The sequence below is a fragment of the Musa acuminata genome, chromosome BXJ1-7 (assembly GCF_036884655.1).
Source record: "Musa acuminata AAA Group cultivar baxijiao chromosome BXJ1-7, Cavendish_Baxijiao_AAA, whole genome shotgun sequence".
Classification (NCBI taxonomy): domain Eukaryota; kingdom Viridiplantae; phylum Streptophyta; class Magnoliopsida; order Zingiberales; family Musaceae; genus Musa; species Musa acuminata.
Window position 1 is genome coordinate 41,568,315 of NC_088333.1, and position 113,301 is coordinate 41,681,615.

General features: G+C 39.1%; 8 protein-coding genes and 1 long non-coding RNA gene across 22 annotated transcripts; 4 read left to right on the forward strand and 5 right to left on the reverse strand.

Moving 5' to 3' along the window:
- Window positions 1-16,339: 16,339 nt before the first annotated feature.
- On the forward strand, window positions 16,340-28,727 carry LOC135679481 (F-box protein SKIP8-like). The gene is made up of 3 exons (XM_065193282.1): window positions 16,340-16,996; window positions 24,813-25,009; window positions 28,157-28,727. Exons 1-3 carry the CDS (start codon window positions 16,583-16,585, stop codon window positions 28,392-28,394), a joined length of 849 nt encoding a protein of 282 aa, XP_065049354.1. The 5' UTR covers window positions 16,340-16,582; the 3' UTR covers window positions 28,395-28,727.
- A 5,833-nt stretch (window positions 28,728-34,560) lies between these two features.
- On the forward strand, window positions 34,561-37,436 carry LOC135679483 (auxin response factor 11-like). Its single transcript, XM_065193285.1, has 12 exons — window positions 34,561-35,049; window positions 35,171-35,277; window positions 35,397-35,492; window positions 35,602-35,658; window positions 35,777-35,929; window positions 36,026-36,110; window positions 36,288-36,378; window positions 36,456-36,620; window positions 36,712-36,825; window positions 36,909-36,981; window positions 37,051-37,204; window positions 37,295-37,436. The coding sequence occupies exons 1-12, from the start codon at window positions 35,037-35,039 to the stop codon at window positions 37,366-37,368; spliced, it is 1,182 nt and encodes a 393-aa protein (XP_065049357.1). The 5' UTR covers window positions 34,561-35,036; the 3' UTR covers window positions 37,369-37,436.
- A 278-nt stretch (window positions 37,437-37,714) lies between these two features.
- LOC135679482 (auxin response factor 18-like) lies at window positions 37,715-41,383 on the forward strand. Of its 2 annotated transcripts, XM_065193283.1 has the most exons (14): window positions 37,715-37,847; window positions 37,969-38,075; window positions 38,195-38,290; window positions 38,400-38,456; window positions 38,575-38,727; window positions 38,824-38,908; window positions 39,086-39,176; window positions 39,254-39,418; window positions 39,510-39,623; window positions 39,707-39,779; window positions 39,849-40,002; window positions 40,093-40,697; window positions 40,771-40,958; window positions 41,055-41,383. In XM_065193283.1, the coding sequence occupies exons 1-14, from the start codon at window positions 37,835-37,837 to the stop codon at window positions 41,152-41,154; spliced, it is 2,001 nt and encodes a 666-aa protein (XP_065049355.1). In that variant the 5' UTR covers window positions 37,715-37,834; the 3' UTR covers window positions 41,155-41,383. The 2 variants fall into 2 exon arrangements, with proteins under 2 accessions (XP_065049355.1, XP_065049356.1); XM_065193284.1 differs by lacking the exon at window positions 41,055-41,383 and having other exon boundaries at window positions 40,793-40,952.
- Window positions 41,384-44,996: 3,613 nt separating this feature from the next.
- On the reverse strand, window positions 44,997-48,096 carry LOC135679484 (uncharacterized). The gene is made up of 3 exons (XR_010515264.1): window positions 47,962-48,096; window positions 45,573-45,655; window positions 44,997-45,259 (listed from the first exon to the last, which is right to left on the reverse strand). It is a non-coding gene; the product is annotated as an uncharacterized LOC135679484 (long non-coding RNA).
- Window positions 48,097-48,870: 774 nt separating this feature from the next.
- LOC135679485 (uncharacterized) lies at window positions 48,871-54,592 on the reverse strand. The gene is made up of 11 exons (XM_065193296.1): window positions 54,280-54,592; window positions 53,978-54,194; window positions 53,494-53,576; window positions 53,205-53,305; window positions 52,465-52,560; window positions 52,291-52,344; window positions 51,090-51,238; window positions 50,880-50,997; window positions 49,673-49,760; window positions 49,373-49,570; window positions 48,871-49,282 (listed from the first exon to the last, which is right to left on the reverse strand). The coding sequence occupies exons 1-10, from the start codon at window positions 54,365-54,367 to the stop codon at window positions 49,461-49,463; spliced, it is 1,104 nt and encodes a 367-aa protein (XP_065049368.1). The 5' UTR covers window positions 54,368-54,592; the 3' UTR covers window positions 48,871-49,282; window positions 49,373-49,460.
- A 1,546-nt stretch (window positions 54,593-56,138) lies between these two features.
- On the reverse strand, window positions 56,139-68,267 carry LOC135585366 (uncharacterized). 11 transcript variants are annotated; one of them, XM_065193294.1, is made up of 5 exons: window positions 68,120-68,267; window positions 63,290-64,091; window positions 62,016-62,353; window positions 58,252-59,252; window positions 56,139-56,841 (listed from the first exon to the last, which is right to left on the reverse strand). In XM_065193294.1, exons 4-5 carry the CDS (start codon window positions 59,211-59,213, stop codon window positions 56,370-56,372), a joined length of 1,434 nt encoding a protein of 477 aa, XP_065049366.1. In that variant the 5' UTR covers window positions 59,214-59,252; window positions 62,016-62,353; window positions 63,290-64,091; window positions 68,120-68,267; the 3' UTR covers window positions 56,139-56,369. The 11 variants fall into 11 exon arrangements, with proteins under 11 accessions (XP_065049366.1, XP_065049361.1, XP_065049363.1 ...); XM_065193289.1 differs by lacking the exon at window positions 62,016-62,353 and adding an exon at window positions 59,475-59,649 and having other exon boundaries at window positions 68,120-68,266; XM_065193291.1 differs by lacking the exon at window positions 62,016-62,353 and having other exon boundaries at window positions 68,120-68,266.
- Window positions 68,268-68,952: 685 nt separating this feature from the next.
- LOC103992724 (uncharacterized) lies at window positions 68,953-96,093 on the reverse strand. 3 transcript variants are annotated; one of them, XM_009412544.3, is made up of 16 exons: window positions 95,581-96,090; window positions 92,157-94,811; window positions 89,809-90,277; window positions 89,423-89,648; window positions 88,833-88,997; window positions 88,334-88,606; window positions 87,973-88,218; window positions 86,409-86,792; window positions 84,913-86,262; window positions 84,747-84,803; window positions 81,299-81,727; window positions 77,523-77,746; window positions 77,283-77,416; window positions 69,822-70,073; window positions 69,561-69,739; window positions 68,953-69,473 (listed from the first exon to the last, which is right to left on the reverse strand). In XM_009412544.3, the coding sequence occupies exons 1-16, from the start codon at window positions 95,984-95,986 to the stop codon at window positions 69,387-69,389; spliced, it is 7,536 nt and encodes a 2,511-aa protein (XP_009410819.2). In that variant the 5' UTR covers window positions 95,987-96,090; the 3' UTR covers window positions 68,953-69,386. The 3 variants fall into 3 exon arrangements, 2 of the variants coding, with proteins under 2 accessions (XP_009410819.2, XP_065049369.1); XM_065193297.1 differs by lacking the exon at window positions 68,953-69,473 and having other exon boundaries at window positions 69,599-69,735; window positions 95,581-96,091; XR_010515265.1 differs by lacking the exons at window positions 68,953-69,473; window positions 69,561-69,739 and adding an exon at window positions 70,619-70,745 and having other exon boundaries at window positions 70,011-70,073; window positions 95,581-96,093.
- A 416-nt stretch (window positions 96,094-96,509) lies between these two features.
- LOC103992725 (eukaryotic translation initiation factor 1A) lies at window positions 96,510-97,268 on the forward strand. The gene has a single exon (XM_009412545.3). It carries the CDS (start codon window positions 96,604-96,606, stop codon window positions 97,036-97,038), a length of 435 nt encoding a protein of 144 aa, XP_009410820.1. The 5' UTR covers window positions 96,510-96,603; the 3' UTR covers window positions 97,039-97,268.
- Window positions 97,269-99,081: 1,813 nt separating this feature from the next.
- On the reverse strand, window positions 99,082-107,915 carry LOC135679777 (extensin-like). The gene is made up of 4 exons (XM_065193761.1): window positions 106,952-107,915; window positions 104,512-104,619; window positions 103,115-103,224; window positions 99,082-100,935 (listed from the first exon to the last, which is right to left on the reverse strand). Exons 1-4 carry the CDS (start codon window positions 107,913-107,915, stop codon window positions 100,867-100,869), a joined length of 1,251 nt encoding a protein of 416 aa, XP_065049833.1. The 3' UTR covers window positions 99,082-100,866.
- Between the last annotated feature and the right edge of the window lie 5,386 nt (window positions 107,916-113,301).

Genomic DNA, 113,301 nt, shown 5'->3' on the forward strand with positions numbered 1-113,301 from the left:
AACAGCGAACAGCGTAGCGAGGATTTTAACCGGAGGGCTCTCTGGGCGCCACCTATCTCAACGTGTCCCGGGAATCATCCAAACACGCGTCATCGCCTAACCCCTCGACGGATGACCAATGAAACGAGTACACCTTTCGCCTACTTGCGTGGGTGACTTAGAATCGTACGATCCATGTCGGTCCCACTTTACGGCTTAGTCCACCATCCAATAGCAACGTAGGTGGCGGACACGAGTACGACAAATAAATTAGGTAACCGATACTTCATCCGCATACACGTATACATAAATAAATATCCACTACGCCGTAGATTAGCCGTCCAAGTGTCCAATGGAGAGCGTTCGATCCAGTCGTCTATTTGGTCCGTTATATATGTATATTTATTTTTTATTATGTTATAATACGATATGAATATATAATATATTATATTAGACTTCGAACACGATGAGATCTAAAGAATAACATCATTGAGAATTTTAGAATAGACATATTTTTTTATCTCAGTTTTCTACGAAGAAAAATATAATAATCATCCTAAGTATTAATTCCTCTTTTTCTTTAATGAATATGTCGTCCCTTATTCGACCAAGAGCCTTGAATTCTTTTTGTTTATTTAAGATATTTTATGAAAGAAATTTTTTCTATAATTAAATCTTAAGCAATATATTAATTCAAAAAATATGATTGATCTAATCCTTTTATTGTATCTCGTTGGAGATTGACTCTTTATATACTCAGTTTTCACTCTTCCACTCAAAATAATACCCTTTAACATTTCTTATTACATTTATTTACTTTGCATTTGCTTGACTATATTTATTAAATTATTAATTAAATTAATCAAAGATTAATGGTTGAGATGTGCATCCTAGCTTGTATCTCATGTATTTTCTAAATTCTTTGGCTTCTTCACCTATCATTACAATTTATTTTCGCTAACATAACACACCTACAGTCTTATATTGCTAATAATAAGAGAGGTGTATGTGGTAATATTCAATAATTCGGATAATCATTTAAGGCCAGATAATATGTTTAATATTTTAACAAAATTATTTATTATAAAATAATTATTCACTATATATCAATAGATATATAAATTACATATAAAAAGTTATAATACCCTCGTCGAACTCCCGTAAATGTAGTACTTTATATGTGTTAATATAAAATTTTCATTTTAACTTAGAGTGCAGGAATGACTTTGTTAGATGAAAGCATGGCTCTATTATTGCAATAGGTGAATGGAGTCCATTTTTTATTATCAACATCAGATCTAAGTTGGTTTCATAATACTCATTTCAATCGTATATTAGTCTTACGGAATTTTGTAGAGTCAACCCGACATCATTGTATCTCGAAAGCATAGGAGTATCCTAAGTGGCTTCGAAGAAGTTTCGAGATGAGGGTTTAGCTTTTGAAGTATCGCCTGCACTAAGATCGATGTCGAGAGAAGCTTTTGATCTGATCCATTCGACGTTCAAGTTAGTCCGAAGTCTTTTTAAGGTATAAGTTTTTCTTAAAAAGAGAATCTTTTAGCACAATACCAGAAATTAGCTTTTATACTTGGTCTACGAGGACAACGTCCCTCTTTGACGTTTTGTCTACATGAGCGATGAGAGGAGACAGGCCCGAACGATTTCCCTTAAATTATTGTTTAGGAGGTAAACCAGTAGAGGGTGACTAGACCATTCTCTTTCCACACTAATCTTCGATAAATATATTAAACTATTGTATATATATATATATATATAGTTAAATTTGAATTTTAGATTAAACATGTTGAAATAAATTATTTCTATAAGAGTTTTTATACATGTATATTATTTTTCTAGTAACTTTATTATTCTAGTTAAGTGTCAAATAAATAAGTAGGCTAAGAATACCTAAATTATTTATCATTGGATGTTTCAAAATTTCATCATATAATTATTTTGATTGGTTTGCATTAGAATAATAAAAATTACTGATAGTAGGATGGGAACTGATATTCCCTTAATAATTAACTTAAGCAGTATGTAGATTTGATCGATGATTGTAATTCTACTTTAGGTGAAGTGAATGTGCCTTCACGCCTTGCTCTCTACCTAGCAAAACAAAATGAGGTTAATGCAAACTATGAGAAGGCTTTACTCGTTCTTATTTGGTTATATCTCGAAAATATATTCATGATCAATGGATCAATTTAGGAAATATGGTAGTTATCTTCATATATGCTTTATTGAGTTCAGTGTAATCAATATATATTCTTCAATTTTTATTAATTTTTTTAGCTAATACAATATTAGCAAGCCACTAGGGATACTGCACTTCGGTAATAAACCTTGTCCCTGACAACTTGTCCACTTCATCACTAATCGTCTACTAGCATTTAAGATTGAACTTACATGGCTTTTGCCTCTCGGGTCAAACCTTAGGGGAGATGTTCAAGTGATGCTGGATCACGTTGGGGTGTATTCTTGGCATATCTCTCGGTGTTCCTGTGAACACCTTAACGTTTTCCCTAAGAAAGTCGATGAGTTACACTCACTTCTCCTAGAGAAGTGTCACCTTGTTCTTGACGACTTGACTAAGATGAGCCTTGTCTAGATGTTCCTCGATCAGTGACTCAATTAGCTCCGGATGTGGGAGGGACTTTGCAAAATCCTAAGGGTCCAACAGTAAACTCTTAGGGTGAGCCTTTTTTTATTGGGAAACTATCGTTAGATAGCACTAACTAGACTCATTCACATTACTCCTTAGCTCACCGTTGTTGGTTTTTATTGGAAATTTCATTATTGTGTGATAGGTAGACACCATAACTCTCAGTCTTTTAAGTGTGGGTCAGTCTATAATTACATTGTACGTTGAAATGATATCAACAATTATGAATTTGGTCATCACCATTTTAGAATAGGGTTTATCACTAAACGTGATGTGCAAGCTCATGGTCCCAAGAGGGGAGATGGAGTTGCCCGCGAATCCCATTAGTGAAGAAATCATAAGGATGAGTTCATTAACTAAAAGCTTGAGTTTTTTAAAAGCATCAAAGTAGAGGATGTTAGCGGAGCCGCTTGTGTCGATCATGACCCTTTTTACTTAGGCATCAATCATTCTTACAGAGACCACCAAGGTGTCATCATAGTTTGGGTCAAAGTACTCCATATTTTCCACCTTTAGGGTTATTTTTGACTTATCTTCTGACCTCGGGCACTTCTCAATAGTGGCTTAGGTGTATGTTTTGCAACTTAAGGAGTTATCTTCTACTGAAATAGGTCTATCAATGTTGACGTTAATTTATCTCTCTATTGGATCCTAAGGTTGTTAGGATCGAGAGCACTAAGAGGGGGGGGGTGAATTAGTGCAGCGGAAATCTTTCAGCGATTAAAAACGAAAGCTGCGTTCGTTCGATAAACACTATGCAAAAGCCGATTCTAAGTTTACTTATGATTAAGTGCAGTTTACGTTTAAACACAGTTAGCGTCTAAACGCAGTTTGCGTCTAAATGCAGATTGCGTCTAAACTCAGATTGCGTCTAAGCGCAGTTTGCGTCTAAGCGCAGATTGTGTCTATGCGCAGTTTGCGTCTAAGCGCAGTTTGCGTCTAAGCGCAGATTGCGTTTAAGCGCAGTTTGCGTCTAAACACAATTTGCATCTAAGCGCAGTTTAAGCAGAAGTATAAAGACAATGTGCTACTATTGTACAGCTCAAAAAGTAATTTGCAAAAAGCAGATTTACGTCTAAACGCAGATTTACGTCTTAAACGCAGATTTACGTCTGAACTTTGAAACTCGTTTGTATACTCGCAGAAGGCAGTATGCAGTTGAAATTAAGACGTAAACGTAAGCTGAAATCTGATGATTGTGCGAGGAAAGCCGATTTACGTCTGAATGCAGTTTTACGTCTAAATGTTGAAACTCGTTCGTAAAGTTGCAGAAGACAGTTTGCAGTTATAAATAGAATCAAAATGTAAATGTAAACTGCAAGGAAACTTGTTCGTAAAAGCGCAGAAGACAGTTCGCAGTTATAAACAGATTCAAGACGTAAATGTAAGCTGCAAAGTAAAGATCGTACGAAAACACCTATTGACGTCTGAATCCAGATTCGGAAAGATTAGAGCTTAGAAACTTGTTCGTAAAAGCGCAGAGAGCAGTAGCTATGTAGGAGGTTTGCAGTAATGATAAAGTGCTCAAAATAAACACAAACCAGAGATTTAGAGTGGTTCGGTCAGTCTTGACCTACTCCACTTTTGGCTTCCTCCACCGGCGAGGTTACCGACGTCAACTAGGGACCTTCCTTCAATAGGCGAAGGCCAACTCCCTTTTACAGTTTCTCTCCTTTTGACGGGCTCAGGAGACAACCCTTACAGATCCTTTCTCTCCTCTCTTTACAACTCAAGACTTGAAGAACAAAAAAGAGGAGAACTTTTGGACTTTACACAAATTTGAGCTCTTAGAATCACTAAAAAGATCAAGAATTCGGTGTGGATCTGTTGCTCTTTCTGTGCTGAATGGGTGGGGTATTTATAGGCCCCAACCCAGTTCAAATTTGGAGCTCAAAACGATCAAATCCCGGAATTCTGGGATCATGCGGTTGCACCGCCCAGTCTTGCTCGAAGACTGAGCTCAGGCGGTGCCACCTCTCTATCAGGGAGGTTGCACCGCCCAGTCTTGCTCGAAGACTGAGCTCAGGCGGTGCCACCTCTCTGTCAGGGAGGTTGCACCGCCCAGTCTTGCTCGAAGACTGAGCTCAGGCGGTGCCACCTCCTGGCTAGGGAGGTTGCACCGCCCAGTCTCGTTGGGAGGCTTAGCCCAGGCGGTGCCACCTCCTGGCCTAGGCGGTTGCACCTCCTGGTGCAATCAGGGTCCGAATGGTTAGCTCCATTCGGCCCAATTTCATTCTTTTCAGGGGCCCAATTGCCCCAAGATTAAGCTAATGAGATCACCTCCCATTTTCCAACTTAATCAACGTGCTAACTATGATTAAATCTAAGACAATTTCTGCAGCTTTGCTCCGATGCGTCAATCGCTTCTTCCAGCGAACTTCCGTCGATCAACCGATGTACCCTCGGTGATTCTTCTGCGGACTTCCGGCAAACTCCTGGACTTTGCGACGATCCACTTGGCGAGTTCCGATGAGCTTCGCTTAGCAAGCTTCTGGACTTCTCGGATCTGTTCCCGCAGAACCTCCAACGACCGTCCGAACTTCCGTTGAACTCTCGAACTCCCAACGTGATCATGAACTTGACTCCGGCGCAACTCCTGCTGCTTGTCTAACTTTCATCGTAGTTAATCCTGCACACCAAAAACAAAACTTCGATCGAGACAATTAATCCTAAGCAATTAACCAAGTTGTCCGACATGTCATTGGTCCCTCGACGCTTCGTCCGATTCTTCGGCGCATCGTCCTCTTCTGTAGCCTATTGCCCAATCGGCCAGTTGACTCCGCAACTCCGATATCCTTGGCACAATACCCGCTCTTCTTGGCCCGATGCCCGATTCCACGGCCCGAAGCCTTCTACCGATACGTCGACCGATCCACCGGCCCGACGTCCAATCTTCTGACATGTTCCTTCGGCACAACATGATTTTCCTGCTTTAATTGTCTCATCCTGATCGAAGCATCCTGCATCACTCAAAACGCATATTAAATCATAAACATATATCAAGTAGTTTCATCATCAAAATACGAGATTCAACAATCTCCCCCTTTTTGATGATGACAACCACTTGATGACGGAGTTAAACTTAACTCCCAGAGTTTAAATACACTCCCCCTATCAATATGCCATATTGATAGAACCTTGAATTCAAACTGAATTCAAGTCATTGCAATATTCATCATGAATACTTGCAACACGTCAACATGAACATATGCATAAACTTATGCATCACATGTCATGTCATCAACATACTTTCATCAACATACTTCTCCCCCTTTGTCATCAACAAAAAGGAGAAGTATCACAATCAAGTGTTTGTGATATTGGTTCAACTCATTGCATGAAAAACATAATATCAAGTTTTATCATCATGCAATCTTGGAGCTAGAAGATTTAGCAAGTGTTACATCATGCTTAGAACATTTATGCTATCAAGTTTTAGATATGCAAGTTTTATAGCATATAAGATAGCACTTTTGGTAATGTTCAAGATAGCAAGTTCTATATCATGCAAGCTAGCAAATTAGAGATGTTCAAGAAGGCAACTCTTGCTTCTTGAAAATTTTGTTCACTTTGCTAGATGCGCAAGTTAGCTTTTTTTGCCTCTTGAGATAGGCAAGATAGCACATTAGCTTCTTTTGAGATAGCAACCTTTTGCTTCTCTTTAGACCAACAAACTAGCAATTTTTACGATATACAAGTTTCACAATATATAAGCTAGCAAAAATTTCGAAAGCAAATGCAAGATAGCTTTCTTGTGTAAGCTCATGATTCTTGCTTCCTATTGCAATGTGCAAATTGTAAGTTTTGCTTCTTGAGATATTCAAGATAGTGATGTTCAAGAAGACAATTTTTCTTCTTGAAATAAGCAAGTTAGCAATCTTTGCTACTTAAGATAGGCAAGCTAGCAATCAAGTTTTTGCATCTTCTTGACTTGTACAAGCTAGCTATCTCCCCCTTTGTCATTGTAAAAAGGAAAGAGAGAATACAACTTTGTAGTTCTTTTTTTCTTTTACAACGATTTCAAAATCATGACAAAGGATGAATAATCAAGTTATGAATGTCAAGACAATTTTTCATCATGAATATTTTATCATTGCATGCATCATTATCATAAGTTGAAGTATTACATGCATGATATCATATCACCATTCATAATTACATTAATGTTTCAATATAACAATTTCTTCTCAAAATGTATAACTTGGCACTCATAGCATTTTAAATCATGATTTATATTATATGCAATACATCACATCATAATTAGAAAGCACAAGTATTGCATGCATAATTGCACATCATAAATGTTTCATATCATGATGGTATCAATTTTGTCAAATTATATCCTACCATGCATGATCAAAACTTCTCCCCATTTTATCATTGAAAACAAGAAGAAAGTAGGGGGAAGAGCATAAAAGTGTTAAATATTTCAATCATTTCAAGGCATTTACATCATAGATCAAGTCATGATTCGTGATTCATCATAAAGCAAGTTAGTTTTCAATCATCACATAAGGCTTTTAAGGAATTTTTGAAACATAGGAGAATGATTAATTTAAGCATACAATGTTTCAATCCATGAATACCACAAGATATTATTTGTGACTTCAATTTTACAAGATCAAGATTATGATTTAGATAAAACTTATTCAAATCAAATCATTAACTTGAAATTCATAATCAAGTCATTAAAATTAATTTCGAGATTCACAAAATATCATGAAATCATTAATCTCGATTAGATGGGAAAAGTATTTTTTAAGAGATTTTTTTTCATCTAAGCATGCCTTAGTCTTTATATGCCAAATTAAGATAAACATGAAAGTTCAAGACATAAGGCAAATAAATCTTGTATTATGAAATATATGATATCAAGGCTCATGATTCATTCGAAAAGATATAGTACAAAGAGCAACTTGAAACATTCTTATCAAGATCACATTTTAAAATATTCCAAGTTTCAAGATATCAATATGACACTTCATTGAATTGCATTTCATTTGAAGAACTCCTTTTTGATAAATGTAGGGAGCATAATGAATGATCTTGATTTATAAAGAGCTTTATGTTATAATTACCAAGATCATGATTTTAATAATTATTCTCTTTAGTAAAGAATCACAAAAGCACTTTATTTTTGCATAAGAAATCTCATTGTATTATGATTTATAAATTCTTTTTCTGCACATGAATCATAGGAGATATGAATGTGAAACAAATCTTTGCAAGCAAAAACACTATCATTCATATTTCAAGATGGAATTTATAAGCAGGAATCATTTCATCAAATTCATTTTAGAAAAATATTTTTCATAAGTGTATGAGAAAATCCGATTGTTAGGATACCAATTGTTAAGTGAATCCGAAAATGAAATTAACACTTTCATATATTCATACATGATTTTTGTTATAGATCTTGAAATTAAATCAAGAAGATCAAACAAGCTCATGATCATGGATAACTTAAAGTCTCATGCATAAAATTGTTAATAACCATTTAATATTACATCTTTATGCATTACTTTAAATCAAACGTGATTTCATTCAACAATGTTAATCAAACATGATACACATTATTACTTCTTAACCATGATCAAAATCATTTTGTTTGTTTATCATAAAATATGTAATATCATCATTTTCGAAATTATCAGCATGATCATAATTTTTGTATTTTTATTTTTAAACATGTAATTTTCAAGAAAATTAATTCTAAACAAAAAAAAGAAAATATATCATGAAAGCATCAAGTAATTTTAAAATAAACCAAAGGCATTTTAATTACCTCAATGTCGTAGGTTAGTAAGGCGTAGTTTGCCGCCTCACTTTTGTTGACTTTCTCGTCTTCAGAGGAGCTCGATTCATCCCAATTTTTGTTCTTCTTCTTGCGTTTAAAGCAAGTAGTTCCATTCTTTTTGCTTTTTAATTTTCGTTTCATTTGTAGTTTAAGTTCACCATCACTTGAGCTTATGCTCGAGTGGTTTTCAAATGTTCTATGTTCCAAATCCTTCCTGTTCTTTGGAAGGTTGGTTTGTTCATCATTGTCCTCATCACTTGAGTCATCGCTCAAGTGGCATTCATTTGTCCAGAGTTCCAAATCATTCATGTTCTTTGGAAGGTGATTGTGTTCAACATGTTCATCATGTGCATTGTGCACCATTTCATATGTCATCAATGAACCAATTAGTTCTTCAAGTGGTAAGTTGTTTAGATTTTTAGCTTCTTGTATTGCAGTTACTTTTGATTCCCACTTTTTAGAAAGAGAACGCAAAATTTTGTTTACGAGTTCAAAATCCGAAAAACATTTTCCAAGAGCTCTTAAACTATTGACGACATCCGTGAAACGGGTGTACATGTCGCCTATAGTCTCGCTTGGTTGCATTTGAAAAAGCTCGAAATCATGCAATAAAAAGTTAAATTTTGAGTCTTTGACTCTACTAGTTTCCTCGTGCGTGATTTCAAGTGTTCGCCAAATGTCAAAAGCCGTTTCGCACGCGGAAATCCGATTGAACTCATTTTTGTCCAAAGCGCAAAATAAGGCATTCATAGCCTTTGCGTTTAAAGAAAAATAATTCTTTTCCAAATCCGACCATTCGTTCATCGGTTTAGAGGGAAGTTGAAAACTGTTTTCAATGATATTCCATAAATCTAAATTCGTAGAAATCAAGAAAACTCACATTCGAGTTTTCCAATAAGTGTAGTCCAATCCGTTAAACAACGGTGGACGAAAGACCGAAAAGCCCTCTTGAAGACCAATAAGTGTAGTCCAATCCGTTAAACAATGGAGAAATACCCCGCTCTGATACCAATTGTTAGGATCGAGAGCACTAAGAGGGGGGGGTGAATTAGTGCAGCGGAAATCTTTCAGCGATTAAAAACGAAAGCTGCGTTCGTTCGATAAACACTATGCAAAAGCCGATTCTAAGTTTACTTATGATTAAGTGCAGTTTACGTTTAAACACAGTTAGCGTCTAAACGCAGTTTGCGTCTAAATGCAGATTGCGTCTAAACTCAGATTGCGTCTAAGCGCAGTTTGCGTCTAAGCGCAGATTGCGTCTATGCGCAGTTTGCGTCTAAACACAATTTGCGTCTAAGCGCAGTTTAAGCAGAAGTATAAAGACAATGTGCTGCTATTGTACAGCTCAAAAAGTAATCTGCAGAAAGCAGATTTACGTCTAAACGCAGATTTACGTCTAAACGCAGATTTATGTCTTAAACGCAAATTTACGTCTGAACTTTGAAACTCGTTTGTATACTCGCAGAAGGCAGTATGCAGTTGAAATTAAGACGTAAACGTAAGCTGAAATCTGATGATTATGCGAGGAAAGCCGATTTACGTCTGAATGCAGTTTTACGTCTAAATGTTGAAACTCGTTCGTAAAGTTGCAGAAGACAGTTTGCAGTTATAAATAGAATCAAAATGTAAATGTAAACTGCAAGGAAACTCGTTCGTAAAAGCGCAGAAGACAGTTCGCAGTTATAAACATATTCAAGACGTAAATGTAAGCTGCAAAGTAAAGATCGTACGAAAACACCTATTGACGTCTGAATCCAGATTCGGAAAGATTAGAGCTTAGAAACTTGTTCGTAAAAGCGCAGAGAGCAGTAGCTATGTAGGAGGTTTGCAGTAATGATAAAGTGCTCAAAATAAACGCAAACCAGAGATTTAGAGTGGTTCGGTCAGTCTTGACCTACTCCACTTTTGGCTTCCTCCACCAGCGAGGTTACCGACGTCAACTAGGGACCTTCCTTCAATAGGCGAAGGCCAACTCCTTTTTACAGTTTCTCTCCTTTTGACGGGCTCAGGAGACAACCCTTACAGATCCTTTCTCTCCTCTCTTTACAACTCAAGACTTGAAGAACAAAAAAGAGGAGAACTTTTGGACTTTACACAAATTTGAGCTCTTAGAATCACTGAAAAGATCAAGAATTCGGTGTGGATCTGTTGCTCTTTCTGTGCTGAATGGGTGGGGTATTTATAGGCCCCAACCCAGTTCAAATTTGGAGCTCAAAACGATCAAATCCCGGAATTCCGGGATCAGGCGGTTGCACCTCTTGACTGGAGAGGTTGCACCGCCTGGCAGAGCTCGAAGACCGAGCTCAGGTGGTGCCACCTCTCTGTCAGGGAGGTTGCACCACCCAGTTTTGCTCGAAGACTGAGCTCAGGCGGTGCCACCTCTCTGTCAGGGAGGTTGCACCGCCCAGTCTTACTCGAAGACTGAGCTCAGGCGATGCCACCTCTCTGTCAGAGAGGTTGCACCGCCCAGTCTTGCTCAAAGACTGAGCTCAGGCGGTGCCACCTCCTGGTTGGGGAGGTTGCACCGCCCAGTCTCGCTGGGAGGCTTAGCCCAGGCGGTGCCACCTCCTGGCCTAGGCGATTGCACCTCCTGGTGCAATCAGGGTCCGAATGGTTAGCTCCATTCGGCCCAATTTCATTCTTTTCAGGGGCCCAATTGCCCCAAGATTAAGCTAATGGGATCACCTCCCATTTTCCAACTTAATCAACGTGCTAACTACGATTAAATCTAAGACAATTTCTGCAGCTTTGCTCCGATGCGTCAATCGCTTCTTCCGGCGAGTTTCCGACGAACTTCCGTCGATCAACCGATGTACCCTCAGTGATTCTTCTACGGACTTCCGGCAAACTCCTGGACTTTGCGACGATCCACTTGGCGAGTTCCGACGAGCTTCGCTTGGCAAGCTTCTGGACTTCTCGGATCTGTTCCCGCAGAACCTCCGACGACCGTCCGAACTTCCGTTGAACTCTCGAACTCCCAACGTGATCATGAACTTGACTCCGGCGCAACTCCTGCTGCTTGTCTAACTTTCATCGTAGTTAATCCTGCACACCAAAAATAAAACTTCGATCGAGACAATTAATCCTAAGCAATTAACCAAGTTGTCCGACATGTCATTGGTCCCTCGACGCTTCGTCCGATTCTTCGGCGCATCGTCCTCTTCTGCAGCCTATTGCCCAATCGGCCAGTTGACTCTGCAACTCCGATATCCTTGGCACAATACCCGCTCTTCTTGGCCCGATGCCCGATTCCACGGCCCGAAGCCTTCTGTCGATACGTCGACCGATCCACCGGCCCGACGTCCAATCTTCTGACATGTTCCTTCGGCACAACATGATTTTCCTGCTTTAATTGTCTCATCCTGATCGAAGCATCCCGCGTCACTCAAAATGCATATTAAATCATAAACATATATCAAGTAGTTTCATTATCAAAATATGAGATTCAACAAAGGTTAGGGTGAAGGTTTCCGAGGTCTTTGAACAAATCTCTTGAGGTTCCTTGACAAAATGAGCTCCTCGATTTGTTTATTTAAATCATGACAATCTTTTGTGTCATGGTCATAGTAACAGTGGAAGCGGTAGTACTTGGATCTGTCTCTCCTTTCCAACATTGTCTTCATCAGTTGAGAGTCCTTCAAAATTCTTTTTTCCTTTATCTGTAAGAATACCTTAATTCTCCTCATTTTATGAGGTGTCAACTCAGACCTCGAGCAAGATAGCTTAAAACGATCTTATTTTCTTCACCGAGTTGACCTCGTGGTTGGAGCTAATAGTGGTCGCTCATGTCACGGCCTCTTGTGCGTCTCCTCATGCTTAATTGAGACCATCACCTCCGCAGCTATATATTGGTTGGCCTTTTGAAAGACCTTGAGCTTGGTAATCGATGGCTTCACTAATGACCAGAAAAGGCAACAGGCCTGAATCATGAGTGACGAATAAACTTCTTGCATATCTTGGATTTTGAACAACCAAATTGGAGAGTATCTCTTCCTCCCTTTGCCTATGTTTGAGCACTATTATCACCGAGGGCCTCAGACATAATATTTCTGAGGAAGAAGAGTTTGAACTCCTTTACGAGTTGAGTGAAGGAGTTGACAGAGAGTGGCTTTAAGCAAGTGTACCACTCCCACACTTGGCCTCTTGGTATTGTTGGCAGTGCGGAACACCTCAGTGCGTCTGAGATACTATAGAGAGACATTTGGGTCGATCTTATTTTCTTCACTGAGGTGACCTCGAGGTTGGAGCTAATGTTGGTCACTCATGCCATGACCTCTTATACGTCTTTTCACGCTTACTTGAGACTATCACCTATGCAATTATATATTAGTTGGTCGTCTAAAGGAGTTTAGACATGGTCACCGGTGGCCCCTCGACTAATAACTAAAAAAGTTGAGAGGTCTTGAACTTTATCATAAAGGCTTGAATCATAAGTGACGAATGAGTTTCTTACATGCTTAGGATTTTGCTAATGAATCGAGTAATGAAGTTGGAGAGTGTCTCTTCCTCCCTTTGCCTGTGTTTGAGCAACATTGCCATCAAGGAAGGGCCTTGGGCATATATTCCCAAGGAATGAGAGTTTGAACTCCTTTACAAACTAAGCGAAGTAGCTAATTGAGAGTGGATTCAAGCGAGTGTACCACTCCTATGCCAAGCCTCTCAGCGTTGTTGGGAATGTATAGCACATCAAAGCATCTAAGATGCCATAAAAAGACATTTAGGTCAATCTTATTTTCTTCACCGAGGTGACCTCAAGGTTGAAGCTAATTGTGGTCACTTGTGCCATGACATCTTATTGTATCCTCACACTTATTTAAGACCATTACATCTGTGGCTATATATTGATTTGCCCTCTAGAGGACCTTGCACATGGTCACTGGTGATCTCTCTACTAATTACTAGAAAAAGGTGAGAGGACCCGAGCCCCATCTTGAAGGCTTGAATCATGAGTGACAAATGAGTTTTTTGCATGCCTTGGATTTCACTAGTAAATCGAGTGACAAAGTTGGAGAGTGTCTCTTTCTCGCTTTGCTTGTGTCTGAGCAATATTGTTATCGAGGGTCTCATGCACATATTCCCGAGGAAATAGAGTTTGAACTCCTTTACAAGTTGAGCAAAAGAGTCGATTGATAGTGGCTTCAAGTGAGTATACTACTCCTATGCTAGGCCTCTCAATGTTGTTGGGAATGTGTGGCATATCAGAGCATTTGAGGTGTCACAAAGAGACACTTGAGTTAGTCTTATTTTCTTTACTGAGGTGACCTTGGGGCAAGAGCTAATAGTGATTGCTTATGCCACAACATCTTAAGCGTCTCCTTATGCTCACTTGAGGCCTTTGTGACTATATATTAGTTGGCCCTTTGGAGGACTTTAGGTATGGTCACCAATGACCTCTCCACTAATGATTAGAAAAAGGTGAGAGGGCTTGAGCCCCATCATGCATGACGAATGAGTCTTTTGCATGCCTTCAATTTCGCTAGTGAATCGAAGTTGGAGAGTATCTCTTCCTCCCTTTATGTGTGTTTAAGCAATATTGTCATTAAAGGCTCGGGTATATATTCTTGAGGAAGAAGAGTTTAAACTCTTTTGTGAGCTAAGCGAAGGAGCCAATCGAGAGTAGCTTCAAGCTAGTGTACCACTTTAACGTTGGGCCTCTCAGCATTGTTGGGAATGCATAGCAGATCAAAGCATTTAAGGTGTTGTAGAGAAACATTTGGGCATAAAAGGCAGTAGTGCATTCAACATGGTCAGCACTATCATCAAAAGCTTCCAGCGATATGAGGTGGAAGTTGGTCATGATTGGTTTCTCTTGGATATTCTGGGTGAATAGGGATCAACTCGAGATGAGATCAACCAGATTCTCACCGCTGGACTGTTGAAACTCCTACCACAACTCATTTAAGTATTGATCCTTTTTGTTGATATTGGATCCTCAAATAGTCATCCATTGAATCCACTTATTGGATCGTAGATTTGGACGAAGCATAGTGGTGGTGTGGCAGTGTACTAAACTCCACGATTGGAGAGTAGGGTGCTCCTTTAGCTGGTAATTCTATAAAACTTAGGTAATCTTAAGATGTTCGCATTATGTTGATGGGGGAATCTCGATGGGTGCCGGTGCTCGTGGTGGTTGTGGTGTTGACCATAGTTGAGACGGTGGCACCACTTGTTGGGCTAATCAAGACAAGTGTGAAGCGATGGCTTGCATCATCCTTATGAGTGTCTGCATCTGATGGGTCAAGTTCATAAACACCTCGGTGGGGATGAGCAGGTGGCTCAAATTTATTTTCGGGGGTGAGAGGCCTAGGTCATTAAACATACACTAATACCTCACATATGTCTATGCATAAGTGGACACATCCACATGTGGGAAGGATGGTAGTTGTTACCACTGAGTAAAAATATTGTAGGTTGGAGGCGAGGCCTCATTGCCGGAGCATTCGTTGAGTGGATTGACGGGTGAACGTTCCTACGACATCAAAACTTCCTTCCTAGTAGGGGATTTCGTAGTCGATGTTTAAGTCAAACTAAAGTTGTCCAAACCCGAAGATGCAGGAGTGTCCTAAGTGGCTCTAAGGAGGCTTCGATATGGGGATCGAGCTTCCGAAGTGCTACTTACACTAAGATTGATGTTGAGAGAAGTTCTCAACTTGGAACCTTCAATATTCATGTTAGTTCGAGATCTTTTTTGGGGTATGAGTTTTTTTTTTTCTTTTTTTAAAGAGAGTCCCTTGATATGACGTTGGGAGTTAGCTTTTATACTTATTTTTAGGCGGATAGCTCGTAACTGTCCCAATGTCCCCCTTTGATATTTTGTTTACGTGGGCGACAAGGGAGAGACAAGCCCGAACAACCTACTTGGACTATTGTCCACAAGGGCGGATAGATGGAGAGTGATTGAGATATTCTCTTTTCATGCCACCCTCCACGTGGTGATAGGTGTCAGATGATAATTGTCCATCAATATATTTCCTATCAATTATCAATAAAATAATAATAATTCAAACTATTAATCTAAGGTAAAAAAAATCAAATATCAATTACTAGGCTATCGTGTGAATATATATATATATATATATATATATATATATATATATTTACATGAGTAAATTTGAATTTTAGATTAAACACGTTGAAAAAAATTATTTCTATCTTTATACATATGTATATTAAGCTCTCTAGTAACTATATTGTTCTAGTTAAGTGTAAAATAAATAAGTAGCCTAAGAATACCTAAATTATTTATCGTAGGATGTTTCAAAATCTCATAATATAATTATTTTCATTAGTTTGCATTTTGCATTAGATTAATAAAAAATACTGATAGTAGGATGGGAATAGATATCTAATTAACTTATGAGTGGTACGCGGATTCGACCGATCTATTTTCCAACCAACATTGGCTGCAATTCTACATTAGGCGAAGCGATCCGTCCGGGTTAGAAGTTCTGATCAAATTCGAATGTGACTCGTTCATCGGAACAATTATTCGGGTCCGAGTTCGAATATGCCTTCACGCCTTCCTCTCTACCTTGCAAAAAAATAATGAAGCTAGCGAAGCTATGAAACATATCCCAACATGGCCAGCAATACAGTGGCTGACTCGTTATTTATTACGAGACCGGCTCTGCAACTTTGACTCGTGGATGAACTGACTGGACTCTGCGTTCGTCAGCTGCCACCAAACATCTCCACATCGACAGTACGCGGTCATCTTGCCACGTGATGTTCTCGTGTCCGTTGGATGGCCTCTTTGTTCGACTCATGGACGGCAGATGAGCCGACCGCTTCGTAAGTAGTAGTATGCGGGTTATTAGCACGTAAAGTCGAAGCGTTCCAAGCACTCCCGGTGAGGTGACGCGAGTAACGGATGCCATGACTAACTCCCTCGGCAGTGCCTGGCGGATTAAAAGTTCTGTGAAAAATGGATAAACAGATGGGTTTTTCTTTTCTTTCTGTTTTCTTGGTTTGTTAGAGCGCGCTCGAGCATTGTGTTGTCTTAAAACCCAAGGCGATCGAAGCAAGGAGTATCGATCGAGCCCTAGATCTCATCCTATTATTTCGTTGTCGTTCTCCTCCTCCCTCGTGATGCGGCCTTCGGTCTAGGGTTTGATGCCGCCCTCGCCTCGGGAGTGCTTTGGATGGACGAACCCTCTCCTTTCTCCTCCTGCTCCCTGTTGATCGCCGCCGGAGCCACCGCCCTGTGCTGCATCTACGCCCTCTGGGCCCTCCGATCGAACGCCGAAGGGGCCTTCCGGAGGCCCAGGAGGAAGAAGCTCTGCGGCTGCTCTTGTTCCTGCGGGGTTGCCGGGAGTACTGGTGGTGGGGATTGCGACGCCCGCAGCGGCGACGGGGATATGGCGGTGAGGGATAACAAGGTCGGCACGGTGGAGCGGCAGGCCGGCGGGTCGATGATGGAGCAGCTGGTGCCGGAGATCACCACACACGCGCTCAGTTACCTCGACTATACCAGCCTTTGCCGCCTCTCGATGACTAACTCTGCGATGAGGAGGGCTGCAAATGACGATGGCGCGTGGAAAGCACTCTACCACAAGGTATCCCCTCCCGCCGCCTCTTTCTTCATATGGACAGTTGCTCCGATTGACGCTGTTTCCTACATGCGAGGGTTACTGCAAGTGTCAGGAGTTGTTTGATATTGTTGTAGTCGTGCAATCTCAGTCACCTGATGTTAATTTCTGGTAGCATTGCTCCTCTACGATTGTCCCTTTCCCAGGAGATTCTAAATTTATAGAAACCTCTATTTGTGAAATCTGAACACGACTTTACACATCAAATCGAAGCACAGATGTGGTTTCATGAAAATACATGTACAATGATGATCGGTCGAATTGTCATTTCTATCGCTAGTGAGGCACCAACTCAGGGAAAATTCTTGATTCTTGAATAAGTTTGATTCAGAAGCGGGAGATTAATGATCAGTTGAGAATTTAGGGGAACCATTTTTTGGTTCTTTCTTAATAAGTTGAAACAAAAAAATAAGATATATCTTTTTCTTGTGGCATGACAAACTTTAGTTGATCAAGGATTGCTCTATGATAATTATCGTGGAGACAGATATACCTGCATCACATCCATGACGACCCTAGTTTTGTATGGAATCTAATTAGTGCAACATTGGCGATAGTAAGCAGAGCAATGTTTGTATATCTTCACTGTGAATTATATGTGATAGACTTAAAACTAGTTCACAGGAGATGATCTCTTCGTTGTTACTGACCAACTTTTTAAGTGCTAATGATATAGATTTGTTAGTAGTATTGCTTTTGTTCTTTTAGCATGTTCAGATGCCGGAATGCCTATTTGATTAATGTTATTCTCTTGAATACTTCTCAATTAAATTCAGGTGCTAGACTGTTTTTAGGACACAAATTTGATGTGAAAAGTTGAGGATTAAGGAGAAGGAAGGGGAGAAAGTGATTCTGTAAAAGAGGAGCATAGGTGCTTGCTGCAAAAATAATATGCTCTTCTCCGAAGAAAACAGACCATCCAGCCTGACTGAATTGCATTCAACTAAAAAGGGTGTGAACCTGGCGGACAAGGTTTCTATCAATGTGGGATTTGGGGGTGATCAACGTGCGTGGTCTTCCCTCTATAAATGAAGAGATTATTTCTGATTCGGACCCTAGTTATCTAGGTTGTAAAATATCAATTTCCATTGTACTAAGGTCCACCCTCAAAAGGGAAACAATAATATATAGAAATTTATGTTATGTCATTGTTTTAAATTGGAATAACTAAATTCATGAACCCTGACACATCTCTATAAATGAAGAGTTTATTTTTTATTCGGACCCTAGTTATATAGGTTGTAAAATATCAATTACCATTGTACTAAGGTCCGCCCTCAAAAGGGAAACAATAATGTATAGAAATTTATGGTATGTCATTGTTTTAAATTGGAATAACTAAATTCATGAACCCTGACACATAATTCCAACTGCTAGGCACATTCGTAGTGAGCCATGCTGTTATTGTGTTAAGATATATTTCATTAAATCATTGACTAATCATAAAGGAATTCTCAAAAAACAAATGTCATTAATAATTTATTCAGTTTTAATGGTCCAAAATCATAGAAGGAATAGATCTTATGAACACAGTTAAACTTTATGTTTTTATTATGAAGAACAACTTCAACTTCTATAGATTTGTAGTTCCCTTCTAAACCATGGATAATTTTTTTTTAAATGATTTAATCTTTAAAATTAACCTAAAAATTCCATTCATCAAGGTATCTGTCAGCAAATGTGTTCAAAGAACTTTTTCTATGCAGCAAGTCCAAGAATGACCAAACTTCTAAGTTAGAGTTCAAACCAGTTGAACCAACAACAACAAAATTTTCAAGAATCCAACTATATGGTTGACAAATTGAAATTATCCTATATGGGCAACGGTACTTGACTCACATTGCTACGAGGGTGCTAGGGATGAGAAGGAGCTCGAGAATTTTCGTATTCGACATGTAACAATACTTTCAAGATTTGAGGCTTGATTATAAAGAAACCAAAGTTTCAATAGTAATCGTGTATCTGAATGGGGATACAAAATTTTAGTGGCGAACACGTTGGGAAGAGATCCAACAAGCTCTGTGTTGAGTGGACACATAGGAAGACTTGAAGTGAGAGTTTAAAACTCAATTCTTACATGAGAACATTGAGTTTGTTGCAAGAATGTTGCTGAGACTACTTCGCCAAAGCACTTCCATTTGGGACTACGTAAAGCAGTTATTAGCACTGATGCTAGACATACAAGACATGTTTGAGAAGGACAAGCTAGGTAGCCTCCTCAATGGCTTGAAGTTATGGGCACAATAGGAACTGCATTGAAGGATTGCTAACGATTTGGTCAAGGCAATTGCAGTTGTAGAAAGGCTCATCGACTTTGTTTCTTCGAATGACTCGGGGAAGAAGAAACGATCTTTGGGAAATCGCTCGTCTAAGTATCCCCGAGGGAAGGAGTCTGCAATCGAGGAAAAGAAAAAAGAGTTCCTACAAAGGATCGAGTTCAAAATGTAAGGTCCCAAAAACTGACGGATGTCTTTTGTGCAGAGGATCGCACATAGTGAGGAAGTGCCCACAAAAGCAAGCACTAAATACGTTGACAATATCAATTCATCTCGCCAGATTGGATAAAAGCAAGGTCGTCGTCCTTAGTTCGAGTTGTTCGGGATTCAATAGCAACGATGAGGAGTCGTAAGGACCTTGGATGAGAGCAATATGTTTGTTGAACGCGTTGCAGGGTCAAGTGGGGGGGGGTGAACATGAAGATGAAGCAATAAAAAGCAGGGAGCCAATGTACGTGGATATCAAGCTAAATAACCAAACAACTTGTATGATAGTGGACACGGGTGCTATCCACAATTTCATTACCAACCGAGAAGCAAGGCGACTCGGGTTGAACCTAGAGAAGATCCAAGTCGGATGATGTATGTGAACTCAGAGGCTAAGCAAATCTCTGGGTTGGCAAAGGGAGGTCTCTATCAAAATCGACACGTGGAGCAGAAGCACAAACATGATGGCGGTGCCTCGGATTAGGCATTGACTATCGTGCCCTAAACAAGGTGACAGTGAAGAACAAGTATCCCATTTTGCTTATAATAGACTTGTTCGACCTATTGGGTAAGGCAAAGTATTTCTTCAAACTTGATCTTTGGTTAGGGTACTGGCAGGCGCGCATAGCTGAAGGCAACAAAGTGAAGACTACCTGTGTGACCAGGTATAGAGCGTTTGAGTTCTTGGTGATACCTTTCGGCTTAACCAATGCTCCGGCCACATAAGCACTCTTATGAATCAATTGTTCAAAGAGTATCCGGACAAGTTTGTAGTCATTTACTTAGATGATATCATTGTCTATAGCCAATGCTTCGGTCACACAAACACTCTCGAACAATTTTCAAGATTCTCAAGGAGAACACATTATTCATGAAAAGGGAGAAGTGCTACTTTGTCCAGACGTCCAGATGAAGATTTTCCTTTTAGGGCATTGAATCAGCGGAGGATCCATTTGGATGGATAAAATGAAGGTGCAGGTTGTGGTGGAGTGGCGAACACCAAAGAAGGTATCAGAGCTGAGATCCTTCCTTGGTTTCGTCAACTATTATCGACGCTTCATAGCTGGGTACTCGAAGCGTGCAACTCCACTAACGGAGTTGCTGGAGGAGCAGCCTTGGTGATGGTTAGACAAATGGGAAGTGACATTCTAAGACCTAAACGTTGTTGTGTTAAAAGAATTAGTATTTAAATTGCCAGACTATAAGAAGCTTTTCGAAGTTCATACGGATGCTTCGGACTTTGCTATTATGGGAACACTTATGCAGGAGGGTCGCCCGATGGCCAATGAGAGCAGCAAGCTCAATGAGATTGAGCGATGGTATCCAATGCACAAGGAGATGACAACGATAATTTACTATCTACTAGTATGGTGGCACTACCTTCTCGGAATGCGATTTGTGCTAAGGACGGATAATATCCCACTGGGTTACTTCTATACTAAAAAAATTGCTCTCCCTAAAGCAAGCACAATGATAGGACTTCTTGACTTTGATATGACAATAGAGTATAAGTCCGGAAGAGCAAATGTCGTGGTCGATGCATTAAGAAAGTGAGGTTGGTGAATGCCATACAATTGGAAGGCGGAGGCCAAGCAAGTCAACTGCACTCCAACTTCCTTTTGATAATTAAGGATGAATTGTACAGTAATCCCCAAGCAGTAACCCTGATGCAACTGATCAAAAAATGTAAGCAACGATGATTTTGGGTCCAAGAAGGACTCGTCTACACCAAAGGGAATAGAGTTAATGTTCCTATAGTGGACAATTTGATGTGTGAACTTTTGAGAGAGTGTCACAATTCTCTTTGGGCAGGACATTCGGGTATTCATTGAACATTGGCTCTCGTAGAGAGGGTCTTCTATTGGCTGAAGATAGGGATTGATATAGAGGAATATATTCGGATGTGCCTTACTTGCCAACAAGATAAGGTAGAGTAATGGAAGCCGATGAGACTTTTGGAGTTGTTGCTTGTACTAGAAAGGCCATGAGAGAACATTTCCTTAAACTCCATATCAAGCTTACCGATGGTAGGGGGACTTGGATCGATATTCGTGGTGGTTGATCTTTTATTAAAGTATGCAACATTCATTGTTGCACCTCTACACTGCTCAGCAGAGGAGGCAACCAAGTTGATATGTGGTTAAGTATATGGGAGTTTCGCACAATATTATCAGCGATCGAGATGTGTGATTCTTGGGGTGGTTCTGGATTGAACTATTCAAAATTTTAAGATCTAAGTTATACTTCTCCACAAGTCTCCACTCCTAGACGAATGGCCAAACGAAAAGAATAAATTCGCTCCTTGAGTAATATTTTTGGCAAGACGTGAGTAATAATTAACGGGATTATGTGAAGTTGGACATAGCCCAATTCTCCTATAATTTGCAATGGAGCTCTGCATCTAACAAGAGCTCATTCAAGATCAATATTGGATAGCAGTCGTCAACTCCTCACACTTTGGCGATTGGTTATACTGGGAGAAGCCCATTAGCATATCACTTTGCAAAGGAATGACATTGAAACATAGATATTTCCTGATCTTACTTGGAGAAGGTAGCCAAAATAATGAAGAAGTAGGTAGATTTGGAAGGCGATAACAAGAGTTTAAAGTCGACGATTTGGCGTTGGAGTTGATGCACAACTATTTGGCGTTTAAAGTAGGTAGATTTGGAAGGCGATAACAAGAGTTTAAGCTCCAACTAGCATCACTTTAGTTCTTTAGGCATAAAGTGCACAAGGGATTGATGCACAACTATGAAGGGCCCTTCCCAATTATCAATAGGGTATGCAATGTTTCCTACAAGCTGCAGTTGCCAGTGTGGCTTAAAATTCACAATGTCTTCCACGTGAGCAACTTGAAAGCCTACTACTCAGATCCGTAAGATGCTTTCTGAAGTACTCTAACTCGACTATCCCCCACCATAGCCTCCTATAAAAAGCGAGTTGAAGTCATTTTAGCGGATCACAAGACATAGCTACACAACGGAGCAGAGCAGATCGAGTACTTGCTGAAGTGGCGAAAGCTTCCCCAAATAGAAGCCAATTGGCAGTTGAAGACGCTTTGCGACATGAAGAAGCAGTCATCAAAGCTCACTTGCAAGTGTCGATGAGGGCATCGACAGTTTAATTGGGGGAGAATGTCACGGATGGTTGTTGCGCATCCGCAACACCTTTGTCTACGGATCGTTCATTGTTTTTGTTTGCTTGTAAATATGTTTGATAGCATGTTTTGTCTTGTTTTTGTTTAAAAACTGTGAGCAGGAACAGTTTGTAGGACTGCAGAGCAATCGCTCACCAGAATGGGCAAAATTATTATAGAATGACCCTATTTTTGCGTTTCATGGCTTGTTTTTTACAAGCTGCATTGCAATGTGAAATGTTAGCCATCTCAACACCCTAGAACCACCCGATTGGAATAGGGTTGGATAGGGTTTTGGGGTAGTGTTCGGTGTTCATTGGATTTACAATTTTGCACGTAAAGCCTACGGGAACTGGCTAACGTGCTTGACACCCAATGAGTAGTTGTTTGGGACTTGCTATTATTCGTTTGCCTTCTAAAGTCCTTGTTTTCTCCTCTCTCTTTTCTCTCTTGCATGCCAAGTGTTTGTTGAATTGCTTATAAAACTGTCATCTTTGCAAAATGTCGGGACTTGTCCTTCGCTCGTTTTCGGAACTAATCAATTTGCTCTTTTATAGGTCATTGGGGATCTAAACAATGTTGCAACTAGGTTGATCCTTTGCGGACGGATAACACAAGAGTGCCTCACGACTTAGGCAATTCTTGCTAAGTCTATGCAAGTTTGTCGGTAACAATCGAAATTTGATCGTTATCTATTGGTACAGGTCGGTAACGGTTGGATTTTGATTGTTTTGACTGGCACGAACCTTGTACCAGGCGACACGGGGGCATTTAGCATATACCACCCGGTACAGGGTGGTCCGCATACTAGTCCCTTATCGGATCAGTGTGCATCGCCCGTACTGGGCGGTATACCACAGCATGACAAACCTCCTATTGGTGATATATTACAAGAAAGAAAAATAGAGAAGAATAATGAATATTTTTTCACTATAGAAGTACAAATTCAAAAGCAAACCCATTAAGGAGACTGTGATGTTGGCCTAAGGACATATGTAGTAAAAGAGAACCTGTAAGAACTGCTTTGTTTTTTTTCCCATTGGTGGTAACTATTTTGGGGAGTGGTTAATCTGCACAGACAGGTGACATCAATCTGATACACAGACAATTCTGATTTTTGTAAATGATTGTATCAGTCGTTGGGAGACAGCAAGTTGGTCTTTAAAATCCCATTATGGCTACATTTAGAAGTGTTTAAAAATATGGGTTGTTGTTTTTAAACATAGCTTATGAGGATTATTTTCAAGGTGGTTTCATGAGATGAGAAGTTGTACTTGGGCCATCGGAACCTATTTGCTTGATGTTGGATGTCACATGTTATCTTGATGCTGACGCTTGGAGCAATGCTGATTACACAAAATCACTTTTAATGATCATGCATTTTTACTTGTGATTAGGTTGAAATGGATATTTTCTAATCTGTTTCCATTATCTAATTGGAGCATGATATGGTTATAAAATGTATATATCTCACATGTGTATACCCTGTTCTGGGTTTTGCTATTCTAAACTCCCAAAGGATTATGGGCATGGATTGACTTGTTTCATTTTCTGGATGTCAAAATATCCAGATTTTCAAATAACAGGAAATTATTGAAAGTACTAATACAGTGAGGCAATTGACAAATTCTTTTAGGCACATACCTTGATTTCTCCTAGGTCTGCTGTTTTCTTTGACCTTCATTTAGGAGCCCTCCTCTCCAAGAAATGTTATTGTTAATACTAAATTAGTTCCTAAAATTTAAGCTTGCATGCTTTTCATCATAGTGTGTCTGTAAGGTACATCTTGTTAAAGCCTTTTTAACATATGTATTAGTTGCTTGCATCTGAACATAACTGTTCATCTTATATTTTCTTTTTTTTTTCTGTATGTTATCCTATTCATATCTGTATTATGTACATCAAATATGGTTATACATTGTTTCGGTTCCTTTTCTGTATCTCAACAATTTCATGCCAATAATTTCTTCCATAAATGTTCCTTCGCCATACTCGTTGCACCTCGATTCACGTTTGGATGGAATTTCTAGGAGTAGTCAATTGTGTTGGTTTAAATTGGTTGGACTGTATAAACTATAGTGGCCTATGCTTTGTTTAGCATTTGGATGCTGTTAGTGTCTACAATTTGCTCTCTATACTAATAATGTGTTTTCTTGCGTAGGACTTCACAGTGGAACAGGACACTGTTAACCCAAGCAACGGATGGAAAGCTTACTATGCTGCCACCAAAGCCATTGTCAATGTCAATGCAGAATTCTATAATATAATCAGAGAAAGGTCACTTCCAGCAATGAGTAGATTTTGGCTTAATGCTGACTATGTAAAATGTATACATGCATCTGGGGAGTTATTCACAGGGTATGCCATTAACCTTAATTTTGTTAAATTTGTTATTCTGGAAAAACTCATGGCTAAATCAGAATATGACACACTTGTCACTTTCTTGAATTTTTTTACCTCTGGCAACTTTGATTATGTTTTCTTCTTTTCTGTTGAAGATGCTATTAGTGATCTTTTATATGTAACTGAATTTTCCTTCTTTTTGTTCCAAAATAATAGCCACATTGCTGCTTAGCCTGCTTTGCAACCTGTGTTACCAAGGTTTAGGTCAGAGAGCAGTCTTTCTGTTTACATGGGTAAAGCGGCATACATTAATTCTCCCCAAATCTTGTATTGATGGGAGCCTCGTGCATTTATGCTTGTTTCAAGTTAAACTTAATACTCAGCTTGATCGCAGTATGCTTGAGCCTTGTATCTTTAATTCTGCTTACTGGGGGCTTTTGTGATCTGACCACAGTAGCAGTTGTGCTGAGTATTCCTAAGATTTGCTACAGATAATGCACAACCATGTTTAACATCATCTAGACTCTTACATATAGGTGATTTATATGTCCTTTGTTTCCTAATGATTCATAAGTGAAGATATTATTTTGCATTTTTTTGAAATTTAGCATCCACATATATAATTTAAAGCTAAGTGATGCTGCCTTTTCATGCATCTGGTCCTTCTTAGGATATGTCGGTTATAGATTCTTGTGGTGGGAATGTCTAGGACAAGTATCTGTTAAAAAGTTATTGTTTCCTAATTTTAGGTGACATTCATTCCTTTCGTGGTAGAAGAAATATTCTTGATGACATTGAATGATGGTCCTGCCCAACATCTGAGACTGAGTTTTAGACATATAGTGGACTATAATTGAAAGTTTGGAGTGCCATCACATTGTACCACTTTTGCTTAAACCCCCTTGTACCCACTCTGACATGCAATGTACTATCGGCCTGCATCTTTCAAAAAATGGATAAATTTTTTCATGCATAACTACCTTGATATTTGTGATGGTTGTAATGTTTTACTCACTTAATGATGGCTTTTTGTCTTTTTTGTTCTAATCGAAATTTTGCAGTGTTAAAGAATGTTGTTAATTGCATACCTTAATGTGGCCATTAGTATATTGGTAAAGGTTGTGGAACTTGTCTATTTTTTGGATTTTCCAGTAATGGTGATACACTGAGATTTTGATGAATTTAGTTGTGAATACCAGCATGACAGAGATCTTGCTTATAAGATTGTAGCAACTAAAGATACTTGGTTGAAGGGCGGAGGACCTTGTAGGACTGACATTATTAATGTTGTGCATCTTTACTTTTTAATTTGTGGTTCTCAGTAGTTCTGATTGTTGGTTGTACTCTTTCTACTTCAAATTATACCTGAATATTCATACTTTGTTGCTAATTCAAAATAGTGAAAATTTTTAGTTCATGTTATCTTTCTTGTAAAATCTTAGGCAGGATCTCTTCTGTATGTTTTTATTTTCACATTAACTAGCACTTATCATCTTATTTATTATCAAGTACCATTCAATTCCTTTTTTATTTTAGCATTTATTTTTTAAGGATATTTTTGTTAGTGTTGTCTAAATCTGTTCAGGCTATGTTCCTTTGAAGGGTTCTATAATTTTGTTTAAACACCATCAATTTTTTTATATTCTAGCAATAAGTTGATGAGGTCCCCTTAAATAACTTTGAGCACTTCTGTTTTGTTGGGTCTTTAATTATATGTAATTTGGTTGCTCTATAAAGGAAAAAAAACAATAGTTAGACTTTCTCATCAAGCTAAAAAATATAATCTTGAATATCTTCTAATTATATCCTATATGAGGTCAACTACAGAGCTTCTTTGGATAATACAATAGTCTATCTATTGTGTTCATTAGGAATTTGAATGTTGGGTTGTTAAGAAAAAACATATAAAAAAGTTTTATATTATCGAGATGAGAATGTTAATATGGATATATAGAATTACTAGGAAAGATAGAAAAAGAAATATTTTTATTTGTGAACAATTAAATATCGCTTCGATAGAGGATAAGATAAGAGAAAATTACTTAAGATAGTTTGGATATGTGCTGTGGAGATCTCCGGATGCAATAATTAAGAGAGACGAAATAATTAATGTTACTGGGACAAGAAGATGTAAAGGAAAACCTAAAAAGACCTTAATATAAATTATATATAAAGATTTAAATACTTTGAACTTAACTAGATATATGATTTTTTACCGGTCTCAATAATGATAAAAGACCCATGTAGCCGATCCTAAATAGTTGGGACTTACGGCTTTGTTGTTTTTGTGGTAGAAATTTGAGCAAAGTCCCATTTGCAACAATGAGACAATGGGCTATGTGCCCTTTGAACATTGTCGGATGATATTTTATGTCTTTAGTTCAGGCATATATGGCTAGTGCTAAACCTAAACCAATTTATTTCTGTATGTCTAGACATCTATTAGAAATGAAGATTGCTCCACAACTTCCTTGGAAGGTTAAAAACAAGGGTGTCATGTAATCTGGCTGTGCTCATGTGTGTATGTGATGGGCAATGTGATAGGCTAGGCTAATAAACAGAGTTGATCATCACTGGTTATCAGTGTTTATAAAAAAGAATTTATAGTTCATATATCTTCCTGAAGACAGGCAAGTTGAAATTTAGCAAACAGTTGTGGCTTTGTTTTTCTGTGAATCTATAATGGGTTTGTATTGTTTCCTTTTTAATCATATTACTAGCAAAAAGTACTATCCCACCTAAAGTACTATCATTTGGTCTGCATTTTCCTTGATTATGAATAATTTTGTCTGGCATAATTTCCTCAATGCATGAGCTCTTTCTTGGAGGTATTTGGGACTGTAACTGCTTTCCCACCTAAAATTACCTTAACACAAGATCCTTGGACTTAATGGTTTTGTTTCCTGGTCATTTTCTGATGAGCTGCTCAACTGCTTGTGTTTGTGAAGTAGGTGCCTGAATAATCGCTGTAACTGCATTTCTGACAAAAGACATGGGTATCTGAACTGGGGAAAAAATGCACTACTAGAAAGTGGAAGCAGATAAACCCATTTACATCATTCAACATTTGAAACTAGTTTTTTTCAAATAAAATATATTTGTTTCTCCTTGTTTACAACTGGTGGCTTAACGATTTTTGTGCTCACGCTTGCTTCATTACAGGTACAGTGCAGTGATTGACAGCTGGGCATTGTTATTCAACTGGGGCCAAGGTGGCGGCCAAGGGATTGATTTCCAGATACGGGATGTACGAGCTCGTATTCTTGGTGACGTGGCTTGGGTTACCATGAATGCTTATGTTGACATCGACTCGGGGCCATTCCATGTGACTAATATCTACGAGCTTCATGATGGGAGATGGCACATGGTTCACCACCATAGCTCAGTGATGCTACATTGAAGTGGATGAGAAAAGCAGTGGTTGTCGAATGCCTGATTGTGCTGAAAGCTTATCTCTCTTTCAATTTTCCCTCTTAGTTCTATTGTCATGTTTCTTTTCTCCATTTTACCACCAGAAGGTATACTTGATGATATCTTCACTCTAGAATGTCAACATATGCTTCTATAGCATTCTCGGTTGCGATAGTAAATTCTTTCCTCTCCATTAGGTCCAGTTGTATCTTTATAATCAAATTTTGATTGTCCAAATGTCCACCCTCCATCGGGAATTGTACAGATATGAATGTGGTTACAAAGAAAAAATGGAAACTGAGCATGCTGGTGGCTGTTAACATGATGAGAGTTTTATGCATTGTCTCATTGGTCTAAAGATAGGACGTAGAGCTGGCTGTCATCGATGTTCGTGATCCTCACTGGTTAATGTCATGTCAATGTGTTTGGTTTGATCACTTAGAAAGAAAGCTCATGCTCTCTCTGCCATAGATGTGTGGGTGGTTGATGGCGGCCAAAGGTAAAAGGCCCGTGGTTGGTCTGATCATACTAACTTGTGTGGCGAAAAAGTGTGTGAAGGCTTAATATGATGTTTGGCTAACTTCCTTTCATGAGCTTGAAGTTGGTGTGTTGTAATGACGTACGTATGTCAGCCATCGTACTTCATCTGTAATTTGATAGTGATCTTTCGCTGGTGTTGCTACCGCAAGATATGATTTGGCGTGAGAGCAAAAGAAGAGTGCAGGTGTCCTGTAGCTCTAGTTTGTTGTCTTCTTATTGTTTTGTCGAGGAGCTCAGTGGCTGTTGTATATTTTCATATGGGATAATAGAATCCCCCATCTATAGTCTTATCACGCGGCAGGGGATTAGCATCAGAAATTGGGTCCCAGCATCTGCGCAAGTTGGTGATTCACGTATCTCCTCGTTGTATGTGGGCCCCTTTCCCAGGCTGCCTGTCTCCTGGTCTTCTCGTCAGGCTTCCACGCTCCATTCATTTATCACAGGCATCATATCATGATCGACGAACGGCTATGGTTTACGTAACGACTCACGCCACGAAAGGAACCGCGGACGCGGCACGTTCTGCTCCTGGAACTTCCCATTCGTGTCCTCTGTCGTGTTCCAGCACATCAAGCGTCGCCCGCGCGTCGCATTCCTTCCATCGCATGCGGCCCCCACGCGGCAAGACGTGAAGCAGGGTTTTTGAAGTGTGGGCCCGTACAGTAGAAGGTCTTAGCGCCTGAGGGGGACCACCTATCCTGTGCAGAGTGGCAACGTGTTCCCTGCCTGGGGCAAGACAGGTGAACTATATGTGTGTGTTGTGTGTGAAAGGATCGCAAGGATCCAGAATCGGGCATCTGCAATGTTCTTCTACTCATCCAGTAACCTATCTAGGTTGCTTGAAACATCCCATGAAAAGCTTTGGGTGAAATAAATCTCTTCCGGCTTTTTGTTTGTAGTTTTACCTACCCTGTTGTTTGTGCTTTCAAGCGGAGCAGACATTAGCTAACAAATTAAATCATATCTTTTTCGTCAAAGAAAGAAAGGATCAAACAAGATTTTTCATTCATCCGTGAGGTTGCACAGAAAGAAACACAATATCTCCTCAAGGAATGCTACTTGAAACGAAGCACCAACAGATTAAGATTATTAGCCCAAGAACAGAAGAAGAAGAAGAAGAAGAACAAGTACTAGTGCTACAAAGTCTCATCAGGCACATGAAAGATAACCTAACAGTCAGAACAAGTAATTTTAAACGCCCTTCTTCTACTAACAGGCAAACACATGCTCGCAGTGTTGACTCATCCAATCTGCCGCTCTCTTGCTCTTGGGTTGCTTCTGCGCTGCCTCAGCCGTGCTTGCGTACGTCCTCATCCTCTCGATCATGGCCTCCGTGTTCGCCTGCTCTGATAATATCTCCGCCAGCTGCTCCGAGCTGATCGCCATCCTCACTCTCCACACGCCCTTCTCCGGCGACGGCAAGACTTCCAGGTTCTTGAAGGTTTCTGTCCCCTGGTAGTTCCTGTGTCGACCTGCGCTTCCGCTGGCTTTGCGCGTGGCCGGTGGCTCTGCGGAGGCTATGTCCCTGATCCTTCCGGCAGCCTCGAGCTTCCCTTCTTTGGTGGTTTCCGGGACGGTGAAGCTCACGGTGGCGCCCTTCACGGAGCAGCTCACCATTGTACCCTTCACAGTGCAGTTCCCCATCAGTGCCAGCTGCCCAGTCTCCTCTCCAACATGGTGACGGCCAGTACTTAAGGAGGAGGAGGACCCGAGAGCTGGCGTGGATTCATGGAGAAGACAAAGCTTTGCAAATAATTCTGGATTACCCTCTCTAAATATGAACTTTGCAGACTGCGATTGATTGCAGGGACAGGTTTTGCATGATGGCCGGGCTTGGCGTTGTATGAGAGCTGGAATCCGTGGTTACATGATGATGGTGGAGGGCTAGGATCGAGTTGGGTCCTCGGTGGGGATCAATATGACAAATTTGTGGTACAAGCAGCCATGTGTTGCGCAGGAAAGCAGTCCGGCTTGGATGTCTTCATGCCTTAAGGGAACTGTTCCTTCGTTGGCCTCATGGATGGCCACAACATCGAAACAGCTTGCAGATAGACGAAGCATCAGCCATTCTCTGGTCCACAGCATCATGAAAGAGAAACCAGAAACGGATGCAAAGACCAAAGCGTTTGAAAGAGGAACGGAGGATCGGATATAATGCCAATGGCATTGGATTCCATCGCATATTCTTAGTCGACATTTGGGATTTGACTCATTTTAATTGATGTCGGCTAATTCTTTATATATATATATATATGTATATACTTAACATATGGAAAATTTTAGTCATATCAAGCTAATCTAATCGGAGCAGTAATCATTGTCTATGCTCCATGTGAATTGATTCCTCGAGATCATGTTGTGGGCTAGACATTAAACCGTGATGAGAGTACTATTGGGCCATCTTACTTAGTCCAACGGGCCTCCTTTATGCATGCAATTGGACTCATGTTTTGTCTTCTAATATCTTTTCTCACTAAATTGTTATTGGGATTAATTTATATATATATATATATATACTAAAAATAATCAATAATATATTTCCTTGTGAGAAAACTCGAGAGATAAGCCTACTTGAACACAAAAGGAATTATATTACGATATATTTTTGGTTGAAGAAAAAATTCTGGTAATTGAGGATTAATTGCTTTGTACATACACTGCCCATTTCAGGATTTTGGTTCGTCCAAAGAATTTTGTTTTTAATTTTTAAGTAGATCTAGAAAGATTGAAAGAACTTTTTTTTTTAATGTTTTATGAGATAGGATGTATATATGTACATACACACATATATAAAAAGAAAATCTAAAATCTAATATTCTCTCTATGGATATAAGTAAAGCCTTCTTCAACGATGATAAAGTTTTTGTAGGTAATAGAAGAGTAACTATTGGAACTTATTTCCGATCTCTATTTTGACTTACTTTGTGGGTTAGTATTCTTTTATTTGTCGCTTTTGATTTCGATCACATGTACTCGTCTTCATATATACTAACAGTTAGATCATAAATATGTATATGTATATTTATATGTACTTTACAAGCCAATCCTCCGTAAGTGATGCCACGATCTCTCGTACCTAGCTAGGCTGACTAATGCCTACCACCACCAAATCGCTTTCGGCGACCGATTAAATGGTGTCGTCGACATGACTCGTGACATCGGATCGAGCTACTAATCCACTCACATTCCCATATGATATGATAATTTGATGATCGAGGAATCTTGTTCCACCAAGTTTCGATGATGCTTTGGAGAATCTTCTCTCTCTCCACGCATGAGAATAATTAACTCTTCCGCATGTCGTTGTGGGGTTCCCAAGAGGCCATGGTGGATCGCCAATTATTGGTGTCGTCGCAACTTCATTAGGCTGTCAGCTATGACGAGTCGATCACACGAGCCAACGATGCTCAAATGACGAAGCAATGGTACACCAGTTCCTACGATCTGGGATCCCCTCGGTGTCATTTAGTCATGCACGATATTGAGAGAGAGAGAGAGAGAGAACATGGGAGACCAAAGCTCATGGGAAAGCACCGGCACCATCAAAGCACGGTGGCATATGCCGACTTATAGTGTGGCACTCACAACGCTTTAGACGAAAGGATCGGTTTCGATACATGCAAGGAGATGGCAAGTCTTGTTGTCTTTCTCAGTTCTATCTCATCTCTATCTCTTTTTGAGTATAATGCTTGACCCTTTATTTATAGAGTATGAAAATTACATTACTCAATTGTGAATAGTGGATTAAATTATCGCAATCGATATCGTCATGTATTATATCGATCATGTGAGGCACTCGACTTATTAGTGAGACATACGTTACATTCGATTAGATCGAGGTTGATAGTGACATGAACATATATATGGATTTAGGTATCTAAATATACGCTTAAAAAAAAGTATGTTAATAGTGACATGAACATATAGTTAGGTTAGGTATCTAAATATATGCTTTAAAAAAGAGAGCTAAATATAATAAGATGAAGATGGTCGTTGAAAAGTCGACATCCGAATTAGACCAAATGAGATAATTGACTCAACAACTTGATGAGCTTTAATATACAAACCTATCTAATCTTTGTCGACTAATTTAAGTCTAAATGTGGTATAATAAATCGGATAGTTTAGATTAGGAAGCATGTCATGTGATTTGATTAGTAAGTGTGTTTGTATACAATCTTCAAATTTTTATGCTTGTTGTTAGTGTAAACAACCTTAAGCCGTGGCCTCGGGGCCGACGCGGCTCGATTCGGGTCCGGATGACGAGGATCTCCAAAGGGGGTTCCTTGGGACTACTGTGGTCGTCGGCTCGGTCTGTTTGATCGTGGAGGTGGGTTGCCATTTCCTCCGGGAAGGGGCTCCTCGCCTGGTGCGTCCGATGAGAGTCGCCTCGTCTTCGTTCCTGCACACGGGTCGGGTCGAGGTGCTTGACCCGACCTCTCCGACGATCAAGTTAGTTGAAGGTTGTAGGGAGTTTGTTCGTGTTTATGTGTTGTCCCCCTCCCTCTTGTTTAGAACGCGAGGGTATTTAAAGGAAAGTTTAGTGTTATCTGATGTGCCTGTCCACGGGGAGCAGGATCGTACATCTGACGACGTCTGACATCACCGTTGGCAATCGTTAATGGGCCTTGGTTGACGTTTCGGCCTGTGTTTGTCAGGTGCTGTCAGTCCGACAGAGACGTGGGACGTCAGCTGATGTCACGTGAGTCTTATTATAATTATTACCCTTGTACCGAGATGAAAGACAAAAGGAGGCTTGAAACGAGCTTAGCATTACGAGGGAGAAACAGTGTCTTTGCTCGTTGAAATCACGAGTCGCCGTCGGTCTGCTATTCTCGGCTCATATGCTAATAGCAGATGGCCATGTTGCTGTTTCAAATCAGCCACTCCTCCCATAGAATCGTCAACACGTTTGACGCATCGACTCTCTCTCTCTCTCTCTCTATATATATATTATATATATATATATATATATATAGAGAGAGAGAGAGAGAGAGAGAATTGGGCGGAATTCTCCACCGTACGGCGACAAGTTCCCACCCGGTCGCTGTCGCACCACCGCCCCTCTCGTCTTCCCCGATGGAGGGGTGGACGGGGACGATGATGAGCCCATCATATCCGAGCCCCCCACGTGAAATTTCCGCCCTCCTCTTCTGGACCCCACCAATCCCCCACCCATCCGTCCACCCCGTCCCCGCCCTTTGGTTATTACCGACAGAGCCTCCCGGCACGTGCCGATACTGACTGTAACGGGAGGCGGTCCAATCACCTGTCTCCCTCCAGCGGACCACGCATCGGCATACGTATGTGCGCCACCCGCGAGCCGCCGGTCCCACTCGCGATGGCACCGTCGGGGAACGTAACGGGGCGGCTTGCTCGCCGGGAGGACTTCCGTTACGTTGCGGTGTATTACCGGAAGCCGCAGTCAAGATTGGGGACCACCGGTGGACCCACCTCGAGAAACGATAAGCGCCATGTGACAGTGGGTATCTTCAATGTGCGTGTGTGAGGGAGAGAGGGACAGCGAGTGGGGAAGCCATTAACTCCATCGCCATCACTGTACACACGGGAGGAGGACACACCCCCACACCCAGCAGGTAAAAAGGTATTCGGCCGATTCGGTGACGCCGCTTTCTTGGCTCCTCTCTCTCTCGTCTTCCTCTTCTTCTTCTCTCTCGGTCGCTTTGTTTGGGAGAGAAAAAAAAGGGGGAAGAAAAGAGGCGGAGAGAGAGAGAGATAGAGAGAAAGAGGACGGGTTTCATTCCTCGAATCGAGGCAACGAAGCGGCGTCCGGCAGTTTCGCGGGGGCTGGGGAACATCCCAGCGCTCGGGGATTCAGCGAGGAGGGCGGCAGCGGGTGAAAGGCGAGGCCTTTAATTCGCGCCGTTCTTCTCTCCTGACGCGTTTTGCTGCTTCATTAATGGGGTGAACTAAATGCCTGAGGGAGCGCCCAAGGGTCGCACGGGAGGTTTCTCTCCGTTGTTCGGCCGCCAAATTCGACCTTACTCACGGTGGTGAAGGAAAAGCCGGTGCTTTTGGAGCGCTTGAGTTGGTATCGTGGCCGCGCGGATCGGAGTCTCGGCTGAGCGATATGCTGAAGAAAGGTGAGGGTCGCGTCTCCTGTGGCCTTAATTTTTTGGGGTTGCTCTCTCTCTCTCTCTCTCTCTCTCTCTCTCTCTCTCTCTCTTTTAGTTTGATTGATTCGTGTTTGATGTGGTGATGCAGGTGATACGCTGTACGAAGAGCTGTGGAGGGCGTGCGCGGGACCTCTGGTGGAGATTCCCCGGGTGGATGAGAGGGTGTTCTACTTCCCCCAAGGTCATCTGGAGCAGGTGAAAGAAAGAAAGACTTCTCGTACTCTTCTTCTCTTGTATGCGGTGGAAGCGTTAAAAACTCCACCTTTTGGGTTATAATCTTTGGATTCTTCGTGAATTCCTCTGTTTATATGCAGTTGGAGGTTTCGACAGATCAGGAGTTGAACCAGCAGATTCCGCTGTTCAACCTTCCTCCCAAAATACTATGCCGCGTTGTCAATGTTACTCTAAAGGTTGTCTACATTTCCACCCTCTTTCTTTCTCGAATTAAAACTTTGTCCTTCGCTTCTAGAAATTTGCTGTTGGATAATAGATAGCTCCTTACCGTCCCGGTTTTTCCAGGCCGAACCCGACACTGACGAAGTCTATGCTCAAATCACTCTGATTCCTGAGTCAGACGTAAGAAACAAATTGAAGTTACTTTCAAAGAATTGCACTTGCATTTCGGGAAAAAGAAATTCTCTTTTTGATACAATGCCACACAAATTGAGTTCTTTTGGGGTTTGATTCTTGTTAGCAAAACGAGCCTACCAGTCCTGATCCATGTGTTCTGGAGACGCCGAGACCGGTGGTTCATTCCTTCTGTAAGATATTGACAGCTTCTGATACAAGCACCCATGGTGGCTTCTCGGTTCTTCGTAGACATGCCACCGAATGTCTTCCTCCTCTAGTCAGTTCTTCCATGTCTCTCTCAGTCGGTTTCGGTAATCGGTCTTACTTTTTCAGATGATCTCTCAATCTGGACTGCGTTTGCATGCCTTGACAGGATGTATCACAACAAACCCCCTCACAAGAATTGGTTGCCGAGGATTTGCACAGTTTGGAATGGCGATTTAAACACATATTCAGAGGTATCAGTTTGATTCTCTTCTCTTTGAATTTTTTGTTACCAACCAAGGTAAAAATTCTCCATTGCAGCACAATGGGCTTCAATTCAATTGTATACTTTTCCAGGGTTAGTTGAAGCTAAAAAAGAAAAGTAGCTTTTGTCTTCTCAAATCCTCGGCTAATTGAATTCTGATTGGCAGGTCAACCACGGCGACATTTGCTCACAACAGGATGGAGTACATTTGTAGCATCAAAGAGATTAGTCGCTGGTGATGCATTCATCTTAATGAGGTTAATGTTTCTTGAAAAAAGTTTTCTCTTTCCTTTTTCCTTAAGACTAGTGTTTTAAGTTTGATTCGATGCTCTAGAGGGGAGAATGATGAACTGCGGGTTGGAGTGAGGAGACTCGCCCGCTGCCAAAACACTCTGCCAACATCTGTGATGTCTAGTCATAGCATGCATGTTGGAGTACTTGCCACTGCATCACATGCCATTTCAACTCATACACTTTTCATGGTGTACTACAAGCCTAGGTAGGAACTGATACTCAGATTACATGTTAAAGCACATTATTATCATGATTGATTGCTGTGTTAATTGAGTTATGCATGGTGAATAATTTAGGTGTAATCAGTTCATTGTTAGTCTCAACAAGTATCTGGAGGCAACTAAAAATGAATTTGCAGTTGGGATGAGATTCAAGATGAAATTTGAGGGAGAAGATGTTCCAGAGAAAAGGTTATTCCTCAGTAATTCTCCGTTCTTGTTGTATTGTCTTGAGCTTCTTCCTAATGAATTTTTTTTTGGTTCTTATTTCTTAGTTTCACCGGTACTGTAATTGGAATTGGAGACATTTCTTCACAGTGGCCAGGTTCAAAGTGGAGATCATTAAAGGTTACGCATGAACTCCTCTTCATTCACCCAAATCGCATGAACATTGTGTCTGAAGTCTACTAATTTCAGGTGCATTGGGATGAAGCATCTAGCATTCAGAAACCAGAGAAGATCTCTCCATGGGATGTTGAGCCTTTCGGTCAACCCATCTCTGCTTCTGGTGATCCTCAGGCAGCCTTTTCCAAGAAGAGAGCTCGGTCACCCTTGGACCTCCCTGGCACTGGTAGTGAGAATGAAGTTATTCCTTTCCTCTTCATTTGCTCGATATTTATGTGACTGAAATTTAAACTTTTTTTATTCTATTCATACGCAGAACCTAGTTCAACTTTTAGGCATCCTGTTGAGGACCAGATGTTCGACCTAAGACCACCGAACAGCATTCGGTGACGCCGCTTTCTTGGCTCCTCTCTCTCTCGTCTTCCTCTTCTTCTTCTCTCTCGGTCGCTTTGTTTGGGAGAGAAAAAAAAGGGGGAAGAAAAGAGGCGGAGAGAGAGAGAGATAGAGAGAAAGAGGACGGGTTTCATTCCTCGAATCGAGGCAACGAAGCGGCGTCCGGCAGTTTCGCGGGGGCTGGGGAACATCCCAGCGCTCGGGGATTCAGCGAGGAGGGCGGCAGCGGGTGAAAGGCGAGGCCTTTAATTCGCGCCGTTCTTCTCTCCTGACGCGTTTTGCTGCTTCATTAATGGGGTGAACTAAATGCCTGAGGGAGCGCCCAAGGGTCGCACGGGAGGTTTCTCTCCGTTGTTCGGCCGCCAAATTCGACCTTACTCACGGTGGTGAAGGAAAAGCCGGTGCTTTTGGAGCGCTTGAGTTGGTATCGTGGCCGCGCGGATCGGAGTCTCGGCTGAGCGATATGCTGAAGAAAGGTGAGGGTCGCGTCTCCTGTGGCCTTAATTTTTTGGGGTTGCTCTCTCTCTCTCTCTCTCTCTCTCTCTCTCTCTCTCTCTCTTTTAGTTTGATTGATTCGTGTTTGATGTGGTGATGCAGGTGATACGCTGTACGAAGAGCTGTGGAGGGCGTGCGCGGGACCTCTGGTGGAGATTCCCCGGGTGGATGAGAGGGTGTTCTACTTCCCCCAAGGTCATCTGGAGCAGGTGAAAGAAAGAAAGACTTCTCGTACTCTTCTTCTCTTGTATGCGGTGGAAGCGTTAAAAACTCCACCTTTTGGGTTATAATCTTTGGATTCTTCGTGAATTCCTCTGTTTATATGCAGTTGGAGGTTTCGACAGATCAGGAGTTGAACCAGCAGATTCCGCTGTTCAACCTTCCTCCCAAAATACTATGCCGCGTTGTCAATGTTACTCTAAAGGTTGTCTACATTTCCACCCTCTTTCTTTCTCGAATTAAAACTTTGTCCTTCGCTTCTAGAAATTTGCTGTTGGATAATAGATAGCTCCTTACCGTCCCGGTTTTTCCAGGCCGAACCCGACACTGACGAAGTCTATGCTCAAATCACTCTGATTCCTGAGTCAGACGTAAGAAACAAATTGAAGTTACTTTCAAAGAATTGCACTTGCATTTCGGGAAAAAGAAATTCTCTTTTTGATACAATGCCACACAAATTGAGTTCTTTTGGGGTTTGATTCTTGTTAGCAAAACGAGCCTACCAGTCCTGATCCATGTGTTCTGGAGACGCCGAGACCGGTGGTTCATTCCTTCTGTAAGATATTGACAGCTTCTGATACAAGCACCCATGGTGGCTTCTCGGTTCTTCGTAGACATGCCACCGAATGTCTTCCTCCTCTAGTCAGTTCTTCCATGTCTCTCTCAGTCGGTTTCGGTAATCGGTCTTACTTTTTCAGATGATCTCTCAATCTGGACTGCGTTTGCATGCCTTGACAGGATGTATCACAACAAACCCCCTCACAAGAATTGGTTGCCGAGGATTTGCACAGTTTGGAATGGCGATTTAAACACATATTCAGAGGTATCAGTTTGATTCTCTTCTCTTTGAATTTTTTGTTACCAACCAAGGTAAAAATTCTCCATTGCAGCACAATGGGCTTCAATTCAATTGTATACTTTTCCAGGGTTAGTTGAAGCTAAAAAAGAAAAGTAGCTTTTGTCTTCTCAAATCCTCGGCTAATTGAATTCTGATTGGCAGGTCAACCACGGCGACATTTGCTCACAACAGGATGGAGTACATTTGTAGCATCAAAGAGATTAGTCGCTGGTGATGCATTCATCTTAATGAGGTTAATGTTTCTTGAAAAAAGTTTTCTCTTTCCTTTTTCCTTAAGACTAGTGTTTTAAGTTTGATTCGATGCTCTAGAGGGGAGAATGATGAACTGCGGGTTGGAGTGAGGAGACTCGCCCGCTGCCAAAACACTCTGCCAACATCTGTGATGTCTAGTCATAGCATGCATGTTGGAGTACTTGCCACTGCATCACATGCCATTTCAACTCATACACTTTTCATGGTGTACTACAAGCCTAGGTAGGAACTGATACTCAGATTACATGTTAAAGCACATTATTATCATGATTGATTGCTGTGTTAATTGAGTTATGCATGGTGAATAATTTAGGTGTAATCAGTTCATTGTTAGTCTCAACAAGTATCTGGAGGCAACTAAAAATGAATTTGCAGTTGGGATGAGATTCAAGATGAAATTTGAGGGAGAAGATGTTCCAGAGAAAAGGTTATTCCTCAGTAATTCTCCGTTCTTGTTGTATTGTCTTGAGCTTCTTCCTAATGAATTTTTTTTTGGTTCTTATTTCTTAGTTTCACCGGTACTGTAATTGGAATTGGAGACATTTCTTCACAGTGGCCAGGTTCAAAGTGGAGATCATTAAAGGTTACGCATGAACTCCTCTTCATTCACCCAAATCGCATGAACATTGTGTCTGAAGTCTACTAATTTCAGGTGCATTGGGATGAAGCATCTAGCATTCAGAAACCAGAGAAGATCTCTCCATGGGATGTTGAGCCTTTCGGTCAACCCATCTCTGCTTCTGGTGATCCTCAGGCAGCCTTTTCCAAGAAGAGAGCTCGGTCACCCTTGGACCTCCCTGGCACTGGTAGTGAGAATGAAGTTATTCCTTTCCTCTTCATTTGCTCGATATTTATGTGACTGAAATTTAAACTTTTTTTATTCTATTCATACGCAGAACCTAGTTCAACTTTTAGGCATCCTGTTGAGGACCAGATGTTCGACCTAAGACCACCGAACAGCATCGGCGCTAGGAGCTCAGAGACTCGATTTCTCTGGTCACCTAGGCAGACAGAGAGCATCAACTTCAATTATTTAAATATTCCCAGGCCATGCAACAGAGGATTGTTGGATGGCTGGTCGAAAGACTCATCTTCACTGCCACATGTTACGCCCAAGCGTTTGGAGGATGCTGTTGGTGATGCAGAGGCCACTCTCCCTTCCTGGGGGCTTGCCTTGACTCCTATAACTGAAGAACCATCATTGGATTTGGAATGCAAGATTGAGAATGAGAAGAAGCCTAAGAGTAGCGGTTGTTACCGGTTGTTTGGGATTGACTTAGTCAGTCCTTCCACTGGCATATCTTCAACCGCGTTATCAGGTGACCATGCGTGCATATCAAGTGCCACAACTGAGGATCCTGTTGCTGCCACCGCTTTGACCGAGGACTTGGATGAGCAGTCTGGAGTTTCAAAAGCTTCAAAAGAGACAAAACAAGTGCTGCAGGCATCTCCAAAGGAGATTCAGAGCAAACAAAACATTGCTGCCAGAAGCTGTACCAAGGTAAAAACATAGCTCTTCGAAAGCATGATTACTGTTCATAAGGAACTTTGATTAACATTTGGGTGATTACAAGGTTCACATGCAAGGAATTGCAGTTGGCCGAGCTGTAGACTTGGCAAACCTAAAAGGTTACGATGAATTGTTCCTAGAGCTAGAACAGATGTTTGAGATCAAAGGAGAGCTTCGCTGTCGCGACAAATGGGAGGTTGTCTTTACCGATGATGAAGGGGATATGATGCTGGTCGGCGACTATCCATGGCCGTATGGATCATCTATGAACCCTTCTTGACTTGTTAACTGATTACTAGTCACCTTCTGCTTGAGGAATTAAATTGATTCAAGAACACAACTTTGCAGGGAATTTTGCGAAGTAGCAAGGAAGATACTCATCTATCCAAGTGAAGATGTGAAGAGGGTGGAGCCTGAAAACAAGTTACCTGCCACTTCTTCCACATAGGGTGAAGCCGTCTGCTGTTTCCCAGAAGAAAACTCAACTGAAGGTTGGCATGCTTTCACTCTTCCCTACCGATCTGTTGGTCGGGGAACTCCTCATCATGCATGACAACAGTCAATAAAATGTCATGCTTCTTGCAATTCTGTTTTCCAAAAGAAGCCTATAATTGAAAGGCTGGTGTTCCGAACGAGTCAGTTTGATCATTGCATCCTTTAAGCTCAGTTTCGCTATCCTTGCAATGCATTCAGCAAACAATTGTGTTCTCGACTCCAACGATCCCTTGCATGCTGATCTCTGGCTTTGTGGAGAGCATCATTAAGCCATGGAAAAAACGCCTTTGATATGAAATTGACATCCGCTGATGGAGTGAAAGAAAATAGAATCACGGGATCATACGGAAGATGTTCAAACGCCTGTTTGATAATTCAAGAGTCACATCGTCGGTGGTGAATCCCTCCACAGTCGCTTTGCTTGCTTAAAACATTCGCTACGTTGACTCAACAAGTTCAAGTCACGTTGTTCCTATCTCACCCTGGACAGCTCACACGACCAGAATCTATTCCTAGCGTAGACGTTGATTCTCGATCGGTCCTACCAAACAAAATTGGGCAGGTGGTGTAGTCTTCCCATTAAGGGTCGAGAATGAGTAATCGCCGTATGAATCAATAGTACACTCGAGTGCAGAGCTACATCGTGTGACTCCACGAGGAGTTGCCCGAGAGTGGTACTCATCTCTTTCTCAAAACTCTTATCAGCTTCGTTAGTCAATTGACCAACGAGTTTGAAGCATAATATCATCAACTGCAAATTGTCAATGAGGACAACAATCTGCCATCTTGTAGTTTGACAATGAGGAAGCGAGTCTCTATTGGACTACTATCTTACAAAATTCAACAATATCATTAAAGATGATTAAATGCTTTTGAATAACTCACACATTGAAATGTTCCTCTATACGAGGGAGAAAGGTTTCTTTGAACCCAAAATAGATGAGGCTTTTAGCACCAACTAAAAAACTGATATATGATCTTAGGTTTAAACGTATAATAGACTTTTAATTAGGCATATATAAAGAATATTTTTTTATCTGATTCTTTTTTGAGTTATTTTAAAAATATTTATTTTGATTAATTTTTTTTTACTTTTGTTATTTATTGAACAAATGATGTATACTAAATTTCTCAAAGACTTGGTTAATATATTCATTCTCATAGCAATCATTGAATATCTCAATGCTAATAATATAAGATGCTTTACTCGTATCAATCATATTAAAATTCTCGATGAATTTTTGTTTATTCAATAAAATAAATCAAGATCATTGCTAGCAAATAAAATATTATCCATATATAAGATCAATATAATAAACTTTCTCCTATTGATTTTTAGATATAAATACTGATCGATAGTATTTTTCTTAAATATAAAAGAATTAATAATATCAAGAAATTTTATATATCAAGAAATTTTATATATTATTGTTTAAAAGCCTATTTAAGGTCCTAAATGGACTTCTTAAATTTACATATAAAATTTTATATTTTTCTTATTTTCTTTATGAATCGTTTAAGTTAATACATAAAATCTAGATCTCTATTAAGAAAAATTATTTTTACATCCACGTGATGTAACTCAAAATTATAATGGGCTACTAATTTCACAATGATTCTTAATAAGTTCATTTAAAAAACTAAAAAAATATCTTATTATGATTGATGCATTCCTCAGGAGTAAAACCTTTGACCATAAATATGACTTTTATATTATTTAATATTATTCTTTAAGTTATATTTATGCAATAGATTATTTTTACAATTATTAGGTAATTCAATGAGTTCTTAATTATCATTCTAGTCATTAATTTTAACTCTTTTGTGTCGTATCACTTTTTAGGATCACTACTTTTGTGAAAATAATGAAGGATCTTTTGATTTCAATATCATAATTTGATTCTTATAGATATATCATATAATAATAATAAAATAATAAGTCATATTTTTCTTTGAAATATTCTTAAAACTATCAATTGTGATTATTCTATAATAGCAATATCAATACTATGTGAGAGTTTATTCATGTTATTTTATTGTTTGTATTTATCAAATTATTTAGTGATTTGAGGAATAATAATTTCTTGAATATAAAATAATAAAACAATATCAATATGTATTTTCTCAATATTAAAATTAAATTTTAAGATTTTTTACTCTTATATATTCACCATTTTCTAGGAATCTTACATCATCAAATTCAACTGTTCTCGTAAAGCAATAAAATCTATATCCTTTTAAAAATTTCTAAATAACTAATAAAATTTCCAAAATGGTCCCTGAACCTAATTTATTTTTATATGATTTAAAGATCTTTATCTTGAGACAATCTCAAATATGTAAATAACTTGATTTCCTACCAATCTTTAACTTAAAAAGGGTCGATGTAATTGACTTACTAAAAATTTTGTTCAAGAGATATATAATCATCCTTAATGCTTCTTCTCACATTGAGTATAGAAGAATAAATTATCAGGCTCTTATAATAATATGCTTTCATCTTTCAACAATCTTATTCTTCGTTGTACATATGGTAAGACATTTTGAGTATAAATATCTTGTTATTCTAGGAATCTAGTGGAAGAACTATAATTATAATTAGACTCATGATATCTATTATAAAAAAATTTATCACCCATGTTCGATTTAAGAATCTTAACTTTTCTATTTAATTATTTCTCAACTTTATTTATAATTAGATATATATAATAATATCTCAATAAGATATTTATAAATATGATAAAATATCTCTCTCCACTAAAATAAAAAATATGAAATGACCCACAGATCTAAACATATATAATCTCAAAGAGCTCATGATAAAATATTACAGGATCATTATATTTAAAAATTAAATTTTATTAAATATATTGAGTTTATAATGCAACAAGGTCAGCGTAAGGGTATTGCTGAGACTATGACATTCGGTAACATATGTTGCATGGTGTCTCCAGTGCATCACTTTAAGTGGATCAATCAATAAGATCATGATATCCTTGGATCCCTAATGCTTCGACTAGATTGGAATGCATGCTGATGTCCGAAGTGATAATGGATCACGCATGTAATCAATCAATGCACTTGTGACATCTCAAGAAACATAATTGATAAAGCATCCTTTCTCTTTTTCTCTTTGACACGGTCCAATCTGACATGGTTGAATCCAATCATAAAACATCTTTCGACATAATTGAATGATTATAAAGTATCATTTATCTTTGATGTAACCAAATCTAATTATATATCCTTTATCTTAGATATAACTGAATCCGACTATGAAATATTTATTCCCAACACGTTCAAATATATCCATGAAGCATTCGGAGGTCTTCATTACCTCTGAATCATAAAACATCCAACATGCATCAAATTTGATTATGAAGCATGATCAAATTTGACCATAAAACAAAACATACATTATTTCTAATATAACTAAATTTATCCTTACAACATCTAAAAAAACTTTAAATATAATTAAATTTAATCATGAAATATCCATTATCTTTGATGCAATCATGACCAAATCTAATCATAGTGTCCATTATCTTTATTATCTTTAATGCTGATGGAATCTAACCACTAAGAACAAGGGCTTCACCCATCTCTCTTGGAACGTCTAGCCTCTGGATCTGCAACATCAGCAAGACAACACATCGAAACAGTATCATTGAGCTTCTTGAGAAGCAAAACAAACATGAACTTGTATTCCTTCCCAAAGTTGTAACCATTTGGACTCATCAAGGGAGCAACTAGTTGACTGGATCACTGGAGAAACTAATACAAAATTCGTTCACGTATCTTCCAAATATTTTTCTTATTTGAACTGATCCAGAACAATTCTGAACTTGCAATGTTCAATGCCCATAGTGGCGGTCAACAAAAGTAGAAATGTGGTCTAAGTTTAGCCACATCATTCTGAACATAGAAAACCAAAGACATCACACTATCTTGAAAAGCCTCAAAGTAGAAGGATAATATAAAGAGAGGAATTAAAAGCACGAGGAACACTAATAAGATGCAGATTAGTCTCTTCTCTTGCCAGTCACACCAGCTACCACCTGCGCTCACAAGGAAAAAAAAAAACACTTAAGAAATCCAGTAACAAACAAATCTTATTGTTCATGGATGACAACACTCTGAATTTAATGCTTGTCATAATGCTAATGATCCCATTATCCATAAAATTAAGCATGGAGTTCCATTTTGATTTTGACTTGTTTGTGGTGCTTTAAAGCGCTAAGTGGACATGACCTCAGCTAAAATACAGCTTATACTTTGATGTTGGGAATATAGCTAAGTGTATCTCACTTAAATAAGGTAGGAGAAAGTTTCTTAAAGCCACGAAAGAATAAAGGTGCAACATATACATACATCAGAAAGAGCAGGTTGTGGGACCTGCTTGGCTGTCTCGAAGGAATCCAAGATAGGCCTAACTACAGCAGGAAGGAAGAGACCTGAAATAGCATAAGACAGCAACATGGTTGAAATTATAAACATAAATCTTTATACTTGCAGCCAATGCAAGCAAACCAACTTATCGGACTCCATCTCCTGATTTAACATGCTTCAGAGCAGGCATACAAACAACCTATATAAAAATTCTAGTTAACCGAGAGCACATAATTAGGTATACAAAATATCATATTCCAAGAATCTAAATTGTCCAAAAGCGAAAATAAGCCCCATTTTTGGTTTATGTTAGAGTGCCTTTGATTAGATCATCAGCAAAAAAAATTAATATTGTGCTTGAGCCCTGATCTCGAAAAACCAGAACATGCAAGTAGCAGTTCCCTTCTTTTGCTGACAAAGCATCTCTATTAAAATGATACATAAACATGCATCTCCTGAAGCTTAACCGATGAAGTAATAAGTGTTCTTTTGTTTCTGGTTTTATAACACTCTAATCTGAAGTAATAATGCTACATATGGTAGATAATATCGAGTGCTCAGCTTTTGAAAATAGTATTTGTTCACAACCTATGGGGGACAAAGGATTCTGAAAAACAGTCTCCTAAAGTAATGTTCATTCGTATCACTTGTCATAGGAAGTTACGTAACTCTAGAAAGAGCTAGAACATTGAACTTCTTCGTCAGTTGTGAAACATAGTGGGAATTTTCGATTAGAAGCCAATCTCGTAGCAGGGAGACCAAGATTCTAATGAATGGAATACCCCTTTTTGGGGTTCTCACTGGCACCTTTTTATAAACAATCAACAGATAGCTCATTCATCCTGTTCACAAGATGGAGCTACAATGAACATAAAGTATGCTATGTTAAAATGCATATTGGATTAGGAGGTTCAGGGAGCTATGATTCTAGAAAGACCTACTACTTGAGCATGATGGTGCTACATTAGAAGGTTCAGGAATGCAATGACCAGAAAGTTTCTCACAACAAAACAGGATTATGAAGTGTTCTACTGTGAAGTTATAGGACATTGGCCATTAAAAAACTTAATCGAGAAGGACCATATCCAAATTTGCCGCTTTTGGATATCCTGAACATAGCATGTACATGAAGCTTGTGATTCAGCTTTTCATTAAGAAGGCTGATAACAAGTTGCATATTATTAGTAGTTTATGTTCTTCTAACAAGAGCCTCATCAAAAAGTGAACTCTGAGACTTTTTGTTCGTTGCACGCATAAAAAATCATGAAGCATAGACAGAAACAGAAGCACTACCAGTATATGCCAAGGATATGCCAATGGCCAAAAAGATAGAATCTTTGACCAATAAAAACCTTTAAATTTGAAGAATGCACTTAATAACTCGAGAAATTTTATATCTAGTTATTTACATTGCAAACTAACAGCACAAAGCCTTTTTTTTTTCTTTTTCACGGAAAATTAAGCTCACAAACTACAGCCTATGTCTTAAAACCAAGTACAGTTTCAAGCTACCACAAGTATGATTTATGGTATCTGAAAGTAAATGCTTTGTTAAACTCAATCTATTTTCAGGAATCCACTTAAAGATTGTGTTTTTTCAAATATAATAATGTAGATTAGAAAAAATTCAAGGTAGAGTGATCAAAACACACAACAAGAGGAGTATTGATGCTATGGTCTTTGCTATGTATAACTTGCTAATTGCACCAAGCTTCATAAAAAAAAAAAACAATGTGCAACCTAGCTTTTCTATTAAGAATCTAAAGCAGGAACCAAATTTAACCATCACATATGAGTAAATATATCAGAACAACCTCTCCTTCAAATTTACTAAATACCATTATTTTTTCTTTATGGAATGAATATATTCAATGTTGACATTCTCATGCTCAGCTGCAGATCCAGTAAGAACTAAGATCTGATGTATATGCTTGGTCGATCCAAAGTCTCCATCTTCCACAAGAAGAAAATGGTCATAACTCAAAGCAAGTTAAACCTAGATTACAAAACCTTCATATGTTTCGTTTTTGGATCCACGACCCGTTGCAGGAACCTTAAAATCATAGCACCTACGCAACTATTTCTGGCGCACTGATGGCACCATCTCAGAAGCAACCTCCACATCTTAGATTCTGAATGGAAACCCACGCTCTCTTTAGGTTACTCTTTTTCTATCTTTTCTTCTGTAATTTCTCCAACTATCACACTGAACTATTCTCAAAATAGACATCAAGAATTGACATCGATCAACTTACAAGATCTAAAACAATAAACCGAGAGAAGAACTACCAAATCGATGGATCTTCGACTATTTCAAATCGACGAGAACAAACGATCACATAATTAGGGTTGGGAAGAGAAGGGTACCGACGCCAGCGATGAGGCAAGAGGCGGCGACGACGGGCTCCTTCACCACGAATATCTTCAGCTTCTCCATCACCCGCCCCATCTCTTCTGCTCTCTCGGTTCGCACCCTCGATCACGCCCTGCTTCTGCTCCCTGTGCGGGTTTCGTCCACGCACACAGGTTTTAATCGGATCATGTGGGCTTAAGGCCGGCCCATTTATTTGATTTTAGCCCATTAATTTGAGCTCGGTCTTACCCTTTTTTGTTTTTTTAATTTATCCTGTTAATTTTAAAGTCCTTTTCGATATATATATATATATATATATATATATATATTTCCTTTTTATGTTGATAATATTATCGGGCAATTAGGAATTCTAATACAGACAAGATATTGTGGCGATCGAAGCAGGGCGTAGGTATCAATCTACGGGATGAGGCCCAATAATAAAACTAATTGGGCCGGGCTTAACTTGATTGTAGCCCGACTCATCGATCGCTTCGGCTGGCCCTGTCAAGGGCCGCCGTACCCCATCCAGGGAACGGATTCCAAGAATATCCGCAGCAAGATACCGGAATATTATTGGAATCTACCGCTCGATACGGTACATTAAGATTCATCCATAGAACCGCTGCTCGGGTCGTCTCTCTCTCTCTCTCTCTCTCTCTCTCTCTCTCTCTGAGTTGGATCTCTCTGAAGTCTTTTGAGTTCAGGTAACCAAATCAGTATCCATCACTTTCTTTTCTCATCTCGATAGGAATTTTAATATATAGATTTTTTTTTATAATGACAGATAGTTAACTTTTACCTTCTTTTAATCAATATGAAGTTCCCCTTTTCTTGAATAGAATTCCTCATTTTGCAAGAAGGCTATGCATTGGAATCATTGATCATGTCAATCCACAATTATTTGTAACAAGAATTTGAGTGAAACAAATAGGGAATTCCATATTAAATCAAATACAACTTGTTTTTCATCCTTCATGTAAAATAAAAATTCAATGATCTCTTCCATTAAAAAAAAGAAGAGAGAAAACACGATGTGAAAATATATGCAACTGTACAGCATCAACTGGGATTAATTTGATGCGCCATCAGTGCAATTCTTGAATTAAAATGGACAAGGACAGTGCCATGATACAGATTACAGGCACTTGCAACATCTAATCAGTGGCTTTTTGCTTCTTATTCTTTCAATGCAAGAAACTTTTTACACTTCTCAAGGCTGTAACTTGCTCAGAAAACACTTCTCCTTTGTAGTTTCCAACTGTTTGAGTTGATGTGAGGAAGCGGTGAATTATCGCATCCTGTAAGCGTAATGGTTGCTCTTCCAAGATCATAAGATCTAAGAAATAAAACTTGTCAATGCTGTTTGGATGTTCATGATCAACAAATATATGAGGAAACAAAATTATAGCATAAATGATGGTTTTACCTTATGTTACAGAGGCTGCAACTCTAACTGGCTTTATTTTGAGAGTATTTCTGATGTGTTCGTATCCCGTGATAAATGCCCCAAAGAATTAAAGGAATCTAAGCTGTAGTTTTCCTAGTAATTTATACATGATTAGAGAATTTGCTTCATCTTTGTTCCTGTTGTTCAGTGGTGGATGCATCTTCAAGACAAGACAACCTACGGAGAACGAGTCAATATGAGAATTTTGATTGATATCAGGATAATGCACTTCCATGGTGAGTGTTCAAATACACATTGAAATAATTGCTTCCAGATTACCTGACTCACTCTCAGCCAACTGTGACCATTCTTCTGGTTCTAGCTTTGACTTTGAAGCCTTTATTAGCTCCATAAGAGCAACATTAACCTGGAAGTCCACCACTAAGTTTAGGACTTGTTTGGCATTTAGAGTATGAAGTGATAAATATTTCTTCTTAAAAACATATAATCAAACAGCAGAAACAGGTATACACCAGAATGGTTTACTTTGCAGCAGCAGGGCTGAACTGGCCCTATGTATAGATGAGATGACAACTCGCTGTTGTCTACAAATCATAGATGACGAATAATTGAAAGACAACTTTTTCTGAAAATGCGGGAGAATGTTCAGCATGCTACCTCAAATATAGTAGTAGTATGATCTGTAACAAGTTCTTACTTTTATCTTGAGCTCACTAGATATGTTTTAACTTGTCATTTGATTATAATCTTAAAAGAAAAGTTCAGTTTTGAAAGACATCTTTTTTCTTGTACAAGGGAACATAGACAAGCTAAGAACTGGTACAATATCATGTTTTGAGATATTATTAGTGTGAAATCTCTGAAAGTTAACAGTCCAGCAATCAGTACCAAACTGCTCCAGTCCAAAAGTCAATAGCAATTATGCCATATCTTCACTGCAGGAAAGCATATCATGCGGCTAGAGGCATGACTGCCTTCAGATAAATAATAGACATAACTAGTCCTGAGCCATTGTGCTAGCTTGTAGCTGTAGTATATGTAGCATGACATCCACAAAAGTTCCATTATTGTAATTTAAAATTTCTTTGCTTTGGTTTTGAACGGCTTTAAATCAGAGGTTAAGCAGATATGTAGAAGTCTGAAGTATAATCTCTTTGAGATGCCACAAAATATTTTCATTAGAAAGTATCTTGGTACTATGATGATAAAGAAAATCATGGTTGTAATAAACCAAAAAAGAAAACAAAAAACTTATAAAATATCTGTTCCTGGGATTATTATACCACTAAAGGTTGCAAACCACATAGGTGACTTGTTGAATGGCATGAAACTGCAGCATCTTCATGATATCCTACCATCAAACCTCGGTAGCTAATATCTTTGCTATCTTTTACATTCCGTCAAAATACAGTCATAAGAAAGAATTTGTATCATACGCATGCTGCAAACTTCTGTTTCTATCATCATCAGTTATAGAGCATTTCACTTAAAAGTTCTGACTTATATGGATTCATAATATAGATACCTCTTCTGGCCTCTCATGGCTCACTAGATGTGCGCCGTGAAGCTCTACCATTCTTGCAACAGGTTGCAGCTTCTTTGCAAGCCTCCTTGCATGATCCAATTGAGCAATGATGTCATCCCTATCAAGATATTGCATCACAATGTTAGTTTTTCAATATTGTTGACAAGCATAGGAGGGGGAGAGTGGGAGGGAGTAAACTTTAGTTGCTACCTGCCATGGATGATTGAAACAAGAACCCCTGATGAACGAATTGTCTCAAGTTCTTTTGAAGTCATATTATGCATCCAGCAGGCATTAAGTTGGCCTTCAAAACCATAGTTAGATTGCATTCCACTTGATGATATTGCTTTTACATAATCCTGAAGTCATGAAACTCTTATCTGTATTAAAAATAAAGCAGACTGGCAAACCATAAAAAAGCAGAAAATCACGTGATTCCATTAATCATTTTGCCAGAGATTTCATCTTAAATTCAGAACAAGGTTGCTTCTTACGGAGAAAATTGTGCTAGAGGCCATATTAGAACATTGTTCACCATCAATTTAATAGAGATGACAATAAACCCAGCCTGGCGAGTTAATTTTTTTTTCCCAGTATTAAAATCTTTTAGCCGTTTATAAGAATAATAGCAATGCAAGACGACGAATACCCAAAACGAAAATCAGAATTTACATCTCTCTGTAACTTTGTCAATGGTTTCACATTTCTTTCTATCGCATCACCACTGATTCAACATGAAGGTATGGTAAATGGCTAAATGATATGAAAATCTTTATTATATTGTTGGAAAAGTGTTTTTGCAAGTGAAGGAGTGCTTTTTTTGTTCGATGTTCGACAGATGAATGGCTTACGCTTTCTATAATTATTTTCAGCATTTTTTATGTTATGTCTAAGAGAACTTTGTGGTGAAAATTTGCTGCACAATTCCGTCCCAATCTGTTCATTGGGAACCATCGTTCCAGTAATTTTCTAGATGCCAATTGGCTAGAGGTGTTTAAGTTCATATCAGTTTTGCCAGGAGAATTGAGCAGGATGACATGATGAGATGGAGATGGACAGCCATGGCAAGTTCTCATCATGTGACTTTGGTATCTTTTGAACTTGGGTGGAGAGAAAGAATCTGTAGCAGGAAAGATGAGGAAGACAAAAGTAGGCAGGATAAGATGAAAAGTACCAAATATTGTTTGTCACTAGCTTGAGTTATAGGGCAGGTTGATGCTAGCACAGCTAAAGGAAAGAATAGATTAGAGAACTTTAGGACTAGTGTTGCTTTACTTGAAAGAAAAGAGAAGAACTGGTATTCAGAAACTCTGCTGGAAATGTGGCCAAGGTGTTTTAGGTGTTAACTGCAGGAGACCAAAATAAATCTAAATAATTTTTATGTGTTCTATTTTGGCACAACTTCACTTACTTGATAGAGAATATCCCTTCTTGTCCGAGATCCAACACATTCATCAAGGTATTCCTGCATATAACATCAAAGAGATTCATAATTAATTGCTTTCGGGTGGTTTCACAAAGATGAAATATCTCATCTAGGTTGCATGGCAATCAAAGATAGTGTATGCAAAAAAAAGTGCTCCACCTTGGTGTAATGGGTTTCTAAGTCCACCATAGCGCGTTGTTCTGGGGTCTTTGCTCTCAAGAATCGAAATGCCAGCGATAGCATCTGGAGATCAATCTGCAATAGCGGTGAAATTTCAACTTGATGAGTGATGTGCACAGCAGTGTGTATTTTGCTTTAACCTTAGGCAACAAATATGCAATTTAGTAAAGCAAGAAACATTGCATGATAAATTTTGCGTATATATGTTGCTAAAGTATCCCATTAAGAACTGCTGACGATGAGCCTTGTTTTTTTTTTTTTTTCTTTTTTTTTTCTGCTGGAGTCATTTAGTGGCAGTATCACTTGCTTTTTTGTGGTTCCGAGCAGAGTTAACACCGACATTTTCATAATCCTTGAAAGATAACTAACAAGGTCAAGATTACTTAATTGATGGACACTGTTCCTGATAAAGCGCTTTGAAACACAAGGTTATACTTTAGTTTAGTTATCATCGATCTACATATTCAGTAGCAAGCTAGAACATTCCAGAAAATTGGAAGTAACTGGGTTAGATTGCATAACTGGGTTAGATGCTTGAAACAAACAGCTTCAAACAGAAAGTAAAGAAGGAAGTGGTAAATTTGTATAAATCCAGGTAACACACCATTGCAAGAGACATTTATCTTTGCAAGAACTAAATCACATCAAAAAAGTTCAACAAGATCAAGCGGTACTGAATGGAGTTGATTTGTCCGGAAGTAGTAGCTTTACTGATATACCTTAGGGAAACATTCGAAGCCACCTCCAGTCACACTGAGCAAAGCCAAGGAGCATATCCTATCAGGTGCCATGGCTGCCAATTTGCAAGCAATCATCGCTCCTGTACATCAATCAAACGGATTTGAATAGCATGTGAGCGTATACTACACAAACACTCTTCAAACTCTGAGAAGCTACAGAAAAGAAAAGAGAATGTACTGAATCAGTAGGCAAAGTCTGATTTGCTTATAAACTTTCCATTTTAGTGCCAATAAGAATCAATCATGTTATTGGAAGAAGTCAACGCACCCATTGAGTGACCAAAAACATGAGCTTTTTTCCAGCCTAGATGGTCCAATAGAGCCAGGGCATCTTCAGCCATGATAGTTGTTCTGCAACCCAAAGAACAGAGCACATAAGTTCTTTCCTAGCAATTATACCTCATACGCTAATTCAAAGTTCCTCAGGAGAAAAGATTGCATTCATCGTGGTTCCTCTCTCTCTCTCTCTCTCTCTACATATATACATGGTTCGATCTCATTAAAAAAGTGCCACGTATAGTCCTGAATCAACTGATCGATTAATACACGTTCTTGTATCATTTTCTTGGCTTCTTCCTCAAAAGAGATAAAGAACGTTAGTCCATTAACTATCTCGATGTTGTTTATTCCGATTAATAAGCTAAAATCCGATCGTGAAAAACCCAATTTTGAGGACTAAATCAATTACACCAACATTAAATTAACAGGACTCTAAAAAATCATGAGTAGGAAAAACAAGAGAGAAAAATTACGTGTAATCCGATTTCTCGGTGGGGACGGAGCTCCGACCCACCCCGCGGTTGTCGAAGCAGCACACCTCGATCCCGTCCCCCTCCCGGACCTCCTCACCGAGGGTATTGGATTCCCCGCCGACAGTCTCCGTCGGCGGCGCCTCCTCAACATTGGGTTCCACAGCTCCCGTCAGCCCCTTTATCTGCGGTCCCCAGGAATCGTGTGTCCCCGCCAATCCTACACGCAAGAAGAACCTTTGGCACTCGAAAACCCCAAATCTCCATCAAAAACAGGAAAAATGCATCCAAAAGAGAAAATTTACCGATGATGAGGAGGACTTTGGTACTCCCATGTCCGCATCTCCTGTAGAAAATCCTGATGCCATTGTTGCTTAGGTCGCAGTAAGGCATATTAGCGACGATCACTGGATCGCGAGAGAGAGAGAGAAGAGAGGAAGGTTTGTCCGATCAGATTGGGGGAGTATTTAAAGGGGGGCGGCGAGGTGGGAGGCAACGGGACGCGTGGATGGATTGGTACGTGGTGGCTCGTCTGCGTCAGATGGACGGTTGTGGCGGGAAGGATAAGAAGAGGGGTCAAAAAAGAACAACGAATAATAATAATAATGATGAATCCGATTGGTCACGATTCGAACCACGAAAATCAACGTCTTTCTGTCGGTCCAGAAAGTATGTGGTTGACCATGAAATGCATATGAACATTTATACCCAAAAAAATGGAGGAGGGGGGTGGGGGTGGGGGTGGGTGGAATTCCGTATAAATTCTTATTTCCTCGTGGAGTTCCTATCTTTTCCTAGAAAGTTCAGCAATTCCAAAATATCACATAAAAATAGGATAAATTCTTCATTAAAATCATTCTTTCCATGTGGTGTTCTCTCTCTCTCTTTTTTTTTTTTTAATTTCCTATAAAGTTCAATAGTACAAAACTATCACTCAAAATATGAAATAAATTTCCTATAAAATATTCTCCGACGAAAAAATATGTATCACGTTCCAGATTTGTCACTATCCGTCGGGGCACGAGTTCAACGTGCAGAACTCTGGGTTTGGTTGGATGTGATGGCGACCAGAAAATAAGGCCCATAGGACACTGATGAGTCATTCCTTATCCTTATTATTATTACTGACAATAATATTATTGTTTTAAGTGCTGGATGGAAGGTCAGATATTGGAAATAAATCCATCTTTGATGGCCACAATCGTCCTTTTAACATTATACTAAAGTTGTAGTTGATGCCCTTTGTCTTTGATGATGGAGTGTTTCTCTCCTTGAGGAGATGCATTCTGTGAACTTTATGGACTCAAATCTGCATCAAGTTCTATGATTTGCCAAGAGGATGAATCTGGATATGAATGGTGATGGTTGGACATCATGTCAAGGGGAAAATTCACAGTGGTTTCTCGATTCATTCATTCATGTCAATAATTAGATGGCCCTGTCGGCACGAAACAAATGGCAAATAACTTTTCCCACAAGTTGCTTGATATAAGAGATCAGTAGGATACCTGTACTAAAGCGCATGATGCATCTGTTCTTTACTTGCGGTATTCTCCGACGGAGGAGAAGAGAATTCGTGATCATTGAAAAATGCAAAGCTAAGCTCCACATTTCTCATGGATAGTTGAGGGCACGCAATTTCAACTTGTAATCTGTGTAAGATAAGAAGAACATGTCTTGATGAAGAACCAACAATGTTAGTACATGAAATAAGTAAACGTCAGTAATTTACATAAAACAAAGGGAATATAAAAACAATCTAAACATTTCATTCATAATTGCATATCCACTTTTACGATCGTTTAACATCTCTCTAATTTCTCAGTCTTGAAAGAAAGCCATCATATCCAAACCTAAAGTAATCAGGTTTATAAATCCACTCGGACTCTTAAAACCAACTCCTAATTATATCCAAAGGTTGAGCCATCTACCTTTCGATGGTCAAAGCCATTCCTGCACTGTATGACAACAATACTCAGCTGAAGAGATTTAGCGATGCCCTGCAGAAGATGTGATGCATGTAAATGACACGAGCAAACTGATTTGAGATCACAAGGCATCATTACAATGATTGTGCAGTAATGAATAACAATAAAGATCTAATCGATGATGTCATCAGACACTTTCTTATTTCATACAATTAATAAAGCTTCCCCACCCTACCTGTGCATAATAAACGCATGTACAACTTCAGATTCAACGTATGTACATGAGAAACCATATATACAACAAAAGATGAATCCTCCAGTGACGATGATCTGAGCCACCCCATATACCCAAGATTTCACATCAGCCCACAAAATATGGGCCTAATATTCACTCGCTTGCCTGAGATAAAAGGAGCCTGGGAGTCATTTGGTTCAAAGAAATTGGCATATTTCTGAACTATAGAGATCTATATAGAGGGAAACAAGCAGCCAATTGTCCAACCTAAGAGCAACCCTGCACCAGCCAGACCCAACCCAACAGCAAAGGCAACGGCATATTTGCATATGTGACGTTTGTGCTTCTTACTCCCGTTTCTTGTTATGTTACCTTTGCCTGAGAGTTTCCCCTTCAATGGCATCCAGGGCAGCACAGGGATGATCGTCGCTATCTGATGGTCCTTGATCTTGAGTTGGAGAAAAATGTTATCGAGTTGCAGCACTCGTAGCCACTGCTTGTATGCAAATAGATGTGATGCCTGTCTGAACAACAGCTTGACTATGTGTTCCTTCTCATCATAAGCTTTCTGGGCTGCTATTTCAGCTATCCTAGCTCGGGTTTGGGAATGGTGAAGTGCCTCCAGCAGCTCAGCCCTTGAAAGGTCATGCTCAGATGTATGGTTATCTTCATGTTGTTCATCATTTACATAACCTCGTGTGTGGCTGCATATGATTGTTAGATCAAAAACATATTCAGACACTGTAGTTAAATGAAGGATTCCCTCTTTCAAGACATGTTCATAGCAAAAATAAATAATAGGAAGAGAACATGCCAAGTGGAAGAGACTTTGTCAAAGTTTTGAAGCACAAATAATTGAAGATGACATGTCTGGATGGGCATAAAAGATCAAAGAACAAGCCAACAAGGATATGTAACAGGGTCAAAGCATCACAGAGAATCACTAAGTAAATAAACATGTGATTTTAACATAGGTCAATTTGTTTGATCTCCATATGGTTTTCAAGGATCATAATTATATGCGTGGATATATATTTATGATTGGTTATGATTAACAAACTACTAATAGGTACAAGTGGATCCCTTAATCAAGCAGCACTAGATTACTCAACTTCAATAAATAATTTTGAATCACTAATCATTCACTTAAATCTTGACATGAAAAACGATCAACAGAATGAGATATCAGTATATAGGACTTCAAAAATATGTCATGTCCAAATTTGCATTGGACACAGACTGTTCCATCCATAGTATGGTCTAATGATTTAAACCAGCCTTAGAAGCAAGAAAGAAAATAAACTGGAAAAGCAGATTTCCAAGCAAAGGACCAGTAAAATACAATTGACAATCGATCCTGCATGAGAATAGCCTTTGGGCTTACTATGCCAGGCATATTATCCAAATTGTGTCATTAGCGGGTTTCTGGACTCGGTTTACCAAATTTAAGTCATTTCAGTGGGTTAAATCATGTCAAAAGCAATCATCTCAATGATGACCCAATTTAAACTGACTTGTTTCTGTATGGGTATGGGACAGTAAGTATAACTTACACCTGTATTAGGTGGCTCAGGTTTGGTTTAAAATTTTGATATTATTGAGTTCAACAAGGATTTTTTATCATTGCATATGCATCTTATGCCCGTCTCAATCTTAACCATCCCATTTTAGTTCTATAAATAATATCCTCATCAACCTCCCCATCCTGTTTTATGATGGATAACAGTTTTTTTTCTTTTAAAGTCAATTAAGATCAGATTGCACCTTCTACTCCATAGATGTGCCTAATGTTACACTTCGTATAATTGGTCATGAACGTATTTAATCTGCAAAACTTATTCTATAAAGGTTGTCCCCATAACGATTTATCCAGTCTACTCTCAAGCAAGACAACATTATTAACAAACAATATACAGTGTAGAATTTTATTTTGAACAGATTGAGTTCATCGAATTAGAGTTCAAATAGACAAGCATCGAAGGCCAACTGTTAATGCAACCATACAATAATCGGACTAAATTCAATGTTAACAGACAAATATAACACACCATGCAGGCTCACAGAAAAACTATAGAATTTGCTGAAAGATAAAACATATGGTGATAGGGCCTTGCCTGTACAATTTCTCTGAATCATGTAGCATATAGCCTCTTTCACCAGAAGACAAATTCTTGTTCTCAGAGTTTGCAAAAGAAAATGTATTATGTGAGTGTTCGTTGGCATTGCTTATGTCTGCACTTAACTTTCTTCCCGATGATGATTGAAAATTCCCACATTTATCCATATTCTCAGAAGAAGAAAGGTTCTTAGTAACATGAATTGTCTCTCTGGGTTTAGGCAGATCACAGTTTTCAATATGCTGTTGCATTGATTTTTGGGCAATTAATAAAGCCAACTCATCTTTGTCTGCAATACGCCACCATGGCTCAGAGTTATTACTCCCAGTCCAAGGTGTTTCAAGGTCCGAAGAAGCCTTTTCTGGCCTTGTCAAACTTAATTGATCAACTGACTCCATATCCAGAAGTTCGTTCTTCTTATGAAAATAATCACTCACAGGTGCCTTCTGCTTTGGAAACTGTTGTGGATTACTGGTTGCTGTCTTAATATCTTTGACCATAGTTTCAGAATCATGCATCACGACAGTTGATGATACCATCGAAGGTGGTTCCAGAATACTCTCTTCCTTTTTAAGAACAAAATTGTTAAAGTCAATTGGCAAAGATTCCAGATCCAACTTTGATGTTGGGACCATAGTTTCCATGTCCTTCTCATCAACTTCATCTTCTAAGGAGCTTAGTTTCTCAAAGATAAAGTCCTTTTGGTATCCAAAATTGGGTTGCAGCTGAAGCCACCATTTTGTTTCAGGTGAAAGATTAGCATTCATGGAATTCCTGTTCAAAGGCATCAAGTTGGGAACAGAATTATCTTGTGCAATTGCGGTGTTCCCATTGCCTAAATCATTTTGTGGGGTAGACGATGGACAACAAGCTAATTTTGGAGCTCGTTTTGCATCTTCCTGGACTAGACAACGGTTCGCAGTGCGCTGCCAAGCAGCCCTTGCTTCTGCAGCTGCCATTAGTAGCCCATTTCCTCAAACTATTTTCATAATCTTCATCTGCCAGAGGAAAACATATCAGCTTCATATCCTCATTTAAGAGAAAATCAAACAAACTCTCAGAAGCAAGTCTATCAAAATAACTTAAATTCTAGATGTCAAGCAGATCTGATTTTCAAAGCATTTTCCAGAAACAGTTATACATATAAATAAGCTTCCGAGTTTAAAAGCTTTTTACGGTCAAGACAACCTAAGCTGAAAAGCACTTCCAAATAGAAGTACCTTCAATCTAAGCAGTGCTATATGGTGTTCCACAACATTTTCTGTAACCACGATACTGCTCTGAGATCAATGCCAGTGAGGATCTCCAGTGCTGTGCCATAGGACCTGCCTATATCCACCAATGGAAATCCTTCCCAATGGAGGACTTTCCTATCTATACCCCGGCAATGGCTACCTAACCCAATTTTACATTTGCAACAAAAACAAATATAGTCAGTGGTAACAACAAGGAACTGATAAGAACATTTTTATTTTTCATAGCAAACTATCTTATATTATATTTTTTTAAAAGGAAGAATTTGATTAAAAAAAAAAAATCTAACAACCAGTTGATTTAAGAAAACTGCAATTGGCATATTTAATTTCTTTCCAAGACCTATCAAGTAAATGGCAAACACACAGGGAATCAAGATGCCAACTTCATAGTTTCATTATGAATCCTATCAGCTTCAGCGCCAACTTACTCCAACTAATTAGTCAGGCAGGAATCATGATGAATAATAAGCCATTACAGAGTCTGACAAGGGCTAAGATAGAGCACAAGGAAGCTGCTTGTGGTAGGCTAAAATGAACCCGAGAACTATTAAAAGCACTCGATTTTATTTTTAATGCTATTCAAGACAAGTTAACGAGGTGGGGCCACCATACACTGGTCATAGACTAAATACTGATTTGTAACTTTCTTCTAGGTAACTCTCCATGGAGCAAATTATCAAAAGTCATGGCAGCAACATCAACAGAGAAATAAAACAATAATAGAAGATAACAAGGAGTTGATGGCTTCCATATTTAGATTGACATACATTGGAAGCTAACTATTACTGTCTTCTATTATTGTTTTGTTTCTCTGGCTTCCATATTTAGATTGACTTACATTGTGTAAGCAACGAGTTGATGGCTTCCATATCAGACAATAATAAAAAAATATCATGTCATTATATTTTTAACTTTGGCCAATTGGAGAATGATCCTTGTTTTAGTGCCTGAGTCATCAATATCACAACCCAACCTTTTCAAATTAAACATAGTGTTATAGATCACAACTCAATGTTGAGAAGACACCATAGAAGTGTTTTTCGGACTTGAGATATGGTTGCTAACCTGACGTGAACATCAAAAGCTGATACCAGATTCTGAAAAGAAGAATTAAGTTAAATATGCAAAAATGGATTTTGTAAAGGACATAAAAGGTGAGTTGAAGGAAAATAGAAATAAAAAATGACAATCTTATATGATATCAGCGGGGTACTTTGGAGCTGGATTGCAAGCTCAGATTACCGATAGACTTCCGGTGACAGTGATCAGCGGTCACTGATTTCCAAATATTCTCTATCCAAATTATTGTGATTTTAGACAACATTTGTTCCGATCAGTAACAACTATACTTACTAATACAAAGCACAATTCTGACTTCCAATATATGCAAGTTGTCGGGGCTTGTTTAGATGTATTTTTTGGCCTGTAGTGATGGCAAGTCTTCATAAATTCATGAAAATTGAAAGCAGGAGTTTCACTCAAGAAACCAATGTCCATAATCTTGTGAAGTCTACAACCTTACTTTTCAAAGAAAGGGAAACGCTCCCAAAATCTTCCCTTCCCAAGCAAATATACGCTATCCCTTCATCGTGAATATGGCGAGATTCATCAAGCAGGCTAAAAACCACAACAATCAAAGAAACAGAATAGTAGCCGCACACGGTTCAGTAGACCTTTAGATCAGCAGAAGGCAAGCAAAGGCAACAAAGAGAACAATTTGAGGCCAACCAAATAATTCTCATTTGGCAGATCTAGAAAATTGAAATCCTAATTTAGCTACCATTCGAAAAGCACAGCTGACAAAGCTTCAGAAAAGAACAAAGAAGAGGAAAATAAAACAACTGGCAGCAAGAGATTTCATAAATCATCGATCATCACCAGATCCGAACAACACGAAAGCCCAAAAGAACCACAATCCATCGACACAAACTAGAACCCATCATGACAACCGACACCTCTAAAATCCCAACAAAATCAGCAAGCAAGCAGGAAATCAAGAGATCAGAAGACAATTTTATGAGAAGACCGGACTCCGGAATCTAATAATCAAGGATCGGGGACGAAGAAACATACTACAGAATTTGTACGGACAAGAAACTTGAGGGAGATCAAATTCCAGAATCAGACCCACTCAGTAGCAGCACGATGATCGACCTGCAAATCTGGTTTGAAGAAAAGAAGAAACCAGAAACGAAATCGGATCACGATGGTATGCGCTCCCTCTCCCTCCCTGTCCCTCTTCGTTTATCTTGCTGGCTTTTGCCATTTTAATCCACTTCGTAATTTCAATCATATAATTTTCCTTTCCCCAAGTAATATCGTAAGCGAAACTTCCAAAAACAGCCACCGACTTGCCGGCCCCCCCCGATTTTACACAGTAATATCTTATCGCCTCTGCTCATCGGGGTACGTAGCCGGCGGGTCCCACGAATGGATCGCTCCCACCACCACGATGCGTGCATTTATACATTAGGATTAGGAAGGAAGCAAGGAAAATTTTCCTACCCGCTGACTCCGATGGTACCCGCGTGATGTGCGTGGAGGCAGCAGGCCAAGGATCCTGGGACCCACCTGTTGGCGTCGTCGCAAAGGAGGTAACATGATGGGTGAAGACAGGGAAGGCACGGACAAGAGACGGTCACCCCAAGAGCGTGGACGGAGATGGTCGGCGGAGATTGGGTCGACAAAGACCTCCCTCGCTTTCGGCGGGCGAACGTCAGCGCGTCCGAAGGAAGGGCAGCTGGGTCACATCCGTGGCGACGCCGACGGTTTTGCCGAGTCCGTGTGTCCTCTCCAACCCACACGGAGGCTAACTAGACTCCATCCCAATAGAATACGTATATCTGAAACACTAACAATGTGATCATCCGTCACGACGTATACAAGTCAGGCTATATGTCAAGTTCATTATATTATATGATAGGAGGCTAACTGTACTCCATCCCAATGGAATACGTATATCTGTAACACTGACAATGTGATCATCCGTCACGACGTATACAAGTCGGGTTATATGTCAAGTTCATTATATTATATAATAGGACGGTGACCCGAGCCCATCACTCCCAGTAAACCATGAGCTCGGTGGACCCCACCAATCCGATGTATGGCACACAGGTTAACGCTGAAGAAAGCTACGGGCAAACTCTTCTCGTGACCGAGTATAAAGGTGCAGAAGCAGGAAGCAAAAGAGGGCTGAGCTGTCTCACCAAACACATCCTCTTCACAACTAAAACGTGGAACAGGGTCTCATCTTTTTCGGTTCTACCTAAACAAGCCCACAAACCAGGTGCCTAAAACAGTGTTCTTACTCTTTCTACCATGACTAGCAGCACCTTTCAGCTCTCGCCAGTTGCCAGGACTCTTTTTATTTTGGTAAGAAGGTTTAGGAATGTATGCAATTCTGGGAATCATGGTATTGAGATTCGTGCAATTTGCACAACGCAGGAGCAAAGCGATCACTGATCTCCAAATGTAGGATGTGGTACTGATTAATTCTAACAAGAAAACCATCAAACTACAACCCGGTAAACCACCAATCAGTACACTGAATTAGAGAAGTAGCAGTGAAGCAGATCATATTTGGCATCTAAAACACTAACCATTCATTTTTGGTTCACGTAATCAAACATGGAGAACTACTAACTACCATTACTCGCATGTAATTAACGTCATACGCAAAGATATTGTAATTCCAAACATATTGTTGATAAAATGATTTAGAAAACGAATAAATGGCACTCTTTCAAGTTATATTAACAGATAGATGAGCCTCTTACCTGAAGCAGTGACGAGAAGATGGTCCAACTACCAAGAAGCGCCTTCGATTGCTGGTCCATTCATGGTGATTACTGCCAAAAGCAATGTGTCAGTGACTGAGTCAGCATAGATTAAACAAGATAGAGACCTTGACACCAGGCATTTAGCACTGAATCAAACTGCCTAAATATATTAAACGAGAAACATGACAAAATCGACAACCATCATTGGTCCATAGCGAAAAGAATGGAACTAAGGAAAGCTGGGAGAGCATGCAGCTCTTATGATGCAACTCTTTTCATCTGCTTGTCTCCTTCTGTTATAAGAATATTTTTGTAGTAGAGCAAAAGCAACAGCCTAACTGCAGTTCACTCACCGTTGGAGAGTAATACAACAGGATAAGTCGGTACTGATCAATCAGAGGATTCCTTTCAGCCATGAATGAATGCAAAAGATATACATTATAATACCAACCCAACGGTCAATACGAGATTTCATTTTCATATCTATCAATTATAAGACCTATCAAAATCTTTGCAAAATACTGGATTCAAGATGTTTGGTGGGTTTCTATCAGATAAAACTCTTCAGCATTGACGATATCAGAACTGTCAAGATTTTAGTCTGGTTCTGAGTACATTACAGTAAGAAGCTCTCCTAAACATGCTTCTGCAAACCCAAATCAAATGTAAGAATATCATCTAATTTGTGGTACTTATCTGATATATTCTGAAGCTCGTGTTTCTTTATGTCGAGTATGTTGCCGCTGCTATTTCAAAGCATTGGGCCCTCTACTTCTGTATTCTTATCATTGCTCGCAGTCTGAAACAAAAGTGAGCACATTCCAAACCAAGTTCCCATAAAAAATTGAAAGACTAGAAAGAAAAATAAAGGGTTAAGATCCATTTTAGTTCATTTGGTTTTTGACTATGAACTTCTTAAGCTCTTATAGTTTACTCGTGGCTAAAATAACTCCTATATTTTCAAAAACATAACATATAAGCTCATTCTGTTAAGTCTAAGTTAACAGATATTAAAATCTACTTACGTGACATATTGATTCATAATAAATTATTAATATATTAACACGTGTAATTTAAGCTTAAAAGGTTAAAATCCATTTTAGCCCCTGTGATTTTGGTCATGAACTCCTTAAGCCTTTATGGTTTACTCGTGTCTAAAATAACCCATACATTTAAAAAATGTAGCATAAAAACCCCTCCTCTTATCAAGTTTGAGTTAACAGGTGTTAGAATCTACTTGCGTGGCATGCTAACTCACAATAAACTATTAATATAATAACATAAGTAATTTAAGTTTAAAAAAAAACTGAGACCACCATTAATGGCGGGAGGAGGCGTTGTCGTGAAAACGACCACCAGTAGTAGCACTGAGCAGCTGCTACCTAGTAGGGCGTTGTACACATGCAACGTCTCCCGCGCTGACAACAATCTCAAGAGCTTTCGGTCCTACCTCAAGTGGATGTGTGTCGACCTATCCGACGCTAAGTACGTAGTGGTCTCCTAATCCCTCTTCCTCCTCCTAGGCATCTTTGTCCTCGTCGCCTCTCACTTCGTCCTCTCTTATGCCCCTACCCGCCGTACCTACAACGTGGTGGTCCAACTCTTCCTCACCTCTGCCTCCGACCTCTCCTACCTTTGCCTTTGTCCGTCGCTACAACCCCTGTTGCTTCCTCGATAAGCTGGTTAGGGAGAGCGAGCGGGTGCGGCAGGCCTATATGGACCAACTCAATCGCTCCTTCCGCCTGCTCTCCGTCTATGATGTTATGCTTCATGGGGGAGGTGGATTACAAGGTATGGGTGGTACTCGTCGGGATCGGAGCAGGTGTCATTTGCAATGGCGGGCAACACCGTGGTGGCATACGCCTTGGAGTTGGCGAGTTGAATCTATCGAATGTCACTCGCTAGCTCCAGGGCACATGCCACCACAGCACTGCCTGCCATTGCGAACGACACTCGCTCCGATCCTAACGGACCACCATACCTTGTAACCACCTCCCCAGCGAAGAGGCAAAGGTGGGAGAGGCCAAAGGTGGAGGTGAGGGAGAGCTGGACTAGACCACCATGTTGTAGGCGCGATGGGTGGGGGCGTAGGAAAGGATAAAGTGCGAGGCGATGGAGACGAAGACGCCTAGGAGGAGGAAGAGGAACCAAGAGACCATTGCGTGCCTAGCGTCGGATTGGTCGACGCACATCCACTTGAGGCAAGACTAGAAGCTACTGATCTCGTTGTCAACGAAGGAAAGACTACGTGCATACGATGCCTTGCTAGACAGCAATGGCTCGACGCTGTTGCTGGTGGTCACTTCCGTGACGACGCCTTCTCCCGCCATTGATGGTGGTCTTAATTTTTTTTAAAATTTAAATTACATGTGTTATTAAATTAATGATTTATTGTGAGTCAATATACCATGCAAACAGACTTTGACATAAGTAAACTTAGACTTGACGGGAGGGACTTATATGCTATGTTTTTAAAAATATAAGGGTTATTTTAAACACGAGTATACCATAAGGGCTCAAGAGGTCCATGACCAAAATGACGAGAACTAAAATGGACCTTAACCCTTTAAATAAATTACACATGTCAATATATTAATGATTTATTGTGAATCAGCTTATTACGTAAGTAGACTCTAACGTTTGTTAACTCAGACTTGACGGGAGGAACTTATATACTACGTTTTTAAAAATATATGAGTTATTTTATACATGAGTAAATCATAAAAACTTAAGAGATCCATAGCCAAAATCAAAGAGGTTAAAATGGACTTTAACCTAAAAATAAAAACAAGAAACTACTAAGATACTAAGTTTTTAGCTTGCCAAGCTCTGTGAAATTAAATTTTCTTTCACCTTATCAAAAGGGCAGCAAATTCTTACTGGGAAGCAAAGTGGACAAGGCTCTACCAATGAGGTCAATGTAACCGTTTCAAATACTGAACTTGAGAGCACGTGGTGCTCTATTTAGGTATTCATGATAAGTAGGAAGTAGGAAAGGGTTGAGATTTCACAGTCAGTATTCAAAGGGCTCGAGCAGCTTATTTGTATTGAAAATTAATACTCAGCAGCTTGAAGAAGAATGAAGAAGCTAAAAGCTCAATATTTCTAATGGTAATTATAAGCCAGTAGTACTTCAAGAAACAGTAACTTCCAACATCCGTACTCCTGTATAGAACACTTAAACCTATCCACAGTAAACCAATAACTAAATGTAATTACAGAATTAAATTCCAAGGACTGCACATATTCAGGTTGAACTATTACACATGTAGAAATATAACAATCTTAATATAGATGCAGACATGGGACATTGAGATTAGTCTGGAAAGTACAACTTAACAAACTAGCATTATCTATGTTCAAGACAAACTATTTCATTATATGCAAGATTTCAGTTTCTAGTGAGTGAAAACCACCACTAATAAGGTTTAGCTTCGTACTTGACATCTTAGGTTGAACTAGCAGTATATATTCTGGTACAAGTTAATTAGTTATGATTTCATATTGGTGTCTTAATTAGAGCCAGCTCCTAAACTATAGAACTAATAGACATTCCTAAGAATGTTTTCTTAGATTTTAAATGGTTGTATTGATTCACATGTAGAGTTCCAGTTACCATATTTGACATAATTTCGAGCTTGTTACCATGTAAATTTTCCCTAGAAGAACAATTCTTTCTAGTTACACGTTGCACAGGCGTGGTTACTTATTATACCAAGTAATCCATAACTCACATCCAATGTCGGCTGTTGGGAATAGCTCTTATCATATTTCATGTTACTCACAAAATTGTTATCTCAGGAAACTAAACTGACTTTGATCCAACCCAAGTCATTATCTTGTTCAAGAAAGTAAACAAACCATCATCATCAACCCAAACAAGCAAAGTTGAGCTTTGAATAAGCCAAGTTGACACGGTAGAAAATACACAATACTAAAGGTTAGGAGGTCGGCCATTGACAAACCTCAAGCCACAAGCCAAGTTACATCCTATCAGTTACATTTAGCAAACAAACCCAAACCACAAGAGTTGCATCCGAACAAATCTATCTTATCAAAAGTAAAAATAAAGCAAAATGAACTTATAAGGTCTCATACCTGTGATCTTCTCATTCTTAGTATGATGCTGTAACCAAATGAATTTGACACAAGCAAGATCGATCTAAAAGCATCCAAAGTTGCACAAACTTGAAAGCTTGATAAAATTAATCTATTTTGTCAAAAAAATCTACAATATTGAGAAGAAAAAAAAACTTCTATCTGCTTGTATTTATCAAGTGATTAAACAATAGACAGGAACAGCTTCGAGAAAATAAGGACTGGATACCATATAGTTAGTTCTATTGTAATCTCAGCACATCCGGAAGAGCTACATGAACATCTCACTTAAGTCTGGAAAATGGATATTTAGCGTGTCACCCAAAAGTCACAGCACCCACATCAAATGTTCTTCACAACTATATACCTAAACTACAAAAGGATGTGGCATCAAATTTCATAATCTTAACCTGATTAAAACAATTTCAAAATAAAAAAAGTCCTCACATAAATCTCTCCCTGTTTTCCACCATCCATCTAGTGTAATTCCTGTCACATCTTACATACCCTAAAACTGAAGATTCTCCGAAACAAATTCGACGACAATAGATTAACCGTGATGAGTCGTCCAACTTCCAAAGATTCGGATGCTTCGCTTCACAAGAAGTGGAAAGAGAGTTCTCAAGCGAGACAGAGCAAACACATATTTTAACAACCAATAACTAGCATCCTTCCACCAATTCAAGAAATCCAGTGCATGCGATTTTAGGAATTAGAGGTTCCTCGTACCTGTTATTGAACCGGTGCAGTTCGATGAACGAGGGTTGGGATCTCAGGATTCTCCGGACTCCGAAATGCCAAGGAGAGGGAAACCCAGAGCTCTAGATCGAAAGAGGGGAACGAGGGAGGCGGGCTTCTTAAATCGAAGGAGAGCCGGTCCGGAACCCGCGCCAGCTCGACCATGCGAAGGTTGCATGATTGGCCTAATCCTATCGACGTGCAACAACGGCAGGGCCGGCCGCACTCATGCTTTTAAGCATAATCGAAAGAGCTGTTTGGATAAGAATAAAGAAGGATTTATTTATTAATTTTTTCTTTATAATGTGATTTCAATCTTAAGCTATACTTTTCTTTATCCATTCTTTTAAGTGTAAGAAAGGCAAAAGGTCATAACATAAACATTTCAGGAGTGTAATTAGTATGTTAAAATGCTGCACACAGAATGCCAACAATCCAAATCATGATAGAGACAATTTATTACAGAAATACTAATGTATTGCAGTATGAAATATTTGACTATAATTCTCCTTGATATCACCACTGATAACTTAATGCAAACTATATACAGAGCTCACCAAAATTTATGACTGCACACGCTATATAGCTTAAGTTAACTAAAACAGTGAAGAACACCAGGCGATCAATTTCGATGCTTTCCTCAGGTGAATGTTTCAGATCTAGAACACAATTTTCCAGGGACTGTCTTGATGACATGCTGCTGCTGCTGCTGGTGGTGGCAAAGAGAGCAGATTGTTGTTCTGATTGGTGTACCTGACACGAAAAGTTCTCCAGATTCTTGGTATTCCTGGCACATGGGAAAGTTTAGCCATCTGAGATGTGACTGAAGGGAAGGAACGTCCCGTATGGTGTATCCTTTATCATTTTACTAGCAGCTTGGCATTCAGATAATTCAGACAACTCTCAACGCGACACAAATAGGTGTAAACCTAATTACAGACAACTCGAGAAAATATTTTTTACATCCCATTGGCACCTGAACAATGAATCTAAATAAACCAGAACATAACACAAGGGAGCCAATACAACCAAAAAAAGCATAAGATTATAAGAGTCAGGATATATGACAAAGGATATACAAACTTGAGGTGCCAAAACTGATGATTTGATGCCGTTAGACTTCGTTGGTCAAGCCAGGTTGCACGCCTGACATATAAGAAGTACAGAATGAAATTCAACTAAGCACCACAGAGTTCTTCGGGCCTAACCCTTCCTGAAGCAGATTTTCTTTTGGTTTCTGTTAATTGTTCTGTCAAAATTATTTGAGTTGGACAAGCTTTACAGAACCATCTCCACCACATGTAAGAAAACCATTGGAAAGCACTTGGATATCAGTCACAGCAGCCTACATAAAAGAGTGAGAGATAGTATCTAGTAATGTTAATGATAGGAAAGTACGAAATTATGTTCTAGGTTCTGTCTAAGAGATTACTCTGACAACTCCACCAAAGCCCCGTGAGTTTGGTTGAAGAAAAGTGTGGCGATCATGCAGCTTTTGCCAATGATAAACCAATTGGGATCTTTTGGCATCCCATAGTTTCACGTCTCCATCTTTGCTACCAGTTAAGAACAAGCTGGTGTTTGGGATAGTCGTTATCCTGGTTACACTTCCTTTACCAACACCAAATAGGAAATCAGAATAAAGAACTAATTTATTCTTATAGAGAATATATGGAGAAGGTGCCCGATGTACCTAGATGAGCCTTTGGTATATACCAGATCATCCCATTTGAATTCTCACCATGCTTGAAAGTTCCCAAGTTTGTATCATGCATTGTCTTGAGATCTTGCTCACTGGCATGCCTATTCCGTCTAGACTTTCCAGTTGCAATGTATCGTAAGTCATGAAGCCCAACATCACCACTTTTCCCTCCTGTAACTATTATGGGTGAAATAGAACCAGTCCCGATATCATTGTCGAACACTGATATAGAACGGGCACCACCTTCAAATGAAAGAAGATACGCAATCAAAAGATGCATTATTTGGGTATACAACTAATACTTGATATTCTTGTCTAAGCAAAATCAATATGTGAATAACTTATAAATTTTTATTTTGTTCAACTTTTGCCTGCTCAGCAGTTCATTATTTCCTCAATGAAAATCTACATGCATTTACTTAGGCAACATTTATAATATAAGCAAAAGAGACTAAGCTCTGATCCTTCCATCAGGACTGTGTAATAAGGAAAGCTCCATACGAAACACATAAATAATCCAATGAACCATTGGAATACAACTCCTAAATCTATAGATCGATGCTCTGCACATCACCTCCGAGTGAGAACATACAAAACAGTTCTTAACCAACCATGTATGTTTTAAGCATCGAGTAAAATAAAAATAACATGACATATAGCAAGGTGAATAGCGTGCCAGTGGAATCCAACTTGATCTATGGATAACCACTCCATGTGTGCCACCCTTTTAGCTCACTTGACAATTCAGCCTCCTTATTGTTTTAAGAACTGACTCAAGTATTACGAACCTTGAGATATTTACTTGACTAGACAATGTTGAAGGGAAAGCTTTTGAGGATTGAAGTTTACCCTCCCTCCTTCCCTCCTTTCTCATATTAACTCAATGAGTGTCAACATGGACTCGTTCTTTGATGTCTGAACCTTACCAAACAGGGTCATCAGGATACATCAAGTGAAAACTGAAAAGTTGCTACAAACAAATAAGGATGAAAAATAGCTAGCAACCAAATTAATGTACAAAGTAAATCATTCTGCATGGACTATGACTGCAGTACAGAAGTAAATCATTCTGTATGGAACACAACTGCACCAAGGACATAATATAAAAAATGACTTTGGCTAAAGAAGTATGCAAGTATTAAACTAAGCAAAGGTTGAAGGCCATCTTTTCTTACCTCAGTATTTTGAAGGTGAAGGGAATGAATTGTTTAAAATTTTATAACCGGTTGTCTTCTGTAAATCTGATAATAGTACCATGAATACTTACAGGAAGCACAACAGTACTATCGACTTGCTGTCTCTGATAGGAGATCAGGAAGTGCTTCAAGAGTGTACCAAATTGTAGTGCTAGCTGCATTACAATTTAGTTCGACATTACCAGCTCAATAAGCCAACTTTTTGACCAAATTACCCATTCAGTACAGTACAGGTGGTATTCACCGGTTTGACAAGTTAGCGGCACATGGAACAATTTGGGCTGTACACCCATCTGGTACATGGTGGTACAAGCTCTGTACCAAGCACTTGTTTTGTTTTTTGTTTATCAACTTTTTTTAGTACCTTTTGAAACTTAGTACGTACTGGCATACCGATGCCTAGTACACTGGTGGTATGAACTGGTATCACACCGGTCCAAGCCCTGATGATATGAACTAGCAAGTTGATCAAAATTTTGCCAAAGGCCCTTTAACTACTCATGAAGGACCATAACAAGAGCTAAAGCTAAAATGATGAAAGAAACCTTAACTTATTTATTGGAAGACATTTGGAAGGAGTAAGTTGGTCAAGACTCGATCAAGGTTCTATGTGTTAGGATCGAGAGCACTAAGAGGGGGGGGGGTGAATTAGTGCAGCGGAAATCTTATAATAAATTAAAAATCAAAAGCTGCGTTCGTTCAAAAACTATTATGATGCAAAAGCAAATTCTCAGTTTGTATCTAAGTGCAGTTTGCGTCTAAGCGCAGATTGCGTCTAAGCGCAGTTTTGCGTCTAAGCGCAGATTGCGTCTAAGCGCAGTTTTGCGTCTAAGCGCAGTTTTGCGTCTAAACTCAGATTTACGTCTAAATGCAGATTTACGTCTAAACGCAGATTTACGTCTTAACGCAGTTTTACGTCTAAACGTAGTTTTACGTCTAAACGCAGATTTACGTCTAAACGCAGTTTTACGTCTAAACGCAGTTTTACGTCTAAACGCAGATTTACGTCTAAACGCAGTTAGACGCAGATTTACGTCTAAACTTTGAAACTCGTTTGTATACTCGCAGAAGGCAGTATGCAGTTCAAACCAAGACGTAAACGTGAACTGAAATCTGATGATTGAGCGAAGAAAGCCGATTTACGTCTGAATGCAGTTTTACGTCTAAATGTTGAAACTCGTTCGTAAAATCGTAGAGGACAGATTGCAGTTATTAATAGGATTAAAATGTAAGCGTAAACTGCAAGGAAGCTCGTTCGTAAAAACACGGAAAACAGTTCTGCAGAATCAAACGTAAACGTAAACTGTAATGTATGAAAATACGAGTTTACGTCTGAATGCAGATTTGGAAGAACAGCACTTAGAACTTGTTCGTGAAAGCGCAGAGAGCAGTAGTGATGAGGGAGGTTTGCAGTAATGATAAAGTGCTCGAAAATAAACGCAAACCAGAGATTTAGAGTGGTTCGGTCAGCCTTGACCTACTCCACTTTTGGCTTCCTCCACCGATGAGGTTGCCGACGTCAACTAGGTGCCTTCCTTCAATGGGCGAAGGCCAAACTTCCCTCTTACAGTTTCTCTCCTTTTGACAGGCTTAGGAGACAACCTTTACAGACCTTTCTCTCCTCACTTTACAATTGAAAACTTGAAGAACAGAAGGAGGAGACTTAAAGGCTTTACAACACTTTTGAGCTCTTTAGAATCACAGAAAAGATCACAATTTCGGTATAGGTCTGTATCTTTTCAGTGCTGAATGGGTGGGGTATTTATAGGCCCCAACCCAATTCAAAATTCGAGCTCAAAACGATCAAATCGATCAAATCCCAGAATTTCTGGGATCAGGCGGTTGCACCTCTCGACTGGAGAGGTGGCACCGCCTGGCAGAGCTCGAAGACTGAGCTCTGCCGATTGCTCCTCTCTGCCAGAGCTCGAAGACTGAGCTCGATGGTTGCATCACCTGGCAGAGCTCGAAGACTGAGCTTGGTGATTGCATCACCTGGCAGAGCTCGAAACAGAGCTCGGTGGTTGCATCACCTGGCAGAGCTCCAAGCTGAGCTCAGGCTGATCCACCTCTCTGCCAGAGCTCGAAGACTGAGCTTGGTGAATGCATCACCTGGCAAGGCTCGAGACTGAGCTCAGGCTGATGCACCACTCTGCCAAAGCTCGAAGACTGAGCTTGGTGGTTGCATCGCCTGGCAGAGCTCGGAACTTGAGCTCTGGCGGTGCAACCTCTTGGCTGGGGCGGTTGCACCTCCCAGCCGTGCAGCCCTGGCGGTTGCACCTCCTGGCTGGGGCGGTTGCACCTCCCAGCCCCACAGCCCAGGCGGTTGCACCTCCTGGCTGGGGCGGTTGCACCTCCTGGTGCAATCAGGGTCCGAATGGTTCACTCCATTCGACCCACTTTGAATCTTTTCAGGGGCCCAATTGCCCCAAGATTAAGCTAATGGGATCACCTCCCATTTTCATGCTTAATCATCGTGCTAACTACGATTATCTCTAAGACAACTTCTGCAGCTTGCTCCGATGCGTCAATCGCTTCTTCCGGCGAGTTTCCTGCCAACTTCCGTCGATCAACCGATAACCCTCGGTGATCCTTCTGCGGACATCCGGCATACTCCTGGACTTTGCGACGATCCACTTGGCGAGTTCCGACGAGCTTCGCTTGGCAAGCTTCTGGACTTCTCGGATCTGTTCTCTCTGAACCTCCGACGACCGTCCGAACTTCCGTCGAACTCTTGAACTCCCAACGTGATCATGATCTTGACTCCGGCGCAACTCCTGCTGCTTGTCTTACTCTCATCGTAGTTAATCCTGCACACTTATCTCAACACATAGATTAGATAACAAATGACAATTGACTTCATCATCAAAATCCGAGATTCAACACTATGAATGCAAGAAGAGCCTAAAATGGTCAACATGATTCAAATAAGTCCAAATCATAAAAAGAAAGTCCAACTTTGAGAGAATGATGAATTTTTAGCCTATTTTAAGAATGATATGAACCAACAAGTTGATTATAATTCTGCCAAAGACTCTTTAACTATTCATAAAGGACCAAGCTAAAGCTAAAAGGATGAAAGAAACCTTAATTTGCTTATTGGAAGGCATTTGGAAGGAGCAAGCTAGTCAAGACTTGGTCAAGGTTATATGGATGCAAGAAGAGCCTAAAATGATCAACATGATTCAAATAAGTCTAAATTATAAAAAAAAAATCCAGCTTTGAGAGAATGATGAATTTTTGGCCAATTTTAAAGAATAAAGGTCATTCAGCCATGTTGGACCATCTTAGGAATTGTAAGATTATTCATGAATGATCATTTAAATAAATTCAAGGCAGATTAATGAGTGATCTACATTCATGAATTAGGAATATGAATGTCATTTAATGTATTTAATGGATTCATTTCCTTTATACTTGGCCTTTGTATTATATAAATAAGACTGACTTCCTATGTAAGAAGGTAATTTAGAATTATAATTATCTTTCAACATTGGTGAGTCTTTTGTTTTTAAGTTCTTGCATGAATCTTGGAACTTATCAAGCTTTCTGCTTGTGACGTTCAAAACCCAAAAATCTTTGCTTTTCCTTTCAACTTATTAAACTTCTTAGTTTGTAGTGTTTTAAGGGAATCAAAGTATTGTTCTAATTATTTTATCAATTTTTCATTGATAAAGTGATTAGAATAGTTTCCCTTACTTCAATCTTGAACGATTCATCTTATTTCAATTCGTTGGAGTGTGTCAATTTGCATTCCATATGTATCATAATTCTTTAACTATCGGGGTGTATGGTTGCTAAGTTGATGATTTTCATCACCTACCTACTAGTAAATGAAATTATTGATACCAAAGGATGAACAAATATGAAAAAGATATCTGGTTACCAAAGGATACTTCTCAACAAAACAAAAGATTCATGAAAGCTCAGAAGTCCAGTTATTTATTTGGAACTTCATGTAGTAAGATGCACAAAAGGATGTCTAAAAATGAAACGCTGTCAGCAAAAGTTGATGTTGAACATGTACATTTTTCATGATTTCACTGCAAATAACTGAAAGAAACGTGGGAAAAATTAAGAAAACACCTTGAAGTAATCCAAGAAACTGCAGATGGAAAAGAAAATGTAACTTTATCATGGTATCTGATAATATAAACTACCATAAAATATTAAAGCAAACTTGTTAGGAAAATAGTTCAAGAAATGTCGATAAGTATGCATATTTAAAAATTGGTCAAAATAAAGACAAATTTGACATTCTGCAATAATAGAATGCAAGAACAGTTTGCAGGGAGAACAGTTACAATCAATTAAGTTGCACATGAGGTTCAATTACGGTATGTTTCTCATGATAACTAGTGACTAAGCTGATACAAAAGATTGAAAGAATAATAAACTGGAGATAGGGAATGAAAATCACTCCTCATGATAACACATCACTTTGCTTTTTCATGCAGATTTTCCAACAATAAGGGAAATATGAAGAAATGTTTTGGATGATTAATTAACCAAGAGTTAAATATTCTAGCTGCAAATTACTGGCAATCAAGTTCAAAGTGTCACATGAGGATATGTGCAAAATCAAAATTGAAATGAGATTATAATTCCAGTGATTTAAAAAGCGCTAGGCGCCAAAAGACGCTAAGGTCCAAAAATGCCCGAGGCGCTAGGCGCTCGCCCGAACGAAGCGAGGAGCTAAAATATAAAAATATATAATATAATTAATAAATATAATTATTTAAAAATTTAAATAAAAATATGTTATTAAATTAAGAAAATCTAAGATACAAAATCATAATGTCACATTAACAAAAAGTTTCAAAATTCAAATACTATTATTAGTATACTGTTAACTGTATACAGTATACTGTTAACTGTATACTGTTAACATTATGCAGAAGGAGAAGAAAGAAGAGTAGTGTAAGGGGGTGCTGACTGAAAAAAGAGGAAGCGGCAGCGGCAACGACAACGGGAGCGGGAGTGTAAGGAGGCAGCGACAGCGGGAGTGTAATGAGGCAGCGGGAGCGGGAGCGGCGAGCGGCAATGAGCAGCGTTAGGGTTGGGCAGCGACAGCTGATATCGGTTTTAGTTGGTTCGATTGAACCAACTAAAACACCGAAGACCGAACCAAACCTAAAATCCTGGTTCGGTCGCCTGGTTTAACCCAAGCGCTTGCCCGAAGCGCCCAGCGCCTGGGCTCGGGCGAGCGTCCAGGCGGCACCTCTTTGAAGCGCACTGCCTGGAAGTGAAGCGAGGCGCTCGGGCCTCGCCTCGCCTCGCCCGAGCGCCTAAGCGAGCGCCCGAGCGCCTTTTTAAATCACTATATAATTCCACTGTGGCTATCAGCGAATAGGTTTCTGCAGCTTCAACAGTTCAGCACAGTCTCAAATACATCTGAATTGTTTTGATTATGAAGGTATGTCTTACATGTGAAAAGTTTATCTGGTCAGTAAAATAAGCTATAGCTCTTGTGCAGTTAAAGTTTGAAAGTTTATATAGCAGTAGGTATAGAAGTAAACAGCAGAGAAAATAAGATCCCTACATCCAGTATTTGACAAAGGTCTTTCTATCAATATATAGGAATGAGTGCCTGATATAGGCCAGAGAGAGATCCCATCTAGGTAGGCAAAAGAGCCAGTTTGTCACACAACTGGCCGGCTAGATGAGCAACTTGCTTTTGGTGTTGGTATCTCTTTGGTTATTTTGTGTCAAGGCTTTTGTGACCAGATATCTGATCTGCCTAATCTTTACCCATCAGTAGTACCAACTACCAAGTCCACAACTGTTAACTACATAGTTAATAAGACTGAAAGAGTAGTACAAAGTGCAAACACCATATATGCCGATCATCAAGATCTGAAATGATACTTACAAATGCTACAAACCAGGATGATTTACATGACAGGAGTATACATAACATATAAATTAGGAAGAAAACCTATAAAATAGTACCATGACATAATAGGCATGTAGCAACCAAGAGGAAAGTTGCTCCTATATGAAGTTATGAGTTGTCACAACTATAGATCGAAATTTAGAACCTCACATGCTGCTCTTCTTGTACCCGAATAAGAAATTTAGAATAAGTTTTCAAATTTGTATGCATTTGACTGTCTCCTATTAATTAGGTTTAGATAGAAGGTGAGAGGCCCATATTAATAACCTTGCATGATACTCTTCTTGTACCCTGATAACAATAAGCTTTCACATCTAGGTTTAGATAAAGTTAATGTTTTTGAAATACCAACTTGGGCTATACCTTCATGACAAAATAGAGAAGCTTGGCATGTGGCAGGCGGGGCCATAGTATCCCATAAAACAACATTGACACCATTTGTGCTACACCCAGCAGCAGCAAGAATTGACCCACTAGTGGCCACGTATGCAACATCCCTGGGAACAGTTTCAACCCATCAATTAAAATCATAAAGAATGATGCAATGTTCATATTGATTTTCATAGTACTGGAAAAAATTTGCCTAGAACAGGAGGTACATACGATGCATGATTGCTAAAGCAGAGGGAAGAATCTGTCGGGTGTACATTGCTCTTCCCTCCCACCTCAAGTTGCCATGTGCATACTGTGCCATCTAATGCAGCAGTAGCAAATCTGTGCCCATAGTGATCAAATTGTAATGCAGATATTGATGCAAGTGCATAAGGAGGTGGCACATTAGCTGCAGGAAGCACACCATAGGTTGCTGTAGCTCTGTCTTTCCCAAACTGCAAAATGCAATATTAACAAAGCAAGTAAGTTTATGATTTTCCTATTTGCCCCTCTCAATTCAAGTTTAGCATATGTATACTTGCAAAGCTCAAATCTTCCCAATGACATAATATCTGCCAATTGACTGTTAGCATAATGGCATTCACAAAGTGACATTAATATTCCCTTCAAAATGTTGAGGAACATGAGAGATCAAATAATTAAAGAAAGAAATAAAGGATATTTTAGTTATTTAAAATTTTACTTAAAAAAAAAATCAATGATAACCATGATTAATAGTAATTAACTTGAATTTATTGGAGGAATTGTTAACAGAAGTGACATATATAAAATATTTAAATATTTAGATGGTCATGTACGAAAAATATACATTTTTGATGTGATATAAGTGAAATATTAAAATTTGGAGGAGCAAATATGTATTTCCAAACTTTGAAGGGATAGATATGAAAAACGCCATAGAAATAAAAGGTTTGTATAGTATTTTTTATGCTATCATACAAAATGCATGTAAATATTATAAATAATTAGACAAGATAAATATCAAAACATGAGAAAGTAAATATTATCAATAATTAGACAAGATAAATTTCAAAACATGAGAACAGAATAATTCAAGCATTAAAAATAGGTCCACATGTATGTGTTTTACCTGACATTATGGAACCAAACCAAGTCACTAGGGAATAATTGAATTCCCCAGGTCAAAACATAATCTCTTTTGAAACTATTACAATTCAGAAAGTAAATTTTGGCTCACCTATGTAGCTAGTAAAGAATCTACTAGACTTCAAACAAACCTATACTGTCATAAAATATTTACAAATAAGCCTCAGATATTGATAGTCGACCAATTATTTAAGCAACACTGTATCCTACTCTTATTTTACATATAATACTTCTACCTATTCAAATTGACAAATAAACTGGGAAGAAGAATTATTAAAATTAATACCATAAAAAAATCATCAAAACTATCAAAACCATCTTGTCCATCTTTTTATGAATTTACCCATTGTTGACCAAGTTCTTCGAACAAGTCTTCCACTTGATTCTGAAGACAGTGACCATCATTTTAATCAATTTACAGAACTTGTGCTTAGAAGAACTTATACTGCACCCATAAACAAATTATTCCAAGCCTTATCCATGCTTTATACCGTCGACCTCAACAATCTAATATCCACTAGATTTTGCCAGGGTTTTTAATTTTGTACATGTACCGGTTCGCCAATAGACCGGCACGTGGACAGCTTGCTACCAGGCGGTATAAGGTTTTTGGCCCTATATCAGGTGATACGGGAATGTACCAGGTGGTAACGATCAAAATTTCGATTGTTACCAACCTGTACCGGGCGTTATAAAGCAGTTGTCGTCCAACCAAGCTTACACGCCCCTCCCCTTCGGCACAACATTCTCCCAATGACCGTCGTAGTGATTGCCATTAGCCCAGGTGAGCGCCCCACGGTCGGATATTACGTCATTCGGCCACTCACTAATGTACTGGTTTCCACTCCGCCACACGTATCGGTCGCAACCCTCCTGTAGGTTGCACCACTAGCCGCCCTCATGATAGTTGTCATTGGTGTACCACTTGTATCTAAACTTGTGCTCTGTGTCGCCAAGGCAAGCGTTGCCCTCCAACTCGGTGAAGGTCCCGAAGCCTTCTATCCGATTGGAACGGAGCTCTCCTATGAAGGTCGCGTTGGAGGGCCATGAGAACTTTCCCTTTCCGGAAGCCTTCCCTCTCCGCCACTCCCCCTCGTGCATGCACCAGTCAACCCCAAGGCACTTCGCCCGTCGGTGGGGGGAGTTTTTCTCCTCTGTGTCCACGATCAAATACAAAAACCCTAAGTTGCTTCGTGTTCTCCACTCAATATGCCCTGGCAAACCGCTCGGTACATCAGTACGTACTGTACCGAGCAAGGCTCAGTACACCAATACAATACTAGATTAAAAACCTTGGATTTTGTGACCTCGTCAAAGATAGTAAGACATATAATACTCCATAAGTGCCCTTCGACTCCATCAAACCCATCCAGAATACACATTTTGAATTTTACTATTCTACCCATATTTTTTCCCTTTATAAGGAGAGGATGAAACTGAATCTATCATAGAGTCACATGATTATTAAATCAAAAGACAAGAAGAAATAGAGAGGAGAGGCAGAATACAGAGACTATGAACAATTAAACAAATTTTGTATTTCGTAAAAGTTGCAATTTAGAAAGATGATTGAAACCCCAAAGCAAGAGCACAAAAATATAAACAATGCAAAGATTCTGAAAAAAAAGAAATGAAGAAACTTATGATGCACGTAGATGAATATAGATGAAAACATATATATAAATAGCAATGCTAAATATCATGCATACGAAAATACAAGGAAAAAAAATCTAATGGATCAATGAGTAACCATAACAAATAGCAATGAGTACGTCAACATATTTCTGTAGAATTTCATATTTCTCTCTAACCAAAATGATTACATAGGCTACATATAAACATATGTACAGAAATTACTTACAAGATAAAGCATCCGATGAGTCACAATTAGCCATATATAATAAGGAATTTAATGTATTTTTCATAAGAATCCAACTCTGATGGATCAATATTAATCCAAACTAAGGCAGAGACAACTTGTGGAACTTAAATTAAATACTTTCCAGCAAGGTCTGCAATACCGAATGATACTGCCCGTACCAGGCGGTTCGTACTGGTCCATCAGCAGACCGACACACGGACCGCCCGCTACCAAACGGTATCGTCAACGGTGATCGAGGGAGAAGAAAGAAGAGGGAGAAGGGGAAGAAAGAAATAGCAAAAGAAAGGGAGAACCTGGAGATCGCCGCTCTCCTCTTCGTCTATTGGCGACTTCTCATCCGTGCGCGGGAGAAGAGGCATCGGCATCGAGGGGCGGAGAGAGGCGAAGATTTTTTTTTTTCTTCTCTTCTCGAGCGACGTCGCCTCGGCGATGTCGCAATTTTTTTTTAATCTGCGACGTCATTTTTTTTTATCTACGACGTCACCTCGACAATGTCACCCGAGAAGAGAGGTGATGTCGCCACGGGCGACGTCGCAATTTTTTTTTTAATCTGCGACGTCGCTCGAGTTTACCTATATATATATATATATATATATACCGAGCGGTATATCAAAATATATCGCTCAGTATACAGTACCGTACCATACCGAATATGTCTTGAAATTTTGGTATGGTACGAAATTTCAATCCTTGCTTTCTAGTTTGTATTAATAGATTCTATCACCATTTGTCAGGAAGGAAACATATTTTAATCATAAAATCCAAGTTATAAGAAGGAATATGCGAGTGAAGATGCTGCAAATAATTTTTTTTTAACTTGGTGATAGAGCATCGATAGTACCAAAAAGAACTTTGACAGGATAAACTTGAAATTTTCACAGATACTACTATCAGTGTCTTAACAAGTTTAAGAACTTGATTAATAAAAAGTTCTCTTCAAAATATCCGAATCAAATAACACAACAGATAATTTGGCATTATCAAAGAAAATTATTACCTCCCAGAGGTAGACATGTGTGTTGCTAGATCCAACTAAAAGGAAAGGCATCGAGGGATGACGTGATAATGCTCGTGAGTGAATGTTTTCAACTGTAGCTGGAGGATCTCTAAACTCCTCAAAATCTTCTTCTTCTCCCCATCCTAAACCTACAGCTCCAATACCAGCATAACCTGGTATTCCAAATGCTCCACCACCAGTCAGGTCTTTTCCTGGTCTTGCCAAAGAGCCTACGCCAATTGTCGCACCACCCAAACCAAGGTGTGCCCCTCTTTTGTTCCCAAGGCCAATGCCCTGAGAAACATATGTAGGAACAGGTGTAGATTCACAACCAGCCCACCCATCTTGTGGCCAATCAGAAACTGACCAGATATACTCTGCTTGTTGCCTGAAATGTTCCTTATCTTCCAAGTTGAAGAAAATGAGCCCCTAAAAATAACCAGTTAATTGGTATAATAACCATAAACAATGAGGTGTCAAGATATCACCGAAATAAAAATAATGAAACCACAGACATAATTTCCAATATTTCTAATATCAATTATTTTATACTATCAATCTTCAAAAATAAAAGTACAATATAATTCAAAGGATCAGAATGCTTTTGGTGCCACATATCTTACCCATGACTGATTGTACAGTGACAGCCAATAGAACAGTACATAATAGATACCACTAATGCCATGTTCTCCTGTGCCTAAACTAGCTAGAATGCATGTTGCCAGTTCTTCATGAACAGAACACATGATGCACCCTTGATACTCGATGAATAGTTGCTGACACAGTAAGTACAAGTGTACAACAATACAGCCAACACCAAGATCCGCAATTTGGAACCACCTAAATCATGTATCATAACCCAAAAGAAGAAAGGAAATATCTGTATGACATGAATAAACATGCAGACCATTTTAAGTAAGGATGAAGGCCTGTGATACTGACAAGTAATTGTAGATCTAACAGAAATGCTATATTTTTGTAATTTTTGAATTACATATATTACCAAGAACTTAAGTATACAGGAATAACTGCAATCCACTTAACCAGGATACGGGCATTTACAGGGAATTACTCCCACCCCATCTGCACCATCTCGTCAAATGTAAATTTTTGTTGTTGTTTTACAGTATTACTCCAATCCACTGAAGTTTGCAAAATGATTTATTTCATGCCCCTTTTCACATGTATACAGCAAGTTTTGGAGCATTACTCCATAATTACATGAGCCTAAACTGGAGAAAACAAGGTATAAATTTCTATCCAATAACTAGCTGTTTACATTCTGGTATTTCTCTTTTGCGCCAAATTGTGCCTCAGCTAAAAGACATGAACTTGATGGTTAGTCACAAAATATTGCCAAATGTGCCAAAGAAATTTTGGGTTATGCTCTACAATCTCCCATTACCAATTCATCAGGGCCCACAGAGTGACACACATAGTATGCATAGAGGTGTCGAGCCATATTCAGGAAGAGTATATGACAACACTCATATGAAAGGGTGTGAAGGTTAAAGATATTGAAACACAAAGGGGAGTGAGGGAGCAAAAGATTCAACAATATTCATTTACTAAAATCTTGAAAGACACCCCAAATTTCCCAAAGATCCACCTATCCACAAATTGAATAATGACAAGCGTGTATCCTCTATAAGTCCTTAAAAAAATATTATATTACTCCGAGGGAACAAATATGTCTTGAACAAAAGAGCAAGGTTTTAAGTTTTGGTCCAAGATCCATACTGATTGTTGACAAGACTGGTATGGTACATACTGGAATATTGCATATTGGCACACCGTATGCTGGCATACTAGTCAACACAAATGACAGACCAAATAGAAAGAAGAGGAGAGGAGAAGGAAGCAGAAAGAGGAGAACAAATATAGGGAAAGAAAAAGGCAGAGGAGGAGGAAGAGGGGGTAGAGGAGGAGGAGGAGAAGTAAAAGACAAAAAAAAGAATGAAAGAGGTAACGGGTAGTAGTCTACCACCATGGTGTGGTATGAATACCAGATGGTAAGCTCAACTTGGAGCCGGACTGAGCGAAATTAGAAAGTCTGTGTGCTGGAACTTGGTTGGACTAGTAAAGAATTTCTATGTACTAAAGCTGCTGAAGTTTTGATAGTAAGCTAATTCTTTTCTATGTACTATAGGAGAATTTCGGTCTAGAAAATTGGTAACATCACACAAGTAAACAGGTCAAATCCATGTGACAAATGCATGCATTAAAGAAAAATCAGAAGAAAATTGATAGTCATCAACTTTTGTCCAACATGAGGTGATATATTCCAGACTCCAGATTATATGACACAAAAACATTTCATCCATATAGGATCAGTGATTGAAAAAGGCACTCGGGCGAGGCGAGGCGAGGCCCGAGCGCCTCGCTAATCTCCCAGGCGGCGCGCTTCAAACAGGCGCCGCCTGGGCGCTCGCCCGAGCCCAGGCGCTGGGCGCTTCGGGCGAGCGCCTGGGTAAACCAAGGCGACCGAACCAGGATTTTAGGTCTGGTTCGGTCCTGGTTCGGTTGGTTAGTTGGTTCAATCGAACCAACTAAACCGATATAACCCTTACCCAACCCTAACCCGCTGTCGATCCCGATCCCGATCCCGATCTCGCTGCTCACCGCTGTCGCTGCTCGCAAACGCTGCCTCTGTTGTCACTCGCGCCTCCCGCTGCTCGTCGCTCCTGTCGCTGCTCGCAAACGCTGCCTCTGTCGCCGCTCGCGCCTCCCGCTGCTCATCGCTCCTGCTCCCTTTCCCGCTGCCGCTACCGTTGCTCGCCGCTGGCCGCTGTCACCTCTCGCCGCTCACCGCTGCTTCCTCGTTTCTCAGTCAGCAGGCTCAGTATACAGTATACTATTAATATTAAGTTTATTTGAAATGATTAATTTTCAATACTGTTAATAGATTTTCTTAATTTAATAGCATATTTTTATTTAAAAATTTAAATAATTATATTTATTAATTATATTATATATTTTTATATTTTAGCGCCTCGCTTCGCTCGGACGAGCGCCTAGCGCCTCGGGCATTTTTTGACCTTGGCGCCTTTTGGCGCCTAGCGCTTTTTAAATCATTGTATAGGATTATAGTTGAAAAAAAACCAGTAAAATAAAAAAGCTTCAGCACTTGTCGATCTTGATGGATTGATTTTTCATTGGGGTGGGTTAACATAGCCAACAACCAAGTCAATGGACATCAAGCAGTGGGCATCTGATTTTTCTACATAGTATTTGTTAAAACACAAAAGCAGGGTTCTTCATTACCAGGAAGAAAAACCCAGTTCTACAAATTATAATACTCTTATAAAAGTAAAAATTGTGTCATGCCATAATCAAACAAATCTTCACAGAGAATATAGCCATAAATAAGAACAAATTTTTAGGTTCTAGAATTCTCCTTTCACAAGACAGATCACAAATCATGCTTTATATGCAAGGAAGAAGTTACCTTTTTGTTGCTTGCAAGTGCAACTTCATTCTCATTGATGGAGTTAAAGCATATAGCCTGCATCGAAAAGAACATTTTTAACCTGCTTTTATAACCATGATGCTTAACTTGCAGATATTATGTTCTGTGCTTTTTGGGAGAAAAGATTTAGCAAAGAAAAATATACCTCAAAAAGTTCCCCACTTCTCTTCATAACTTCTTTTGGGTTGTTGAAGAAAGTAACATCTCCCCTGGGACCTAAGTGTTTCCTATTTGTTTCAAGAAAAATATCCTTGTCCAAAATTGTACCATCATGTCCTGATTTGGTTTCTTTATAAAGACCATTACCACCAATCTTTTCTCCCTCTCTATTGTCCAAAGAATCAGCATTCTCATTCTCAGAGGAAATATTCCTCTGCACATCTTTCCAGGAAGCAAACTGATTCTGATGATTACAGGGAAAAGAGCCAACTTTTTCTTTAGCAAAATACGCACATATTTCAGAAGGACTGACAGAAACATCCCACAATATCTTCAAAGATGGCTGCTGCTCATTGTCAGGCAGTTGCAAAGAATCAAGTCCCTGATTTAGACAATTCTGTAATGAGCACGGATGGGAGCGAGCACATTCATCCAACCAAACAATACTATTAACTGGTGAACCTTTCAATGCTTTCTGTTTAAGGAATGAAGCGAGTAGTTTTACCAAAGAAGAGGAGACATATCTGAGTGCATTTACTAGTGAATTTGCACTAGCAAAAGGAAATGTATCGATCACATTTTTTATACTTCTAACATCGTAACACTCTTCATTCGCTGGAAACTTGCTGAGTCCAAGCTTTGTAAAGTTCAACATGTGCAACCATAAACAAACCCCTAATATTTGCCACCTTTCATCTTCTGGAATTGAAGACTCACGTACTTCTGAATGTTTTTGTTGAAATCCAGAGTCAGAAATGAATCCAACCTCATCATTTGATGCATCATGAACCAATAGTGAAGTCTGACGTGAAAGTTCCCTCAGTTTCCCATATGCAACTTCAAAAGAGACCTCATCATTGATAAATGCATTTACAATAGGATGAATCATCAGAATCAGTTCTTTAATATTTCTTCTAATGCATGCAGAAGCAAAGTTTACATAAAATTCAAGAAGATCAAAAACCAAAGACCACAAAGTGAGATCTTCTGGAACAATTTTTTTCTGACAACTAAAGATTAGCCTGAAAATATTGATCAAGTATAACATGTTCTGCAAACAAAACACACTAAGTAGCTGATCATGACTATGCTCTCTAGATTTCGTGTTACTGTCACAAACTGGATTCAGCATTGAATAAGTAAAATTGATCGACACAACAAACCTAGCCAGAAAACATAAGATCTCCTCGGTGGCCTTAAACAGAAGCCTGATCAAAGCAGGATCCAAAACCATGTCAAGAGTACGGTGATTATCTTCACCTTCTAGAGAATTTTTGACATACAAGAGCAGGTAACCAAGAAAAATCAATCCCTTGTTGTCGGCAAAAAGTAGTACCTGCATAGGCAAATCACAATTTTACTGTCATGAGAGACATACCTTTAAATGTCATTAGTTGATGTGAAACTTGAAGATGTAAATATTACAGATCAAAGAAGAAAGAAAAAGCAAAAGAAAACTGTCTTGGTAATATATCAAATTACCATGTTAGCTAAGCCAACTGGCCTCAGTGAGAATTTCCTGTCAAACATTGATATTATCATGCCCAGATCAAGCTTCAGCTGCTGAAACTCCTCATCTTGATAAGCAACATAGTCAGAGCTAATTACTTTTCTGAATTTTGATAGGTTAATGGATGGCCATCTTGGGTGATTTCTCAAGTAGCTTGATATGTATCGTAATGCCATATTTAGTTTAACATCCAGCTCCAACTGATGGGCCACACTTTCTAGTAGCCAGTTGCAAGCATCACTAGAGAATGGATTCAGTATTCCTTGAAAAAGATCATGATTTTCAACACCTGACATATTCTTGTGGTCCATACCTTCAATGCTTAAAGAAGATGACAAGCATTCAAGTGCATCAAGCTTAGACAAACAAAAAGACACTTTATCAGCCTCAATGACCAAAATCATGTTTTCTCTCATAAGCTATTAAGCACAAAACAACTCGAGCAATAAAGATAAAAGCAATCACCAAACAACTGATTCCTGATTAGAAGATATCACAGAGTATCTAGGGAAGTTCCCAAATTCCAGTAACCTTTTCTTTTTGTTTTACATATGCGCAGTTTGATAAATCATTTCAAAGAAGAAATTATATCACATAATAGTGCAACAAAACTGGGGACTATCCAAATATCTTATCATAAAAGTTCACAGAGCTTTATAACATTTACAAGTTCAGTAGGAACATCTTTCATCAAAATATTACAAGAAAAATAAACCTTATTTACAATCTAGTGAATTATTAGCCTGTAATGATCTTTCACCTAAAACTATCTTTTATAACAGCAAAATAATGAGATATCATTTTAGTTCCCATGTCAATTCACTATAATCAAACCCTTCTAACTAATTGTGATGTATTGACAGGAGAAACCATTAGCCTACTACAATTTCGTGACTTGGCCATATATTGCTAGTCTCAAATCTCCAAAATATTCATCATTTTCACGTAAACCGCAGGAGTTATGTACAAGTTACGTGTATTAATTTTCCTTGGCATCAAAAGACAGATAAAAAGTGCACATTCTACCGAATCTATTCTGGACCTAGCAAATCCGCCACAGGCCCTGAAATCCAGGATTAGCTCAGATAGAATGAGACATCAACAATATACTGACTATAAACATTTGATCAAGCCTGGTTAGGTTAATACTTAAATACTGCAACAGTTTCACAAATCCATAGAATTTAATCAATTGTCAGAATTTGAATAGAGTGGAAAATGTTTGATAAGATAAGATATTGAATTTCGACTTCCAAAATGATTTCGTCAACTACAGAAGGCTCATGTTCAAAATCTGAATCAATGAGCGAGAAAGAACTGTATCTGTGATTCCGTGTTTGCTTGGAGAGATGAAAATATATTAGATTCGTCACAAACTGAATCCAATATCCAAAGTTAATCACAACATATGTCCCATATCAGATACAGCAGATGCATAAATGATACAAATAAGTTGTAGAAAGAAGAGTTACTAATTCAGCAACACAATTTGAACAGACAAAATGAATATGCAAATCCAACTTAGATAGAACTTACAGGGATTCCACATCTGTTCAAGGCACTTGCGGCCAAAAATGCTGCAAGCTTAGAAAAGGCTGCTGCGACATTCTCACCAACAGAACATCTGAAACTATTTCGGGTGGCAAGTATCATGCAGTACCGACCAATATCAGGATCAGATAAGAAAGCATGATTGTGCAAAGCAACTAAATTACAGCTGACATGTTTTGTCCGAAAATCAACTAGTCTCTTAACTGATTGTGAGTAATTCCCCAATATCCACTGACCATGCAAAATTATGTTAGCATTAACAGGCTATAGAATTTTGACATAGAAACAATTGGAAATTTCTGGGAGAATGAGAAAATAAAAACTAGGATGCTTATATAACACATACCTCAAGTAGGCTGGAAAGCCAGTAGTCACCTTTCTCTAATGCATTGGGAAGCAAGATGCTTAATATGAGTTGCCTCTCCAATGGACCACCATAACCTTCAATGAGCCGACAAATAACAAGAGCTAGTTGTTCATCCCCAAGGTTCTTAGCACAAACAGTGACAGCAGAGGAAGGATCTCCACCTAGCAGAAAAAAAGCTATTGCGAGCTCCAATTGATGTCTTCCCATCAAAACATAAGCATTCTTCAGAGCAGCAGCTTTGTTCTTCTCTTCCTAAATCAGTGAAAATGCACTCTCAAAAAGGCAGTACAATGTTTTGCACCACTTTCCACATGAGCATAATATATCAGCTTTTATAAAACAAACTTGGAACTTGGAAGATCCATGCCCCCAAAATGTCATTTTTAATGCAAAATAAGATACTACATAAGTGCTTGCAAACTTCACACAATGCCCTAGAGCAAAAAGGAGTATATTATGCACAATTACACTGACAAACCTGGAAATTACGTGAAAGAAATCCAAACAAAACTTTGTCTTTCTCATCTTTGCTAATTTTGAAAAGGCCAGCCAAAACTTGAAGCCTGTTGAGTGCTAAATACAAAAGTGCACAGTCCTTAGGGTTCTTGTTTTTCAGATATTGCGATCTTGCCAGCTTCTCCATCTATATGGTCAAATATATTATGTTAGTCAGGAAGATCTGGAGCATGATTATGCAAAAGAATAAAAGCAATTAAAATGAACAATCAAACAGAATTTCCAGAAAGTTACATAACATTATCAGAATATAAACACATGCCCAGAAATTCAGTAAAGGGATGGCACACTATAAAACAATGGACCAACTTGTTCAATAATATTCAACAACCCACATAATCAAAAGAGCTGCATTTTTAGGTCGAAAGAATGATTTCAGTGGTACAATTTGTTTGAATACTAGTATTTTCATATTTTGTTTCATAGCAATGTGAGATTACAAAAGCTGCAGATCTATGATGTTTATAAATAGTAACTGCAGAATTATGCTAAATAGATAATGTAAGACCAAGCAATCAATCTGACATGACAGTTTGGAATTAAGTAATATACCCTTGTTCGCAGCTGTGATACATTTGTATACCATAACCCTATACCCAAATTTCTCATTTCTAACCAAGATGGCTCCGTGGATAAAACAGAACTAAGCAGATCATCTTGACAATCAGATAGGAAGGCCCATGCAGCCAACCTAGAGTTGATGACAAGCTCTTCAGCAACTATCTTTCCAAACTTACGAATGAAATATAGATGTTGAAATCGCACAGAAACCCAGAACCTTTGGAGAAATAAAAAAACATTGTTAATATTATGACAAACAATCCCAAAATCAGTGACTTCGTATTTGTATTTGTACATACAAGGTAGACACTTCACAAAGTATAAGAATAAATTTGATATCTTAGAAAATCACTTCTACTCTTTTTATTTGAACATACCTACGCCCGGCTTCATCAAGGCTTTTATAGGCTGAAGTAGCTCTTGCATCACTGATTTCATTCAGAAGATCAAGAATCACAAGTATTTGGGTTTTCTCCAAATCTGTCATACCAGCAATTCCATCAGATTTCTCAAGAGTTTCAATGAGATCCATGATTTCAGATTTTTCATCAGCAGTTGAAATTCTCCCAAAAGTGTTAGCCTCTAATTTACTGTCTAGCAACTGGAGACTGTTTCCTTGAAAATGCAAAGTAGGTTCTTCTGAAGTAGTACCCTGACCCCAAAATAACCTTTCACTGGATGAATTTACAGAGTTATTATCCTCAAAGTATGTAGACAAGTGAACTTCAGGCACATTATAGGAAGATTTTCCACATTGATTGCCCTTCATAATGGAAGATGAAGTTTTACTACAACTAACACATTTAACAAAATGTTTCACAATAACTTTTGCACGTTTCCAGTTACCTGCAACAAGTGATCATTGTTTCAACAGTAGTATGAAGTATGAACAACATCTTACAAGTGAAACCTTTGAAGCTCAGGCAGGAGTTAGTCATGGCCTAATGCTCAATGTCACCACAATAAAACTAGATGAAACAGAGAAAAGCATAAAACCAGATTATTAATAGCATTATAGTTTTTTAATGTCAAATTAATATCTATATATATGTATAATATTCTCAGCACAAATTTAATAATCCAAGACCAATACAAACTAAATGATATTCACTGATTCCTTATGCATTATAATTTTTTGTATAATATCCTTTTCCATGAGTATATTCCTCGAAAAATAATAATCAATATTAATAACAGAATATTCTCACAGAACCTATGGCAATGAAGCTAGGATCAGATCAGGAAAATAAATTTTGAGTGAATTATTTTTTCTGATTTCCTGGCGGGCACCATTTTCGGCAATTTAGGGACATACCATTTAAGTGAGACTTGAGAAAGAAAGTTAACCATATTAACAACATACAAAATGAGGACGAAGCTGGTGAGCACACATGACCTAAGGAAAAATAAAGGTATTGATATCTTGCAATGAATAAGGAAACAGAAGAAATATGACAAGATAAAGTAGGATTCATATTAATGGCACATAAGTAGAGGTAATACTGAAATAGATTATAATCCCTTAATATAGCTGTGGTCTGATACAGAATCAAACTTGGAAGGACTGAGAAAGCACTTTGTAGATAATGAACAAATTGTTCCAAGTTACAGAAGATTTCCCATTTGTCTGGTCAGCTTAGAGCTTGATGATGACTAAAAGTGAAAAATTAGCAAAAGGAACTTATAATTCAAATGTTAAGCCACTAACAGATTGCAGAACTATAACCCCATTGCCATGCATACCCAATTCTACTTAAGTTTATAGTGCTCAAATGGTGAAAACAACTCTTGTGTATCCAATGAATATGTCCTTGTGTATTTGTTTTCTGTTCCTCTTTAAGAGAAGTATCGACAACTGTCCAACTAAAGTAAAACTACTGATGAACAAGGCAATAATATTGTGGTCAGAATCAAATAGGCAATGGATAGAGCATGATCAAGCCTCTAAAATTCTAATGCTGCATAATATGATGCTACGTCACCAAGAGAAAACGATCATGAATAGCATATAGCAAACTATAGCATCGGATGAAGTAGGATGACTATGCTACTGTTGCTACATAGATCAATACGTCTCTTCTTTCCAGAAATAACAATCATTTCCAGGTTTGCAAGAGTCTCCTTCAGAAGTTAATGGCTACTTCCCTGCAGCACTACTTTTTCCATCATCTAAACATCTTCCACCAACTAGTCAGATGGGGTAGATTAAGGGAAGTATCATCATCAAATTGAGTGACTGATGGAGTTTAATTCTTCTGTACAGTGATTTCAAACCATCAAGACCATGTTACATTTATCTGGACATGGATACTTTGTTAGTAGGCAAAATACAATGACTGTTGTAAGCATAAAAAACAGTTCGAATTTAATATTTGAAAACCAAAGGCCAATTTTCATAAGATAATGTTATAAATCCTTCCGAGGTACTGGCTAACAATAGAAAACCAATAAATTAGAACTATTTATGCATAAACAGGTTTGGTCGACTGGTGATCATGACTCATGAGAACACACCCAAGGGGAAAATGGTGTTGCTTGCTTTCTAAATAGACAGTCCATTCACAACATAAGCTGCAGACTATTTGGATGATTGTCCTTCATGACAATAATATGTTTTTCAGTGTTCCTTAACCAACATAAGTTGCAAAGCAAAGGCTATGATATTTTTATGTGTTGCCTATGACAACTTGTATGACGTCAAATATTGTCTGAGCTGAAAGAGTACCTGAATAGATATGTTGAATCAATGCCTCAGGATGATACAGTGCTAAAGTTCCATCCAATTTATTTGATATATCTAGAATGGAAAATAACCTATTTCTAGTATCAGGAGCATAATCCTGCTGAAAAATCTTTCCACTGCTCCCACTTTTCAATTGTTCTTGTGTCTTGAAGATGTTTCTATCAGTATCACTTGCACAGAACAAGTTTTCTTGCATTCGATTAACATAGGCAACAGAATCATCACAGCACGGACTATTTGATCTGAATAACCACTGACTGTAGACAGAAAAATGTTTCTCGTGAACAAGCACAGCAGTCATCTTCGGTCCCCAAAAGAAGTCTCTTACAATGGTCAAAGAACTAGTGATTGCAATACAATACCAACTATGGATCTCCTTTGACTTATCTGAATGTACAAAAGAGTGAATAGAGGATCTTTTCTGTGAATATATACGCAACTCCATTGGCAGACAGATTCCAAGCAATGTCTGACCATTGCCTAAAGCTAACCAACTAAGAGCAACAACAGTCCCTTTTAAGAATATTGCATCTTCTAAAACAAAAGAACCACCACCTGACAACTTTACAGATTCCCAGATATGAAGACTGGATGTACTGTTAGGGCCACAGATGCTGGTGGTAGCAACTTTACTGCCAAAACTAGCTAAAGAGACTGCGTTGACTGGACCTTCATGTGCAGTAAATGTACCGGCTAACTCCCATGGGACATATTCCGTATCAGAATGTTCTGATTGCACATGGCAAACCCTCCATAGTCTCAAAGTTCCATCAGAATATCCTGTGGCCATATGGTATCCAAAATAACTACTAGGAAAATCATTAGAAGATGCTTGTTGGATGGATGGTAAACAACTACTTGGAGAAACTACAGCAACACTGGTAACTTCACCACAACACTGGGGAGTAGGTAAGTTCGATGACTGCCTAAAAGAATTGGCATAATAAAATTTACCAGAAGAACTTGTGCATCTACCTTCTTCCGAAATAGCAAGTCCTTTGACATCAGAGGAAAGTATACCACTGGTTCCGGACCTGTGAAGGATGACCTTCCATGATAAAGTTTGAAAATTTCTAATCCATACACAAAGCAATGAGAAACTACTATAACAAGATGATTGGCCAACACCGCAACTAATAGGTGTTGCAAACATTTGATCTGGACTCGCTCCATTTGTTTGACCACCAAATGGAATTGTGAGAATTTTGTGAGATAATATACTTTCCCCTTTCAAGGAATCTTCAATCATGAAACAATCAATTCCATCTTCATGTCCCACAAGAAGAAATCGGTTCTCCTCCAAAACTGAAGGTGCCCACACCAAGCATGAAAATTTACAATCAGGCGATGAAACTGGTAAATCTATATGACCCATAAGTTTCCACATGGGATGTATGTGCGTATGCACACCCAAGATGCTCTCTGAAAGAGTAGACAAGGACCAGAAGAGAAGTAAACCATGGGAATCCAATGAAACAGCAAGTTCAATATCACGACTATATGGATGCACTGCAATTTGTATGATGCGCCCAGTGTGCCCATGCTCACTGAGAGCACTGCCAGCAAAGCATGAAAGACTTCTCTCCTTTGTTATCTTACTTAAAATTCCATCCTCTGTATTTTCTGATGAACTATACAATTGTGACCAGCTGATTGAATTATCAGGCAATAATTGAAGCAAAGAGCATGAAGAAGGTGGACCAAAAAGCCGACACCTTGAAGCAACAACTTTTACTAGGATAGGTTGGCCCATTGTCTCTGAAAAATTACAATGGAGAAAGTTAGACCCTTTAAGATCTATCAAATCTGCTTTCTTCCACATCGTCACCCGTGGAAACCGTGTAGGGGACACATCATCAAGACAATGAATGGCCCAGAAAGTAATGGAGAAGTTAGGCCCTACACCAATCAACCACTCACACTTGCCAATTTGCTCACATTCAGTATGAGATGATAACAAAGAATAACAATCTCCTTCACCCTTTTCAATTACACCACCAAGTTCAAGTGCCCATTTTACAAATATGTTTCTACCAAGTGTTCCCTTCAAAGACTGGTTCATTTCAATCACCGCAACAACATGGAACAATCGCCTCATGTGCTTCTGATCATGCATGTCCTTATTGAATTTTCTAGGCCTACCATTGTCTATCTCACTCCACAATCTTACTGTTCCATCCAAGCAGCAAGTCAACAGCATGTCCCTCCATGCAGGGAAAGCATCTTTTTGCAATTGCATCCCAGAAAATGGCCTCCACTGAATCATCAAAACAGGTTGAGGATGACAGAGCTGAACTTTTGTTATTCCCGATTTACCATCATCATGATATACTAGAACATGCTTGGTTTCGTCTGACACTGAAGAATGAAGGTCTCCGGATATAACTTTGTCATGCTGCATCAATGCTTGCGGAGCTGTTGCCACAGACCCTTGAGCAAACTGGGTTGCAGAAACAATAGTTTGAGGCACCTCTGCTTTCAACTTCCAAGACATTTCCCAAGAGTAGCCCTTTTTCCTATTCCATAAGACCACTTCGGCACCACAAGCAACTAGCCCATCACCAGACCCTGTCCATCCAATCGTCTCTATTGAAAATGTCTCCACAAACCCCACAGTCTGCTTCCAAGAAAAGGAACCTGAAATTTTCAGTTGCTCAGTTATGGTTTGTTACCAACAACAGGTAAAAAAGTAAAAGTCCTTCAGAAATTTTATCCATGGTTGAAATTATTTTGCTGCTAACAGAACCCCGACTGCCACTGCTTGTCAACTAAACAGAAAATTCCAAGCAATTCGATGAATACATTGCAACAAGTTATTGGACATTTTTTACTTATAACACTAGCAAAAAGAACTTAGTCCACAGTATGCTAAAGGACTAACAATTGAAATGCGCTAATCCTGAACCTTTCTAGTACAATTGTTGTTACCTCCAGAATCCTGAAAGACAAAACTGGCTGGGTGCGTGAAGCAAGATCAACCCAGATGGTACAGTAAATATGCAAGTACAAACCCACCTACATACTCAGAACGCTTTGACTCCTTTGGATGAAGTAAAGCAAAATGCCAAGCACAGCTAGAGGCAATGGCACAAACATCTTAGGAAAGGACTAATAGATTCAAATATAAGATACCCAATTAAATCATGTGGCATATATTTTGTAATCAGAATCAATCTGAATATTCAAGAATCAAAGAAAATCTAGAACCTTTAAACTTTGGGAATGAAATTAATCAGTTCTTGATCCAAAACACCCGAGGAAAGAAGAGAAGAAACGAGCAGATTCAAAGAGAAACAGTCATGTGGAGATAAATCAGTTTGCTTGGTTTCTCTCCACTCAGTCCTTTTTCTCTCTCCAATTTTCTCGATTCTAATAGTCAGGAAACCGAAAAGACACTCCCTCTTACCTGATTCGCCGCCGGGGACCGGCAAGTACACGAAGATGCTATTTCCCAATGCCGCCGCGATCTCTCCCTCTGACGGTATCGCTGGGCACCAAGAGACCGCACTCAAATCGGCGGGCTCACCTCCAGGCGGCGGCTCGATCACCTGCCGGAAGAATGGGCCGAGTTGGCGTTCGTGGTCGGAGAGAGGAGAAGGAAAGTGGGAAATGACGAGAAGAGAGGAGGCGCCGTATGCGATCCACGAGGCGCCACCAAATTCCGGCAGCCAATCGATCGCCGACCCGCGGCGGTTTGGAGCGGGAGGGATCAGCTGGGATCGGACGAGCTCGAGAGGGAGGATATCGATGATGTCCTCGGACTCATCGGCTCCGCCTCCACGGTTCGCCGTGCCGCCGCCCGCCTCCGGCATCTTGGTCTCCCCTGAGGCTAACGTTGGGATACTGCGCGGAGGACGGTGCCGAGGACCGAGTGGGGAAAATATTTAAGGAACATCTACAAAAAGATCCCTGATTGAGAAGATAATAAATGATATATCCTCAGAAAGAAGGTTGATGAAGAACAGATGTGGTTGCCCACTAAATTTTGGAGTCCTTCTGTTATTATCATGAAATAGAAGGACGAAATTTGATTTCCCAAGCAATACTTCTCTACTGGTTTACAACTACCCACCCAGTACCCTCGTTTCGATTGGCAGTAACGTGAAGATTTCTGGGTCCCACCTTACAATTACGTGACAGGTACGTGATGTGGTCAAGATGGAAGAGGTGAAATGCATTTTCGAGAAGAAAGCATGGGCCATCGTTATATCTTTGTTTGGGCCCGCTAGTTGTCATAGTGGGCTTGCTTTATGATTCGTGCGAATATGGATTAACCGACATCTACCTCCACCGCGAATATAAAAGCAGGGTCTCAGCGGCTTCAGGTTTCCGTGACGCTAACGCGATCTCGGAGCACCAAACAAATACCGATCGAGGAGACCAAAGGATCGAGCGCTAGGTTTAGGGTTTCGATCGACGAACAACAAGGATGCCGAAGAACAAGGGGAAGGGAGGGAAGAACCGCAAGCGAGGGAAGAACGAGGCCGACGACGAGAAGCGCGAGCTGGTCTTCAAGGAGGACGGGCAGGAGTATGCCCAGGTCCTCCGGATGCTCGGCAACGGGCGCTGCGAGGCCATGTGCATCGACGGCAGCAAGCGGCTCTGCCACATCCGCGGCAAGATGCACAAGAAGGTCTGGATCGCCGCCGGGGACATCATCCTCTTGGGACTCCGCGACTACCAGGACGACAAGGCCGACGTCATCTTCAAGTACATGCCCGACGAGGCCCGCCTCCTCAAGGCCTACGGCGAGCTTCCCGAGAACATCCGTCTCAACGAGGGCATCGGAGGCCTCGACGTGGAGGATGAGGGCGCTGCTGATGACTACATCGAGTTCGAGGATGAGGACATCGACAAAATCTAAGTAACGGAAGAATCGATTTTGGTCCGCCTTTGCCTTTACCTCTTCTTGTTTGGTGATGATCCCTTCCCTTCCTGATCAATTGGATGCCTAAATCTGCCTCTTGAATAGGGTTATAACATTAAAATAATTATGAAGATGCTTGTATGGCTATATATTCATAATTCCGCGATGGTGGCTGCTTGTGTGAACAAGATTTTTAATCTGATATGATGATGTTTCTGTTTTACTTACCTATAAAGAAAATAACAGTTGAGTATGTTTGATTGATCTTGGTATGTGGTTGCATTGGTATAGTATCCTTTAGGCATGGAGAAGTAGAATTGATGCAAGGTTCAGCTTATAAGTTTTTTTCTCATTCTTTTGTCTGTGGCAGTGGTTCTGATTGGATCTACCCATGTGTGCATAATTTTATACTCACAATTCTGCTGTTCTATTGCTCTCATGCATGCTAACTTCAATACTGAGGCTGTTAATGAAATGACAAGTTTGGTGGACATGCAAACTTGCTCAAGAATTTTTGCTGCTTGGAGTAGTCCATCTCAGATCATCTCTCATGTTTCACACTCTTAACATCTTTCCAATGTACTCTGTTTTGTGTGTCCTTTTGCATTGTGTGTTTACACTTTACAGTATATTTAATGAAGCTTGGTATGTGGTTACTAGCTAAAAGATGAAGGGAGACACTGATCTAGTATCCTTTAGGCATGGAGAGCCATCACCGACGCAAGGTTCAGCTTATAAGTTTTTGTCTTATTATTTTGTCTGTAGCGCTGGATCTGGTTGGAATTACCATAATTTCATTCTCACAATTCTGTTGTTCTATTGCTCTCATGCATGCTTACTTAAATCCCTAGGTTGTTGATGAAATGACAATTTTAGTAGACATGTCTGTGCTTTCACTGGTTCTCAACTGTAGATAACAAATCCAAAACTAAGTGTATAAAGTTTGTAGGATCACTAAGATGCATTTTTTTGCTCAAGTCATTTTGTTGCTTGGAGTAGTCCATCTCAGCTGGTTTATCTCTCATGTTTCATACTTATTCAACATCTTTCCAATGTATTCTATTTTGCATGTCCTTTTGTATTGTGCGTTTACAGTATGATTGGTGAAGGTTAAGCAGACATTTTTGTTCTGGATATACTCCATTTAGTGGAGTGCTTAGAATTCATCATGAGTAAGCCAAATGCTGGTTGATGTTGCATGAATGATATTAGGACTATGGCCCATGGGCTGCTATTTTTTATAATTTGTTCATTAATTTGAGCAATGTGTCTATGCTTGTTTGGTAGCTGAGGTGCTCCTGATATGTGGACAGGAAGAAGAATTGATATGAAACTTTGCTTTTTGATTGCACATCTGAGTACAAGGTCCTTCAGGGTTTATTTCTGCAAGTAGTATGCATAAGTTGATTGCAATTTCCTGCTAGTAAACTTGGGCAAGTGGGGTCTTTTCATCTCTCTCTTAAGATGGTATCACACATTGAATTGGATACTGATTGTGCTTGTTTAAGTTGCTATGTAACAACAAACATGCTGTTTATGCTAATTTGGAAGGATTTGTTTGATGCCTTGATGTTGATCTAAATGTAACTATATATTCATGCTGTTTGTGCTTGTGTCAATAACTGCATTACCTCCTATATCTCAACTTCCTGAAGTTTCCACATATTCTGGGAGGCATTGTTGAAACCTTGATCACCCAAATGACCTCCATTTTAACTGATCCCAAGTTTTTCTGGTTGTGGAAATTCTTTTCTAAATGTCTAATTGGGATCAGTGTTTGCCTTTTTGGTTATCGTTTTATATCGTTTTATATCAGTGTATCGACACATGATATGTTGGTGTGGTGGAGGAACAACGAAGGATGTATCGATAGCGATAGCGATAGCGGTGGAGGAACAAGGATGTATCAATAGCGGTAGCGATGGCATCTTACACTAGAAATAATAAGACAATGATATGAATCACTTCTTCAGTCGTGTTTTTTGGGGTAAAAGTTAATGTAGATTTTTTTTTTTTTGGGACATAAGAATGAGACAAAAATAAAAAAAAATTAAAAGTATTTTTCCGGTATTAAAAAAAAAAAGAAACAGCAATCAGTTCCGTACATAAAAAAAGAGAAATACAATTATGTCAAACTAATGATACGAATCACTGCGAGCATTACATCCATGAAATGATGTAGGAATAGGGTAGATGGTTGCGTCAGTCGTCGTCATGGATCATCGATGTGCGGTGATGAGAGTCTCTACGAACCGCAACCCATCGAACCTGGGAGCGAATCTGTCTTCCGATGACCGCCGCCGCTGCTCTTCCTGCGCGACCAAGAAGCGAGACTAGGCTTCGTAAGATTCGTAGGGAACCATGACTCGCGTGCAAATTACCTGGTCTGCCGATTGCTGTTTCGGGGGGTCGGGGAGGGAGGAACCGGACACGGCGGTCGAGTACGATGCGGCAGCGGTGATCACCGTGGACGCGATCGTCACGGCGCCCGAACCCTTCATGGTGGTGGGAGTGACGAGGCGATCCGATGACGGTGATGTGAGAGAAGAAGTCTGCCTTCTCCGGCGCAGGTTGGACTCGGTTAGATGTGGCGACGAGTGGAATTTATGCCGTGCTCCTTCTTCCGGCCGAGTTGGCTTCTGCTGTTGGCAATCCATCTTGTGGACGAGTCGCGCTGGTGCGCAGGGAAAGATGGAGTGGCCGGCGATGAGTAAGCGGTAGCATCAGCGCACGCTCGTGGTGGCCTGTGTCGCTACGTACTCATGATCATCCTCTCATGCGGTGCAAACCACGGGAGGGAGTTAGTGGCTGTGGATCAACAGTACCCGTAACCCTTTCATGATTTCCCACATCTTTGTTCTTTTTTCATACTTATCTGAAATCTGTTGGGCTGATGGCCCATATTCAGTCCATGTGGGCTTTATCAGCCCACAGCCCACACCCTCTCTTAACCTAACCCTAATTAAGATTAGGGAGGTGTGGTGACTGCGTTGCGTTTTAGAGGCAGATTAAGGCTATAAAAAGGCAGCAACGAAGTAGATCTTTGAGGCCACGAGATTTGAGGCCACGAGATTCCAAAGAGAAGAAGGAGCAGAGAGACTGTTCACAATCATCTAGCAGTGTTCTCATCTCAGGTTAGATCAAATCTACAGTAGACTCTTGCTGTGATTACTTGGGGAGGTTTTAGATATTGTGGGCAGTGACGTGATCCTTGTATCCCAGTTATTCTCTTGTGGTTGTTGCTAGGGTTTTGGGCAAGAGATTGAGATTTGTATATTCATTATTCTCATAATGGATTATCTCTAGTTTGCCCCGTGGTTTTTACCCTTCACATTGAAGGAGTTTTCCACGTATATCTTGGTGTTCTGTTTGATTGTGTTTCCATTTTATTCCGCTGCGTATTTTGGTCTTCTAGTATTTGTTCCTATACAAAGGTTATTCCTCTTTTTATCCCCATCACATCTTTGTTCTTTTTTCATACTTACCTGAAATCAACATCTAGCATCGTCAAATTGCTATCTTCTGTCGTGATCAAGAAGCATGTGAGAATGAACCCCAGACTTTTGCATATCAATAAAATATTATTTGAGCAATCCTAAGTTTAGGTTCACAATTGGTTTACCTACAGTTACATGCACCAATTTATTCCAAAAAACTGGCAGACATTTGTCTCAGGTTACATAATCACGTCATTATAACGACAATAATACAGAGATCTCACTTAATAGACATGTATGTTAATAGCTTTCCAAATAAATAATTAACTGTATCACATGAAGTATACTGATTCTGATTAGGATCAAGAGGTATGCGCAGGAGATTGTTTTAACATACAGGATTTCCGGTGGGTGGTTGGCCTTGCTGCACAGAGAGTGGGGGCCGAACATTATGCTCCTGCAGAAGATGATGAACGAAAGCATCAGACATTGGTTTCGAGTAAAGAAATTTGATGCTGGTGTACTACCAGAGAGCCATGAAAACAAGAATCATGCCCGTAATGTAATCAATGTAAAATGTTCTATGATGCTTGTAAACATAAGAGAAGTTTCTCTAGTTAATGTTGAGTGTCTCTTTGTGCGCCCAGTTCAGGTTCTAAGCAGGCAATAACAACATAAATTACAAGCAGCAATTATGCATGATGTTAACTGGATCATAAGGAGAATCAAGAAAGTTTTCCATTTCCAAATCTTTATTCTGTTGTAGCTCTATTTGCTTTAAACGGCCTAACGAAAAACAAAGCTGGTCTTAAACTATTGCACTATAACCAAATTGCATGTAAGAAGTGCAGACTAGAGAAAGTGAAATGTGGTGCTAAAATGGTTTTATAGCCAGCCAACAAGATATTTCTCTGTATAGACCTGGAAACAGTGATATCTTGTGTTGTGCCCCACTGAAGATCTAGTACCAGATGAAGATAGCCATGAAACTCGATTCTCCCATAACTAAGTTTAGTTACTTCACTACTGAATTGAAGGCGTAACACAAAACAGAAGTAGGAGCATAGGACTTGTCATCATCAGATAACCACCTGCATTCCTATAAATCACAAAATGAGCGGTAACCAGGAGTGTTCAGTCACACGATTTTATATCACAATCAATATGTAGACGAAAAACATCTACAAAACTCAAGTAGTTGTTGAACAATCCTTTCATCCTTAGATTTCCTGTGAACAAATATCAAAATTGAGCTCAGACCATACAATGATAGAAGTATTTAGAAAATAAATAATCTAGACCAAGGTTTGTCGTTTTGGGTGTTGGACCTGTTTCGATGATCTAGTTGGACCGGTATACCGGTTCACACCGATGTACCATGTGTTAGAACACCAGTACGTATCGATGTTTTGGAGAGGAAGAAAAATAATAAGAATGAGAAGGGAAAAGAAAGAAAGGAGGAAGCAGAGGAAGAAGGAAGAAGAGAAAGTGATGGAGGAAGAAGAAGAAGAAGAAAACAGAGGCAGCGGAGTAGAAGAGGAAAAGAGGAGGGAGTGTCCCTAGGAAGAAGAAGAAACATGGCGGAAATGTCACGAAGCAGCGGCCAAAACAGGGGTGGTCCACATACCGGTCCATGCCCGGCCCAGTCCATACTGCCCACTTCATACCAATTTGGGTGGTACAACAATCATTGATCTAGACCACTATTCCATAAATTTTCTATATGTGAATATTGTTCAGGATTAAGAGATAATTACATGAAAAAGGCAAAAATCAAATGAATGACCAATATCAAATTTCATTTTCATAAGCAATGAGTAACGAGAGTGGAATTCCCTCATAACTTATAGTTATATGAAAACTCCAGCTCACAACTCCCTTGAGTTGACATCAATGTTTTACATGTGTATGTGTGTCTTCATGTTCAGCTTACTGGAAGCATCATGCTCCGTCACAAAAAGTAAATCAGAATCAAGGAAAGAGTCAATGTCTCACCACTATTTACCAAAAGGGGAGAAAAGTTTGCATCACAGGCTTAGCCTATGAACACTGGTCACAGGGGTAGCTATGTCCATGGTGCTTGAGCACAGAACGTATATCAGGGTTAGCAATTTCCTTTGTTCGTCTATCAAGGGAGTTTAATTAACTAAACACAAGCAGGAGACCAGACTGAGATTTGTTGCTAATATGGGACAACAGCTCAACTGAATGAGACATCTAAAATCTAAATGTTGTTCATCGAATGAACTTCCATGTTGAGTTATCAACAATTCTATCAAAATGAAAGAAAGAAGTCAAAATCAGATCTATGTTCTGGCTAAGCCAGATCAATTGATAGACTTTCCACTGGTATGGGACAACACCTCAACCGATTGAGATATCTAATGTTGTTCATCGAATGAACTTCCACGTTGAGTTATCAACAGTTCAATCAAAATAAAAGAAAGAAGTCAAAGGCCATAGTGCAAAGAAAAGTCTTGGTTAAGCCAGAAGTCCTTTCCCATTCTTTCTTTCCTTCTGCTTATGACTATAATTATAAAAGCAGACATAAAAATAGAGCCGAATGGAAATGGTACGCTGAGCAGTATGTTTTCATAAAAGCAATAAACAGCTGTATAAATCAAGTGTTTACTTACTCCAATTTTAGTAATGAAGCAGCATGAAGAACATCTCACAGATGGAGCTCCGTATGGGTACATCAATAGAACAGAACATCTCCCGCATTTCACATTGCCAACCTGATGAGCTACAACACAATTTCTATTAATAACCGGCGTTAATAAGAAATGTCATCAAAATAATCTGCAATAAAATACCATTGGTGCCCTTATGCAAGATGATCAGCAAGATGAGGAATTAGAGGAGGAAATAAAATTATTTGGCAAGAATAGAAAAAGGCGAACTTCTGTGAACCACAATATGTTGAATAATACATGAAAACTCATGACCACAAATGTGATCAGGCTCTCAAGCAAAGGACTGCCATCATGGGTCAATAGGTAAATCTCAATAGAGCAATTTTGATATATATCTGCACACTGAATCAAGATTCGTAATTTCGTACCATATCGAAGTATCGAGCTCAACTCGGTATGGTACGGTACGGTATATATATATATATATATATATATATATATATATATATATATATATATATATATACATACATACATACATAAATATATATATATATACATATATATACATATATATACATATATATACATATATATACATATATATACATATATATATATATACATATATATATATATATAAAGTTTAAAAATAAAAAAGGACAATGTCCCTGATTTCTTCTCCCCGCAAAGCCTCAGCGATGTCGTCGAGGCTTCTTCTCCCGACGTGGATGAGGAGAAGTCGCCAATGACACGAGGCCTCATAACCTTAGACGAGAAGGAGGCGACATCTCATCTGCAACATCCGGCGAGGGAGGGCAGCAACGGATTAGGATCGTCAAGGGAGAGCGACATCAGATCTCTAAGTTCTCCCTTTTCTTCTCCCTCGACTAATACCACCCTGTAACGGATAGCGATAGTCAAAATCAACCGTCACCGACCGATAGTAGGTGGTCCGCGTGTTGGTCTGCTGGCGGACTAGTACGTACCGCCCAATACAAGCGGTATCATTCGAATTTTAAAACCCAGCACTGAACATTAAAAAATAACATTTGTAATTGAAAGAAATAGCCTCTTGTCGAACATAAAAAGAGAAGGTTCAACAGCTTGCCATATTGAAAAATGTCCAAAGAAGAATGATTATTGTGGAAAGAAACAAAAGTTGATTGACATAAATTTATGCTGAAAGGGAATGATACAGCACCTATACTCAGACGACAGAAGCTTTAGAAATGAAAGTCAAAGATTTCATTTTCCTACAATTTTTGAATTGGGATTGACATTTAAGAATGAGACTACATTTGTTGCACACAAATAAGCAAAAAAAAGATAAATTAAGGCAGTCGGCAAAAAATAATTTGCATATGCAGACTAAAGGACAAAATTGAAGCATTTACCTTCAAGTACAAGATTAACTGTCTGACAGGAAGCACACTGGACGTAACTTGCATTCCGAGGATAAGACAGCAGTTGGCGACAACCACCACAGACCATCTGACCCATTTCTGATTTAAAATTTGAAACATTAGAAACTGAAAATCAAGGAAATGCAGGTTGGGAATAAAAATTAAATTATTACCAAGAGAAAATTATCATATTGTGTAATCACTGGTTCATTGTATGAATGTGCTAATTATAGTAAATAAAAGAGGCTCATAGTCAAAGCAACAGATGATTCTAACTAGATCTGAACCCATATGCTTTCAGCCTAGTAAATTCTATCAACAAGTCATCGAATGAATGATTAACCAAACACAGCAATTACAATGGGGGAATATAAATTGCTGTGTTTGGTTAGTCATTCATGTTTGATCGAGCCAAACTCTGTCAAATTAGAGTTATTAATAAATCAAATACAGAAAAAAGCTTTCATGTTTAATATATTCACATGAAAACTCAATGTACCTGATTACTACTCAGCATCTACAAAGTTAAGAGAACATGAATTAGTGAAAGTAAAAATTTTGCAAAACATTCTTTATGTTATTATATTATCTAGGTTCATTAATGGCACAAAAATTTTGCAACTTTGTGACAAATCTCTAATAAATTTTCCTTCAAATAACCAATACGTGGTAAGGTCCAAAGGTTTTGGTAAGAAGTAACAATTAGCTTGCAGGACCAGTACTAGACATCTATATCCCTTTTTCTTTTTCCTTAACATCTACTCTAGTTCTTCAACTAATATCACCAACCAAGTTTACGGCTATCAACATTATCCTAGTTGATCATCATATTTTCATACAGCACTGTCTCCATCACAATCCTCAATGCCTTAAATATCTAAGTTAATGTTTTCAATTACTTGTTTAATTAAATTAGCATCTTATTAGTTGATGGCAGGATTGAAGTTGTGATATCATTTAGTTCCAAAACTTTTGATAGTGAATAAGAATCAATAGTTGCTACCATCAATCATCATTTTGGGTACCGGACCAATTCCAATGATTTGGTCATACACACTGGTCCATACCGGTGTTTTGAAAAGGAAGAAAAAGGAGAAGAGAAAGGGACGATAAAGACAGAGAAGGAGGAAGGAGAAAGAGGAGGAAGAAAAAGGAGGGAGGAGGAAGAGAAAGGAAGAGGAGGGAGGAGGAAGAAGGAGGCGGTGGAGGGAGAGGAGGGAGGAAGAGGAGGAACTGTAACCATCGGTCGATAGCACACGGCAAGTGGTGGGTGACAAGCAATGACACCGATAGCGTGAGGCTAGATGCACTCATGTTCAGGTTAAGAGGGCTTGCAATAGAATGTTCGAGAAAAGAGGGCTTGTGAGCACGTTTGGACGAAGAGGACTCATGTTCGAATAAACATGTTGGAGAGAACTCGTTTTAATGGGTCAAAGCAAACCACCCATAAAAGGGACGGTCCGCATACCAATTCACACCTGGACCAATACTTACGACCCGTTTGATCTGAGCGAAAAGACCATCCTTGGTTACTACATTGGTCCCCCATTTATGACATCATGTTCATCATCATGTACCTTATATTGTCAATTTTTGTGTCAATATTTAATGAAGCAAAGCAATTTCCAATTAACTAGTTTATATATATGTATATATACATATCAAAAAAATTTATTAGAGAATAAAGTATCTCGACAATTAAGCTCTAAACCAATTATGTAGAATAAAATATCTAAACCAGTAAGCTCTATACTATTTATGTATCTGGCACTTCGCCCTTTAGAGTCCACATTGATCAATAGCACCACCATTTTCAGATCCTCTGTGGAATCTTATACTGTACTTTTTGTAGGTGATCCAGTGATGTATCTTCACTTCCAAAGCAGATATTCACCATCACAATAACCAATGCATTTTACAGTTCCTACCTCCTAGATATTTACATAGCATTATGCAATCTGTCATTGAACTTCTGTGTTATTATTACAAACATCCACATTGAAAATATAAAATTGATCGTTACCACTGTGGTCACAAACTGGCATTCCAACCCTCACAAAAATTGAAGCTAAAGCATCACTTTAGCATAGATTATCTATAGATAGAGTTCAAACCCTAGTAACTCATCCAACCTTTCTATCATGATAATTTTTTGTTGTAGACCAACAAAAAGGAACTAATAGAATTTAGGGCATGGAGACACGAAAAAAGAGATAAAAATATTATTTTTCTTTTTCCATATGATGTTGCACCGATGTTACAATTATGAAAGACAGTGCCTGCAGATCATTAACAGACTCACCTCCTCCGCTCAAAGAGATGATGCTAATTTGTGTTACTCGAATCCCAAAAGCATTAAAAAAAATGAAGTTTGAGTCATATAAATTTAGGACATTATTCGATTCGTTTGGAGCAGAAGGGAAAACCCAACCTGTAGTTTGAGCTGGTGAAAGGAGTGCAGGAGGTTGTGATTGCAGCGGAGCTGAAGGTTCCCACGCGGGCGGAACTTCTTCATCCGGGCCGTTCGTCAGGTCCCTTCCCCTTCTCTCCCACCCTTGAGGAGCTTCTTCGGCCGGGCCACTCGTCATTGCCCCTTCCCTCCTCTCCCAACCAGGAGGAACATCTCCTTCGGCCGGGCCGCTCGTCGAATCCCCTTCCCTCCTCTCCCAACCAGGAGGAACATCTTCGTCGGCCGGGCCGCTCGTCGAATCCCCTTCCCTCCTCTCCCAACCAGGAGGAACATCTTCGTCGGCAGGGCCGCTCGTCAAATCCACCTCCCTCCTCTCCCAACCAGGAGGAACATCTTCTTTGGCCGGGCTGCTCGTCGGGTCCCCTTCCCTCCTCTCCCAACCAGGAGGAACATCTTCGGCCGGGCTGCTTGTCGGATCCCTTTTCCTCGTCTCCCACCCAGGAGGAACATCTTCGGCCAGGCAGCTACTCTGATCCCTTTCCCTTGTCTCCCATCCCGGAGGAACTTCTTCGGACGGACTGCTCGTCGGATCCCTCTCCTTCGCCTCCCACGCAGGAGGAGCTTCTTCAGCCGGGCTGCTTCTCGTATCCCTTTTCCTCCTCTCCCATCCAGGAGGAACATCTTCGGCCGGGCTGCTCATCGAACCCCTCTCCCTCGTCTCCCACCCAGGAGGAGCTTCTTCGGCGGAGCTGGTCGTCGGATCCCCTACCCTCCTCTCCCAACCTGGAGGAACTTCTTCTTCGGCCGGGCCACTCATCTTATCCCCTTTCCTCGTCTCCCACGCAGGAGGAGCTTCTTCGCCCCGCCCGCTGGTGGGATCGCCTTCCCTGGGCTCCAACCCGGACGGAGCTTCTTCGGCCGAGGCCCTCGCCGGATCCCTTTCCCTGGACTCCCACCCAGGAGGCGCTTCTTTTTCGACCGGCATATATCCAATCTTCACTGATATATTCGACAAATATGTGAATTAGTCCTCCAAGTATCTATTATTTCATCTTAGTTTTTGAGATAAAATAAGGTCCGAAAATTGTATATATATATATATATATATAGTATGAAATTAATAGTTATTATTACATAAAAATATAATTAAATTATCTATATAAAAAACAATTGGTTCGAATATCTTCATCCAATATAGAAATATATGAAAATGTTTTGCTTGGTTGATGTATTTGGATTCCCTCCGACAAGCTCGTGAAATTTCAAGTCCAAAAAACCTTAGAGAGGGAGTTGATGGTGAAGCGATATAAGTCGACAAAGCTGGTGAGTCGACTCGATGACACAAAGCAATTGATAGCTGAAGTGAGGGCTAACCGACGCTGCTTCAACTATATGTTGCTAAAGTTGGACACAGAAATTATCGCCCTCGGTGTTGAGAAGGCTCCGCTACAAATGGTGGTTGAGGAGCTGCTTTCCAAGTAACTCCGAGTCGAAGAGACTCAATAACCCGAATATGATATCGGGTGAGTGGCCAAGTACAAGACGTCAAAAGGGTTTGAGAAAGATTTAACCCAACTCTCTTTCGTTGCCCTACTCCAATCTCACGCTAACGGAGGTCCTTAATAGCAAGACAATAAGAGAGGTCATCCTCATGAAACCAATCAATGATCGCAAGTACTTCACCCCTCTTACAAAAGAAGATGAAGTCAAGTTTGATGAAAAGGAGAAGGGGGAGCTCGCCAAGTAGATCGTAGCCATTGATCCATTTTGAAGAGCTCAACTCATACATCTCGAAGGAGCTCAATCGATGGTTCCTTTCATCCCTCTTACTCTTGGGTTATAGGAGATTTCTACAAGTATAATTACGATTTTAGCTAATGATATTGGAGGATGAGCAAAGTGGTGATGGGTTGCTCATAGAATCGTAAAATAGTTGATAAAAGAGTAGAGGATTGGGTAATTGACAAGTGAGAGGAGCAGGTTCTATCAAAGGCCCAAGCTAAATCTGCCTTAGGAGGATCGATGTTGGTAAGTTTAGCAAGAGGGCACTCATCACGGGCACTCAAACCTTCCAGTTTGATCAATTCATTCGGCTCGTTTGACTCGTTTGGTTTGTTCTATTCGTTCTACTCGTTTAGTTCATTCGAAACTTGATGATTTAGCTTGGAAGGTCTTAAAAAAATTTCTTGAGACATGATCCAATATGTTAGTATATATTCGGATTATCGAAGCTAAGATGATGATTCAAATCCAACTAAGATCCATTCCAAGTCACAATTCGCAATATGCTAAACCTATAAAAACTGAGGGGCATTCCCAACAAATATCTCTCAAACGATCAAATTAGTTTTTGAGTTTAGACTAATCGATCAATGCTACAAATAAACTCCTCGAGAGTGTACTTACGGACCCCTTTTATTAGTAACCTCAAAAAAATTACATCTAGGATCATTTATGGTTGGAGAGGGACACGTGACATTTTAATCTAAGTCATGATACGATATTCGTTGTACATTCTCGTATTAATTGATCATATCAATCATAAGATTTGAATGATTGATTGGTTATTGTGTCTCCTTATCGTCGTATCGACTGATCGATTATATTTTATAATAAATTTAAAAGAAAACCTACATAAACGATGGTTAAAGAGGACAAAAAATATTTGGTCCGTTTTAAAAAAAACATAAATCCGAGGCATGTTTTTTATTTTAACAAATATCATCCTTAAGAAAAATATATATTCACCACCCTTTTTTTATAAATTTGAGTAATATTTCTTATCATTTATTAATATCAGCGTTAATTTGCGTGCCCTTCGAACGGTGCCTTAATAGATGAGCATAAATACTTGCACCCTCGATTTTTGCTTGCTCACTTCTCGACGGTCTTCGCTACTACCACTACCAATAATCGATGGAGAGCGCACAGGCTAGCGACGGCGGAGCCCCAGGATGCTTATCGGCACCTGGTCCGTTGGCTAGTGCAAGTGTTGGAAAAATACGATAAAGAATAGTATAAAAACACTATAGAAACAAATAATAAACATAAGATCAAGAATACTATAGGAAATATATTTAGGCTTGAAACATGTATAAACACTTTCCTAAAAATGATATTTGCACCATCTTCTCAATAAGATTGCTATGGGTTTGATGCAAATAGTTTTAGTGGATATGACAAGCCTTCAGAAGATCTGTATTGAGCAAACAATAAAGAATCTTCAAAAAGGAATTAGAGAATATCTAATTCAATCACTTAGAGAGTAAAGAAGAAGAATATGAAAAAGATTTTATAATAATTTACCCTCAAATATCTATTTATAGATATTTTCTCAAAAGACACAACTTTTGAAAAATTACTACCAAAATAACTATAAAAGAAAACACATTTTCAAATAAATCTTTTGAAAAGAAATTTTTTTTTCTTTTTAATTTGAACAATTTATAATAATCTCCCACTTATTCAAATTTAAAATTTTCTCCAAGTGATTAAATAGTATTTATGAAAAAAGTAATATATCTTTCGATTTGAATATTACCTTAGTGTAAACATCACAAAGTGAAGTCGAAATCCCAAATAGCATAAAAGCTTTGAATTTGTTATTCCTAATGACAACACCAGTGATACTACACACATAAATACAATATTCTTGTATTCCTCATAAAATTTCGCTCAGCTCTAATATGGCATTGGGCTCATCTAAGTTCATAAATTTTTATGAGAGAAAACTCCAACTCTCAATCGAAAAGGCACCACTTCTAAGTTCATATAGGTGAAGTTCTTATAGTATCTTTGTCACTCTTTGAGATACTTGTCCTAACGTGATTGAACTTCATTAAATTAACTCAACCCTCATTCAGTGACAACCAGCACTTTAACATCTTTAGATGGGACTCGTCAAATATTTCAAAGTGCTGAACCACTCCACATGTCAATGACTTGTTCTTACCCTTTGAACTCTTCATTACTCATTTCATAATGTTGAGTAGGGTTGCTATCATTCGTGGATTTTTTATTCAAGGAGTTTTAGCCCCATCAATTTTGATGTTGATCTTACAACTTCTCCTGTAAGAGGTTTGGTGAATGGATCATCTTCCACTTGTAAAACAAGAGGAATTATTTTTGCTTTTGGTACACGAGTGCTTCTCCTTAATTTATGAGATTGCTCTCCAACCTCTTGTGAACTTGATTGATGTCCAATCAAAGGAATATTAGGTTGTTCATCAACCTTTTGAGATGTCTCCACTAGTGACTCTTCACTAGTTGGAGGATGAACATTATTACTTGAAGTCAATAAAAGTTCAAAGAACTCCACATCTCGATATTCTATTATGATATTAGACTCGAAGTCTATATGCTTTGCTATTTGAGGCATAGCCTATAAATATACATTTGATTCCTCTAGGTCCCAATTTTATTCTTTAAGGATCATTATTCTTACAATATGCAAGACACCCCCACACATTAAAATAATCAATGTTAGGTTGTCTTCCTTTCCATAACTCATATAGAGAGATCTTATTCTTTTTAAAATATGACATGCAGCTAATAAAGCTTCTCCCCACAAATTATAAGATAATTTAGTATGCAATAATATAGCATTAATCATCTCTAGATAAGTTCTATTTTTTCTTTTTGCTAATCGATTTTGCTCAGGTGTTCTAGGTGCTGAACATTCATGAATTATGCCATGTTGTTCACAAAACAAGTTAAATTCATTAGGAAAGTATTCTCCTCCTCTGTCACTTCTTAAAGATTTAATTTTCTTCCCTAATTGATTTTTAACTTTTGCTTTATATGCCTTAAAAGCATTAAAAGCATCATTTTTATGTTTCAATAAGTATACATATGTGAATCTAGACATATCATCTATACAAGTAATGAAATATCTATTACCTCCTCTCGTTAATATATCATTTAATTCACATATACAAGAATGTATTAAGTTTAACAAATTAGTATATCTTTCAATACTTTTGAATGGTTTCTTCATCATCTTTGATTTAACATAAATTTCACATTTATTAAGATCATCAAAATGATAATTTATTAAACCACACTTAACCATTCTTCTAATGGTGCTAGTTCCAATATGTGCTAATCTATCATGTCATAACGAATAATAATCAACATCTTTATTAAATTTAGAATCATTGTCAAAGATAATTTGACCATTCCCTCAGCGGAATAGCATTTTCCAACAAAAGTTCTATTACAGGATAGAGTTAACTTCCCGGATTCAAATACAGATTTAATTCCAGGTTTGCTAAGGAGATTCTCACTTACTAAATTTCTACTTATATTCGGTACGTGAAAAATATTAGTAAGAGTGACTTTCTTACCCGAAGTGAAAGTGAGTTCCATATTTCCCTTGCCAATCACCTTAGAACGAACTTCATTTCTCATTTGAATCTCTTGCCCTTTCGTGACTTCTTTGTAAGTCTTGAAGAGTACCTTATCATAGCAAACATAGATAGTAGCACAAGTATCGTATCACCAACCAGAAACCTTGCCAAATATAGCATTCACTTCGCTCACCATAACGATTATATTATCATCTCCCTCAACGGAGTTGACTTTCGGTTTCTGGCCCTTTTTAAATCTATAATCCATAGTAAAATAATCAGGTTTTCCACAAACAAAACAGCCTCCACTCTTTGGCTTCTTAAATTTTATTTGATCCGGGCCAAAATGATTTTCCTTGTTTTGTTTGCCTTTGTTGGAATTCTTAGGTTGATTCACAACATTTGCTTTTATATTCCCAAAAGAGTTCTCACTCTTTTCTCTTATCCTCAATTCCTCTTCGATTCGAAGATGTTTTTAAATTTGCTCCAAAATGATATCCTTGAAGTCATGTAAAATCTTCTTCCTATACCCTTTCCAAGATGAAGGCAACTTGGCTATTATAGCCCCTACTTGAAAAGGTTCAGGAAGTTCAATTTTTTCAACTTTCAATTGATTAACAATGACCTACAACTCATGCACTTGTGCCAATATTGGCTTGTCATCCATAAACTTGTAATCAAAATATTTATAAATCAAAATTTTCTTTGTACCTTCCTCCTCGGCATGATATTTGAATTCCAAAGCATTCCAAATTGCTTTTGTAGATTGTTCCACCGTATAAAGATCATAAAGTCGATCCGAAATAGCATTGAGAATGTGTCCTCTACATGACTTCATCTTCGATTCTCATTTTTTTGTTCAGCCTTGACTTCATCGGTGTCATCATCGATTAGATCAAAAATTGGTTGAAGATTTGGATCAAACACAGAAGATCTTCAAAGCAGTCAATATGAATTTCATCTTGTCTTAAAATTCGTTCCATCAAAACGATCCAAACGAACAAAATCTTGATTCAATAATTT

Excerpts from the sequence above, each read along its gene's own strand:
- LOC135679481 (XM_065193282.1), top strand. The coding sequence starts at position 16,583 with ATGGACGAACCCTCTCCTTTCTCCTCCTGCTCCCTGTTGATCGCCGCC. Across the intron at positions 16,997-24,812 it reads GGAAAGCACTCTACCACAAG|GACTTCACAGTGGAACAGGA; the intron begins GTATCCCCTCCC and ends TTTCTTGCGTAG. Across the intron at positions 25,010-28,156 it reads TCTGGGGAGTTATTCACAGG|GTACAGTGCAGTGATTGACA; the intron begins GTATGCCATTAA and ends GCTTCATTACAG.
- LOC135679485 (XM_065193296.1), bottom strand. The coding sequence starts at position 54,367 with ATGCCTTACTGCGACCTAAGCAACAATGGCATCAGGATTTTCTACAGG. Across the intron at positions 49,761-50,879 it reads GCCATGAGAGGCCAGAAGAG|GTTAATGTTGCTCTTATGGA; the intron begins GTATCTATATTA and ends GTGGACTTCCAG. Across the intron at positions 49,571-49,672 it reads GTTGGCTGAGAGTGAGTCAG|GTTGTCTTGTCTTGAAGATG; the intron begins GTAATCTGGAAG and ends CGTTCTCCGTAG.
- LOC103992725 (XM_009412545.3), top strand. The coding sequence starts at position 96,604 with ATGCCGAAGAACAAGGGGAAGGGAGGGAAGAACCGCAAGCGAGGGAAG.
- LOC135679483 (XM_065193285.1), top strand. Across the intron at positions 36,111-36,287 it reads ATTTAAACACATATTCAGAG|GTCAACCACGGCGACATTTG; the intron begins GTATCAGTTTGA and ends TCTGATTGGCAG. Across the intron at positions 36,826-36,908 it reads GAAGATGTTCCAGAGAAAAG|TTTCACCGGTACTGTAATTG; the intron begins GTTATTCCTCAG and ends CTTATTTCTTAG.
- LOC135585366 (XM_065193294.1), bottom strand. The coding sequence starts at position 59,213 with ATGGCAGCTGCAGAAGCAAGGGCTGCTTGGCAGCGCACTGCGAACCGT. Across the intron at positions 56,842-58,251 it reads GATTCAGAGAAATTGTACAG|CCACACACGAGGTTATGTAA; the intron begins GCAAGGCCCTAT and ends AATCATATGCAG.
- LOC135679777 (XM_065193761.1), bottom strand. The coding sequence starts at position 107,915 with ATGCCGGTCGAAAAAGAAGCGCCTCCTGGGTGGGAGTCCAGGGAAAGG. Across the intron at positions 103,225-104,511 it reads AGTTAATCTTGTACTTGAAG|CTCATCAGGTTGGCAATGTG; the intron begins GTAAATGCTTCA and ends ATTGTGTTGTAG. Across the intron at positions 100,936-103,114 it reads GCTTCATTACTAAAATTGGA|GAGCATAATGTTCGGCCCCC; the intron begins GTAAGTAAACAC and ends CATCTTCTGCAG.
- LOC135679482 (XM_065193283.1), top strand. Across the intron at positions 38,728-38,823 it reads CCGAATGTCTTCCTCCTCTA|GATGTATCACAACAAACCCC; the intron begins GTCAGTTCTTCC and ends ATGCCTTGACAG. Across the intron at positions 40,698-40,770 it reads CTGCCAGAAGCTGTACCAAG|GTTCACATGCAAGGAATTGC; the intron begins GTAAAAACATAG and ends GGTGATTACAAG.
- LOC103992724 (XM_009412544.3), bottom strand. The coding sequence starts at position 95,986 with ATGCCGGAGGCGGGCGGCGGCACGGCGAACCGTGGAGGCGGAGCCGAT. Across the intron at positions 86,263-86,408 it reads CAGTTGGCTTAGCTAACATG|GTACTACTTTTTGCCGACAA; the intron begins GTAATTTGATAT and ends TTGCCTATGCAG. Across the intron at positions 84,804-84,912 it reads GAAGTGGGGAACTTTTTGAG|GCTATATGCTTTAACTCCAT; the intron begins GTATATTTTTCT and ends TTTTCGATGCAG.